The following is a 116,621-nucleotide window of genomic DNA, read 5'->3' on the forward strand; positions in this document are numbered from 1 at the left end:
TTTAAACAATATTTATCCATTATATTCGACACATATCTGTGCGTTTCTTTATTTTCTATAAGACTTCTGACAACTTTGGTCGAATTAAGCTTGATTTTTACATCACATACATAGTGAATACTTAAATTGAACTGTCAATTTTTTAGCTGTAGATTTGTATATAATATATACGTTATAAGTTTAATATATAGATTAGTTTTCCTAATTTCGAAAGCGAAAAAAAATTCTCAACATCAAAATCTGATTGTTTAAGGATATAATTGTCATGTGTATCAAATGTGGATAGTTACAACATTAATAACAATAAAATTTCTGTCGATTTTTAGGGCTTCTTGTCTTATCCTGATGCCTTTTTTCACGTATCCTTTTCATGCTTTTATTTTCCGCGATTTTGAAAGTTTCGATATTCTGATTCTGTGGAGTTGTGTGGAAAAGGTTGTTAAAAATTTCGAAAAAAAGGAAAATCATACAAGTGTTATGTTGTGAAATACTTTATTATATAATTAATAGGAATGCGCTACCACCATTATATACAATAAATTCACAGGTAGCACTATAATAATATAAATATTATACATAGTTTTATTTATTTACATGAAATTAATCATAGATTGGCAAGAATGATGCGAAATATGGAGAAAAAATAAAAGAATTTTAGTCTTTATACATAATGGAAGACGTTCTTTTCAAACTAAGAAAAATTATGTTTTGTAGTTGAACTACAACTTTATTAATTCTTTCAGCGCACAAATTTCAAAATAACAGTATACAGTTTGTCCTCGGTATCTGAAGGAGATAACTTGTTTATCGAAACACGCGTTGAAAATATAATTGCGATTCATTATTCTTGTCTCTTATTTTAATCTAATGTCGAAATAATTTCAAGTGTGAAGCACTGAAAGAATGAATTGAAAAAAATGAAAATGATGTTTATAATTTGCAATTACAGTTTGTTATTAGTTTTGGATAATATTGTTTTCACAATTTTTGCAACACAACCTTCTAAGGAACAAACAATTCAATTATTATTTTTTTTGTGTTATGAATTGTAATATGTTGATAGTTGAATTATTCAAAAATCAAGTATTAGGAACGTATTCTTGCTATGATTAAAAATTTATAACAATATAAAAATTAATGCATTTTCCAATGCATAAGGTACAAAATTTATTGTGATGCTAATCTATTGAGAAAGAGGCAACAAAAAATATGATAAATGTTAATATGAAAATGAATACGAAACAACCTGGAATAATTATCATATTTTTTCCGTCTCTTCCAGATAATACTTTTCAGAAACTGTATTTACGTAATTATTTATTTTTTGTATAAATTTCATAAAGATTCTTTTAGGTAATAAATATTTTTTTAATATCAAATAAGAACTAAATTAAATCTAGAATTAATATTGAAAATAAATTATTGAAAATAAACTAATAGAAAGAGAATTTTTATGAATGAACGTTTCTATTCAAAAAGTACTATTTCCAAAAAGTAAATAATTGATGGAAATACAGATTTTTATCCATTCTCAATTTCTTTACCAAATTATTAATAACGTAAGTAAATCAGTTCATCACAATCTCAAGTTCGCTAAATAAATACTACGCTTTCAGCTACATCTCTTCACCACGAAGTCATTCGATCCCTGAACGGGAGAACGGCCCTTTTCTCAGGAACAATCTAAAGATGAGGGACTGCTTTGCGGCATGATAAACGGTGGACTATGGGGGTTCATTGAAATAGTGCTGCCTATAGAACCGGGGCCGTGAGGATAGAGGTCCATATCCGTCATACTATCGGCACTGGAACATTTATCACCACCCGATTTTCCTTCTTGTTTCAACATCATTCTCCGCCATTTTGCTCGGGCGTTTTGGAACCACACCTGAAAATAAATAGATGAATGATCATCTAAGGGATGGATATCGTATTGTATGAATAAGTGTTATCCCGGGACACGTGTTAATAATATAGTAAACTAGCTCACAGTATCGTTACAAAATAAAATCTATTTAGCTGAAAATAACCTCACTTTGATAAATGCTTGGTTTGTGTAAATAAATGCGCCGTTCGGCCGCATCTCGCTTGATATATTATTTCCGAGAGGGTTGTTTTTTATGCCGATCAATCTTAAACAACATGTTTTTGTAATAAACATATATTTAATTCAAACACGTGAAGCAACGTTCTGCCTTTTTAAATGAAACATGACGCTCATTTAGTCCGGGAAAATGTTGAATCAACATTGAATAGTTTTGAAACATTTCGTGTATTCATAACTTTTATGCAGGCCAAATAGAAATAATTTTGTTATCTGATTATTCCTCTTCAGGTGTTAGCTACAAGTTTGAAACTTTGGGTATCGTATATATCGAGAATTACATAGATTTCAATAGTTGTAGCTAAAGAATCTCAGGTATGCGTTTTATTATCGCATATGTTTATAATTATTTAGATTGGAATTGGTTAAAAATGAAAATTTTCAAAATCACGGAAATTAATCGGAATATCGTGTTGATATTCTTGAGAAAAATAAAATTTGCCTGTACTATTATACGAATTTATATTGCTGGCCAAACAGCGGCTAATTTCTGGAAGAGTTAAATTGACTGGAGAGCCTAATTGAGGTCGTTAGGACTGATGCGGTGGAATTCGAGGAAATTTTTCTTTTTATCCAGACATCGGTATGTTTTTAAATTAAATAGACCGACGCCTAATTTGAAAGTATATTTTTTAGCCCTTACAAATTTCTTTTTTATATTAGATACCTTCCAATAATTCACATTCGTCGTAAAGGGATGAAAGAAATGTATGTAGTAAGCGGTATGTTTCTCAAATTAAAATTCAATAAATACGAAAAATAACAAAGATTTTATTATACTATTTTAGTTCTGCGCGTAGAGTTACGTAAAATAAGATTGTTAACGGAGATTTGTACAGAAAAAACCTTCGGAAATAATATATCACGTGAGATGTGGCCGAACGGCACATTTATTCAGACAAACGGAGCATTTATCAAAGTGAGGCTATTTCCAGAACATTCTATGTTGTGTGCTAGTCTTTCCATCTCGCATATAAATTTGATTAATTTGAAATATCGGACTGGAGAAAATTTAGAACAGATAAACGGTTCTGTTGAACAAACCGTATATTTGTAGTGTTTTAATTTAGTTTTTAGTTAAATACGATTAAATACACGTTGTCTCTGAAATGGCAGAAGGATGTGATGAAAGAATTATAAATAGCTTTGAATTAAAAAACAAAATTAGTTGCTAAAGAATAATTTTTTTATTGAATTCCGTCTTAAAGTCGAAATAATCCTATAATAGGATAGCGAATGGTCTTATATACATGATTATCCGTTATTTTAAAGGTGTCTATCGACACTATAACCGACCGGTAGTGTTCAATAGAAAAGGTTTCTTTTATGAAAAACTTGAATTTATTCGATAGCGTTTATACAAAGAAACAAATAAGAAAAACCGCTTGTATCGTTTATATGTAAAATTCAGTAGGCTTCGTTAAAAAAAAGCCGTTCGCTATTTCTAAGTAAAAGATAAGAATTTACCTATATACATCTGAAACAAATTCGTACTTTACCGACATCAAAGCTATTTGTAAAACATGGCGAAGGTATTACATAAAACTTCGCAAATGGGAAATCGTAAAACAGAGAAATGTTAAATTTTATTATTCACAGAACGATGCCGCCTCAGTACTTGTTACTTAATGAAAGTTGTATGAGTCGCGGTACTAATCAGGTGAGTAAAACGCCAAGAAAGACTCCATTTTCTTCCTAATATGGCTACTACTATTAATAACAATAAAGTCAATGTGGCGATAATAGTATTGGAAGAAAGAGACCGACGTGATGGTCACTTTGGAACGCTTTTGCAGAGACGGACCATAATAAATCCCACGCTTCCGTTCGAATGCAATGCCAAGAATAATGAAAACCACATGATTCATAAAAAAAATTATATTACAAAAAATCAAATTACGTCAAATACCGTATTATTTTAAAATATGATCTAATTATGTCAATTTTCGTTAGAATAATATATCTTATCTTTTTTTGTAAATACGTAGTTAACTTCAAGTTATCAGTTTTTTCCTCACAATTTTTTGTTGATATGGAACTCTAATAATTATCTTGCTTTTTTTAACGAATTTATGGTTATTGTATAAAAAAAAAAGAATAGAATAGAGTAAACTATTGATCCAAATCTAATTAGGTATTATTTTTATTAAGATTTTGCTACACCGCCTCTAGATTTCCTTTGGTCTTGATCTTTTGGGTTACTGAAGAATTATCAAACTACCTATTATCATTTGTTAAACCTTTTTCAGAATAGCCGTTGTTTAGCAAAAAAAACTCAACCTCTTCCAGTTTGTCGCTATAGATAAATTCGAAATTGTGACAATTTCGTTCAAATAATACTACAATAAGTATATGAAAAATTTTGTAAAATAAAGTGAATAGTATGTGAACCGTATTTTCAATAAAAAAAAATTCAACTTTCTAAAAATTTATCAATCAATTGTCGAAATGTGGTTGATGTATTTTCAAATCTATCTCAAATTTGAGGAAGCTATCGATTCTTCGACCGTTTCTATTTCTGCTAATTGCCGAAGGTGGTTGTGACGGAATGTTGCCAATGAGAAATGATTGTCGGAGTCTGTTGAAGCTGAGTGATTGCCATGGAAACCGCCACCGCTGATGCGATACACCCGCCACTCCGTTCTCGATACGACTTTTTGCGACAAAGGCGTAGTCGAAAAGGGTTTATCATTATTAAATCGTATATATTCAAAATTTACTTATGAAAAATTGCAAGCAACATGATGTAACATTCATTATGTTTTTTTTTATAAAAAAAGCAAGCATCTTTTCCAGTGGTGCTTGTCGCGTGGAAATGCCTATGGATATTGATCTTGAACTTCTGTAGGTGGCAGTGCTCGAGAAAGACGTGGCTTAGAAGCTGATTCCGAATGCTTGCACTTTCTTTTATTTCTCCAAGCTGTCCAAGTTTCTGGTTAACTCTGGATCGCCTATAAATCGAACTGTTGTCTTTCCTTCATTGAGTCGAGTATCTTCAGGGTATGCTTAGGAGCCGTGCTCCAAATGGGCGATCAAATTTCAAAGATAGACGAATCTGGCTCTTGTAGAGTATTAGATATGTATAGTGTACAGCTTTTTGGTCTTGAAAAGGGATTTAATGAAGTTTTATTCTTTTTCTTGATAGTATTAATGCTGAATGATGATACACTACTCCAAAACTCGCATTATGAATAAATAAATTGTTACTATTGTAAAATATAAACTCTAATTATTGTAAATATCCTATAAGTTAGTTCAATTCATCTTCTTGAAAGAAAAATAGTCAAAATCGCTACAAATAGATTCGATTTCCAAATTTGATATGAAACATTATTATTGAATTCCTGTACGACAACATTAATGAGTTACCTAGAGTAGCCAGATTTTTGAAAATATAAACCGTCATTACCAAAATAGTAGATTTGTTTTAATATAATAAACAAAAAGTTATTTAAACAATGAACATAAAAAGTGATTATTTAAGGATAAAAAATTGTAGTAATCATCTCATTCACGTAACGTTTGAAATATATTGGTACGCCCTTGATCAACTTGATCTTCTCCCTTGCTTACTACGTTTCGTTTTCGTATTCCATGCCTACTCTTTCTCTGTATCGATCCATATAAAGGACAAGATGGCCGTATTTACACAAGTTTCTATATATACACATTTTTTCAACTTTCCTTGGGAATGGGGCCATATTTTTATATGAACATTAAAACGGTAAAATATATTGACTCACCTACCTTCGGATGCGAATATATAAATATTTACAATATGAAATTAACAAGTTCCACTTCATAGTAAATATATGAAAGTTACTTTTTTACAATTAATTATATATCGTTGATATGTACTATTTTGGAACGGAATTCGACATTTCAAAGAGTACCTACTGTGGAATGAAAATGGAGAAAAAACCTTTTGTCTCCGACTCCAAAATAAGAAAATTGTACCGCAATACGCTAATATAAGGCTTTAGTTGACCTGTGTTACTTTAGTAAGTTAAAGTATCTCCAAGTTTGGTTGAAATATGGATTTAGTATATATTTGTTGAAATTAATAACGTAATTTTCTCAGTGTAGGCTGATGTATATATTTAGCTAAATAATAAATCATGAAGCAGATGGATGATAGATTTGCAAAGCCGGTAAGTTGGCAGGCTGCGTTCTATCACATCGGTTTCTTTGAAGCAGTCACAAGATCTATCGAGCAATACGACGTGCACTAGCCTAATTACCCCAAACGAGTGGGTCTGTTCTGGTCACATAGCCGCTTCTGCGCTTGTAGAATTTCGATTTAAATTAGACGAAACAAATGCCAAGCGATTCTCAAAGTCGCGAATTATTACAACACAAATTGTTGCGGATGGGGCTTGTCGACTTGGCTGGGTTTTAGTATCTTTAATGTTAAACTTTTCGGAAAATCAGTTTTATTCGATTTTTAACAAAAATTTCGTTAGTATTCTTTCAATATTTCTCTATTGTTTTATAACAATTGCTAATAGTAATAATGAAAGGTGAACTAAGTTAACCTCTGGTTCTTTATCAATAATCTTCCACTTTCAGAATATACGGTTATATAATGTAAATATAATGTTTTAAAGAGGTTTAATAGAATATCCAACGCTATAAATTTGTTTGAAGTTTAACTAGGCATTACATTGAAATTACTATATATTTTCTCTGACGTATAATTTTTAAACTATGTGTGAATCGTACCTATAGAAAATTATTGTTATAATCGTCCAGAAAGTACTTGTAAGTATACGGTACAAGTACTTCGGAACAGGCTCGGCTTTTCGCAATTTCAACATTTCTTGTCATAATCAACGATAACTGAATGACATTCAAAGATGTAGCGTAAACTACGGGTCTGTTTACTCAATTTGTATCTAGAATCAGTGGTGTTGTGCTAATTTTTTTTACCGGAACGCATATATATAATTATATATTATATAGACAGGGCCGATCCTGGGTAGGCGGCCGCTCTGTGCGGTCTCATGTCCCAAATTTAACAACGGGGGGTGATTTTCCACGATAATCCTGGCGGCGACGTTTTTTTTTGCCCATTTGAGTATGGAATAAACTATACCAGGGATGAGTAACGTACGGTCCGTGGGCCGCTTGTATTAAAATTTATGTATGAAATCTTTACTCTTTCAAAATTTTATATTTTTTTCTTCTAATGTTTATTATAAATAAAGTTTAATTCCCGTTGCACCGGCTCAAAAATCGATTCACGTATTTGTTTCGGTTCGGTTCGAGTTCCGGTTCAGCAGAAAAAAAGCGTTTCGGGTTCGATTCAAACCCTTGTTTGTAATAATACATATAAAAATTCGTCAAAAATTAGAAAAAAAAATCAGCAATTCTTTTTTTTCAATACACCAGCCAATTCTCGTTATCAAAAATCATCTTTAGTTCCGGAACGCGTTCCTGTCCAAAAAGGAAGTACCGGAACGACGTTCCGGAGCGTTCCGGCTCGACAATACCACTGTCTAGAATGTATTCGATTTTCAAATTCTTTGGAGCAGATTAAAAGGAACGCATTGGATAAATCTTGAAGAGATGGAGTGTAATAATGATTGATGGTCTAGAAGTACCTGGCCCAACAAAGAAAACTCTAAATGTTTCAATGCTTCATGCACACGTTACACCCAACGATGTTTAATAAGTTCGTTACACTTTTTCTAATAAGAATCGTCAAGCTCCTCAAAATAGCCATTAACTGCCGACATCACTTCTTCATTATTGGAAAATCTTTGATGATCGAGAGTCTAGGAGCAGAAAATATTTCCGTAGGGGCTAAATCTACAATTCAAACTTTACTTCATTGATTTTGGCCTTTGCAATAACGGATATGTGAGCTGGTACATTGTCTTGGTAAAACAAAACTTCCTCAGTCAAATGCGACAGTTTTTGCTTGATTTCGTCGTTCAAACGTTGCAATAAGTTCGCATAATAATCGTCGCTGAAAAATTTCCGCTATTTCCATTTAGTCCATGAAATTATCCCACACGCATTCCAAAAATCCGACACCATAACCTTGTCTGCATATGGAACGGTCTTGGAGGCCTTCTTTGAAGCCAGTTCTTCTTTTACATTCCATTGTTTTGTTTCGTGTTTGAAGTGATGGACTCAACTTTCATACATAGTTATGTAGCGGTCACTATTGACGGCTACCAAACAAATACTAAACAATATAGAGTCTTCAAATTTAAAACATATGATGTATAGATTGTGTACTTTCTAATACAGTGGTAATTTCAAGCGGCTCCCGCCATCTCTAGGTCAAGCCAAGTTCTTATGGGACCATATCTAGCATAAAAGAGGTAAATAACTATAAAGCGTCGTAGCTTGATAAGGTAAAGAGAGAGAATACAAAAAGAAGTTGTTAGATCTTCACTTTTCGAAGATTTATCACTTCACTCGTTAATAACTTTATACGTCCCTGTTGTGTATTGTGTAAATCAAACTGATCTGCAGTGAGGAAAACAGATTATTAAATAATATACATTACAATGTTAGTCTGTTTATCCGTAAAGCATCTCGACGAAATTTGAATTTAAATGGTTTGTAATGGAGATTTTACCTTCGCGAACATCGCGTTGATTACTATTATTACACAAAATAAAAAAAATGTAACAGTTTTTATTAAAAGTAACTCAATTTTTTAAAAAACAGCACTTGCGAGGCTAATAAATGTTGTGAGTATTATACGAGAAAGAAAAATATTTGCCACATGATACAACGTACTATTTGGATTAATACTTTTATGTGCTGGTTAGATTTTATAATTTTTTATTTCTCAACTAGCTGTAAATTCTTCGAATTTGACATAGTTGACGTCGCTTATTCGTATAGAATAAAAGTTTACTGTGGGTAATAGTGAATTATTAATCAATATATTAGTGAAAATCTTCATTTTTAAGTTCTATAATCAAATTGTGTACTAGGATCCTAAATATTTTATTTTAATTCGACGTTATTATTTGCAAATAATAAAGTTTGATTTCGTTATTATTGATTGTAGTGTTGACATCCATAATTTATTTTAAAGTGACATTTGTTTCCAATTAAAACGTGTTTTACAAATTACAATTAAGCAAATTAACACTTTTTAAAGACGAGTATTTAATTACATTTACACAAATTAAACATTTCGCTATCTGAGGAATAAGAACGATCATTTTAGCTGATACTAGAAAATGGTCTAATTCAAACTCGACTGTAGCTGATTGCCGAACAGTAAATACAAATACACAAAGTGTAGATTCAGCTCTTTCAGCCTCCTCCGTATCCATTGATAAAACAAACCAGTTGGGGAAGCACAGGAGCGTACTTCTCCTCAAAGAGGAATCCTCAGAAATAAATAATAAGTATTCCGATTATGTGACTTAGTTAACCATTGAAAAGAAAGGAGTGAATGGTGATAATGGATGCAGTTAGGACTAAAATTGTAGGAACAGGAAAGAAAATTGACGAAGAAAATATGATAACTCGAAAAGTTTTAATGGGGATCTACAAAACGTAAATCTTTGATATTTTGATTAAAATAATAGATGGTTGTAATAAAACAACTGAACAAAATTTCATTATTACAAAAATATTCACTTCATTTCGTATCGTTTTTGAATTAATCTTTGAATAAACATTAGTTACTACTAGCAAATATTTTTGTTTTGATTTTGAAAATGACGAACGTATTTAGTTGCATATTTTACTTTCACAATCTAAAATTATAACAATATTTAGATTGATGTCTAGTTGGGCTACGTTCATATGAGATGAATAAATACGGTCCTGCGTGCTTACGATAACAAACTAGTTATAAAGAGAAGAAGATCAAAAAACTGGACCTATTAAAATCTTTCACTTAGCTGAAGTTGTTTGGATTAAATGATTTCAATTAATTTCGTTTCGATTTATTGATTTAGTAGAGGAAAAGTTGCTTGAAACTTTATTGAAAATTAGTGATTTAAAAATTTTATATCACATAGAAATATTTTATTGAGAAACTTCATTAGAGAAATACTGAAAATTAACAGAAAATTGATAATTGATAATATACCAAACATAAAAAGGCGAAAATATCGATTCACTGATTATCAAAAATACTTAAATTGAAGGATGGAGCTATTAACTTGGATTAATATCAAAATATTAGCCTATTCCCATACAATAAATTATAACTGTAAGCTTGATATTAATAAAGCACTAAAACACAAATTTTTAATATCACAGCACAGGACAGGCTTCCGAATGATTATTATTAACCGATATTTATAAAATCAACTATTAAAAATAGTAAATGTCTTAAATTATTTTATTTCTCCTAATTTCACTATAGAATTCCCGAAAAAAACTATAACTCACAAATTCAATTTCAACTCTATAAAATGGCGTCCTCGAATTCTGCCGAACTCCATCCTTGTCGGAGGGTCCTGAACCCCCAGAGAATATTTCAAAATACGATTCCTGCGGTAATTGGAGTCATCCCGTCCTGTCTCGTTTTATTACGCAGGGGAAACGAGGAACACGCTGTGATATATTTTATTTGGAAGTCGTGGGTGGTTAGGTTTTTAAAAGGCGTGTTTTTAGTGCTTCTCGGATACGCTTCCCAGATATTTATTGATTTAACAGACCAAGAAATGGGCGAATTAAGTTACTTGTTACGGTTTCGAGCTCATATATTATCGTCATAAGAAAAGGGGTTGTTAAATTACTGGAGTTGCTAACAGCTATAAATAAACGCTGTATATATTTATAGAATTGTGGAAAAATTTGAAAGAAAAATCTTTTACCTGTAGGACCCTTTTAGGTAAACCAGTCTTTTGAGATAGTTGTTTGAGATCCTTGGCATCTGGATTATGGTTTATCGCAAAGTAGGATTTCATCGTCCTTAGTTGGTGGTGCTTGAAGGACGTTCTCATCCTTTTCGTCCTTTGACTCGACCCGTGTAATCCCGGAGTGCCAGGGGACCGTCCGAAGGACATATCCAAATAATCCGAATTCAGATCTGAAATACAAAAAAAACCTAATTGGTGGTCTGTTATTTTATTTTTCTAGTGTTCCTACGTAATCAGATTTTATTATCAGTTTCAATGAATCATTCTTAAAATATTGTTTCATAAACGTTTACACACGTTGCGGAAACTCCGTATGGCACCTTTTCGTAGCAGTAATTAGTAACTACCCCAGTTTTATATCGTCTATAATTATTCCCTGACTCTTATGTTATTGGTCTTTTAGTTTTTTTTATAATATGTAAAGTGTGAAGAAATTTTTATAGAAGTATTTTCACTAAAAAAGACTCTACCTCATTATTTTTATACCCTCTTAAATTGTGGTCTCTATAAAATCTAAACCTGCGATATGATTTTAATTTATGAGGAAAAAACGTTATTTACTTTTATTATTATAATTTTCTACCTACTTAGATAGGAAAAGAGATACATAAATAATAAACACCCCCACGAGACAATTAGGCAAAATTAAGGAAAATTACGTCAAGGTAAATTTAGTTTTTCTTATGAATAAATCTGATATTTTATATGGTTGGATCAACAAGTAGGTCGGTAATTCTATAACTAAATCGCTGTTTGCTTTATCATATAGAAAAAAATAGCGAAATCTTATAGTTCGGGAGGTAATTACTAGAAAGAATCAGAAACATTGTTATCGTTTTTAGATTTTATCTAATTTCTAGTCTATACTTTTATCAATGTTATCATAGATAGAATCAGTACTGGTTCAGTTTAATTACAAATTTATATTTTCTGTAGTTGTTCGTAATATTTGCTCATTCATATAACCACTGAAGTATTTCCTATTTTTATGTAAAGCAGCTCTAGAAAATTTGAATAATTTATTATTTATCGTATTACGCATTAGCAATAATATTTTAAAATTATTATTTAAAATAAATTCATGGGATATATATAATATTTTTGTTTTGCATATTTTAGAAAGATATTTTTAGAGTAAAATTTTGAATATTTAATCAGATAATTTGAATTTATACATAATCGGAACTAATGAGAATCTCATTAAGTGGATTTGATTATTCCATATTACTTAACGACAGAAAAAAAACTCAATTCTAAAATTACGAATAGAATTAGACGTTTTTATTGATACTAGCTTTTACCCGCGGCTTCGCTCGCATCGAATCCATTAAATAAGTATTAGAAATCATTATAATAGAAAAGAACGTACTCTGTAGCTATATCAGAACCTGAGATATAGATCTTTGAATGTAGAAAAATTGCCAAAAACCCACAAAAATCCTTAACTCCACATTGAATGCCGCGCCTAGTTCCTCTCCAACTCAACCGATTTAAGTGTTCAAAAACTCAAAAGAAATAAGGTGTTTCAGCGAGTGTTCTTAAACCAAAACGAACTCTGTAGCTATATTAGAACCTGAGATATAGATCTTTGAATGTAGAAAAATTGCCAAAAACCCACAAAAATCCTTAACTCCACATTGAATGTCCGCGCCTAGCTCCTCTCCAACTCAACCGATTTAAGTGTTCAAAAACTCAAAAGAAATAAGGTGTTTCAGCGAGTGTTCTTAAACCAAAACGAACTCTGTAGCTATATTAGAACCTGAGATATAGATCTTTGAATGTAGAAAAATTGCCAAAAACCCACAAAAATCCTTAACTCCACATTGAATGTCCGCGCCTAGCTCCTCTCCAACTCAACCGATTTAAGTGTTCAAAAACTCAAAAGAAATAAGGTGTTTCAGCGAGTGTTCTTAAACCAAAACGAACTCTGTAGCTATATTAGAACCTGAGATATAGATCTTTGAATGTAGAAAAATTGCCAAAAACCCACAAAAATCCTTAACTCCACATTGAATGTCCGCGCCTAGCTCCTCTCCAACTCAACCGATTTAAGTGTTCAAAAACTCAAAATAAGTGTGTTCTTAAACGAAAACGAAGTCTCTATCTTGAATAGAACCTGCGATATTGAGGATAGAACGTGTGTATGTGAAAAACTCCCATAAGTAATGTACAGGGAAAATCGCATTTGAGTATAACTTGAGAACGGTGAAAATGAGATTAAATCCGATGGTTGATGGCTGATCTGTGCATCAATACCTTTAATTGAAAAAAAAAAAAATTAAGCAAATCGGTTAATATATGAGATATGTATATATAACTTATTGCTATAAGAACTGACACAAGTTTACTAGTAGAAAATGGGAAAAAATCAACAGCTTCATTACACCCGGGTAAATTCGATTATAATACAAACTTATTTATACAGATTATTTAAAATCTTACATGTTACAAAATTCGGAATCGGAATTAGAAGATTCACATGTAGATTTCTCATTGAAATAAAAAATATCAATGCAGGTATAAATTGATGCGTTATGTGAGCCTACCCTGTTAATTTGTGGTTCTGATGTGAGAGCATGGTCCAACTATACGAAGCTAGTCGATATATTATTGACCGGCGACGGCGGCTTCTCTATCGACACCTGATGACATACACACCCATAATAATAAATTACATTTTACGACAGGTACTGCCTGACTCTACAAACAGTCCTATATCTATAAAATTAGGCTACCACAACGGACGCCATAGTTTCACGTTATTCTATATACCTAAATAAGAATTTTTTTATGTCCATCAATTATTTTATAGGTATATAAACATTTTTGAATTGTATGTGGGTAGAATTCGGAGATTTGAAAAATATTACCTACAGTATTAGTTTATAGTGAAGCAAATTATCTCTAGAAACATACTGCCCCGATTAGTAGGAGAAAATACTGCTGTCAGACAAAACGGTTATTGTTGTTGTTAAATGTTTATCATTTTTGCAGGTATTAACTAAATTATATTGATATATTGAAAATATTAATCAATCTTTTCACTTTATCTACAATTATTGAGCGAATTCTCCTAGAGTTATCAAAAATAAACGCATTAAGTTGATTAACACATTTATCAAAGGTTCCAGTGAACTAATTCGTGTTGTCCAACTCTAAAGTAAAACTGAAATGGTGCCACACATTTTTTATTTTCATATTGAAGAGAAAGTTTTAATGAAAACCAATTAACGCATAGTCAGTTAAGCAACAATTAAATACTTAAGAAAAATAAAAATATGATAAAAAAAACTATCTATTAGTATTAGGACATGATGTAATTCAATTCATTAAACTAATCTATTGGTGTTTGAACAAATTTAACGATTTTCAATTTTAGAATAAATTCATATTTATTTCACGTGTTTATGTTATAAAAATCATAATCACGTTTTCACCAGTGATTTGATTGTAACTTATTCCTACATTAAATAAGTTTGTGGATCTAAAAGTTTCTATTTTCTTTATAGAAACCAATTTTTTGAGATTTTATACAATATGTTTTCAAAATAAAGATGAAACGACTAATTAAAAATAGTACAGTGCATGGTACAGTGACATAAACACGGCTTAACAGTTTGAACAAGTTCGAAATCGGATTGACGGCGAATTAATTGTGCCGCATGACAGTGGATTGCGTCCGTCCGCTAGAGGGCGCCTAAATCCGCTTTCGCTAAGCCGGCTGATAGTGCTACAGGGAGTATTCTGCCGTTATAGCTTGCTACGTTACGAATGGGATTATTTGATTCGCTTTTAAGGATAATTGTCATAAGCTGGGGATTCGAAGAGAATATTTCGTATTATGGATACAGTCGGGAATGTATAAAAAACTATTTTGTTAATTGGGAAATTTATTTCTTGATTAGGAAAATTTAGAGAGAAATCATATTAATACAATTTTTTCTATATTGTGATTAGTGATAGAAGATCATTATTAAAAGTGAGTTATTTTAACGTCTTTTAACTAAACATATGCCACTTGTATAATATCTCTATTCGAAAAACTTGCCATTTTTACATATTACGCAAAAAGGGTAAAAACAAACTTGACGTCGTTGTTTAAAATACGAAAAAAAAAGAGAAATTTACATCTGTTAATAATTTTTTAGCATTCGTCCTAAAGTCGTTGATTTCCTTTTAAGGCATCCAGTACTTGTTTTAGAATCCTTCGGTAATTTAACGTTTGCCAACTTTCATACTAGAATATCGATAATACGAGGGTTGCTATTTAAGTTTTGAGATAGAAAAATAAAAACAAATATTCATAATAGGATGTCACTTAATTGTTTTTCAAAATATTCTCCATTAATTTCGATACAATTTTGTATGCGTTTGAATCAATTTTGATTTGAACTTATCAACCGCTTTTTCAGGAGTAGAAAAACGTTGAACACACAATTTATTCGGAAATAAGAAAAAATCATTGGGTGTACGGCGGATGAACCATCAAGCGAGTTGTTCGACACACTGTTGTTGGTTTAATCTATCTCGAAAGTCATAGAAAATCATCACGAAAATGTTTCCTATTTAATTCCATTTTCTGTAAATAACTCAAATAGCACACGTTCTATGTACGTTCACCATTATAAATGTCAAACTTTATGATGGCAATGTGACATATGACATATTCACATCAGTGTTGCCATATCTTATAACATAAGTAGCAGCCCTCGTACAGGGTGATCTGTAAACTCAGAACTAAGAAAATAAATGACTGTATAAAAGCTTAAATATCATTATTAACACTTTCAAAATTTTGTAGTGGCCAATATAACTATAGAAGTTTCTATACTTATTGTGGAATTTTCTATATAACGATTTGTTACAATAATTTAATGGATGTGAGAAGAGTTTTTACAACTCGAATATATAATTCGTCGGCATTATAAATTTGTAGGTTTTATCTGAATACTGTTTTTATTTTTTACAAGTTCGTACCTCGTAAAAATCTTCAAAAGTTTCCAACAAGAACGTTATGCAATAAGAAAGGTCTATAAAAATAGGCCAGGTATTAAATATAACAAATAATAATGATTATCGACCACTTTATAGATGATTTGAATGGAGAAATCATCTCTAAAAAAAAATAGTTTAGATTCAAGTTCACCGTGAAATATATCAATTGTATATTTGAAAATATGTCTAGAAGCAAGTTAAATTCAACAACAACAGATGGAAACATCACGTAATTTCGTTCAAATTTTTATAAAATTTTAAAATATTCTAGGAGGGTTTGAATTGTGACCTGGCCTAAAGATGAATGTAATCCCGAAATTTTACAACGTCAATAGTCTGATGATAATAGCCCGGTGAGTTAATAATACACTCCAAGAACGGACAAGAGTTTGAATGGTACTTTTATGGGGGATATTAAAAGAAAAAAAAAGGGTTTCTGGTTCGAATTTTCCCACAACGCGTGGCGTTTCAAGGGTGACTAAACAGATGAAATTCAATGATAATAAAACCAAAGATACTTATCGAGAATCAGAGTGTTATACGCAATTAGGTAGAGTACGGATGTTGTGGGAACTGATTAAGTTTATTAATACGATAACTTAACTCATTTATCCTATCCGCATACGGTAAATGAGTTGATGTATTTATATGAGAACGGTTAGTTCGCTTCCGCAACTTTGTGATACTAGTTTGCATTATATTATAAAATTTTCATTTTTTTTACTATCTTCCAAACGACGACAACTCATTTCATATTAATAAATAATTATTATTTTAGGAAGCTTTTAATTAAGAATTCGGACAGATCTATAATTATATTTTAATTAAACATAAATATTACCTTGGGTAGACAAAAACACCTTTTACTGGATCTAACACAAAATACACATTTTCTACTAAAAATACATTCAGTCATATTTAATTTTTTTTTTCGTCTAAAACTTCGTAGTAATTCAACACTCTGTATATAAAGTAAAAGTTTAGTTCAGTAATCGATGGTTAGAGATCCCTAAGCCCCGAAAACCACAACAATAATTTGTCTTACCCAGATTTGCGGTCATCCCTTCCAAGTCCTTGGGTTTTCTTTTCCGTGGTCGTCCCTTCTGTCTCGGCGTCGTCGGCGTACCGTTAAAGAAGGGAGGAACTTTACCGATCGTATCTACAGAAGTCTGTTGTGGAGGTAGTGAGGGATGTGGCGGGTGTGAATTGAAATCGGGACTGGGAAATGGAGGCGGATAATGGGGGTGGTAGATGCCGCCACCGGTAGGCATCGACAATTCGAAATGGACGCGGCACAACACTGAACCGTTTCTCATACCGAACTGATCACCTTTTGTCAAGATGGCGTTACACATTTCACAAGAAAAACAATGGACGTGGAAGACGAATTCTTTTGCACGCATCACCAGTTCGCTGGATAGAATAGTCACGTGACACCGAGCACAACTCTTCATGCTAAACAATCTGCAATTAAAAAATATACGACAAAACTTTGAATTCTATCATTTAACAAAAATACTGTTGTCATCAATCATTCATGTAAATTGTTCTAATTGTTGTAATGTTCATTAAAATTATTTTATCTAGATTTCAAAGGTTTTGATCACAGTAACCGAAAGGTTTATATTCAATTCTTCAATAGCTAAGCAGATATATATGTACAAATGACTGGAAAAACATATTATTTCATATGAAACAAATGCGATAGAAAATTCACATTTAAAAGTTTCATATTGTGTTTTATTAAGATATTCGCTTTGGTTTTATATGGTGTCCCGTCCCGTTCAACTACCTATCATTTTATGAAATTTACGGCTGTATCACGTATACATAAAAGAATAATTTTGCTATAAACCGCTTTTCTATATTCATAAAGTATAAATTATTAGATGTGACTTGGCTCTACTCGCGTCTAAAGTGTCGTTTCACCTCCGCGCTCGATAGGAAACGTTATTCGGATTGACTGGTCGCCTACAGAGACGTTTTTAACTCGAAAAATTATGGGATTCTTAATGCAAATTCGGAATATTTACTTATTCATTTCGAACGAATGTGTCAATAAAAATTCGCAGCGAATTCTTTGGGAAATGTCTTTATAGGAATGTCACCGAAAATAAAACAAGAGTGATACATAGGTGGAGAAGTATCGAAGCAATATTTTTTACAACAAGATCATTAACACTTTGAAAATAGATATTATGATAATAGTGACCAATTATCAGAATAAATTCTACGTCTTATTATATTATCCAATGCCAGTTTTGGCTATTTTGTAAGTGAATTTTTGAAAGCTGACTTACAACCCTTAAAAATCCCGTTTGGTACCGCTACTGAAAATAAATTATCTCGTATATATAACGAAGGAATAAGAAAAAGAGTGCCAATAGGACGTACCTACATGATTTAATGGTAATGAATTCACGCGAGCACTACGTAAATTTTGAATTTTTATCCAGTTCTTCGATTCTCGGGAAGATTTAACAGTGAATGCTCTTAATAAATATGCCACTGGCTACGTCTCATAGTAATATGAATATATTATTAAACTTAGAAGTACCTACAAGAAAGTATAAAGTAATGAAGATATTAGTGACGTGGTTAGAATCTGATCAAGTTTATTTTATCAAGAAATTTTTTAATAAAATAAAAGAACGGAAAAAAGCAGATCGAACAGACACTATTTAGAATACTAGTTATTAATCAAATAATTAAAATTGATGATATAAAAATGTCGAAAGAACATGACTGAATTTAATGATCTTTATTATTATCTTATCCACATTTGCAGTATGAAATTATAGTTTGTCGAAATACGAAATGGATATTTAATTACTTTTTTCGTTATTTAGCTCTTATGCCTTTATATTTGGTATTAGAAAACTCCTCTGTAGGTATGTTGTGAATATTTCAACGGCAGTTGCTTGTAGAGAAACACTTTGTCTTTCGACGAACTATCGTGTTTTGTTTACGTTATGTGCGAGAATTGAAAATACCGTGGGCAAGTAATTAGCAGCGTTAACAGATGGAATTATATTTATAGATACTCATTTTGAAGATTTTATGTTCCCGATTCTCCACAATATAAAGTTTAAGTCAAATTATTGTTGTGTCGATTATTTTTTTTTTTTCGAATTTTGAATTTTTTTAACACAAATAGAGAAAAGTTGTTTTGCCGATGAGAATTTGATTACTGAAAATGGAAAGGAACGTAATGTTATCTTAATTTAAAGTAACAAACTTGGTTAAAGTATCTAATGTACGTAAACTCTTCCACCTCATTCGTTTTCGTCGAATAACTTCACAGAAATATACATTAAAGTTTTCTCTACAACTTTATGGTAATTACTCATTGTTCAATAATATTGAAAATCAAATTGTCTTCCCTCATCTTTTATTCGACAGCTATCGTTTTTAAATTTTCTGTATGATCTTCAACATTTTTTTTTTGAGATTTTAAGTAAGATATTATTAAATATTTCACGTATCATAATACTTTTTAGAAAATAATATTCCCAACATATAAAAAAATCTACATATTATGATATACATAATACATAACCTCGATGACCCTAAAAAGGTTACAATAGCATATAATTCGACTGAATGCCTACCTACTTAGTCAACCTTCATAAAACCGCAGTGACTTTTCTCTGAATTAAACTCATAATCTTTAATCTCCCAGATCATTCACGTGTAAACATGCATACATATTGCAACTATTTTGTGAATGAAATACTAACCCACACTTCGTTTTATAAACCTCGATATGAACGACGTTCAACAGACTTCACGTCATTGAAAACCAGGACCGTCTCGCGAAATTATAATTGTTTTAAGATGAAATATGATTGTTAGGATTTAATGATATCAGTCGAAAGCGAATATAATGAAATAAACATTGATACTATCAGTAAGATAAAATGGCACGCCTTTCTTATGCCATCTCACCCTCTTCTAATATCACCAGTATCAATAATAATAACTATTCTTCGGGAATTTGTCGAGAAGACAAACTCCACATACTTCAGATACTAGAAATGATAGCATCTAGTGTTTACGGTGTCCCGATGATGAAAATATTCTTTTATCTTTAATTTTAGAGGTTTTTTCAGTTTAATTCCCAGGAGTAGGTAGATTTTAATCTCAAAATCAGTCGAAAGGTGGAGTAGGTAGCGTAATACAATTAAATTCTTAGAAAAATGAATGAATAACCTCTCTACTTTCCTTGATAATGGCTTCAAAGTGGATATCGAAACGTCGGGAAATTTCAACTTTATTTTACTGTTCAACTTGCGGACCTAGTCCTATAAATTGTAATAAAAGAAGAATGGAATTGCTGAGACGGTCCTGCTGAAGGTAAATCAAATCCAACACAGAAACTTCTGGTCCTCCGAACAGTTTATTGAAAAGGCCCACTTTTTACACTGACTGAGTTCGTACAAATAGGGTAACCGAGATTAAGTTTGACATACTAATGTATGTATTGCTATGAGAATGTTATTGTAACCCCATTGTCAAAACACAGTAGGGTGTATTTTCCTTGTCCGCGTTTATGTTTATAAGTATAATAATATGTTTTACGGGTTTCCCTCTTATGTTACATGACAACTTATCATGTACTTGATTTATGGGGCAATTCGATCTTGTTGCACATTCATAAGCTTAAGAATTAACTACTAGAATAAGTGAGCGGGTACATTTTAGTATTTATTGTTTCCTTTTTGGCTTTGTTTTTGTTCAGATGATTGTTATCTTGTATATATGGGAAGTTATATTCCAGATAAAAATTATATGTAACTTTGTAGTAGGTAAAACACGATTTGTTGGCTATACCCTTTTATCTCTATTTCACGCTTGAGAAGACCACTTACTTCTAGGATGAATTACAAAAATTTTAAGCAACATCTCTAATGCAGAAATTTTGGAAAAAAATATTTATTTTTCAACGTAATCCCTTTTTATCACCATACAATCTTCCCAGCGATGTTTAATAAGTTCGATACACGTTTTTATAATAAGCATCGTCTCAAAATAGCAATTAACTGCCGACATCAACTCTTCATTCATTCATTTTTTCAAGTCTGGGAACAGAAAATAATCCAAGGGGACTAAATCTGGTAAATAGGGTGCATGAGGTAGGGTGCCTTCTTTGGAGTTGCTTCTCCCTTTTCATTCCATTGTTTTGATTGTTATTTTGTTTCGGGTGTGAAGCGATGGACCCACTCTGTGACACATTACCAAAACATTCGATGGAAACATCTTCACAACGTTGTTCTTGTTCCATTTTTAAGGAAACGCGACACCCAACTTTTTCATGTCCAAATTTTCAGTTAATATGCGATGTACCATATGTTTTGAAATGCTTACTAGGTCTGCTTGTTCGCGCACTTTCAGTCAATGATCATCCAGTTCCGCTTTGTTCAACATTTCTGTCATCACCTCATTCGTTTGCAATTTCGGTCTTCGCGGGTCTACTATTGATAACGAAGGAGCAGTCTTACCCAGAGTCAAATCTAGTTCGGTTTGTATATTGGTTGGGATAAGACCTTTCAAATTAAAGTATTGTATCACATAACGATGACCAATTTTGTCCATGTTCACAAATTCACTGGAAACGTTCAGTATTGATGATTGCCAAACAAATACTAAACAACGTGGTTTCTTCAAACTTGAAACATATGCTGTTTAGATTGTGTACTTTTTAATACATCGGTATTTTTCAAGCAACTATCGCCATTTCTAGGTCAGGCCGGGTACTTCTGGGACCATCCTCGTAAGAAAAGAGAAAAGATACAGAAACAAATAGACTCAACTATCAGATAAACATGTTGAATGATTACCTTTCCGTTAATGAAAAGATGTGAATAATATCTATGTGAGTTTTCTACGTAAATTAAAAAAACAACAACTTATGAAGCAATAACAAGACATGCGTTATTCGATCGAAAAAAAAAAATGAAGAAATAAGGGACATGTGCGATATTCAGGATGTAGTAAGATGGGCAAGGAGCCGCTGAAGAGAATGGAGAGACCATGTGACAGAATGCCAAATGAACGGTTAGCAAAAATTGCAAAGGAAAAGAAACCAGACACAACTCGACCTCCTGGACGACCACCTATAAGGTGGTATGAAAGCTGGTGCTCAGCATCCCAGCTACTCCTGGCAAACCATTGATGAAAATACAAGACCTAGTCCTAACGTAAGAAGAAGAACTTAGGAAGTGAATTTACTAGAATTTTATTTAAAAATATGCTTAGACCTAAACGTTTCGACTACCATTTAAACAATTGTGTTAAATGAAATGTAAAGTTATGTGAAATTAATAAATTTGTATACGTATGGTAAATATCTATATATGTTCTATTCTTTGATAGTTTCTGAAGTTTCGAATCATTTCCGGAATAAAGGAAACCCGAGAAGACCTTTTAACGCCCCATTTTCAAACAGTCGAACCGCAAGACTTACCACTGTGAACTTTTCAAAGCATTCCGCTACAATCTGCATTTCGGGGTCGGATAATCTATCCGCACGTTACGATGTTATTCAATGAGGGCATTGTGCGTGCCGGAGGGAGGACCGCAGGGGGCACGGATGCCCCCCGTCGATTGAATACACAATAATAACTATGGGTTTGTTTTTTACACCGCCTTTTATACTTTTCTATATATACTTTTGTATTATTCTTTCATTTCTAGTTTTCGTTCGGGGCTTTTGGTGGAGCAATATTAACGGGTTAAATTTTTCGCTAACATAACGTTCAGTAAACAGTATTTTTAGTTTCAAAGGAAGAAGTGAAATGTAAATCAACCAAACTATAAACTGAACGTTTGAATAAATTTACATATTTATGCTCTTTTTTTTTTGAGAATGTATGATTAACAGTTATTATACCCTGATAGATATTTACGTTATAAGGATCATAATAATAATCATCAAGGTACTAACTATGAATATTATTAAACGAGGAACCTTAATAATCTGATAATATGATTACGTGTGCTCTAATAATTGGTACTCTAATATTTATATTCCGTAGAATTCTTTAAAAATAAATTATGGTTTGGTGTTTTATCAAGTATTTCAAAATGAATGATCAACAATAATATCAGTATGTTTCTACGGTTTTTCTAGTTCAAACTTAGACATTAAAATATTTTCTTTACTTCGATCATTAACCATAAACTAAAAAGTACTTATGGACAAGTTACAAACACGCAACGAATGACAGTTTTGAAAACGATGATGAATGAGTTTTTAGTCGGTTGTATTCAAATAATAAAGTTTTATCTCATTTGAGGCTGTCATCAGATAGTCGAGATATGTTGGCAGCTCTGCACTGCACCTACAATTTGTTTTGATATCAACTTACAACGATATCTTCATATCTTTATTGTGGCTAAGGATACTCTTCTTGGATAAAAACGTGGGCGAAAATAAAAATTTGAATTGTTACTACTCGACCAATCACATATTTAAATTTACAAGATACATAATAGTGGAAATCTAGATAATGATTAACCCTCTGTTTATACATTCATATATTTTTATTAAATTGTTTAATTGTTTTGATAACGGCAATTATTGAAAATTTAATTAAATGAACAAAGAAAAAGTTGCAGATATTGACAAATCGATCTAATTGGAGATCGGTTATGGAAATAACTGAAGCAATGAAGTAACTTGCTTATTAAAATAGCATTTCATGTTTCATGAATTATTATTTTTTTAAATAGAAAATAATTTGTCGTGATCGCACCAGCATGATGTTATATAAGAAAATCAGTTATATAATAAGATTTATAAAACAAATTTCAAGTAAATTTAAATATCAAATAATTTCATTTACGAAAGTTTTTTGTTCTTAGAAGAGTAGCCAATAAGGAAATAACGAAATTGTTTTCGGACGACATTCTTCTCGGTATCAAAGATGGTCGAAGAGCATTTATAATTTTTTTTGCAAAAAACTCGGTTGGAATTTGATTGGTGCAATTGGAATGGCGACTGGTTTTTGTTTGTGCATCGCATTCGAGGGACACGATTCTCTTTTGTTCTTTCACGGTTTCCTCGATTATTTACTGCCGTTGTTTATAACAGGGCTGGCCTGGATTTGAGGGCTATTTACCTCTCTCTCTCTTTCTTTCTCAAAAAATACTGACAAACATAAATCTTCTTTATTTTTTGTCATGCCTCGTACGTATATTTATTATACGTTTCCATATTTTCATATATAATAAAATTAATAATTGGTTATATTAATGTGGAAATTGGTCAAGGTTCACAATTTTCACATTTTGGAATTTTCATAATTCAATTCCTTCAATTAAATGAAGAAACGCTAACAATGGAAGTCTAATTAGGATATTTCGAAAGTATCTGTCCACTTATTTCATCATTATTCAAATTTTTTTTTTGAATCGGTAATTTAGATAGATAATCGTAGATTCGAGTTCTCATTGATCAACAAAAGCTGAAAAAAGTTCTTTACTATTTATAATGAAAATAAATATTGCTAGTGAAAAATATCAATCGAAAATCATTTTATACTGTGACTTCGTTCTGAATTCAGACAAAAAAATATTTCAACTAAATTATCCCCTATAGTTATTCCCTTATTCTTGTGTACTCTATGGAGTTAATTGCAAATTCCAAGATGGTTTTTTAGTCTAATATCAAATAAAAACGTAGCTCACTCTTGAGTGAGGTAAAACCAAGCGATAAATCGAAGAGAGAGAGACTGGAATTTGAGTTGAACGACACGAACGATAGATTAGAGTATGAAAGAAATGAAAAGGAACAAGAAGGAAAAGAGGAACGAGGAGAGGAAGAAATAATGGAATGGTGCAGGAAATAAAATGCATTAAGAAGGAACAAAAAGAAGCCAAGCGATAAATCGAAGAGAGGGAGACTGGAATTTGAGTTAAACGACACGAACGATAGATTAGAGTATGAAAGAAATGAAAAGGAACAAGAAGGAAAAGAGGAACGAGGAGAGGAAGAAATAATGGAATGGTGCAGGAAATAAAATGCATTAAGAAGGAACAAAAAGAAGCCAAGCGATAAATCGAAGAGAGGGAGACTGGAATTTGAGTTGAACGACACCAACGATAGATTAGAGTATGAAAGAAATGAAAAGGAACAAGAAGGAAAAGAGGAACGAGGAGAGGAAGAAATAATGGAATGGTGCAGGAAATAAAATGCATTAAGAAGGAACAAAAAGAAGCCAAGCGATAAATCGAAGAGAGGGAGACTGGAATTTGAGTTGAACGACACGAACGATAGATTAGAGTATGAAAGAAATGAAAAGGAACAAGAAGGAAAAGAGGAAAGGGAAAAAGAGGAAATACTCATTACAATGATGCAGAAAATAAACTCATTTTGAATGATTAATTGAATCAAAATGTTGTCGACCTGTCAAGGACCAAAGCAATATGATAATTTCATAAATTTGTATAATTATTCTTGTCAGGTCTTCAGGAGAGCATGCAACTAAATGTTTGAACGCGACTTTTATTAAGTTCGAATGATAGTTTTTTCCTGTATTTCCAACATAGATTTTCAAAACTTGATAACATACATAAAATAATAATTTTAATTGATGAATTCGTAAACATTATTCAAATTGAACGATCAACACAGCCATAAATATTTTGATCTTTTAGTGAATCTTTATGTCCGGTAATTTACTTGATGGTCAATTAATATCATTTAATGTGAAAATTAAAAATCCCATACTGAAATCTTACGATATGACAAATATAGTCGGACAAGTTATTGTGTGAAACTTGGTAGTGGACAGAAGATTTCAGATACGATCTGAAAGATGATCCGTAATAAAAATATCTGAAGGCACCAACAGAAATATCATAAAAATTCTTGTAGTTTTACTGGTGTCTTTTTTCTCAAGTAAAATTATGATCGGGTAGTTGGTAGTGTTTTGAGGTTCGTAGAATTGATTCTAGCAACCTCCATTACTTGTTTAATTTTTTTTATTTATTTTGGACGGTTTCCAAATAAAAGCAAGGAGGATTTTTCTACGTAGCTTCCATTTACTATATGTATTTAAATATTTGAGTTATTTTAATCAAACAACTTTTGATAACGATATTTTGAGATGTGAAAGTCATTTTGACTAACCACCTGCTTCTACATAAAACAAAACTGAAACGTACATTATACAAGCTTTTAAATTATGAAAAAAAGAAGTAATACCCGACAAGTGAGGATTACAATAAATTGTCTAGTTTCCAGAAATTTATTGTTTTTTTCTTTCACGCATAAGTGAGTATTAGAGAAAAGTAACAATTATTTAACGCAGCCAATTGACCAGTTTTTGCTTGTATTGGCCGGCGCCATAACTGCAAGAATTGTGTAACATTACAACTTGTTAAAATACTACTAAATGGCGTTACGTGAATACCACACACGTACACAACCCTATAATTCTATAGAAAATTCAACACATCGTTCAAATTAAGATATAATATAAATGATGAATACAAAATAATGGCAAAATAATTGATATATTTCTAATTATAAATCATAAATATAATTTTTAGTGATCTAAAAAACGGTCTTATAAAAAATGTCGTACTTCCTATTAAATACAATGAAAGACATCTAGTAGATGATTAGCACACCGATGACAGACTTGTGGGATGTAATAGAATATCTCAGAACGTAAAGATCTGTTACTTTAGGGCGTTCATCATTGATGAAACCGCCGCTTTAGCCGACATCAACTTTGAAAAATAACACCGGGTTGACGACGATGAGTTATTTTCGTAGTTTTGACATCGTCCATGCTGATGGACGTTTTTTGTCGTTTATTTTAAGTTGCTCGAACGTTTCCTGTACGCTAATTACATGTGTTACCTCTAAACGAAAAACAAAAATGTGTAAAAAAATAGTTTCGTAATAAAATTCCTTTGTGTATTATTTTGTATGTTTCTAAATAAATTTCTGGCGGTTTTGTTCGCACAGAAGGCAAAGGACAACTCGTTCGGTTGATTATGCAGATTGGAAATTTGCGGTATACAATGGACCATTGTTCAAACGCCGGCTAGAAAGATGCAACTGTACGACGCCCAACTGCCCCGAAAGCGGCTTCATCGGCCATTCGCACAAACGACGACGGGACATTTGAATGTACTGCAAATAGAAGAAGAATATACCGATTGATTCTTTTGTTTCTTATTCTTCTATTAACGGACATGAATACAATGGAGGATAAAAGAATATCAAGAAATACAAATCAACGATTATATTTTGAAATTTATTCTTTTCCTTCGAGTACGATTTATAGGTATTTGTTTGCCTATACAGAGTGATTCTTCCAAACATTTTTTCTTGCATTAAAAATTTTTACAAAATATATAAAACATAACCAACATACAGTAGCAAATTGATATCTAAACCTATCAATTATATCGAAATTTTATTTACTAATTTCAATGAAAATATTGTTTTTTCTTATGGAAATAATTTCTAACATTTCGGCTAAATCTAACCGAATCTAAATGACATTTTTCGAAGCTGTTTTTGTTCAAGTATAAATATTTTGTAGCCTTTGCGTACAAAATTGTAGAAAATATTAAATACATATTATAATATTTTTGTTAATGATGGTATTTTATATTCATGCTTCTAGTAGTTTATTTTGTATACGATGTGACATCATTTTGAAATGGCTTCATTAAAAAGAGTCATACAGTTTTTCTCTAATTTAAAACTATATCGTGGGTAGATAAATTGGTTCTTCAAAGTAGGACGTCTCATTACACAAATATGTTTGGGTGAATTTCATTACCGTCTATAGAAAGTTTTATCGAGGATTCAAATTATAAATAAATCAAAGATAAAACAATACAAGACAGAGAATAATATTAAACTTGTTGATAGAATACTCGAATATAGAAATAATTAACGGTCTAAATTAATAATTATTTGTCAACCTTATCCTTAAATATGTCCCTTAGATCCAACATTACCCTATATAAATATTTTTTATTACCAATATAGTCTCATTATTTAAGATATATTTCACTTGCGACAATTAAGGCAAGCTGAATCTAAAAGTTCAAAAAATCGAGTCTGATGAAAAAACTATTTTCCATTTTCACATCATTTTGTTCAGCTTTTGTACCTATATTAGAATTTAATCTTGAGAAAATCTATTGCTTCCCAAAACTTTATTTTTGCTTCAATATTCACGAGATATACTCTTACATTTGAATGGATTGTCAGCGTTAAATTTGCTTGAACTCATTCCAAAATTCGAATTAAATGTATCTATTCATTCATGTGCCCACTTATATCTACGCTCATGTTAGATTTTAAAGATAAAGCCCTAAGCGCAACATAACATAATATTCTTCATTTATGTTGAATATCATCACGTCCAAGACTTCTGTATTGTGTGGGCCCCCTGCAGAATGGGGCCGGCGTTTTCAGAATACAAATTTCACTATTAATATTCAGAAATTATTGTGGAAAATATTGTAGATCATAATTTATGCACTTTTTATATAGTCAATTAAACTTGTACTACGATTTATTAGATGAAATTTCGTTCGAACTCTATCAAAAATTTGATCTTTTATGATAATTAAAATGCAGTGGTTCTTATTTACCGTTTTGAAGCATTAAACAAATAAACATATTTTTATGGAAGAATGCGCATCCTTGTTTGTACCCGTCTCGAAAATTATGCAAATGTTTAAAAAGATTTTAATCAAAGATCATTCTTCATATATATATTCACATGGTTATCATATGCTTGGCTGAGAATCCAAGTTTTTAGTGCGTACATATGTAGACGTTCGTAATATATACTATGTATATATATATAGATATAAATCGTAGGAATATTTATATTTGCGCTATTTATGTATATGCGGCTTTTATTAAATAGTGTATTGTCCTTTTTTACTCAATTAATTTTGAAGACTTTAAATTTAAAAGCTTAAAATATTTGCCATAAAACTGTAAATTATCCTCATCATAAAACCAAACCACGTAACTATATAAATGGAATAAATTTGGGAAAATCTTTGGCGGTTGTAATTTGGGCGCTAACCATACTTCTTTACCTGTCTGACCAAGAAGGGTAAATAATCCGACATGTATTTTTGGCGCGAAGAAGTGCAGGTAGGTCGAGTTATAAAATAACCCAAGGGAAAGTTGATAGATTTTTAAGTAGGTTAGGTTAGGTTATGTAAATCTCTTTTTTTTTATGTAATATGTACTTAAGTACTAAATAAAAATATAAAGAAATATAAAATTTACTTTATTCTGAAGAGTGTTACAAAAATGTTGTGAGGAAACTTTATTAACAGCAGATTTTTCATTTAAAAAAAGTGCAAAGTAGCCCCCTCAACGGTAATTTTTTTCAGACTTTAAGTGATAATAGGTCATTTCTCTTATAGTAAAATTTAAAAATACAAAAATATATCTTATTATAAAGGTCGGTGATTTAATAAATAACTGTATTTTATAAATCATGTATTTCAGTCGGTTAGCGCCCAAAGGATTAAAATGACCCTTCGGTCTTGGCACCTAGTTTACATGTTGTAAAAAGTATATTAATCCTTTAGCGCCCAAATTACATCCGCCCAAAATCTTAAGTGCTTTTAACACATAATGGTTCAATGAGGTAATTTTTATTCATAGACTTTTTGAATTATTGTATTGAATCACGTAAAATTTTAAACGTCATATATTATTGATCCTCTTATTTCTTGACCTAATTGTTTTATTGTAATTCTTCTGCATATCACTAGTATCTACACCTTATGTAGTTTGGTTCACCCGTATTTTAATTTCTGCTAATGGTTGTAAATTGCTTTAGACGCCCCTAAACTCAGTATTAAATGTGTAATGTTGAACTTACAAGTTTTATAATGCCAAGCTATTACAATTAGTTTTTTTATATACCATATATTTATCAAATTTTCAAACACCATGAATTCTAATATTAAATATTGCCAGACACCGATGCGGTCTTAACTGTGACTTAACATAACACAAAGTATAAGAATTCTCGCGTTGTATATACCATGAATAAGGAGATAAAATTTTTCAAATATTTATTGAGTCATAATAAGTTGTCATGACCATAAAATAAGTTGAATAATCGGGAGCTATTCTCAGTGACAGGTCAAGCGACCTTCTTGTCCGTATCCCGCAGTCATCTAGAAGAGTTATAAACATAGACGGCGATTAATAAAGGTTAAAAATGTGGTAAATATCAAAAAAAATATATTTTAACAAAAGATTTTCTGTTATATTGAGCAAATTATATATATTCTGATTGTAAAAATCCTCTATAAATGTTAAAAATATATTTAGTTTACAGAATATTGAAATATGAGAAATTTCTACAATCTTTTTTTATTCTCCGCCTTTGTTTAAAAAAAAACACATCGTAAAGACTACAATATCTCTGTGGCATCTTATACATAAGTGTGCTTAAGGCTGTTTGTATATATTATAAAAAATGTAACTGGCACAAAAATAAATTATTTCATTGTACCTTAAAGTGGAAACTGTCAACATTATCATAAATACTTTGACAATTTGTAAACATATTTTTTCCGTAAAAAATATAGAATGAATGTTAAGAAAAAATCTTGTTAAGTACCGACTATTATTGTATAATTAATTCAATATACAGGGTGTTTCGAGACATGATACAAAAAATTCGGCAGCGTGTAGATGACGTAGAAATACTGCTGTGACAAAATTTTTTTCGTACTACTCCTCATTTCTGATTTACAGGACTTTAAAGTTGCAAAATCACTACTTATATTTAAGTATATTTTCTAAATTATATATTCGAATTTTTAATTACGTATGTCCATGTAGTATCTTTGACGAAATAAATAATTCTGAAGGCCAGGAGCGGCTCGTATGAGAAAATTTTTTGCATCAATTCTCTGAACACCTTGTAGATAAGGTAGATAAATAGATTGAAAACTTGTACAGAAGAGTATAAAAGGCATTGGAATAGATCACCTTGCTACGAATTCGTTCCCTAAAGGAATCAAAATATTTAAGTTCTTTTCATAAGAAAGTACAATTAACACGATATTTATGATACGGCAATTTACTAGATAGCACAATTTTTTGTGGTCTAATTAAATGAGTTGTCATTATCAGTTTTTTTTTGTATTGTACAATAACGTCCGGTGGTACCTAATTCATTTGTTTTATAGTCTTGTCATAATTCAATGTGTGACTTACAATTCATTTTTTTTGTAATTATATGCTCGGTAACTAACACGGTCATTAGTATGACGTTTCTTTTTATTGCCTAATTACGAATTACCGTTGTATTTGTTTTTTTTTGTCGTATTTGTATCTTTTGTCGAAATAAATAGTTTTTGTTAATAAAAAACGTCGAGTTTCCTGTAATTTCTAGTTAAAACTAATGATCTAATTTGCTACCATATACGAACAGATGCATGATCTTTTTTTTTAGAATTATCGGAGGTCCGTTAGGTGTAATAGCAGTCGATTAATTTAGGTCAAAAGGGGTACATCCAATTTTCAATCTTCCATAATTAGAAAAGAGAAAGTTGTAATAACGATCATATTGAAAAAGTTGATTATTACACAATTTATTTTATAGTACAGCCAAATATAATAACAGGTATCGATTTTTTTTAATTAAAATAAATATATTTATTGTAAACTTCAATAATTAAAACACTTCTCAATAGTCAAACTTTGATTTGGAGATCTATTGTCCATTTTAAAAAGGACAGCCAGTATATATAAGTATAAAATTTTGATACGAAATTTAAAATTACTCAGATTAAGATCTTATTAATTTTTTTTTCGTTTTTACAAAAAGTATCATAAATGTTTCACGTCCAACAAAATGACTTCATTATTCGCTCGGAACTCAATCTGGGGCTATTTCATTATAAATGGATTAAGGAAGTATTTGAAGACATGTGAGAAACACGCTCTTTAAGCGAAAATAAAAAATAGGGCGTGGCACTAACTTCCACGGCTATATTAAATGTCATTTTGGCAGTGAACGTAATAACATAATGACGGTTATTAAGTGTTGGCTTTTTGTGTTTGATTCTTACACGGGGCTCATTCAATGGGAAAATAAATGGGATTCATTACAGCGACACCTCGTTAATAAAAGGGGTTTTTATTAGAATGTCACGGTAATATTGAAGAATAATTGGATTAGCGAAAAAGGATACTACGGAAATTCAATTTATTATAAATCGAAAAACGTAGTGAAGAGTATAGCCTAATGAACAATCTTAGACTCGTTTTGATGTTGGAAATTTTCTCAAATGTAGTAATTACCCCAAGTTATTCATGCAAAAAACACATTTTTTCCATAACGAAATTCGTTTTAATGTTAATTTACAGAAATATAATGAGAGAAAAATTTTTCGAACATAAATGGAAAAAAGCCGTGAGCAGCAGAGCTCCATCACGAAAGTCGAATTTTTCGTCGAATGAAGAATTTAACTAATACACAAACAAATCTTTCCATAAAATCTCTCTTTCGAATGAAAATTCATAATTTCAATAGACCCGGTGGTCTCGAACCATCTTGTTCAATTCCAATTGACAACAAAGAAAAAATTGTCATAATTATAAGAAATTTCGAAAATAGGAAGTAAAAAAAATCACCCTAGCAACGATCATACTCGTATTATTCATTAAATAGGAGGCGGTGCAGTTCAACAATTACAACGATCAAAATGATTTCGGGCGTTTTGTGCTAGAAGAACTGAAGAATAAAACTTTGAACTTGAGAAAGACAATTCTTCAACATCACCCCTACTTGCATGCGAAGTTCGAACCCTCTAGTCAAACTTTTTCTGCCCAAAAAATAAGAAAATATAACAAAAATGTGAAATTTCATTTTTCAGTCGCTTTTCGTTTGACCTAAAGAGGTGAGCAAAGGTCAAAAACCACTTTATTTGCACTGCGACCCCTCGAAATATTCATTTGTTTTCAACCGAACTCTAATAACCTCAATCCGCCGCCAAAAAAGCCATGTATGCTAAGTTTGAACCAAATCAGACCCATAGCAATTGCTCGAGAGACGAAAATAAGAATTGTAGCTTAAACAGATATATAGATATATATATATATATAAACTACAGACATTCGAAAAGCCATCAGAATCGTGTTCAGGAGGTCTCAAAACGTGGGAAAAATGATGTGCCCCCCATTTTTCTTCTAGTCATGCCTACCGTAATAGCCTAATTTTTCCTTGAAATCGCCAAATTTAAATTTAAAAGTTTCGAAATTATCATATTTCGCTACAAAATACCTTAATATAAATGTTTAATTTTCATCAATTATATACTTACTTCTTGGTATCACTGTTCGAAAGTTCTTCACAGCGGAAATAATTCATGTCAGTCGCTAGATCGTACTGTTTGTTCCGGTCTATGCTACTGATACTGTTGCTTCATTTGTTACGGTTATTTAAGTCCGAATTATTTTGTCGAGTAGCTGTGACTCTTTTCCATAATGACAGCTTCACGAAAAATACACACAGATACTTAATTAAGAATGTTTAACTAAATTATAGAGTTTGCGGATAATTACACTTTAAATCGTTAAATATTCATTCATTTATTCATATAGAATAAATATAAAGTCATCTGAATATTATAGATGTTGATATATTTATAGCGCATCCTCCAATGTATATATTGGCGGGCCCACCAAAAAGTTAAATCTGAATACGTCTTTTGTGAACCTACTAGAAATTCCTATTTTTATATGCTCTATAAAATAACCGGCACAATCTGAAACGATAAATATGTATAAATAGCGAAAATAAAACGGAATAAACGTTCCAAATTTGCAGCTTTTTTTTCTTAAATTCAAATAACCCAAATAGATTATCCTCAATCTGTTGTTACGGTCCACTAATCGCAACATCAAAATTTAATTTATGGTGTCATGTACGATTACATTATCGTAATGCTTTTTCTAGTGTGACAACATTTTAAAATCAGCCAAAAGATTATTAATTCAGATAGTTTGTTCAGATAATGTAATATTTAATATTCACTAGATACTAGAGTGGAAATAACAGCTGTCGCTTAGATTATAAATAATATGAGAGCGTACGATTTTTTAAGATATTTTGATCGAGAATCAAATTAAATATAAATGTATTGATTATTATTTAGAATAAATGAAGGAACCCTGTTAAAATAAGGTCAAAATTTAAATCTAATTACTTGGGAAAAATTAAAAAATCCCTATTAAATCAACATGAATTAAGGAAAAATTTAAAAAATCGTTGGTAATCAGTATTCAGCTTTTTTTAGAAAAGAAAAGAGTATCACAAGAAAACTTGGAAACGTAAAGTTACAAGGATATACTTGGGAACAATAGAAATGTTCATCGCTAAATAAAAACGAAGAAAAAAATATTTTTAATGGTTTGTTAGTACTTATTTTAAATTCAGTTTTTATTTTTTAACACATACAATACAAAAATGGAATTAACATATAGATAACAGTTTCTCAAACAGCAATTAATTATTTTAATATTTTTAAAAATATAATTAGTAACCTTGGCCGACATTTGAAAGAAATATTTTTTCATACCATAATTATAATTATTACTGATATCTAACTATAGATATACAAAAATATTATATTACGATAATATTTTTCTTATTTTATAGTATTCCCCTAAACAGTTTCTGATTTTATCGGAATCGGAGCCAGTAGAAACCTTCTACTTACATATTCCGGACACCGAATCGAGAACAATTTTGTAGTAGAAATATGTGAATATTAAATTTTACACGTATACTTGTATAGCTACAAAATATAATAAAAAATTCCCATTCCTCGGAACCCCTGCTGTCTGTCGAGATGTTTCTACAACGTACATATAGATATCATCTTACAATCATGATTTCGAGTATGGAATTTATTAAGATCCGCTTTTCTAATATCAAATGTAAAAATTAAAATTAATATTTTTTTAAATCTCCTCGACAGAACCTAAGAAAAGTTGTCACATATTTTTTCTCCTTACACTGGACAAAATGCTGACGAAATTCTTCAGAAAGAGTATTTTTTATATAATTTTGATCTTTTAAAGAAAACTATTGTTCTGACTTTTTGGTCGAGAATGCCTTTTTTATACAGTTTTCAAAAAAACTAAAGGTTTTCAAGAGTAAAATCTATTATACGTCAATTTGAGTTCTACAATATTAGTCGCCTCAATGAATACATAAAACAGGCAATATTCGGAAGTCCTCAAGAATATCTCCGATTTTGATGTTTTAAATTCTTTAAAATCAGAAACCTCTTGGTTATATTTATGCACAAAAAAATTTCTACTATAAAATATCCATTAAAAACGTAATTATATTAATGAATGTTATAAACAATTACCTATAAGTTTGTTCTGTGTAGTAATGACTAGTAATGAATTAATTTGTGGCCAAAATATAAATTTTTTATTGACAGGGCCGGATTAAGCTAGGGGCTTGGGGGGGGGCTATAGCCCCGGGCTCCAGGTCCAAGAGGGCCCCATCATTTGGAAATCATTCTGTATTTTTTGATGTGTTGATACCACAAATCTAACGTATTGATATTATTTTGTGAATTTTTCCGGGTTTTCGAATTCCTTAAGGGGGCCCCGTCATTATTTTAGCCCCGGGCTTTATAAATCTTAATCCGGCCCTGTTTATTGACCATAGAAAATTCATTATTTTATATACAAAAAAAATACATTTAATTTTCATTCTCATGTCGCGTTTCGGAGACTTCTTCATCTTCTTCAAGTGGTGGGTGGTTGCTGCAGTCATTTCCACTGCAAACTATGCAGGCTGGTGGGCAATGAAAACCACTTTTTCTGAAGCCATACGCTGAACCGCATCCTGTTTTGCAAGAGCAAAATATCAATTTTACAACGTTGTCAGATGCTGCTGGTTGTGGCATTTTGATTGGTGTTAAATAATTCTCTTTTCGCCAACCCCATTCTTCAGGTGGTATCGATGAATTATTTTTCCATTGCTGAACTTGTAATTGGACTCTTTTGATATGTTGTTTTGTTGCATCTTCTGTCGGAGGTGAGGAATTAAGTTGTACGCTTTTATTTTTTGAAGCTAATGCTATGAAACGTTTATATCGCAGTTCATTTTCAAGCATTTGGCAGTTTTAGTACCACACATTGTTAGAATACAATCAATACCATCATTAAAAAGCACTTCTTCATTTTGCTCTTCAAACATAAAATTTTCAGCTGCTGCATGTAATTTTTTATCATCATCAAAAACTATTTTTCCTTTGTTATAGAAAGCGGATGTAGTATCACATCCAATGAATGCATGAATAAAAAACAGAGGGTTTTTTTTAATATTTGGATGTTTCTCTAATATTGTTTCAGTTGAGAAAACTCGTTGCGAGATATTATTTTTTAGTGGTTTAAAAAAAAACATTTCTTTATCATCAGGTGCTAAAGCCATCAATAAAACTAACTTCAATATCTTCAGCTACAACAACTAATTGAAGAGAGGAACAATTTAGCATCACTTTCGGCTTGACTCCACTTAATATTATTTTCGCCTAGGTTTTTGCAGAGAATATTAATAAACCTATTGTTATTTTTGCTGTTACCTAAAAGTTTCTCTTTCGTTGTGTTTAAAGGCATGCCTTCTTCAAATAAATAATCAATGGAAGTATTGCCGATATATCTACGATTTCTCTCAGACACTTTAGTTCCATCATTACTATATCCATCAAATACAAATTTAACATTAGTGCCATAATTATTACGTAAATATCTAATATACTGTAGACAATTATCCTCGTCCACATGTGTAAGCAAAAAGAAGTATTTGTAGCGTATGCAGGTAACACATAAAAGTTTTTTTTTTATTTTAAATATTAAATTATTGTTAAAAACTTTTTTGTAACAACTATTTTTTACAATAACATTAATATATGGAGATTTTTTTACAAAACAATAGAGACCAAACTGAATTTTTTATATAAATGTCGTTGATATTGTTTAAACAATATAAATAGTTCCGTCCCCGCTCTAAGAGGTTTCTGATTTTAAATAATATAAAAAAAAATCATCAAAATCGGTGCTGCTGTTGAGGACTTACGAAGCAAAGGCTTCATTGACGTGATTATATATATTTTTTTTTATTACAAAATTTAGCGATTTAGTATTTTATCTATGAATAATTGTTAAATTAAATTTATGATAGAGATCTGTTTAAGGTAATTTTTAAGGTAAGTAATGTTGTATTTTGGTCCTAAAATTTCACGTATTGTTCCGAGTGGTAGATTTGATGATGATCTTTCTGAGTTAAGAGATGGACATTCTGCGATTATGTGTGTTATAGTCAATTTGCAATTGCAGTTGCTACATTTTGGTTCGGGTTTCGCATCAAATAAGTAGTTGTGCGTTAGTCGCGTATGGCCTAGACGCAGACGTGTTAGAAGAACTTCATCTCTGCGATTTTTCGGTAGTATTGACCATGGTTTTATTGAGTCTTTCACTTCACGAAGTTTGTGTGTGGATGTTGACCATTTGATCTCCCATTCATTAAACACTTTACGCTTTAAGATTGTTTTAATATTGGTAGTAGTTAAAAAGTTCACACACTCCGCACTATCACTAATTACAGCTTCCTTAGCTGTTAGGTCTGCCTCTTCGTTTCCTTTTATTCCAATGTGTGAGGGGATCCAACAGAATACTATTTTTTTGTTGTTGTCTTGTATGTATTGCAGTTGTTGCTTGATTTTGATTACTAATGGATTAGTGGTGTGAAATTTTTGAAGACTTTGGATTGAGCTAAGAGAGTCTGACATGATTAGGCTCGTTTGATGAAACGGCGAAGTGGGTAGCTCGATATATTGCGTATAATTCAGCAGTGAAAGTGGATAGGGTTTGAGGAGCTTTTATCATATATTTGGAGGTTGGTGTAATGATTGATATTGATGCGTCTGTGTATATATGTACAAAGTTTTTGTACTCATTGAGTATGTTATTTAAGTGTCTTTCGATTAGCTTATGGTTGGTGTGGTGTTTGTCGAAAGAAGTGAGTTGGGTAGTGAATTTCATGCTTTCTATTGTCCATGGTTGAGTTTGAGAAGAGAAGGCATTCAGGAATAAAGAAATTTAATTCGCTTAGATATGATCGAATTCTAGTATAGGAAGGTTTGGGGGTTCTGGGTTTATTTGAAAAAAGATTTGGGAATTTCTTGGAGAATTGGTCGGATTGGAAGGATTGGATTTTAGTTTGGCTGCATATGTAAGGCTCAAATAAATTCTTTTGTCTGACTATATCTTTGTTTCGAATGTATTTCGTTGATAATTTTTTTTCTAAAATGACTCGAAGAAATCTGTTCAAATTGAATAATGAAAAATCAAAACGTATGTCTAGCTTTTGCTTGAGTGGAATACTGAAATATTGAAACGTCTACTTCATACATTATTATAAAAGTTTTATTTTTTTCCACTTAATTATATTGAAATATAAAAATTCAAGATATTTTGAAGAAATGACAACGTCGCTCGGGTAAAATTCTTTATGATGAGCATAAGAAATTATGAAAATAAATTATGATGTGAAGATTACTTCACGCAGACAATTCATGAGAGAAAATATGTTTTTGATGTAAATTTTTTTTGGGAAACAGTATGTGAGAAGTTTCAAAGCATCTCGCAATAAATTTGTAATACCGAGGTTGAATATTTTGATAAGACTACTAGTAGTATGAATTTTTGAATATGGGAAATCCGGTATTAGAATAGAACGCATCACATCAGTTGTAGAATTAAATTTGAGTTAATCTATTTCGAGAAATTATATATTGAAAAATATGGAAATATATTTGAATATGGAAGAAAATAATGTTAATTGCAATTATAACCTATCGAAAACGATTGTAGAAATTTTATTTGACGTATTAAAAAAGAGCTTGTTTACTTTGTGAAAAATGGCATTACTTTCAAGATAAGACGTCGTTTGTTTTTGTTTTATCGATGTTTTTAATTGCACGCTTATAATAGAAGCCGAACCATTATTATAAAGATAAACAGTACCTACATTTTTAATATCTTTTCCATATGTTTCTCTTGATAACTTTCGTATAGTTAAAAAATAAAATAATAAGTGTATTTAAGTTCGTCTTTATAATGAACATAACATTTAAAAAACTTCACGAATATGATTAAAACAATATCATGTCAAGTTTTAACAAACAATTTTTATAATTTTTGAGTTTTATATGTTACCTAATTTAATAATCCAACACCGAATCAACATTTGAAGTATCGATTTTTAAATTAAATTGACACTACAAGTTACACCTCCTTGTAAATTAATACACCAAAGAAGTATCATTTGAACAAAAAATAAAAGTATCGAAAGGACATCCAAAATTAATACCCCATTTACCAGATAACCAGGGATAGATAGGTTATCACGCAGAATATAGCTATATTAAGAAATATTTTTTGGGGGTTTGGTGCAGAAACTTTCCGCGATCAATTCAAGTAAAAACATTTTGAAAATTTATTTTCGTAAAAAATGATTACATACATATACTGTTTAAAGAATATTTTTTATGCTAATATTTTCGAAATGTCTACACTGCAATTATAGTAGTTGAGAATATGAAACCGTTATTTTTGAGAGCGGCAGAAATAAATAGAGGCGGGCTCAATTTTATGCAAAACTTATTATAAGTACGGTATTAAAATCTAATCACTAGAAATGGTCTTTTCTATGATTTTGTTCCAAATTAACAAAACGCCTTCCACATCTCTATCACGATATCGCGTGTGTAGAAAATGCGTTTGTTGATTTTGCGGCTCACCTGTCCAGGCCTACTGAGTACGCGCTGCACTCCGGCGTGACTGTTACTCGTCCCGCCGTGAGTTTAGTGCATGTAGATGTGCAAATTATAGTTGCACACAGTTAACAACACTGATTTGACAGACACATGCTACCGGCGTCTTCTTTTGCATTCTCACTAAATTATAATGGAGGTAAACGACTCTTTTTATTTCGGCGGATGTAAGCAGTGAGAATGCCGTTGGGGAGAAAAAAATCAACTGTGAAATTGTGGATTTTGAAACGGTATTATTGAGCTGCATCCTGGCGCTTCGTGAATATTTTAACGAAAAATGTTGGACGAATCGAACGAAGGATATTTACTTTACTACATAAAACGAAATAATGAAAAAATATGTCGGAATTTACTATAATTATAAAATTCAAGATATTCAGATATCGTTAAGTATACACCGATTCATAGGACATGATACGGTCTGGCCAGTATCTTTTGAATATGTCTATTGGAAAACAAAATCCTTATTATCATAAGCTCGAAATATTATCTATTCTCGTTTACTATATTTTCATACCATTCTCTATATGTTTAATTTACGTTATCTGATTATTGACCGGACGAAAGTTTTTAATTTGGTGGCATTTTTGAGGACGATTAGTTGTTAAAACCATAGAATCTAAATAAAATGATAGTGATTCGGTTAGTAGCCATTCGTTCGACATGTGTGGCCCTGATTCGTAAAAAGACAAAGCCAATACTATTCCCATTGCCTTGTACGATGAGTTCGACAGTCAATTCCAAGAAATGATGATCGACAATCAACAGTCATCGTTCACTAGCTTTACTATACAGTATGTCACGTTTAATTTTTTCGTCTAGGAGGAAAATGAAACGATATTTTTAATAATATTATCAGAAATTCATTATTTAAATCATCTTTTAACACATTTTAAAAGTATCATGTATTCAGTTTCATTTCATTATTTTTATATTTCCCACGAAAAGCTTTTAGTTGCACTACTTTAATATGTAGGTAGGTAGTGAAAAAATTTCGACAACTGAGTGCTAAAAATCAATGACCATCCAGTAACAAGTTTTAAATATTTTGGTTTTTCGTATATTTTTTTCTGGTTCTACTTTTCTCTTTCTATTTAATAAGTAATTTCATTCACGTGAGATTTTCTATATTATATAGTACAACAAAACATGGACAGCTTGATTAGTACCTTGAAATCTGCTTTCGCATACTAGTATTTCCATAACTTTGTTGATTTCTTCTTTGGATACGGCAATAACGAAATGACTGTTGCATGCAGTAAATCCACACATTATAACTTTCAATAACATTTCATGATCTATTCGTGTAATCATATTGTGGGTGATTTATTTTATTTGGTTTTACGTAAGTATTTTGTCGATTGTATAGGAATAGACCGGCGGAAGTGCAGAATAAACGACAATTTCACGTAAGAGTTGTTCGGAGAAAATAAGAAAATTACTACGAGTCCGGAGGGTTCTCAGATTGTTTGGAAAACTTAAAATGACTATGACACGCATCTTGAAAACGAACGCACGACACCGGCTTCAGAAATTTTAAGCGAAATAAATAAGTTTGAAATAAATAACAGTCGTCATATTGTTCTTTCACTATTTTGCAAATCAGCATTTAATTTCAGAAGGAAAACTCACTTTTCCGATGCACTGAGTACAGTTCTTCATTATTCATTTTTCTACGATTATTATCTGATTAGTTAATACCGGAATGTTTTGAAAGTTCTTGATAAAAGTTATTAAACGAATCTGTGTGTGTTTCTATACTTTAGTCATTTTAACAAACATATATAACGAATATAAAAATGAAAAAGGTTTACATAAAACAATTATTGTAATGGAGTCGTTTATAACCAGTTTGCAGATTTTCTGAAAGGATATATGTGACTTTATACACGTTATATTACATATTTTTTCTATTGTTCAATTACAATTATGTCGGGAAACTTATAATTTGGCTTGGACTTAATTAAACATAGGTATTATTGTTAAAATGGGTACGTCTGAATCAGATAATGTGAACATAATAATGGCATTAGAGTGGAACAGTTACAAGAATATGCAATTTTATGGTAACTGAACAGGGACGGATTCTGATTATTTAAAAAATCAATTGAGAAAATAGAAACATTCTTGCAGCAATTATATTGAAACGGAAAATTTGGTATACTAGTTAAATATGTAGTTTTAAATTCATTTCAATCGATAGTCATTTATACATCGATTCCATTTCTTCTCATAAGAAATGTTTGTAACTTGAAACTATCAAGGAAAAGTTTTAAAAAATTCCAGCCTTGAAGAAAACATTTTTATAATTGATTTCGACTCATTTTTAAAAGACTAAATAAAAATACTTTCAATTTTTAAACAAGTAAAAGGTTGATCCTGACCTGTTTTATATAGCTATTTATTAATTATAAGGGGATATTTCATAATAACTTGCAAACGGAATATTCATTTTCACATCGTTCACTGAACGGACTGGGATAAATAACGGGATTTTTATGCAGACAGGAAAAGAATTCAACGACCTTGCCAAATGCAAATACGTAGTGAAGCAAACTACCTAAAAAATTGTTTTTTATGTAGACACAAGAGGAAGAGAAGGCAAATAAAAGATGTGAGTTTCGTATACTTTAAAATATATGAATAGAGTGGTGTTTGTTCAGTACTTAAGAAGTCGTTTAGGTCAGCTATTTTTACGTTGAAATTAATTATCATACGGTAGTTGTACCAATACCTACAGAAGATGCAGTGACAGGAAAATGTGACGCAAAAGCAATAGAAGACCTGAATAAAGAAACTATTGTTGCGTAAAAATCCAATTCCTAGAGGAATTTGGTTATAACAGTCGTAGAAATTACGAATCAGAGAAGTTGAGGCCCATAAAAAATAAAAAAGAGGCATAAAGAAACATTTTAAATTAAATTCGTTTCCAAATGCCTCTGTTCAACTAATCTTTGTAAATATTCATTAAAATTGTATTGTGCATGTTTAAAAGACTCTGATAACCGACCAAGTTCACACAATGTATTATACTTGGCAAACAGATTGAGAACCAACTGATTACTTAAAGTGCATAGACCATATGTCGGGAACAGATTTTACTCTTTATAACAGAATGAATAATACGATTCTAGCGTTATGAGGTATTTGAATTTTTAAATGATTTGTTTTTTAGAAAAAATAAAATAATACTGTCAGATTATTAGCGGTATTCTAACAATTTCTTCACGTTTGAAACGTTTATAATTTTTTTGTGATATAAAATGGAATTCTTTATATTGTGGATCTTTTGAGCAGGAAAACTTTAATAGGACCATAAATAGTATCAACAACAATAATGTCATTGAATTTTTGATTGTATCCATTTTTTTTAATGTACATGTAGATTATTTTTTTTGGAGAGGAAATTTCGTTGATCAGTGTATAAGTTTCTACTTACATATCTCGACAAACAGGCTTTAAGTTTCCGAAACCGGTCCATTATTCGGGTGTGGGTCATCGTTACTTGAATATTATGCACTCTTAAATTAATTTAGAAAATGAATAATATTCCATTCACCAAAAAGGTGATAAAACAATAGTAATACCAATATCTAAATTAAAATTCATTCATTCACAGGAGCTAATACTAGTAGATAAGTGAACTACTATTTGTTGTAGTTAATGAATTGTATGATGGGTTAATTCTGTTGGGTTTATTTTCCCTTTATAATAAATATATTATAGGGTTGTGTTTAATAGTTTCGAGTTAAGTACAGCCGTTCTATGGCTAATTGCTATCGGTGGAGGACGTGCTCGGCACACTGTAAACTCCAGGCGAGTACTTAAAGATACGTATTTTACCTCATAAAACACGTACGGCCAAAATGAATTTCAACGATAGGAATCTATTGCACAAGATATATCTCGCAGGACGAGAACGGCGAAATGTGTACTTAGTATAGTTCTCAGAGGCGTCACAACGTACCTACAAGATACTGATGTATTTTTGGATATAAAAGATTTGTTAGAGAAACTGCGTGTTTTTCAAATTTTTTATTCAATAAAGAGAATAACTTGAACTGAATGAAACTATTACTTTGTGTTTGAACAATATTACGAAAAAGTTAAAATTAAGTAAAGTTTATTTCGGTGGCACTATCATAGCTTAGTTTTTCACCAAATCAATATATGTATTAATGTAAAGGACTGAAATTTTATTAATTTTTGATAGATGATTGGGAATTGAATTAATAAGCTTCCGGTACACCACTGCCTTCTTCCGAATTTACAAAACGCAAGGAAATCAATTAATGGTGGTGGAAAGTTTTCCCGTTGAAGTATCGCGGGTTACCGAGCCGAGTCCCGAGGCCCCCGGGGCCTCCGGTCGAACTAATGGTCACGATTTGGCCATTTACCTCCGGCAGAGAGACTTATCGGGGATAAATTGCCGTAGTTCGAATTTTCATGTCAGCACACAATAGATTCGAGATACAAGTTGGCTGTGTGAGGTACAATGACAGTTGTATAAGTGCTGTTTAGTACCTCAGAGACATCAACTTTTGTTTTGTTATGTGACTGTGATTGATTAGTAGACTTATTTTATTTTTGCGTGTGTTTGACTCTGCACGGAATTATTTCAATACAATTTTAGTTCCAATATTATGACATAATAATAATGGAATATTATTCGTTTGTGAATAACGTTAAAGATTTCTAATTTTTATATTAGAGAAAAGAATATTTTTGTTTTAAACACGCACGTTCGGAAATAACCAATTTTATAGTCTTTTGCAGGCAGATAAATATAATTATGCTAATTATTATCTGTATCGTGAATTTTAGTGTTATTTACATAATGTATTTCAAAATTACATACTAGGAAAATACGTCGTCATTGAAAATGCATCTGCTGTCACCGAATAATTGGTGGTAATTTGACATGAAATTTTTACCGTTACATTACGAAATATTTCTGTAAAGAAAAAATGATGTGCGAATTTACAACGTCACGTTTTATAATCAAATGATCCCGAAAAATTATTTCAGAAACTTTTAAAACACCATAACCATATTTAAAGCGAACTGTGCGTTGGATTAAAATATACTTCTTTCACCTGTGTATAGATTTTGGGAGACAGTAGATAGATCCAACTTATTTTAATTCACAATAACTAATGACTACATTATTTCATTCCATTTTCGTTAGTTTTATTTGCGTGGGATACTACGACCCGATATATTCAATTTACGATTTTGATAGCTCTCACTTAATAAAATCCAACAACTGTCAAAGCAATAAAAATGTTAACAACCTCTTTTTGTCGAGTAATTAATATATTAACTCATTTACTAAAGATAAGATATCGTTTTACAACAATTTTCTTTCTATCGAGTTTACGTACGAATGAAAAAAACATATATAAAATATGGGTCATTACTTTTTCGTTCCAAGTTACATGAACAGGGAAAATGTAGGTACTGTTTCATTTTATCATTATTCCTGTATCCACTGGATGTCCATTAATAGATCGATCTACAGAATATGAATTTTTTTCTCTCTATAATGAAGTAAAAAAACTGATTTACTTTTTAATTATTGTGAGCATCAGCAATAATATTTTATTGAATCTTCATTCACAACAGAATGTTTATAAATAGTTAGTGACATAATTTTGCATAAAGCGCGTATTATTTGTTATCAAAATAAGTTTGATTGTTTTCCATAAACTACTTTTTATAAAAAGTTAATCTTTCAAACAACCCACCGACCGTCTAGAAAATTTAAGGTCAATACAATATATAAATAAATATAATTATAAATTTCTTATTTCTTAGACCTTTTAATATGTTTATGTTTCCAAATCGTCTTAATTTTATGGGTCTCTTCTGTTTTAAAATTAGTTTTTTCATAATTTTTGAAAGACTGATAATAATTTGATACTTCGACTACTATCTTTCTAAATCATAAGATGATTTGACAATGACAATTTGGGTATTTATTATTGTATTAAACATATTCATGATGTAGGTGATCTATTGATTAATATAAATACGCAAAAAGTACTTGTAACAACAATTATTTTTTTCTTTTAAAAAATTTAAAAAAAAACTAATTTTAAAACAGAAGAGACCCATAAAATCAAGAAGATTTGGAAACATTATATTGAAACTGATAGAAGCACACAGAAAAAAAGAACGCAACAAACATCATGAATATGAATAAATACAAAAAATATAAGAGATTTAATAAATGGTAAGAAAAATTAAGCATCCAGTGAATAAAACCAGACTTAACAGTTCATATGATTCATATGGGCACCTTTAAGAAATGAAATTAACGGATAACGAAAACGCGTAAACAAGTTATTTTATTCTATATAATGAAAAGCTGCTAAGCAGGTGCAATTGAATGTTAATCAACATTACCAATACCTAACCTAATCATAAACGATATACGCTTAGATCGAAATAAAATTAAAAATTACGCGCAAGATATTGAAAATCGGGAAATTTTAATATATGTAAATTATGGTCATTTGAAAATAAAAACATAATTACTTTATTTAATAGTTCTACGTAATTTCTATCAGTCCATTTTTTATATTGACCCATTGCTTTAAATATACATATATCAAATTTGCATTAATACTATGTTATTATTGCTATAATTATTCTCAATTTTTTTATCGGCATTATGTGTAATTGACGGTACAGTAGAACATGTGTAAGAGTGTTATTTTTGAAAAACCAATTCATATCTAGACAAAAATATTTTAAATTTTGTGAATCTATCGAGTTTTATTTTTGAAACAAACTGTATTGTTAGGTTGTTGAAACTCTAAAAAGAAAAGGAAAATATCAATGATATTAAGAGGCTCGTACAAATAATTACTTTTTTCAAATATATCGAAAGTATATTAGTGATAGAGTATATCGTAGATTGTTTTGAAGCAAATTCCAAATATGTCGCAGCGATTAAATAGAGAAAAAAATATGTAATAAATAAGAGTCAAGTCGCGGTTGGCCACACTAAGCACCCATTGAATACCACATACTCTGTCAATGGTCAATGGGATAAAACTATCACAACCATAAAAAGAGAAAAGCCAAGAGGTTGTAAAGAAACAGAGACACTGTACATTTGCTGTCAACGTATTGAAAATGGGCAAAAGAAAAATGGGTTTTATATGGTACTGGGAAATATCGTATAACTAACAGTACTGGTTACATTTCCAATATTTTCAAGTTAATTATATAAGAAACATCATAAAAGCACGTGATTAGTATGATTATAGTTTTTTTGTTGATAATAAAAAAAATTGTTTTAAATAATACTTGGCCGCATATGTCTTATAAAACTTAACATACATATCTTCAGATTTATATTTTTAGGACTTGGAATTAATCACTTGTTTTGACTACTTGCAAAGATCTGTAAAACATGTTTAAAAATTTCTAGATAATGGCAATTTCAAAAACACTCTTATCCGTATCAACGTTTGAAGTTCTAAAATTTAAATGAAATCAATCGACAATTACAATAACATCAAATCGCCATAGGACAAGGAAACGTTTAGATTGACAAAAAGTTTAATCAACTGAATATTTTAGTATTTTTAAAGCGACTATTTTACTATTTCGAATATGTTAATAACGTCAGATGCTCGCAAATAGTTTTCATCAATTATCAAGATGATTCTACAAATCATTGCCAGTACCACGATGTTTCGCATTCCCTTCAAATAGAGATTTTCCTGTCTTTCGTTAAAAAAAATATTTTATTCTTAAGTTAAGAATATTCCAACAATTTAATACTTTTTCATGACGTATCTTCTTTTGTCTGTGCATCTGAGAAATATTTCGTCGCTACTGTTTTAGTATAACTTGCTGATTAATTACATAACAAGACATATTAAGTACCCATAGCACCGAGATATTGGCACTGGGGGAAACCGGAGAATATTTCAATTCCCTTCAATGAATATGTATTTGAATTTATATACGGGTTTAGTTTATTCACATACCATTACATGGTCGTAGATAATGGCATCGAGTCTTTTTCTCGAAAAGATATACTCAAAGCCGCCTTTTTCTTTCTTTTTTTCCACAGTATATTGTAGAAATCTTACTCAAATTTAATGTTGGATTCGAAAACGCAATTAAACATTAATAAAATCGACAAAACCACCTTATTTTCTAATTCTTTAATAATTCTTAACTATGTTTTAGTCGTATTCTACATGATATATTTCTATATAATATATATATTTTGTTATTGCTGTCGATTTGTAAATTTCGCTACTGTAATAATAAGAAATGAAAAAAATTCCCCACTCTCACCTAATTTTTTCTCGACGATTATAGCAAGGTCAAATATTTAAGAGATTTTTCAAGTAAATACTTCTACAATGTGGTTTTTTACGACTTTCATATCATTTTGTCGAAGCATGTGAGAAAAGTTACGTGTGAACCAGCCAACTGAAAGTAAAAGAAGATGAAGAAATTTGTTAAAAATGCCGTTTTCTCGACTCGTTGGATATTTAAAAAAAAAGGGTGTTGTTATTTTATTGCATTTTTCAGGTGTAAGATAAAGCCACGATTATATATTAAATAAAATAATTGGATACAACTTACCTATGATAGTCTTTTTTACAGTATATATTACCGTCCCTGGAAAAACATGAATTATCTCCTTCCAATGTTCGTCTACAATGACAGCACTGTAAACAAGAAGTATGCCACCTTCTTTCTACAGCTTGAAGATAGTACCTATCAGTTATTCTTGCTCCACAACCGGCACAATGAGTACCTGAAAAAAAGATTTAAAACATCATTTTTGTTTATGTTCTTATTTATATTAATTTCCTACCGTTTTCATCTATGCAGCTAGCTGCCGGTGATTCAGGCGGAGTATTCGACTGTAGAGGCTCTATCTTTGGTATGTGCTGATCGAACGATGAATGAGGTCTACAGAGTTCCGCGGGTGTAATAGATCTTTGAGGCTGATGCTGTGGCAGTCCGGAAGAAACGTGTGGCGGTCTACAAATCTCGGAACCGCATGATTGATGATTGTTATTAGAGGGTGTGCTGCAAGAACTTCCACTGGAGATGCTTTGCTCCGGATCCCCCATTGACGATTCGCACGAAGGAAGATTCGGCGAAAGGTCGCGCGAAGGATCATACGCCGGACCAATGTACTGCTCGTGCTGCTGCTGAAACAAAAAAAAAATATGAAAGTATTTCAATAGCGTCTATTAAAAAATAGAAAATACATTGCACGCACTACTGATGAGCTAGATAAGGTGTTTAGGCGCCGTTAATTTCCTTTCACACAAGAGCTTTACAAATAAATACATATGTGACAATAAATATCATGGAACTAAAAATTAAAAAAAAACTTATTAATTAATATATGGATTCTATTCAATTATCTATTTTATAATATTTTTTTAATGCCGTTTCCGTGTAATATAACGTTATCATAAATTTTTATGGCCAATTATTTAAAATTGTCTAGGCGGTTTTTTATTTTATTAATTTTTTAGAGAGCAAAACAGGTAGCTCTGTCAATTTTTATTTCATAAATAAAAGTCGTTTTAGTCGAGGTTGTTTTAGATAAAATGAAATGAATTGTTCTTAAAAATAGAACGAAATTATATTGAATATCACTTCTCATTTAATAGGTATGTTTATATAACGAAGTTTCCTTCATTCACTTGAAGGTACCTCAATAATAAGATCAACCAAAAATGAATTCGGAGTCTGCTTGTTGAAATATTTCGTTATCGAGCTTCTCTCATAATAGAAACTAAAACGCCCTCGATTTTCGTCGCTATGAGAGCGTGTCAAAACATATTTTTCAAACTTAATCGTTAAAATATTATTATGGCAAGATTTAAAAATATCATTTCACAATCTAGTCAAGTCGTAATAATCACCATTACCTGTCATTTTCAATCCAATAAAGTGTATTATTGAATAACTTATGCAAGTAACGATTTGAATGTGGAATATTTATTTAAAATGTAAATTTTAGTCAGGTCTCACTCATAGACGGCAATAGTAAACTCACACATATTTATATACGTTTACAAATGAGTAGGTAATATTATAGTCTTTAGTGTACGAAATTTGCTTTCGAAAATTATATTGTAACCTAAAAGGTCACATTTTGGGCTCCGACTAAGCTCATCATGTTAATGTGTGTTGTCGGGGTGCGTTGCAAGATTTTGCTGTGTTTAATATGTACAGAAATTTTGTATGTTTTCAAGTTCCAAATGGGGCACCACTCAGATTTTTAACCTAAATTGAGAAAAGTAATAGGTTGAGGTATCTTTAGGAATAAAGCTATTTGTTGAAAATAAAATACAATGATTTATATTTGTAATTATAAAAAAACAGGTTAAAAAAAGTTACCCGCAAACCTAATGAGTTTTGGTTTACAGGAAAATGAAATAAATTTTACAAAAAAACTAATAAGATTTGATCCGACCTTTAGCAACACATTAGACTCCCTACTTGTCAGGAGAATACAAACAGTACCACATCCGTGGAATGCGGTCAGGAATTAAAGAAGTTCGTTCGGTTAATTGTCCCCGACTGGGTAGTTCCAGGAGTTAAAGTTTGACGTTAAATCCCAATTAAAGTCGTCTAAGTTTTAAACCTCAATAAAGGTCCAAAACTAGATCCCTAATTAAATTAAAAAGAAAAATGTACAAAATGCAATCTGTGAAAAATTTCGCCAATTTATAGACTACTAATAAAATAATTTATAACTTAATTTTTTAACATTTCCTGAGTGCAATAAGAAGTTAATCTATAATTTGGAGACTAGCCTAGTTCATAAGACAGTAATTAGAACTATTTCTGCTTTTACAAAAAAAGGATCTTACACTCCTTTTTAACGAAGGGAACTTATATCTACTTCTTCTTGGATTTCAATTAACAATTTATTTATATTCCAGAATTTTTGAAATCGGCGGTTGGCTACTTTAGGCCGGCTAAATCCCGCTTTTCAAAAATCTCTGGAGAAATTGATTTTAACGCTACCACGGTCGCTGACAAAAAGAACAATCCAATCGTCAAATTCTTAGTCGGAAATATCACGACTTCCGCAAATATAGAATTTGGAGCCAAATTTAAAAATTTATAATCGAATTCATAATGAAAAACCCCACATCGGTTGACAGTCAAAAGGAAAATATGAATGAAGTTAGCAGTTGAGCAAAATCGGGTCACACGTCATGACGACAATCTAGCCAAGTGCAACAATAGCTCAATTTTAAAACACCAGCCAACAAATCACTCTTCAAAACAACCTTTCAACGGAATAAACAACCAAAAATCAATATCCGCAAAATTTTCAAAATACTGCACGAATAACTTAATTCGTGGATAGTTAACTAGATGTGGATCTAACCTTCTGATGGGAAGCAGCTTGGCTCTTACAAGCAACATAATTCTGCAATCAGTTATATCACGTCTAGCAAATTTCGAATAATGCTTGCCTCCTTTAGATCAAGACTTAACCTCAAAAGAAAATAAACCAAACATTCAATTTGTTTATATAAAAATAGTTCAACAAAAGGAGAAATTAAACTTAAATTCCAGGAACCCAGTATGTCACCAACAAGTACATACAAAACTACAAAAGAGGTATGAAATATAATATGTAAATATTTCTACACAAAGATAATATGACAAAATATCTTACAAAGAAAATTATTTACAAAAAGAAGTTGGTTAAGTTTATATCGTATAATGTTTATAACAACAAAAGAAACGCAAGCCGTGAGCAGTGAAAACGTTACAATATATCGAATAGTTCATTACCAAAAAAAAACTTTTCAATTTTGAAATAAAACGTTATTCGGTGATGAAAACTCATTTCCAAGTAAACAGACTATGTTAAAGAAAATTATGAATTTTGGGATAAGCATAATTTCATGATATATTTCGAATACGGCGAATATTTTGCGATTGTTCAAACTTGTTTTTCTATAAATTTAAATATGTATTGGGTAATATTATCGGACAAATTTTAATTTAGTACCAGCTGATTTATAAAAAAGGCAGTCGAAACCTGTGGTCCTTCGGAACCGCGACCGGTCAGTTGTCCTCTTTCGTCAATAACGTGCACTGTCAGCGTTTCGAAAACCGTTCAGTTGCCTTTCATTCAAATATGTTCACCGCTAGAAATTCTTGTTCTTAATTTTTTCTTTCAATTTTTCTTGCGTAAATCTTCTTCGGATTTACATAAGTGGGCCGAGTCTGATCTACATGCATAAATTAAAGATTATGAATTTTTGTTTACGACAAAAAAATTTCGTTTCCGGTTATAAATTCGTAGAATGTGAGATTTAGCCTAATTCGAAAGTTAATATAATCTGTCAACACTGTGAAAACGATAATTTCATTTAGTAATAATTTAGGTTATTACAAATGTTATATAACGTAAAAATTTTCATTTGGTAACAATGTCACAATCAATATTTTTTCAATTTCACATAAACAATCCTTCGGCATCTTGATACTCCATAGTCCATACGGTACAACGAAATGTTATTCTTCAGAGATCGAAAATTTTGTTCTAATTTAAAAAAAAAACTTCTGCAACTCCATGTTGTTCGACAATTGTGTAAGAGATGATATTTTCTAACTATTATTGTCAAGTAATTGTGCTTTTTATTTATCGCAAATAAGCAATCTAATAATTTTTATGGAAGAAACGTGCAGAGATGCGTGTTAAACTTGATAATCAATTTATTATTCAAGCGCAAATAATTCTAATTACAAGTCATGTGAGACTAGTGTAGGCCTATGAATATGCAATGATTTTGAATCTATTGCACTGGTTTTATCATTAGTATTAGCTGTATACATGCACAGTGCCGTTGAAATTTTCGCTTTTCTACAGCTTTATTACATGCGAAACATACAACTACTTCCCTTCTGACACATACTCATTTCTTTAACGTTCTTGTTTATTTCTTTATCTAGAGGGAGTCGATTGGAAAATTTATTTGAGGCAACGAGAATCATCGCAGCGTGCAAACCATAATAATTAATAATAATCTGTAGTATCGAGTCGATATTGCGAAAACGAGTAGCTGATATCTTTTAATCTATGTGGAACACAATTTATTTGTCGACAATTTTTAAGAAAATTTGCATAATATATCATCATAACAAGAGCTAATTTTTTATTTCTTGATAAACTCAATGATCGAATGTATTATGTTTGAAACGCTTGTCGTACTTGTTTAACGATTTTTAGCGTACACCATTGTTTGATGAAACCAGCGATCATCCGAAGGTAATTTCATCCAAAATACCCATAATTTCCGAACAATTTCAAGAGTAATGTTTATCCATTTATCGTTCCTAAGGAGGAGTATTCTAAAAATGTAATAACCAGTTATCAACGTCAAAATAACGATACGGTTCAAATTGTTGCTTTTGCCAAAACAAGTACTATATAATTCATATTTTAAAGTAAAGACATAATTAAGTGACATGCCCCAACAAAGAAATCAAAACAGTATAAACGAAATAAAATTCAATCATTTGAATTATTCTATCTATTCCAGAGTATTCGCACTTTTATTAGTGTATGTTTACTTGATCGGAACATTACTGAAAGCTGTTCCCAGTTTTATGAACTTTAATAAACGGTAATCGAAATCAATTACAGGCATTATTATCGCAAATAAAATATTACATTAAATCGCATTAAAGCCAATGTGAGTGATTTTGCTTTGAGGTGGATTTAATCACGATTGTAGCTATTAAGTCATTATTTTGAAGTACTATTAGTAGTAATCTATTAAGCTTGTGTCAGCTACGTGAGTGTTACAACCATTATTATCTAATATGTATTCAAAAAGAGTTCTAGTCTAATGACTATAAACGTGTCATAATGTCCTTAGTCAGTTTTAGGCCTGTCCGCAATACCTTTTCTACGTTTTAACCAACGCCAAATATAAACGAAGGGTTTGCATTTTACATATTCACGTATAAACATATTTATCTACAATAGTTTTTAATAAAAAATCAGGAATTTTTAGATATAAATAATATTCTAATTTGGATTCAATGGAGACAATTTTTCATGATACTAATTTTACGCTGTTCTATCGTCCCACCAGTACTTGAAAGAATATTCGAAATAATTTACGTATAGTATTGATTCTTATTTTGTTTTTGGTCATTTTAGGAATATTTCTTAAAATACAGCCCGTGGAAGAAGATACTATTGACAGCTATCACTCTCACGACCCTGGTAGACAGCACGACTTGGCCCGTTGGCCCGAACCGGGCTTATCACATAGCTCTCATTATGTTATGAAAGCGGCCCATCGCCGCTCGGCCAGCGTGTTACCGCCGTTTCGTGTTTGTTTAAGGCTCAAGTTATAATTATCCAAGTATTCGATGAAATAGTCTGCGAGCTGAACACAAAATAAATAAAAATGACAAAGAATCAAATAATCAGCAAAATTCTTGTCTAATAAATTAATTAAAATTAATCAAAATGCTCCTGAGATAAAGACTTCGGGAAGAATCTACGAAAAATTAACAGAATATGCTTTTGTCCTATTAACCAACCGAGAAAAGCACGAGAAATAAGAAATTATCAACTCCAGATCTTCAATATAAGTTCCTATATAAGTTATTTAATTGTGAATACATTATTGATTATCGGTATAACTTTCTAATTTTACACTTAAGAAATACTAACGATTATTTAACAAATTTTTGCTAAAAATTGCGTGGAAGAAAGGTACATCTTGCCTTTTACTAATAAAATACTAAATTTAAAATAAGGTTTATAATAAATTCTATTTAAATTAACAAATACAACAAATCGAAAATATAGTTGATAAGTTTTAACTAACATAAGGTAAGCTCCTCGATTAAAAACTTTTCTCTTTACCTAGCACGAGGTAGTTTTTTATCAAGTGCCTTGTAATTTAATATTTTGCAGTTTATTGATTCTTTTAATCTATAATTATTGACAGTATCAGTATTAGGTTCACCATTTATAGAGTTTTAAACGCTCATGGAATGTACATTAACCGACCATCATAAAAATCGATATAAAATAAATTACATCATGTACACCGTAGTCATACTCATAGATTCGTGATTAGAAATCCTGATATGTTCGACTCAGTTTATTAAAAGAATCTCTCTCAAGTCGTAAATCAGGATTGCAACTTATAAAAAATTCAAAACGAATTATTTTGAAAATGTTTATTAAATCACTTTGTCGACGGAAAATTGCCTTAAAGTAGACTAAGAATTTTTTTTTCGAACTAAATATAACAGAATCGTACATTTGTGTCATATATTGCTAAATATTTTCGTTATTTTGTTCATAATTTTTGTTTTAAGATAATTATAGGAAATAATATCTATGTGATATTATAAATGTTATACGTTTCTATATATATATATATGTATATATATAATTACTCTTTAACAAAAACAGAATGCCGATGTATACTTAGCAAATTTTTATGTCTTGTTCGCTAACAGCTATAAATAATGGTGTCAATGTAGAAGGAGAGAGAAGGAGAATAAGTAAATAAATTCCCTTGAGACTATTACAGCTTGTTGATTTATAACTAAAAGACATGATGATTTACATTTTCTAATCTGTGGAAAGTGAGTTACAGGTATATAACTCATTGGTCGACCATCCGGTAGCTCCTGCAGAACAACGTAAATCGGGATTCCTGCATGCAAAAACCTACAGCGGCGCACATACGTATACGTATATAAATGTTTATCTCTAATATTACAAGTTATATTCTACCAATTTTCTTATCTTTTCATTTCCAACAAAATAAATTCCAAATGTTAATAAATATCTAGCTGGTGTTGTGCTGTGGTAGTTTAGAGAATGGAGAATACAGCAACTTTCTACTAATTCCAAAATACTTTCCTTTTGTGATGAGTTTTATTTGGAAAATTTCTCGAAACTTGAAACATTCGGATAGTTCCTAGAAATAAGGATATAGGATCCCTGCGAAGATGTTTTTGAACAGGTCTGCATAATGGAATTGTATAAATCTTTTGACTAACTAACTAGATAGTTAAGATGATTATAAGAAACGAAAAATTTGGCGTGTACAATTATGAATATAGTCGGTATTATTGCTGGTGAAAAAAAAGCAGTGTAGGTCAGTGTATATACTTTTCATTTCCAACAAAATAAATTCCAAATGTTAATAAACATCTAGTTGGTGTTCAATGATTGTACCTTTTTACAACATCTTTGTTAGTACGTTAACCATGGGTTTAGGAGTTTAGAGAATGGAAAATACAGCAGCTTTCTACTAATTCAAAAATAGTTTCCTCTTGTGATGAGTTTTATTTGGAAAATTTCTCGAAACTTGAAATATTCGGATAGTTCCGAGAAACAACGATATAGGATCCCTGCGAAGATGTTTTTGAACAGGTCTGCATAATGGAATTGTATAAGTCTTTTGACTAACTAACTAGATAGTTGTGATGATTATAAGAAACGAAATATTTGGCGTGTACAATTGTGAATATAGTCGGTATTATTGCTGGTGAAAAAAAAGCAGTGTAGGTCAGTTCAATGGAATTCAGTATATACTGTTCATTTCCAACAAAATAAATTCCAAATGTTGATAAATATCTAGCTGGTGTTCAATGATTGTACCTTTTTACAACATCTTTGTTAGTACGTTAACCATGGGTTTAGGAGTTTAGAGAATGGAAAATACAGCAGCTTTCTACTAATTCCAAAATAGTTTCCTGAGTTTTATTTGGAAAATTTCTCGAAACTTGAAATATTCGGATAGTTCCGAGAAACAACGATATAGGATCCCTGCGAAGATGTTTTTGAACAGGTCTGCATAATGGAATTGTATAAGTCTTTTGACTAACTAACTAGATAGTTGTGATGATTATAAGAAACGAAATATTTGGCGTGTACAATTGTGAATATAGTCGGTATTATTGCTGGTGAAAAAAAAGCAGTGTAGGTCAGTTCAATGGAATTCAGTATATACTGTTCATTTCCAACAAAATAAATTCCAAATGTTGATAAATATCTAGCTGGTGTTCAATGATTGTACCTTTTTACAACATCTTTGTTAGTACGTTAACCATGGGTTTAGGAGTTTAGAGAATGGAAAATACAGCAGCTTTCTACTAATTCCAAAATAGTTTCCTGAGTTTTATTTGGAAAATTTCTCAAAACTTGAAATATTCGAATAGTTCCTAGAAACAACGATATAGGATCCCTGCAAAGATGTTTTTGAACAGATCTGCATAATGGAATTGTATAAGTCTTTTGACTAACTAACTAGATAGTTGTGATGATTATAAGAAACGAAAAATTTGGCGTGTACAATTGTGAATATAGTTGGTATTATTGCGGGTGAAAAAAAAGCAGTGTAGGTCAGTTCAATGGAATTCAGTATATACTGTTCATTTCCAACAAAATAAATTCCAAATGTTGATAAATATCTAGCTGGTGTTCAATGATTGTACCTTTTTACAACATCTTTGTTAGTACGTTAACCATGGGTTTAGGAGTTTAGAGAATGGAAAATACAGCAGCTTTCTACTAATTCCAAAATAGTTTCCTGAGTTTTATTTGGAAAATTTCTCAAAACTTGAAATATTCGAATAGTTCCTAGAAACAACGATATAGGATCCCTGCAAAGATGTTTTTGAACAGATCTGCATAATGGAATTGTATAAGTCTTTTGACTAACTAACTAGATAGTTGTGATGATTATAAGAAACGAAAAATTTGGCGTGTACAATTGTGAATATAGTTGGTATTATTGCGGGTGAAAAAAAAGCAGTGTAGGTCAGTTCAATGGAATTCAGTATATACTTTTATTAGTACATATAGATTGGAAAGAGAATTTTCCGACCCTGAAATCTCATACGACAAGAATAGAAGAAGCGAAGAAGAAGAAGAAGAAGAAGAAGAAGAGCGCGAGCATCGAAAGGGTTCTAATGCTTCGATATTTCAAACGGAGGGTTGACAACAACAGTTGTGTCCACTTCCTAGGTTGTTAAAGGCTTTTTTATTGTCGGCAAGACCCAACACTTTTGCTAACTAAAACTAATTAATAATTGAAAAAATAATTGAAGGTTTCGATTTCCCTTTTTTTTATTAGTATGAATGTTAATAAATCATCGGAACACAAAACAGATGCAAACAGCGAGAATGCAAATATTTCCAGTACCTACATCAAACATATTGTTTTATTATTTTTGACTCGGGCTATTTCTGGCATTCTAATGGTTCCGGACACGGTATAAAATTCAAAAAATATCCGACATAAATTATATCTGCAGTCATTTGTCTACGGATGCTTCTACACACAGCGACACAGTGACAATGTACGGCGGACCCGGTAATTAACGATCTTAAACTTACATTTTTCAAACGGAGACTGCTTAATATTTCACACAATAAATTTAGGGAGTGTCAAACGCCGACTATATTTATAAACCGCCGAGGTTACTTATATTCCATTTAGTTACGATGCTAGTATTACATACGAGCTCACAGAATGGATAAACAACTTCAATTTTACGATAAATTTGTAATAAAAGCAAATTGTATTTGATGTAAGTTGATGCTCAATATCCAAATCCGAACAATAATATCTACTCTTCGATTAATATAATATTCAAATTCTATTATACTGTTCAATCGCTAATTTGATACAAGTTCTAAAGTAATCTTTCACATTTCATTGTGAAATTTGTATTATTTTTTTGTTTATTGAACCCGTTTTGTATTTTGAAATTTCTATATAAGTACGCTGTAATGTTTCAGCCCTCGAATTATAGAGATATTTTCTAGTTATGAAAATTTGTCACCGTGTCAGGTAGAGGCCCTCAAATAATAACAACTAATTTGTTTTACAGCAGAAATACCAACGCGCCGCGGAGTTCAGTTATTCGGCGATTTAATATTATTATAATAAATTATAAGTCAGAATATCTTATGTTGAGAATGATAACAACACAGTTCCGTCATATTTATTTACCCGATGACATTTAACCTTTTTCAAGTAAACCGTTTCTATAGCGCTACTACTATAAATAATCTTATTGTGGTTCGTATATATTAAAATTTATTATATTAATCCGATATGAAATGTATAATATTAACATATTTTATTAAGATCAATTTATAGAACGAATATTTTTTCTTTTAAATTCCTATCGATATTTTTAAAATAATCGCATATAAAATTAATTGAAGAAATTGTTTAAAGGAATCTTTATGAAGAAATTGGTGTAGAATTTCCAACGAATTAAACTAGAGTCGGTAATAAATATAATTTCCTATCTTTGCTCGTAATCTGGCAATAATAGTTCTAGAGGATTCCTTCAAGCGTGTACCTCCGAACTCACCTGATCTAGACTTGTTAATAAATACATACAAACAGAATGTTAAAGTATGTGAATAGACTCATTCGCTTATTCTGATGGGTGAAACGCGATTTAGAACATTTTTTATTTTATTATTTGAGTACAATGGTTCATTGTAAACAGAACAGAAAAGAAAACAATATGAGTTGCTCGTGATACACAAAATAATTATATTTACATTTATTACAATTCGGTTGAAATCTAGAAATCAATCTAATCTTTGGTAGAATTTATAATAATTTTTTCGTATTTTCCTCCTTTTTAATTGTGCATGCTCGTTCGAAAAAAATTGTATATACTTTTTGCGAGTGTTTATTAATTTGATGTTATTCCATAGTACGAGTCGTGAAACAGCAAATGTGCTCCAAAATTGAAATTATATATAATTGCTTTAGGTAAGTACCTGAGAATTGTTTATAAATCTCCGTCCCTGACTTTCGATCTCGATCTTAAACACCCACAACGTCTCGTATCTCAGGAAGCAACATAGGTCAAATGATAAAACCAAGCATCCGTATTAAAACACGTTAGATAAACTCACTTTTACAAGATGCGAGGAAGTATAAAAATATAATTTTTGGTGATTTGTGGTTCCTATAATCATTTTTTGATTAGGTTCAACGTTCTTTCTTTCTTTATTTATTCAACAGTTTTGGTTTATACTGATTGTGCTAGAGAACTGATAAAACTTAATCGAAATGTCAAATAATTAATTTGTAAGGCGATGGGAAATATTGAAACGTAAACAAAAATAATATAGATGGTATTAATCATGAATTCATCGTGATTTACATACCAAACAAAATTAAAAGCAGATGGTCTGTCTGTTACGGTAAAATTATGATATTTTATATGGCCGAGAAGAATGAACCTTAAAAGTTACCAAATACATTGTCCTTCGTATTCGTATTGGTGTTATCGAAATCCACTTTCCACGTCATCATTATCATTGTTGGACAATTCCCAGACGAAAGTGTGTTCAAGCCCCTTCTCAAATCAATTTCTTCACTGATTAACATGTGAATTTGCGTTAATTACTTTGGCAGATTTACAGCTACAATGTTACTAAGATTGAATCAGTGTTTGTGCACAAACGCCATTTATATTTCTATTTAACATCCGGTTTTTTGCACGCCATTCCTCGCCTGACGGAATACTACAGTTGATTCTAATATAGATTATGAATTGAAAAAAATATATGTATACCTATATATTACTTTTACTTGTCAAAATCTATTGGACTATTACATAAACATATGAATAATTACATAAATTGGTTAGGTAAAAAAAAGAGCTGCTAAAAATTGCAAAAAATGCTGGAATATTTCAACCGGAAATATTATCTACTGTATAAATTAAAAATAAGTGAAAAAAGCAGTAAATATAAAGTCCTGAGCCTTATCCACACATTTTAACACTTTGAACATTAATTCTAGCCTTGAATCAGAAATAAAAAAATTTCTATTGTGTCGCAAACTTGGCTAATTTATCTAAATACGATGAAATTATAATAAATACATCATCAGATTGTGATTATTCAGGGGCTGGACAATACTCATTCTCATATTATGAAAACTAATAATTGTACCTATCATATGGTAGGTATACAATGTGAAAAACTAAAAAAAAATTTATACAAGTTTGAAATGAAACAGTAAAATAATTTAATATAATTATTACTCGACTTTCTCGAGGTTAAATCTATCTATAACCAAAACAAGCGGTAAATTTATAAAATATGTTCAACCTTCAAAATAACATATTTTACTTTTGATTAACATCGAATTTACTCGCTCAAAATAAATGTTTAGTTATTGGTTATGTCGTATTTTAATTTTATTTTATACATTTTATATATTAAGATGTTAGTTTTATAAATTATGCTGAAGATGAAAAAGTAAAGAAATTGGCGTGTTTCAAAATTTACTATATGGAAATTCATTAGGATATCAAAAAATTAAAAGTAAAAAGTGGTAAATATAAAGTTATTTTGATATAGATTATTATTAAAATACATAGGTTATGGTAAAGGATAAATAACACAGAATTTCTATCAATGTCTTGAATATCAAAACTTTTTGTCTCTAAAGATCGAAAGAGGGGATTGTATACGAACGAACTAATTAATTTATCGTTTCTTTAACACAATTATCTGTCTTTATTTCAGCCCTTCTTTGTACATCATCAATAACAATATCTTTCCAATATATCCGGAACATTATCATTTTATTGAATTTAAATGTCCGAGATCATACATTATAAACAATCAATGTCTATGGTACCCATTTCTTCGTTGATTGTGTGGTTGGAATAAAATATATTGAAATTATCGCATAAAGGATATATATTCAGATAATTATAAATCAACGAATATAAAATATTATCACTTTTATGCGGATATTAAGAAATGGCGCATATGTTGTAAATAAAGTTCTTAACAAAATGCAAAGGAAACCAAACTATAATTTCAGATACTATCCTTGACAAACGTAGGTAGTATGATTAAAAACAATTTCCTTGTTAACAGTATCATTCAGTTCAAGTGATTATTGACAATATTCAATAATTAATGTTTTGATTCGTTATTGTGACTTTTCAAAAACTGAAGACATCGATGAAGAAAGTTGAAAGTCAATTGCCAATAAAACTTTTAAAAGTTCCCATTTTGAACTAATCGTTGCGATGCAAGATAAACCATTTAAAAGAAGCGGATTTACTTTGAAAAAAATCAAAATGGCAGACATACAGCGGCCAATAAATACCTAACTCTAAAGATGACTCCTTAGCTTTATGATAGACAACTTCTTGTAAATAAAAAAAACGAGCGCGAGGAGTCGAACAGAATTTTAAATTTGTCGAGAATTAGCTTTCCCACGTATCAATCGTAATCGATTCGAAGAAAAAACTTATGAAATATATACTTAAGGACATTGGCGCACATCGAACATATTTTCCGATAGAGTATTTATAAAATCTCAATTGTTAGTAATGAAAATATGTTTTTTTATATATTTATTAATAAAAAGAAGTATTATAAGCATTTTTGTATGTCTGACCATTATTCGATAAAACATGTCTGTTTGCATCTACGGCCATTTTGATGTTAAGAAACAAGTATTGAGAAAAAGCTACCGCCGCCTCTGTCTTCTTGACAAGCTCACATTTTTGTACTTATCCACTAGTGAAGAAAACCTTATAGGGATTTTTATCGTAAGATCAATCGATATTAAAATTCAATAATTCTTCTTCCTGTTTCATAATTCATATTGCGCTGTGGGCATTGGTTGCGTTGAGACTTTTTTTTTATTTTTATTGTTGTTCTTGAAATGGCCACTTACAGCATACCAGTTTTGCTACTAGAAATTGCACGCTTTGGCATTTGTTTTCCTTGTTACGAGGTACACCTACCGTATTTGGGATTCAAAATGAAAATATTTATTGGTTTCCATTGTTTACAACTCCTACAAAACGTTTCGTATACGAGGTTTGTATAAAAATCATCTCTTACGAAAATTAATATATAATGACTTTGTGCGTAAAATGTATGAAAAAATATCAAAGTGTATTCAAGTAAATTATTAATTCTACTTGAAATGTTGTAAATCGGTGAACGGTATGTCAGCTGCATAAAGTTGTAAAACCTCAAGTGTTTCTTATGAGGCTATAAAATAAATACGAACTACATTCCAGTCTATAAAGGTATTCGAAATTACTAAAGTAAAAGTCCATAAACATTTATTAATCAAAAAATATCTTGCAAATATTTCTTATCGAGAGATTACGGCGAAAATTGTGTGTACGGCCTATTAATATACGTACATAATCAATTGACACGTCAATCTACGTAGAAAGTTTCTACAATATCTCAATACTGTTTATTATTGCTGTGATGACAATAAACGTAAAATCTATATATATTTTTTTTTATTTTTAGGATTTCATTTTTATTATTAAGAACTGTGTTTCTGTTCTATTGGTTTTTATGTGAATATTCTTACATTTTATTCAGCTTTCATGAAACTCATTCAAAAGTTCCGCATTTCCTTCTATAATTATATTAACCCATTTTCTATCGATGTTTTTCATTTGTTCATTTAAAATTCAACTAATCTTAAGTCTACCTAATGTCTATTCTAATTTGGTTGTAAATATACCTCCTTATTGGTATTATTGGTCCATTACGTAGATAGAACTCTGGTGGCAATTAATAAAATTTGAATTTAAAATTAATTAGAATTAACTTAAGAATCAACTATAGTAATTGAAAATGTAAACCATATTTGGACTAACAAGCTCATGAAGATATCTTTTATTTATGAAGTGTATATTACGTATAATTTTATTAAAGCAAAAGTATGAGTAGCAAAGGACATTTGGTTAAACCAAAAAATGGACAGGTTGCGTTAGGAGGTATCATACTTCTGCCAGCAACACTATCAAATAAAAATGAAAAGCGGATTGAAATAAACTAATAAAAACAAAGGAGTTATCTACATACATGAGTTTTCACAAATGCTGCATAAACAAAACTGGTTATAAGGGAAAGGAAGGTGTTGACAGAAATTTTTGGAGAAAAAAAAAACAACGGAAAAGAAGAAGTAACGAAGCATTGATTGATTTGTATAAATACTCATCAATAACAAGATACATAAAAGCTCATTGACTAAGATGTTTGGGACATATTAAAAGGATACCGGTAAATAGATTTACAAAAAGGATCATTGAAGAAGGTGAAGGAGTTTTGAAAGATATTAGAAAGGTAGAACCCAATTGGAGCGCAAAACCTATGAAGAAGAATTGTGTAATCAGTTAAAGACCGATGATAAAAGCGAAATAAGTAATGGGCTTTAAAGGTCTGTAGAAAGAAGAGAAATGGCATCACCATCAAAAGTAAGAGATCCATAATAATATCTAAACGTCTACATGAACATCAATATTCCAGATTTTGTTATCACACCAAAACTTACAAGCTATGATAATATATTCGCTTGAGCAGTACTTATTAAGAAAGTTGTAAAGATTTATTCGATTGATAAAATTACATTTGTTATTCTATTTTATAGATTTGTCCATATTTTTATATCACATTGTATAAATGATATTATTACTAGATTTATCAACACACTACATCTTAATCTCTAAGCCCGTCTTCTTTTTATACGTTTTGTATTATCTGACCTCTCTTGAAATGGTAGAACACACAAAAGCCACATTAGATCTCTCAATGGTTGTCGAATTAAGGCAATTGAGGTGATCCACTAACACCCATAACGCCCTAAATGGTATGACTATAGAGTTTTTTTTTGATCCCAACACAAAGTGTAAAACACCATGAAATATTTTTCTGTCATAAAATACAACCATAAGAAGGTTCTCTCGAGAAAAATTATAATCGAAAAAACGATGTAAATGTGGTGTAAGATAGATGTAACTCCATTTGAGATGCTGAGCTGGATACGTTAAAGTTGGAGCAAATATGGCGAATCGAGTTAGTTTGTATGCTGTTTGGAATTAACTTTTACATTTGTCCAATCAGAGAATACTAAAAACTATTTTAATTTATTATGGCCACAAACAAAAAGATCTTACGTCATTATAGTTTATATTCCGAAAAAATCCGCCGATTTTATTAGCTGCGAGACAACATCATTTTCAAACAGAAATGTCTTGAATAGCATCTTCATTTTGTACGTTAACATTTTTTGACATAATAATTGCCTTAAATTGCTTAGTTTAAGAACCGACAGGTGACTCACGCAACTATTATTTCGAAACATAAAAAATTAATAAGGCATCGACTGCTTTTATTTGTATATTTGCATAAAAAAATTGCTTTTCAGTTGTTTATAGGTAATATAATTTGCAAAAAATGGGAAAAGTATGGCAAATCAATTGGTAAAATTTGCCACTACTATACGGTGAACATTTCAAAGATTTGTCCAATACGAAATCGATTTTTGAATATTTGATTTCAATTGGGCTAGTCGAGCAAAAATACTTTATAAAACTTCAATCGGTTAAAAAGTTATTACATTTTGTCGCGTATTTATGTTACACATCCCTGTAAGATAAACGTGAGAGTGTGATTCTTCTTTTTTGTGTAATCTGAATGAATTCGCGAGAGTAAAGAAAAAACAGCCGAGAAGACGAGTACAGCGATTTTAATCGGTTTACCTGTTAATCTGCCAGGTCAATAGCACCTACGATATATACAATCTTCGTAAGTCGTGACTTTTTTTAAATTCGATCTATATATACCCTGTATTTTAACGGAAAATGCCAAGTTCATTACTATATTGTTATATACGTATAATTATATTGAGAATTTTTCGGATTATTCTTAATTTATTTTTAAGGTTGAGGACGGCAGTTTGATAATTTCAACACCGGAATCGGAACCATACACCGTTAATTAGGTGTGATGGTAAAAAATAACTGGATAATATAAATATATCTTTTGTCTTATATTTTTGTTATTTGTTGAGACGATTCCTTCCTACGTTGTCTTCTCTTCTTTTTTGTCTAATCTATTCTGTTCCAACCTTATTTTTTAGTTCAATTATTTTTATTTGATTCATTATTGATTCTATCTTTATCTCTCCAGTTTCTAAATTATAGCGTTTAACTTTTTCTTTCCTATTCCTTTTATTATTAAGATGGTTTGATAAATGTCGGGGTAAATGAAACATTAATTAATTGCAAATTTAGTGAAAATTTACGAGCGATAAGTTTTGTTAACATTTATAATTGAAATTGGCCGTTAATAACTTTTATTAGGGTTTGCGTCTTTTACAATTTAATCAAGTTAAAATTTTTTTCAGAAACATCTCTAGATGAAATCCATCTTTATTTAGATATAAAACGCATATCCGGTCTTAAATTGTCGCATTTTCAGACTATTGAGATAAAGTAGTTGATTTTCTAAAAATATCAGTAATTTTTGAGAAAATTTTGAACATATCCCAGCTAGAAATAATCAAAACCCATTATTTTTGGCGGTAATAAGTATGTCAAAATGCTTTTTCTGATTATGAAAAGGAATTTTGGTGATTAATTCTTAGGAATAAAAGTTTCTTTAGTTCTAATTATTCAAAAATTTCGGACATCTCAGTTGTGAAAAATATTTATTAAAAAATTGTTCCAATAATTGAAAATTAAACAGATTCTAATATTTAATAATATACAATATTTTAAAAAATTTAATAACTGTTTTATATGAAACGATTTTTTGTACAAAATATTTAAGAATACGTTAAAATAAGGAACGTAGGTAACGTAATCAAAACTTGGTTTCTCTTTCTCCTAGGATAATTTAATAAAACCAGTAAAAAAATATTAAAATGAGACATTATTAAATTATATATCAATGAAAACCTCGACAGTTCATTTTTATGAAATTTATGTAATAGTGCTAGACACAGCATCTGTTTATTAAAAATTCATATAATAACCAAACATAGAATTTACAAGGCCGCTTCAGCTGTTTTACAAAGGAGAAAAATATCGATGTAATGCCTTTCGATATCCCGCAGTCTTTACATATGTTTAAATTGTAACAAATGCCATTTCAAGTTTACGACACCCGGGTACGCCAGCTTTCAGGATTTATGACAAAATTCACATCCATGTGTTGGTATGTATCGTGAGTTTGGCTCATAAGAAAAAAAAACATTGACTGTAAAATTACTTTATGTATTACATATATACGGTTTTAATTTATATTCTTCATAAGCTTTGGCCCCTTTAACCTACCTAATCTATAGTAATTATTTCACATACATTACAGTGTTGTTGGATCATCCCATAAACTGTCTAAAAGCTTAATTCAAGTTGTATAATTTGTTAAAAAAAAATTAAAGAATGAAAAAACTAGATTATAATTGGTTGAAAAATTGTGAAAATATTGTATCTACATTATATAATACAGATGATATTATATTATAAATATTTCTATTTATACAGTTTTTCGGTTGAATTTAAAATGAGTTCACTGAACATTAAGTACGACATTATCACTTACATAATATAATCCGATATTATTTATGAGTTCAAAATAAGCTCAAATCCAATAAATTATTTATTTATAAAATTTAAGAACTTCCCGATTTATTCATTTCTACCGATAAGGAAACCTCAGAAAAATCTGGTAGGTACTTACGGTTATATTATTGCAATTTTTTCGAGACTCTTATTGCTTATTCCGACAGGTGTTACTCCTTAATTAAAATCCCGTATATACGGGTTATCAAAAATTCAATTGAAACTTATAATCGTATAAAACTTGATGAGTACACATGAAAAACCAAATTTATTAAATCTTATTTGGTACTGATTAAGTTGAAACCTTGCAATAATACAATTAAAGAGAGCAGATATACTTGACATTTATGAAAATATCTCCAAGAAGTTTGTCATCAGAAGCACAGCTTCCGTCCTTTTTTCAAAACCTGAGAAATTGGTTTGAAATAAAAGTTTTTATATATTAGTTCTCATCAGTATGAGAGCCAATTCATTTCTTCCCAATTTTTTTATTAATGTGAAACTTTCAGGGCCTGTACGGATATCGAAATTTAGTGATTTTGTTAAATAAATTAAATTATTTTCGCCAAGAATGTTCAGTTTAGAAATCGGAAACTTATTTATAAAGAATGATTAACCTCGTACACGCCAATGACACAAATCTACATTCATGGCTGTTGTGATTATTGTTGCGATTAAAGCGGAATTATTATGCACCGTATTTTGATTGACATTTTGTAGACGTTTTAATTGCGAAAATCTCCTTAATTCTCAAGATTACATCTCGCAACTAACATGTTGCACTTCATCTATGAATTTCGAATTTTATCTGCATTCGACCGGAATACATGGGATTTGATTTCTGAACTAATAGTAAAAGCACAATTGGCACTAATAATTTGACTTAATCATAAGATATTAATTTTATTTATTTCCCCATTAGGTTTTCGATTCCTTATTATGAAAATTATTTAATCCTGTATTGAGACCTAATTTCATTATGGTGTTAAAGTTTTTTAACGATTTTTCTGATCTTTTAGTTCAGATTTTAATAGCTAACTCATAGAATTGAAACATCAACAGCTCCACTGCCCTATTCGGCCAGTGGAGATGGATAAGGTGGTCTGCCCGATACCTACAACCTTTTTGATAAATCCCCCTGGGAATTAACCTACAATATATTCCAGCATACTACATACAATGACCATATTATCACTAATTCTGAGAATAATTATCTAATTAGTTTAATTGTCTCCTATAACTTCTTTTATAGCCTACATCTTCATTATGTTAATTGATAACTAGCTTTTACCCGCGGCTATATTAGAACCTGAGATATAGATCTTTGAATGTAGAAAAATTGCCAAAAACCTACAAAAATCCATAACTCCACATTAAATGTCCGCGCCTAGCTCCTCTCCAACTCAACCGATTCAAGTGAACAAAAGCTCAAAAGAAAGAAGGTGTTTCAGCGAATATTCTTAAATCAAAACGAACTCTGTAGCTATATTAGAACCTGAGATATAGATCTTTGAATGTAGAAAAATTGCCAAAAACCCTCAAAAATCCATAACTCCACATTGAATGTCCGCGCCTAGCTCCTCTCCAACTCAACCGATTTAAGTGATCAAAAACTCAAAAGAAAGAAGGTGTTTCAACGAGTGTTCATAAATCAAAACGAAATCTGTAACTATATTAGAACCTGAGATATAGATCTTTGAATGTAGAGAAATTACCAAAAACCTACAAAAATCCATAACTCCACATTGAATGTCCGCGCCTAGCTCCTCTCCAACTCAACCGATTCAAGTGAACAAAAGCTCTAAAGAAAGAAGGTGTTTCAGCGAATATTCTTAAATCAAAACGAACTCTGTAGCTATATTAGAACCTGAGATATAGATCTTTGAATGTAGAAAAATTGCCAAAAACCCTCAAAAATCCATAACTCCACATTGAATGTCCGCGCCTAGCTCCTCTCCAACTCAACCGATTTAAGTGATCAAAAACTCAAAAGAAAGAAGGTGTTTCAGCGAATATTCTTAAATCGAAACGAACTCTGTAACTATATTAGAACCTGAGATGTAGATCTTTGAATGTAGAAAAATTGCCAAAAACCTATAAAAATCCATAACTCCACATTGAATGTCCGCGCGTAGCTCCTCTCCAACTCAACCGATTTAAGTGATCAAAAACTCAAAAGAAAGAACGTGTTTCAGCGAATGTTATGGACCAAAACGAACTCTGTAGCTATATTAGAACCTGAGATATCTTTGAATGTAGAGAAATTGCCAAAAACCTACAAAAATCCATAACTCCACATTGAATGTCCGCACCTAGCTCCTCTCCAACTCAACCGATTTAAGTGAACAAAAGCTCAAAAGAAAGAAGGTGTTTCAGCGAATATTCTTAAATCAAAACGAACTCTGTAACTATATTAGAACCTGAGATGTAGATCTTTGAATGTAGAAAAATTGCCAAAAACCTATAAAAATCCATAACTCCACATTGAATGTCCGCGCGTAGCTCCTCTCCAACTCAACCGATTTAAGTGATCAAAAACTCAAAAGAAGGAAGGTGTTTCAACGAGTGTTCATAAATCAAAACGAACTCTGTAGCTATATTAGAACCTGAGATATTTTTGAATGTAGAGAAATTGCCAAAAACCTACAAAAATCCATAACTCCACATTGAATGTCCGCGCCTAGCTCCTCTCCAACTCAACCGATTTAAGTGATCAAAAACTCAAAAGAAAGAAGGTGTTTCAGCGAATATTCTTAATTCAAAACGAACTCTGTAACTATATTAGAACCTGAGATGTAGATCTTTGAATGTAGAAAAATTGCCAAAAACCTATAAAAATCCATAACTCCACATTGAATGTCCGCGCGTAGCTCCTCTCCAACTCAACCGATTTAAGTGATCAAAAACTCAAAAGAAAGAAGGTGTTTCAGCGAGTGTTCTCGCAAAACGAAGTCTCTATCTTGAATACAACCTGAGATATTGAGGATAGAACGTGTGTATGTGAAAAACTCCCATAAGTAATGTACAGGGGGATATCGCATTTGAGTATAACTTGAGAATGGTGAAAATTAGATGAAATCCGATGGTTGATGGCTGATCTGTGCTTTCCTTGAAAAAAAAAAATTAAGCAATTCGGTTGGGTAGAACGCCTGAACGGACTCGGAATGGAAATCATCAATTTTGTTAATATATAAGATGTATCTCTCTTATTAAAAACTCCTTTTTTCCATTTCTATTGTTGACACAGTTATGTGAGAGCATTTTCCGTTTTTTGTCGATTAATATCTTTGTTTCATTTTAATATTATTAAACATTTTGATGATTCTACATTCATAATATTATCGCTAATATTTATGGCTTCAACGTGATACCTACATATCTTGTTTATTTTTTACCGGTCAAGAGTCAACGAAATCCGTCTCAAGTGATACGAGGTCAAGCTTTCAGAACACCCTGTCTCTCTTGATCCGATATTTTTATCTTTGATAAACGGGTTTATCAGCGACATGCCCTCGAGGCGCATCAATAAATAAAAACAGTTGAGTATTTCGTGTTTGGGCCGTAATAAAAATTATTTATGGAAAATGATTACGAGAAAGAAATAAGGCTAAACTATTTTATCGAGCAGGTTTAAATCCATAGTATTAGTGGAGAGCAATGGACAAGGACATTTTTATGTACGATACGAAGGTTTCATGGAATGGCTCTGATTAAGGAAACATTTTCTCTGGGATTACGATGGATTATAAGAGGTTATACCAAGTAATAGATTTTTTCTTAATTCGAGTAAAAGTGGCGATTTTACTTAAACGAAACTATTAGTCTTGGGGATAAGTATGATTAGAACAGTAAAGTTTTAATTAACGGTACCTACTTTTTATATATTTTTATTTTAAAGCGCGTATTTCTCTAGGTCAGGAGAATCATTTTTATGAGTAGGTACTATCCATAAATTGTATATTATCTTAATATCTTCATATTTTCTCGATACCAATGTTTTGCTTTGGTCTAAGTTGGGTGGTATCGTGCCACTTTCATAGATATATCATTGCTTTCCCTGAAGCTCATTTTTATGATAAATGTACTCAAAAATTGTCGTCGTTTCTCTATTTCTCTATAACCATTTAATTATCTTTGTCCTTCATATTGAATTGTTTTTACCGTCTGTGCATGATATTTTCAATTTTCCTGTTGCTATGGGTCACGTCCAATTATGATTGAATCTTTGCTATATACACAAACGAAAATATTTACAAAACTAGATCGTAGATTTGTGTGCCGCCGGTAAATGAATATTTTAGCTAGATGTTCAGAAGTTTCTTATAGGTTATTTGATAACAACAATAATATTGTCATAATTATTGTATTTAATACTTTCGCTGATTCATACACAGAGGAGGTATATTTGTTATGGTTAAAGCCGGCATAGGTATTGATTATTCCGCGTTCAATAAACAAAATAAGGAAAATTTAGTTGCAACCGTAAATATAATCTTACCCAATGCATCCCGGGTGTGTGAGAAGCCCTCTCTTCAAACACTCCCATCTGCAAAGGCGGCAAATCACTGGCTCTAGATTTACTTGACAGCGTTGCAATGAAATCCTCCAAGAACTGTCACAAAACTGAAAATTGTTAAAAAGAAAAACCGTCACTGATACAAAAATAAAACCACAATTAATAAAGTCACTCCCGAATCTAGCGCGCTATTGCATAACAACCGAAACTTTCCTTATGTTCCATAAACAAAAAACAATCGTAATGGGCAATTGGTGATAAAAGAATCTCGCGCATGTCCGTTAAGTAACTTCATTTGTAGAAATTGTATCCATGAACCATCCGCGCAACTGAACGGATTGCGAGCGGCTGTTAGATATACGCATGTGAATAACGCGCTAACTGCCTTGGCTCCACCTCCGGACAGTGGGGGGACGTGGGGAGCGAAGGGGAGGCGCTTCTCAATCCTATATGTACCTATCTATATAGATTAGTATTTTGTTTATAGATAGACCAAAGATTAATGTTTAAATGATGTGGTTAATTTACAATTAGAGGCGGAACTATCTTGGTGGGTTAACCATTATATAGAGAGAGGTACCTTATGTTTGATTTTGTTTAAATAAATAACTTGAGGGAGGAGGAGATATGTTGATATTAGCATATCTATTAACCGATCTATATACGTCGTTTTTGTATTCAATTCAATATATAAAAATTTTCATATACAATATATTACATGTTTCAGAAGTGAATATTCAATTACTTATTAATAATATGAATATACGAGCCCCGGTCCATTTCAGTTGGTCCAATTATTGCTTTTTCGGCTATTAAAAACCGGCAAATTGTTTCGTTTTGAGCACTTTATATTTTCTATAAACATTATAGATAATTTTACAGGAATTACAAGTCTTAACATATTATGTTACAATTACAAATCAAAAACAAAAACAAAAACCAAATGTAATCAGAAAAGTTTAAATTTCAAACATACTTTTAAAAGTTACCATTGCGTAACATCCCTTTTATTTTTAATAACAGCCGTAATTCGTTGAGGCATGGTGTTTATTAAATTCTGGCAGTATTCGGGAGTAAAATCATCCCAAATTTCTTGTACACTTTCTTTTAATTCCATAACAGTTCTAGCTGGATTTGTACGCAACTGCTTTTTCATTTCATGCCAAAGTGTTTCTATTGGTGATAAATCTGGACTACTTGAAACCCACTCTAAAAGTGAGAACCATTTTAAGGCCTTTTTTGACTTATGGCATGCTGCTCCGTTTTGCTGAAAAATAAAGGCTTTCACAGCGTTTAAAGTTACTTCTCCCGTTGGCAACAATGATTCTTCTAAAATATCCAGGTACTTTTCAGTATTGACAATTCCGTTTATGAAATGCAGTTTTCCCACTCCTCTTGCAGATATCGAGCCCCACACCATCACAGATGCCGGAAATTTTACTTTCAGCTCAGGGCCGGATTAAGCTAGTGACTTGGGGGGGCTATAGCCCCGGGCCCCAGGTCCAAGAGGGCCTCATCATTTGGAAATCATTCTGTATTTTTTGATGTGTTGAAACCACAAATCTAACGTATTGATATTATTTTGTGAATTTTATCGGGTTTCCGAATTCCTTAAGGGGACCCCGTCATTATTTTAGCCCCGGGCCTTATAAATCTTAATCCGGCCCTGTTTCAGCTTCAAATAATCTAGATGAAAAGATTCATTTTCTTGTCGAATAACTCTACTTCGATCGTCACCTACGCAAACTTCAAAACGAGACTCATCACTCCAATGTATACAGCTTTGGCCCATTTAAGTCCATTTTTCTTTTGGATTTGAGTCAATAATGGCTTTTCCTTGGCCTATGTAAAGAAAATTTAAATTTAGAAAAATATGCATTAAACTAAGGTGTTACCAAATTCACCTTGTATGTCCGAAATCCTAATTTTTCAGCCTCTCTGTGACTGCATTACTCCAAAGTACACTTAGTTGACCATAGTTAGCACGTCTGTTTTGTTGAATTATTCTTTTTAACGCTCGTTTATCTTTGTCTGACAATTTCGATTTTCTTACGTACCGGCGTTTAAGGACAATCGAACCATTTGCTTTATACGAGCGAACTATATTTCGAACACTGAATTTTGACATGTTTACAACTTTCGCGATTTCTGAGCTCTTTTTCCCATTTTTGGATAAGTTTATTATGATTAATCAAATTTTTTCATCAATTACTTTTCCTCTAACCATTTTAAAAATTATACTCACCTTATGACTTCAAAAATCTATCTGTCACTTAAAAAAAAACATTTTGTGAAAATCTCACTTACACTTTATTATTTGCGTATTTTAGAACTAATGAGAATTTGAACACAATTTTGGAAACAATGAACCTTTGTATATGCATAAAAAATTATTATCAACAAGAACTATCTATTTCTATCGTATTAAATACGAGGCATATTTTTTAAGTAAGTACCGTTTTGGAATAAAAAAAAGAAGTGCAAATATATCGCAATTATTTTATTTTTACATGAAAGCCTGTACCTTAATCTACTTTTCTACATAATTTCCATGAATATTGAGGCACTTGTCATAACATGGTACCAGTTTTTGAATACTCTCCTCATAAAATTCTGCCGCCTGACTTGTTAACCACTGTATCACAACTGTTTTGACTTCGTTAGTGCAGGAACAAATGGTAGTCGCTGGACGCCAGGTCAGGGCTGTAGGAAGGATGATCTAGAGTTTACCTTTGAAAAGATGTGATGAGATCTTTGGTTCGATTAGCCACAAGTGGACGGGCATTGTCATGCAGCAAAACGATACCCTTATTCAACTTGCCACGTCTTTTATTCTGGATTGCACGACGCAGATTGTTCAATGTCTCACAATAAGACGCTGCATTGATTGTCTAATTACGAGGCCGAAACTCCACTAGCAATACTCCTTTTCTGTCCCAAAAAACTGTGCACATGATGTTCCGAGCAGAAATTGTTTGCTTAAACATCATTATTTTGGGTGAAGATGAATGTCACCATTCCATGGTTTGTTGTTTCGATTCTGGTGTGACGTAGGCCATCCATGTTTCGTCACCAGTAACAATTTGGACTGAAAAATCTTCGCCTTCATTGTGGTACCGCTCAAGGAAAGTCAATGCTATGCCTAAACGTTGGGTTTTGTGCAAATCCGTCAACATTTTTGGAACCCAACGTGAACACAATTTCCGGTATTTCAAGTTCTCGGTCACAATGCAATACAAAACACTACGATAATATTGAGGAAAATAGTCGCAAAATGATGAATTTGTAAAGCGTCTGTTTTCTCTCACCTTTTCGTTTTGTTCGTAAACTTCACAGATCTCACGATGAATATCGATTTCGTACTTCACAATCGGCGGGACTCACGATTGTCGGAGGCATCTTAAACACTCAGTATACAACGTACACGATGAAGAATCAGACTGTATGTGCGGAACGCTGACCTTGGGGTTGCGGCGGCGAAATTGCAAAACGGTACTTACTTAAAAAATATACCTCGTATCATTTAAAATATTTGACAATATTCATCCAAAACCTATTTTAGACGTAAAATTAAAAGTTTGAAACATTTTACTAACAGCTACTTTTTGGCATTTTAAAATAAAGTTTAATAATTTCGAATTTTTTTAAGTGGGCCAACTGAAATGGGACGGGGCTCGTACATATACAAGTGAGTAATGATATATATGTATATATATTCATATTATTACTTAAATACTCAATATTGAAAGATATCTATTGATATAATGACACAAGCTATCACAGTTAATACAATTTAACAGAAAAAAATTAATAATCATCTTTCATTTTTAGAATCTAATAAAACATAGAATGAGACCTGCTAAATTCCAAACTATTTTTTATAGAATAACTCAAGACTTATTGATACGAACAAAAAACATACGATGAATGTCAAATATCTAAATCAGAATTACATTGAAATCCACCGTGAAAGTTTTTCCACTTCTCACTATATATCAATATAGTTTTCTTCCTGCGTACATTTTTATATTATAATTTTTATATTTCATATTTTTCCATTTTATAATGAAGTTAATAACTTATGGCTTCTTGTGGATTTTATAACAGGAAATTCAAAATCATTTACAGCGAAATGAAACAGTGGATCTAGATAAACAAAACCTCATATATTCCAAAATGATAACAACTCAAAAATTAGTAACTAAAAATTTTCATCCTAATATCTATATTAATCTATCTCTTTTTATTCGTACGAACAGAACTCGAAAACAGATTACCGTCTGCAAACTTTTAAGAGACGGAAAATTGGCCGTCAACCAAAAGTGACAAAGGAGCCTGACTGACCACTGACCACCCCATGTGGACTGTGATGATTATTAGGAAATATCCACAAGCTGCTCACAATGGACAATACTTTACTGACAACAAGAGGAATTACCTACAGAAATTTAACACTCGATAAATATGGTTATTCTATAGGCTTAATAACAAATAAGCTTTTGTGGCATTTTCAAAAGGACACACATCTTATCAGATGTAGGTATAGATTTAATAATGTTTTGTTGCTGATATATATATAGATTTTGTTTGGGTATTAATACGTCGTGAACGAAATGAATTAAGCATACGAATAATTAAATGGAATGTTTGCTATCTAATTTTGTTTTAATCTGCAACAATTGCAATCTCCAATAAATTGGATCCAAATCTAATATTCTCATCAACAATGCATTAAACTAAAAGCAGAACGACCTAAAAAGTCGAACGATATATAATAAGTAGTAATAAAATCTTTCGAACAAGTAAGTAGATCAGAAATTAACAAACCAACTGATTTCCCTTAACCGTAACGTAATCAGTCACCTGCCGAACAATTTCTCAACGAAAACAACAAATTTATTCGTAATCATAAATGGTTATCAACGTAATCGATCATTTTAGATTCGGTTACGCTTTCACTATTTCCAACGTCAATAAAATTAAACAACAAGGTGTCAATAATAAGGGTTAAAATATAATATAGTTACGAGTGCACAGCTACGGAATTTCTAATTTATATCAAATCGCTGGTCGCCAAACATCGGGGATGACCCACTAATTGAAAGCCTGTTTAAATTGCAGACAAGACATTCGGTCTTCTATTATAAGCACTCTGCTATTAAGAAATAAATTATTGCATATACTTTTTTTGGTAAGGTCGCTTTTACATGATGCAAGATTTATTGCATATAATTTCTTGCAAGATAAAAATATTGCAAAGACATTACTTGACATTACTCTTGCTATTGCATCGAGGTTGCCACTAAACATAATTCTTTAAGTAAATTAAAGAAATCCTTAACTTAATTTTATTTAATATTTTGTGCGCGGTTTAAAAATGAAAATAACAAAAGCTTCGTAAATGAAACAAGAAAAAGTTGTTACTGGCAATAATTTATCTGCTGCTGGATTGCTTTTGGAGTTTCATATGCAGAAAAGAGCGCCCAGGCGATGGTGGGTCAGGCTATCGCTTAATATAACAACGAGTAACATGAGATTAGTTATAGAATTAGACGAGAAAATGTACAAAAATTATTTGAGAAGGAATCTTTGGCGTATTTAATTGAATATGACAAGTACACTTTTTCGTGTTATTCAATAATCAATTATTATTTAAATAGGTATTTCTATATTTGAAAACTTTCATTATTTTATCGGTCTAGCAACTGAAGGTAACCGTAACCACATACTACCGGTATTTTCGCTACCGTCCGTTTGAGTTACCCATTCATTTTCGCTTCGTAACTGTCAATCAAGGGCGTTTGTATATTGACGTTTGGTTTACGCCCTCTGACGCTTGTCCCGCAAGACAATAGATCATAGTCAACGGAGGTTTTTACCGATGCTGCGGTTGATTGTTTATTTAATACAGAATATTCGAATTTTATTTACCAAAAATGTGGGTAATCAAATATCTTTTATCAATCTTATATATTAAATATATTGATGATTTCCATTCCGAGTCCGTTCAGGCGTTCTACCCAACCGATTTGCTTAATTTTTTCTTCAATGAAAGGTATTGATGCACAGATCAGCCATCAACCATCGGATTTCATCTTATTGTCACCATTCTCAATTTATACTCAGATGCGATTTCCCCCTGTACATTAATTATGGGAGTTTTTCACATACACAAGTTCTATCCTCATTATCTCAGATTCTATTCAAGATAGAGACTTCGTTTTAGGTTAAGAACACTCGCTGAAACATCCTCTTTCTTTTGAGTTTTTGAACACTTAAATCGGTTGAGTTGGAGAGGAGCTAGGCGCGGACATTCAATGTGGAGTTATGGATTTTTGTAGGTTTTTGGCAATTTTTCTACATTCAAAAATCTATATCTCAGGTTCTAATATAGCTACAGAGTTCGTTCTTTTCTATTATAATGATTTCTGATACTTATTTAATGGATTCGATGCGAGCGAAGCCGCGGGTAAAAGCTAGTTTATTGAATTAAACTGGGGATTATCGAGTGTATTTTGTATTCAATTATGAAAGTAAGTAGATACCTTTTGATTCTGTTCAAACATACAGCTGTTTAAACTATTATTATTAGTAGGTAATATTTTCTAATCTACTGAAGAAGTACCGAGGACTTGTGTTGGTTCACGTATAAACCATTTCACAATGGTAGATTTTTATCTGTTTGCCATTTGTGTAGTTAAACATCTAGGTAGTGTTTAACAAAGAATTTCAAAGTAGTAATGTAAAAAGACCATTTATCTGTAAATATTTGACATGCGTGAACGCGCTGCTTATGCCTCTTTGGTCAAGTTTGTTTAACTCGGGAGGCCGTGAAATCCTATATATCTGATGTTCGCTTGTTATATAGCTACGCTACGCCTGCTTGACGTTTTTGATCTTTTGTTATTTCATATAAACTGAGTGATGGGTCCTGAAAATGACCGTTCAACACCTTTCCTATTTCGGCTAATTAGAGTATAACAACTGACGATATAGGACCGTTAGTATAAAGGTAAATAAAAGGGTCACGAACACTTTGTATTTACAGTGACGTAGAAAAAAAAATTGTACAAAAGTATAGAGATTAGCGAATGCTGATGTGTTAAATAGAGACGTTAATGTAGCTCCTTAGATTTCATATCGAGTCAACGAGGGAGTCAATTCGATTTGTTCTACTATTTCCAAAATTACATTGTTTGACGCGCGATTCGATAATTTAATCTTCTGAGACTTCTCCTATCTCTTATCATCAATTACGTTTTTTAAATTTTATTTTCATCTAGTTTTATTACCTTATATCACATTATCAAGTTAACGCCACTGTCCGAAACCTCTCTCAGAATAATTTCTTACGTTTGACGTCTGCTGGTTAAAGAATTCCTATAATAACAGCAAAGTGAAGTTGAAGAGTTTTTAGACATTTGCGAAAACCAACTTATCTGTATCTAATTTAAAGCAATGCAGTCGGCTATGCTGTTTTTGACGTGTACAAAGTGACCGGGATTAAAACAAAGTCCGATGTTGAATAACTCTCCAAGTCGAGACCGAGAAGCAGTAGCAGATTGTTCAGATACCGGCTGATAATATTCCAAACACCACCTGATAACCATTATGTTGATATATAACGTCAATATATGAGAATTGATTTGCATTTACTTTGTTTAACTTCGGACCCAATTAGCGATTAAAATCGTTAACTTTTTAGAGTGTTCAAAATGTACGAACATTAACTCGTTCGTTTTATTTATAAGTATATCGAGAATATTATTCTTGCACAAATTCTAGAAAAATATTTGTGAATATGAGAAATTCAAGAAAGTAGTTTTCATAAGAAAACTTCATCTTATATATTAAAAAAATTGATGATTTCCATTCCGAGTCCGTTCAGGCCTTCTATCCAACCGATTTGCTTAATTTTTTTTTTTTTTTTAATGAAAGGTATTGATGCACAGATCAGCCATCAACCATCAGATTTCATCTAATTTTCACCATTCTCAAGTTATACTCAAATGCGATTTCCCCCTGTACAATACTTATAGGAGTTTTTCACATACACACGTTCTATCCTCATTATCTCAGGTTCTATTCAAGTCAGAGACTTCGTTTTAGATTGAGAACACTCGCTGAAAGACCTTCTTTCTTTTGAATTTTTGAACACTTTAATCGGTTGAGTTGGAGAGGAGCTAGGCACGGACATTCAATGTGGAGTTATGGATTTTTGTAGGTTTTTGGCAATTTTTCTACATTCAAAGATCTATATCTCAGGTTCTAATATAGCCGCGGGTAAAAGCTAGTAATCAATTAACATAATGAAGATGTAGCCTATAAAAGAATTTATAGGAGACAATTAAACTAATTAGATAATTATTCTCAGAATTAGTGATAATATGATAATTGTATGTAGTATGTTGGAATATATTGTAGGTTAATTCCCAGAGGGATTTATCAGAAAGGTTGTAGGTATTGGGCAGACCACCTTTTCCATCTCCACTGCCTTATTCGGGCAGTGGAGCTGTTGATGTTTCCATTCTATGAGTTAGCTATTAAAAGATCAGAAAAATCTTCAAAAAACTTATTTAATGGATTCGATGCGAGCGAAGCAGCGGGTAAAAGCTAGTTTCATTCTAAAATAATTATTTATTATTTGAAAAATTTATTGAATTCCTCGGTGATATGGTTAAATATAAATAACTATAGAGTTCTATAACATTTCACATTTAGATATAACTACCGACTGACAAAATCGGTTGATACGTTTCAAGTCCACTTATCGGTGTTACATATTAGGTCGCGTGTAGGTACTTTAAACGTGCAGTTCATTTTTTTCATCTTTTCTACCCACCTGCTTTTAAGTGTACAATGAGAAGCAGTGACATTTTGACGAAGTACGATCTAATTTGAAGAAGGGTTGTTGCTTTATCCAAAAATAATAATCTTTTTTAAGATGTTTCAGACTCTTGTATATTTTTGTTATGTTAATTTTCATATAACCTCAGCAGAATTTATTTATTTATATGTTCAAATTAAGAAAATTGAAACAATGATAAGGAGTTTAGTATTTTTCGAACGATCCTTGTACTATTCTGATTGCAGTTGATATATATATATATATATATATATATATATATATATATATATATATATAAAAAATTTATCTTGTTAGCTTTGCTAAAACGATGAAAAATGCATTTAAAACACAACTACGTGCTAAACAATAAATTGTAGTAAACTTCACACATACACAACTAGAATTCCAATCCCTTTAAGTAATATACCTTTTCATTCATTGAAATAACATACATACCTACCTTTATATTCGCTTTAAAGAAACAATGTTGGTATTTAACAAATGAGAATTATTCTGAACATAAACAACCATTTAACCTGAAATAGAAGATCACTGTGACAACCACTAGGTAATAAATTTGTCAAAGAAGAGAAAAGAAGAAGGAAACTGGTTGATTTGAATGTTCTGATTTTTCCAATTTAATCCCTAGTTTTTATTTTAGATAAAATTTTGGTCTTACAGACTTATATATATATTTTCTATTAAAATAAAAATGATATCACCAAACTGGAATTGTTTGATTCAACTTCTCCATTTATCGATAATCACTGCGACACCCAATAGGTAATAAATTTGTCAAAGATGAGAAAAGAAGAAGGAAACTGGTTGATTTGAATGTTCTGATTTTTCCAATTTAATCTCAAGTTTTTATTTTAGATCAAATTTTGGTCTTACAGACTTATATATATATTTTCTATTAAAATAAAAATGATATCACCAAATTGGAATTGTTTGATTCAACTTCTCCATTTATCGATAATCACTGCGACACCCAATAGGTAATAAATTTGTCAAAGAAGAGAAAAGAAGAAGGAAACTGGTTGATTTGAATGTTGTGATTTTTCCAATTTAATCTCAAGTTTTTATTTTAGATCAAATTTTGGTCTTACAGACTTATATATATATTTTCAATTCAAATAAAAATGATATCACCAAATTGGAATTGTTTGATTCAACTTCTCCATTTATCGATAATCACTGCGACACCCAATAGGTAATAAATTTGTCAAAGAAGAGAAAAGAAGAAGGAAACTGGTTGATTTGAATGTTGTGATTTTTCCAATTTAATCTCAAGTTTTTATTTTAGATCAAATTTTGGTCTTACAGACTTATATATATATTTTCTATTAAAATAAAAATGATATCACTAAATTGGAATTGTTTGATTCAACTTCTCCATTTATCGATAATCACTGCGACACCCAATAGGTAATAAATTTGTCAAAGATGAGAAAAGAAGAAGGAAACTGGTTGATTTGAATGTTCTGATTTTTCCAATTTAATCTCAAGTTTTTATTTTAGATAAAACTTTGGTCTTACAGACTTATATATATTTTCTATTAAAATAAAAATGATATCACCAAATTGGAATTGTTTGATTCAACTTCTCCATTTATCGATAATGACTGCGACACCCAATAGGTAATAAATTTGTCAAAGATGAGAAAAGAAGAAGGAAACTGGTTGATTTGAATGTTCTGATTTTTCCAATTTAATCTCAAGTTTTTATTTTAGATAAAACTTTGGTCTTACAGACTTACATATATTTTCAATTCAAATAAAAATGATATCACCAAATTGGAATTGTTTGATTCAACTTCTCCATTTATCGATAATCACTGCGACACCCAATAGGTAATAAATTTGTCAAAGATGAGAAAAGAAGAAGGAAACTGGTTGATTTGAATGTTCTGATTTTTCCAATTTAATCTCAAGTTTTTATTTTAGATCAAATTTTGGTCTTACAGACTTACATATATTTTCAATTCAAATAAAAATGATATCACCAAATTGGAATTGTTTGATTCAACTTCTCCATTTATCGATAATCACTGCGACACCCAATAGGTAATAAATTTGTCAAAGAAGAGAAAAGAAGAAGGAAACTGGTTGATTTGAATGTTGTGATTTTTCCAATTTAATCTCAAGTTTTTATTTTAGATCAAATTTTGGTCTTACAGACTTATATATATATTTTCTATTAAAATAAAAATGATATCACTAAATTGGAATTGTTTGATTCAACTTCTCCATTTATCGATAATCACTGCGACACCCAATAGGTAATAAATTTGTCAAAGATGAGAAAAGAAGAAGGAAACTGGTTGATTTGAATGTTCTGATTTTTCCAATTTAATCTCAAGTTTTTATTTTAGATCAAATTTTGGTCTTACAGACTTATATATATATTTTCTATTAAAATAAAAATGATATCACCAAATTGGAATTGTTTGATTCAACTTCTCCATTTATCGATAATCACTGCGACACCCAATAGGTAATAAATTTGTCAAAGATGAGAAAAGAAGAAGGAAACTGGTTGATTTGAATGTTGTGATTTTTCCAATTTAATCTCAAGTTTTTATTTTAGATCAAATTTTGGTCTTACAGACTTACATATATTTTCAATTCAAATAAAAATGATATCACCAAATTGGAATTGTTTGATTCAACTTCTCCATTTATCGATAATCACTGCGACACCCAATAGGTAATAAATTTGTCAAAGAAGAGAAAAGAAGAAGGAAACTGGTTGATTTGAATGTTGTGATTTTTCCAATTTAATCTCAAGTTTTTATTTTAGATCAAATTTTGGTCTTACAGACTTATATATATATTTTCTATTAAAATAAAAATGATATCACTAAATTGGAATTGTTTGATTCAACTTCTCCATTTATCGATAATCACTGCGACACCCAATAGGTAATAAATTTGTCAAAGATGAGAAAAGAAGAAGGAAACTGGTTGATTTGAATGTTCTGATTTTTCCAATTTAATCTCAAGTTTTTATTTTAGATCAAATTTTGGTCTTACAGACTTACATATATTTTCAATTCAAATAAAAATGATTTCACCAAATTGGAATTGTTTGATTCAACTTCTCCATTTATCGATAATCACTGCGACACCCAATAGGTAATAAATTTGTCAAAGAAGAGAAAAGAAGAAGGAAACTGGTTGATTTGAATGTTCTGATTTTTCCAATTTAATCTCAAGTTTTTATTTTAGATCAAATTTTGGTCTTACAGACTTATATATATTTTCTATTAAAATAAAAATGATATCACCAAATAGGAATTGTTTGATTCAACTTCTCCATTTATCGATAATCACTGCGACACCCTATAGGTAATAAATTTGTCAAAGAAGAGAAAAGAAGAAGGAAACTGGTTGATTTGAATGTTCTGATTTTTCCAATTTAATCTCAAGTTTTTATTTTAGATCAAATTTTGGTCTTACAGACTTATATATATATTTTCTATTAAAATAAAAATGATATCACCAAATTGGAATTGTTTGATTCAACTTCTCCATTTATCGATAATCACTGCGACACCCTATAGGTAATAAATTTGTCAAAGAAGAGAAAAGAAGAAGGAAACTGGTTGATTTGAATGTTCTGATTTTTCCAATTTAATCTCAAGTTTTTATTTTAGATCAAATTTTGGTCTTACAGACTTATATATATATTTTCTATTAAAATAAAAATGATATCACCAAATAGGAATTGTTTGATTCAACTTCTCCATTTATCGATAATCACTGCGACACCCTATAGGTAATAAATTTGTCAAAGAAGAGAAAAGAAGAAGGAAACTGGTTGATTTGAATGTTCTGATTTTTCCAATTTAATCTCAAGTTTTTATTTTAGATCAAATTTTGGTCTTACAGACTTATATATATATTTTCTATTAAAATAAAAATGATATCACCAAATTGGAATTGTTTGATTCAACTTCTCCATTTATCGATAATCACTGCGACACCCTATAGGTAATAAATTTGTCAAAGAAGAGAAAAGAAGAAGGAAACTGGTTGATTTGAATGTTCTGATTTTTCCAATTTAATCTCAAGTTTTTATTTTAGATCAAATTTTGGTCTTACAGACTTATATATATATTTTCTATTAAAATAAAAATGATATCACCAAATAGGAATTGTTTGATTCAACTTCTCCATTTATCGATAATCACTGCGACACCCTATAGGTAATAAATTTGTCAAAGAAGAGAAAAGAAGAAGGAAACTGGTTGATTTGAATGTTCTGATTTTTCCAATTTAATCTCAAGTTTTTATTTTAGATCAAATTTTGGTCTTACAGACTTATATATATATTTTCTATTAAAATAAAAATGATATCACCAAATAGGAATTGTTTGATTCAACTTCTCCATTTATCGATAATCACTGCGACACCCTATAGGTAATAAATTTGTCAAAGAAGAGAAAAGAAGAAGGAAACTGGTTGATTTGAATGTTCTGATTTTTCCAATTTAATCTCAAGTTTTTATTTTAGATCAAATTTTGGTCTTACAGACTTATATATATATTTTCTATTAAAATAAAAATGATATCACCAAATTGGAATTGTTTGATTCAACTTCTCCATTTATCGATAATCACTGCGACACCCAATAGGTAATAAATTTGTCAAAGAAGAGAAAAGAAGAAGGAAACTGGTTGATTTGAATGTTCTGATTTTTCCAATTTAATCTCAAGTTTTTATTTTAGATAAAATTTTGGTCTTACAGACTTATATATATTTTCTATTAAAATAAAAATGATATCACCAAATAGGAATTGTTTGATTCAACTTCTCCATTTATCGATAATCACTGCGACACCCAATAGGTAATAAATTTGTCAAAGATGAGAAAAGAAGAAGGAAACTGGTTGATTTGAATGTTCTGATTTTTCCAATTTAATCTCAAGTTTTTATTTTAGATCAAATTTTGGTCTTACAGACTTATATATATATTTTCTATTAAAATAAAAATGATATCACCAAATTGGAATTGTTTGATTCAACTTTTCCATTTATCGATAACGAAATACAGTAATGCAGTACAAAATTATTCGTTTTTAGAAGTATATTTCTGAAGAAGCAAAATTTCAATCTATGTTTTTCTAATCAATTCATTTAATTGATTGGTAGTCATATGATATTCCCTTCGATGACCTGTATATCAAAATGCGATTGAATTTATCAAATAGTAAAGTACAAATTAAGTAAAAAAAATTATTTATCTTCATCTTTCAAGTGGAAATGTTTAATTTCCACTTTTTAACACTAGTTTTATGAAAGAACAAGTACGCGGAAATGTAGAAGTAGATTTACTATATTATAAATATTCTCTTGTTTGATACGTCTCTATTTCTTCCACATTCTGCGTTATCTTACATGGTAGAAAGAATAATTTATAGTTACACCAATCTCCAATATACCTACACACACATACATCCAATTTCCAAGTCGTTTTTAATAGCTACTTTAAAACAAACTCATATATCACTTAAGAACGAGAGGTTATAAATCAGCGGTTGCCGTTAGTATTAACCGACATGTATCTAAGTTATTTTCATTCTTTTCTAAAATTATTTAACATGCAAAAAAAGACGCTACGTACGTCTATCGCTGAATCAACACTTTATTTTTTGAGCCATAATATCCATTAATATAAATGGTTGATATTTTAGCAATAAAGGATTGATTTAAATAATGTAATAACCAAACGTTTTTCATCCTTTCGAAGTTTCGGCGCGTAAGACTTAAAGACAAATTAAGATACAACGACGTTATCTTGTTTAAAGAATCACTTGTGCTGTATTGATTTCAGGTATAAAGTTTCTTTTTAAAAATTATGTTGGCGCCTATTTTGTCACCTGCCAGCCTGAGACATATCCACTTGATATATTCGTTGGTACCACGGGTGGAGAATCGATATCTAGGTAATAAATATAATCTCAAATTGTATATTCTGAACCAAAAAATGAATAAATAAGAAGTCGTTACGTAGTAAATTGATAGTTTTAGATAGGGAATACGTACCCTTAATGGATTGGTTAAATTACAATTCTTTTAGTAAGCTGCGCCGCTGATTTTCTTTTTAAACTGACACATTCAAAGACATCCTGCTGATCTGGCCTTTTATAATCTTGACTTGTATCTATTACAAAAATTACGTTGCATAATTGTCATATGATCGGTCAATTGTTATATATTTGATGGAGATAAGGAAGGACGTGGCGCCTTTTAAAAACCCATTCCTCATTTTGGTTAGAAAAAGTCAAACTTGTGAATATTTTTGAAAGACCCATGAAATTGGCGAAAATATTCCATAGAAATTAATCGAGATAATGGGAAACATTTTATACATAATTCGCATTGTTCGTTTTAATTTTTTAGTTGAACGTGTGAGAACTCATTTATTAAATTGGCGATCACGATAACTCGTATTTTATTTAAAATTTTCCGAAACCCGGTCGAAATAAGTACACGGAGTCGGTGACGATAACATCACAAAGTGTTCAAAATAAATAAACCGAGAACACTATCGTCTTCATTGCATCTTTAAAGGAGAAACAATAGCAAAATGGTTGCATAGATAATTTGTTGGTGAGTGAGCAACCGCTTTATGGCGTAAAAAAACTTCATCCCGACAGGTTCGGTTTAACAGTTCAAGTAATTTGATATCAATCTACCAATTAGCTGTTTACTGGTTGAGGCCTGGAATAAATAACGGTATTTAAAGAGGAATGTGAAAGTACAGGATTTTACGCAAAAATTTCACTGTACATTTGACTATAATGTCACATTTGCTTGATAACCATTGAAATCGAGAAATCGATATGAATAAGTACATATATACTGACCAATTGTAGATAAAACGAGAAAAAAAGATGAAAGTAAAATAGTTTATCTGGATTGTTAGAAAGCGATATTCAATTTGACATAAATATTATTCAGTTGACAGTGACACTAACATTTGTATTGATGTTAATATTAAGGTTCGAAGAAATAACATGTCCGAAAACTCAAATAAAGCTAAAATTTTACCTCAATACATAGCGTCAATATGTATTTGTTTGGGAGCGTTGGGTATGGGTACAGTCTTGGGATGGTCTTCCAATATAACACAAGAACTACTAACAGGAGAGCTTAACGGAATAAAAATGGGAACACACGAATTAGGATGGGTAGGTAGTTGTTGTACCATTGGAGCTATGATAATGTGTTTTCCAGCTGGATTTATAGCAGATCACATAGGAAGGAAACCGACGTGTTTACTAACAGCTTTTCCGTTTGTTTTTGGATGGCTGTTAATACTTTTTGCGCAGAATGTTTACATGCTGTACGCTGGAAGAATTATAACTGGAGCTTCCGGAGGCTCATTTGTAGTGCTTGCCCCAATATATACAACGGAAATAGCACAGATCCACCATAGAGGAGCTTTGGGATCTTTCATGCAATATCTACTTGTTATTGGAATATTTTACAGCAATCTTTTCGGTTGGATACTTAGTATGTATGCCTTCAACGTTGTAAATACGATTATACCAATAATATTTGCTGTCCTTTTTTTCTTCCAACCCGAAACGCCGTTTTATTATATCCAAAAAGGTAACAATGAAAAGGCCGCACAAAGTTTCGCGCGCTTACGCGGTAAAAACTATGACTACAAAGAAGAATTAGATGCAATGATCAAAGAAATAGAAAATAGAAGACAATATCAAGATTTTAAAGTTGCTATCAAGGCCAAATCGGCGAAGAAATCTACCATAATTTGTTTCAGTTTAATGTTTTTCCAGCAAATGTCCGGTGTGAATGCCGTACTTTTTTATGCAAAGCACATCTTAATGCAATCCGAAACACATATTGATGTACGTTACGGTGTTGTTGGTATTGGAATTATCAGCTTAATATCCATAACGATTGGCGTCTGGACCACTGATTATTTTGGTAGAACAATTCTTCTTATGGCTTCCTCAGCGGGATGTTCTCTATCAACGTTCCTTCTTGGTTTTTATTTCACCATTAAAGACCGTATTAGTGAAGACGCCATTAAACCTTACGGATTATGGCCCATCATATGCGTCCTCTGTTTTGTGTTCTCTTTTCAATTGGGTTTAGGAAGTCTACCATGGTTGGCTTGTTCCGAAATATTTTCTCCCGAATTGAAAGCAAAGTTAGGCGCTCCCGCCGGCTCCTTTAATTACCTCACAGCTTTTATTGTAACCAAATGTTTTTATCCCGTTTCTGAAAATTTGGGAGTGGATATAGCTTTTTATATATTTGCGTTCGTGTCATTGATCGCTTGCCTTTTCACTCTACTTATTATACCAGAAACTAAACATAAAACTTTCGAGGAAACAATACCGGAACTGGAAAAATTTTGGAAATATTTCTAGAATAATGTAATTATATACGAGTATATATTTTAATACATTATTATTGTATTCAGTATTTTATTTTGTTCCAATAACCTAATTGGTTAACTACGAGTACCTAAAAATAAAAAATAAACTATAAATAATATAAAGGTTGATTGATATTTTTCAATTCTATTGCCAATATTATGTAAATATCTCGTATAAATAAAACTATGATGTTTCACGTGTAATGTATGTTTTAATGTTCGCCTTTGGTTAGTTTTGTGTGTTAATAATCTAGTGGCGGATACCAAGGTAAGAATGGACTTGTAAATTATTTACATTCGACTGGGAACAAGCCGACGATTTATGGGTATTTCTTACACGAACATTACTAGATCTCAGTCAATACCCTATGCATCTCGAAAAAATTATAAAATGAAGCTAGTTTTTTAGAAAAAAAATATCGTAACTTGTACTTGGATTGTAGAGTTTCATTATTTATCATCGAATAATAGAAAAGTGTTTTTTACCAGTATCTAGACAGTTCCAACGGCAGTTGTTTGTTTTCTCTTTTTAAAAATATTCGCCCCGTGAGAAAGACTTTCGTGCCGTTTTCATGGGGGTTGAATCAATAGCAGCAAACTTTTGCAAACAAGCGTTCTCAGCACGAAAATCTGATAAAATACCGCCTCAAACCCTTTTCGGTGATACCAGCAAAATTTAAGCACCCTCATCAACATCTCTTTATTTAAAGAACGTAGCAATGAATGCAAGTTCATATTTATTGAATAATAATAGCTTTTGTTACTATGAAGTTTCATATGACGTGAATTTATTATTAATTAGGAAGTAAATCAAAGTAAAAGTAAAAATCATTTGCCTTTTTTCTTCTGATAAATCCTGTGTACATATTATTAATATGAGGTTTTGTGTATGAATACCTAACCAATTTCTTTCTTTTCCCTTATGCAGTATGTAACTGTTTTGATTGGTGAGTCGGCAAGAGTATAAATAAAGAATGTAATCGCCGAAGATGTTTGCATATCTTTATGAGACGAGGTAATGGTGTGTGTTCGAACTTTTACGACATATTTATTTTTTAGTAACCGCTAAAGTGGGCAGATATAAAGACGTGAATTCGTCAATTGTATCTATATTACTAGTGTCACGTCTACTTCTTATTTAAACAGGTCTGGTTTTTGTAATTGTGAATTTTTTTATGTGAACAAAAAACAATCATCTTCGATACTTGTTTATCTATGTAACCCAAGAACACAGCGAGTGGCTAGCTAGAATAATTATTGTCTTATAGAAAACTCAATTTGTAGGCTTAATTTCAAAGATTTGTTAAATTCACTGTAAGAAATATTGTGGAATTTTGTGTACGAGGTTTCATCTTGGCTTCCTAAAGTTTACTCCGGTTTCTTAAGCATCTAGACAAACTAATAATTGCCAATTTCGAGAGTAGATAGGCATTCATGGTTAATATGAAAGAAATCTATTATAGTTTAGGTATACAAATGTTATCATGTTATTAATGACCCGTATTATTTCAGTATCATAAAAATTACCTGAAAAATATGATATGGCTCCGTTTATGTTTAGGAAGATATTGTTGAAAAAAATCTTCTGAGATTTTGAACAGATTTGTTTCTTTAATCCGGACACTATCTCATTTTGATCACATTTATCATGCGATTGTGTTCGTGTATCCAAATCTAATCCTACTTCGAACGGAAGTTACCTACGTATCTTATATTTATTTAACTCTTCAACAAAGAGAATGTTGCTGTCTAGAATTGGATTATCTTGCGAAAATCATCCAGCTCAGAGTTTTGCTTCTTTTGTTTATTTTGTTGAATTAATAACTAGAACGATTTTGATGAAGAACCGATGCAGAAAACTTTTATTTGCAAATGATATTGTTATACAGAGATTGGACAGATTACTCTTAAAGTATATAATTATACATTGAGAATATTTTATTGCTTTAGCTTCAAGAAATACAATTTGCATACCAAAAGTTAGGTCATAATGTTTCAAGAGATTAACCGAAATTCGGTTATTTTGAAAAAGCCATAAAATAATAATAAAAATTATTATTCCTCGCGATATGACGAGCTTTTAACCCTTATAGTGATAGCGGATCCGCTGGACTGTAGCGCGTAAAAATAACAAACCGGATGTGACTAGTCCAAAGGGTCGAACTACTAACCGAATACACTCGACTGTCCATCATATATTATCTGGTAATAATCGAGGTCTAACCTTAATTAACCATAATCTCAACATAGTAATTGTGATGGGAGAATTTCTTATTTAATCGCCTTTTTTAATATTAAAAAATTATTCCTTACAATGATTTTGTTACTTTATATAAACACAGTTCAAAAAGAATTAATGTATTCATATTCTTAATCACTGTACGAATCATTTAAAATACACAATGTAGAAATTTTTTCAAGAATTACAGGCACATATCATAGGAATTCAAGCTAACGTTAAATTAAAATAATTAATAATAAAAAAGTGCCTTGGATTATGCATATAATATTTAAAGTATGTTCATATCAAGCTTATTAATTACAAATGTGTTTTAACGTTACAACCGTCCGAGCAGAAATTTGCCTAGAAAAAAAGCCAACAGGGCTATAAAATGTAAACGGTTTTAAATTAATTCATAATTTTCGCATGTGGATAATAGGGATTAATCTAGTGGTTGATTAATGTTATCGTTTATTTAAAACTATTCACAAATACATCGTATATTTAAATCAATTTGGGATTATTTCATCTGAAATCTCGTAATGTAATAATAAAAAGAGGGTACACAGACCATAGTGGTGTAGTAATTTAACGACAAAAATTGAGATGAAAGAAGCGTTAAGCATTTGTACGTTTTGCACTGGGTTTATATACGTGAGTATTTTTTATATAAGGTGGGAATAGTGTTTGAAATGCACGCATCTATAAATGCGCGCCAGAGCATGCTGTCGTTTGCTGCCTGAAATTTTCATCTGAAAGAAATACGAGAATACAATGAAGAGCTGTACTTTGCAAATGAACCAACTGTGCGTATAAAAATACGAAAATAACAGACTTGGACTCGGACAAAACTGAACTCAAAGTTACAGAATTAATTTTATTCGATATCCTTTCGTATAATTTTACGCTCTACAAAAATACGAGATTTGAATTGTTTATAATCAAATTCATGTTATTTTTAAAATAAAATGCTCAGTTTCATCAGTTACAGTGAACGTTATCGTCTGTTGAGTTACTCAAATCAAACATCTACATAAAGTTCTAAATCTCAATTCTTTGTTGGAACGAAATAACCAAATGTTGAATTGAAGAAACATTTTTATTACATAATCTTGTAATAGGTATATTCAAGCTTAAAATTATCCAAGTCCATTACTGTTAAGTTGATGACGGTCGTCAGCAAAAGCGTCGGCTTTTTATGACAGATTTCAAACGACGCCTAGCGGAATTCACTAATGAGCATTTGGCTTGACGTCGAAATACGTAGCCATGACAACGACGCCGGTGTTGGAACCCGCCTCCGTCGCTTTCGGCATCATTAACGTTTTTTATCTCTCTCTCTCTCTCTCTTCTTTTTTTTCTTTATGAGAATTTTCTTCCACTTTTTAGAGAGTGAAGCTCTCGTTTCATTCTTTTGAATCCTTTGGAATTTGTGATTGTAATTGTCGGTAATAATTGGGAAATTTAATATATATAAATATAAATATATTAATGCATCTAAATGTTTTTGATTTTAGGTCTCTTCTGTTTTAAAATTAGTTTTTTTTTGATAATTTTTGAAAAGAAAGATAAATTTTGACGTTTCGACTTTTCTTTAAGTCTTTATCTTATTTATATTGATCTATAGATAATCTTCATTATGAATATCAAAATAAGGATAAAATCAACTTAGAGCTTTGTTCCAATAAGAAAAATTAATTTTTCCTTGGTTTCCACGTCTCAAATATATTTAATTTATTAGATTTTACAAAATAGATCTATAAATTTCACTTGAATTATTTAGATTCTTTTTATCATCTATAGCTTTTTCGTTTTTATGAATGTGAACCATTACTAAAAATTCTCTTTTTCGTGTATTAGATTCCGTTTCAAGAATTTCAAGAATAATTCATGTTTTTTGATATTTCATGGTTCGTTAATGCAGTTATATCTTTTTTATCGTATTGGTGACCACTTAGTCTATTTTCTAAATACTGAGATGTTTGCCCTATGTAGACAGCGCCACAATTAGTACTTGATATATAATAATACTCCTTTTGTTTTTTGGTGTTTTATATTTTAATTCAGTGAAATATTTGGATAATGTATTATGCCCTCTATGACTTATACTAATATCATATTTATTGAAATAATTCGATAATTGTTGGGAAAGTCCTTGTACATATGGTAAGGAAAAATGTTTTAGGTTTTGATGTTTCGTTTCAGTTTTGTTTTGTTTCTGTTTGTTTTTAAATTGATTGTAGTATCTGTTTATCCTTTACTTGAATGTGTTATTTATCATTTTTACCGGATAATTATTTTCTTTCTGATAGTTGGATAGATCTATCAGTCGAACTTATCACTGATCATTTTTGTGACATAGGATGACATGAATTGAAGTTTAAATATCTTGAAGACCAAGCTGGTTTCGTATACCATTCTGTTCTTATGTTATCGTTAATTTTATATAATGTGACACCATTCTATTATTTTGCTCAATCTCGATTGGGAATTGAAGTTTTTTATGATAAGAAATGAATTTTTTATTTATGTTTTCAATTTGATTCTTTGGTGTGGCAGTAATGCAACCATCTATATATCGGATAAAGAATGGAATGTTTATATCAAGTTTGCTTAGAACCGTTTCCTCAAGATCTTCCATTACCAATTGTAGCTGTTTGTATATTTCACTTTCATATTTGAACTATGTTGTTGTAAGTGTGAGTTTTATAGCTTTTATAAATTCATTTTGAGTTATGTCCGTATATTCTTTAATTTTGTCCCATTTTTTCATTAATATATTTTTCACAATTGAAGAAATTTAAAAATATAGAAGTGACCTAAAATCAAGAACATTTAGATGCATTAATATATCATAAGATCTAAGAAATAGGAAATTAAACAAATTTATATATATATATAATATGAATATACCAATGTACTAGTTAACTGTCATTTATTTGCGAAAACGCGTCTCTCTTATAGTTAAGTCAGTCAGAGACACTTATATGTTAAAGAACATTTTTAAATGAATTTCTTGATGCGGGAGCCATTTTAATTACCTTCATATTAAAAATAGAGCAGAATCGCTCTATTTTTATCGTAATTAAGAAATTACGACCATGTTTCAGTCAAATATGTGTACCCCTATATCGTTTTTTCAAATATCTATCTATGACACACCTTTCCCCTGTTTCATAGTTGTTTCATAGATGTTTACTTAACGGTTTCATCGCCATTACTAATATTTTTGTGTAACACCGGGTATACTCAAGTTAAATTGCTAGAATATCCCGAACCGTACAGTTAGATCCTACTGATACTATAGAATGAATGAACAAGTTTTGAACATAGTGTTAGTGAAAATACACCATAACTCCTATTTAATTGTACAGTTTTCAATTATGGTAACAATAAAATCCTTTTTTATTTGAAAAATATTGATTACGTCCGAGTCTCTAAGCTCGAGCCATCTGTCCAACGAGTAAAACACCTGTAGAATAATATTATAATCTCCTATGATGGTTGTACCATCAAGAGGTGTGACAGCTGACCATCACTTTAATCAGAGCTGACAATCGCATACGGTATTTACACCTTTTTATTTTTCATTATAATGAATATTTTTATTATATATGTATCTATGTATATGTATATATAATAAAAACAACGTAAATGGGGTTTTAAAATTTTTGTGAAATTCAGGTAACTTTTACCAATTCATTTAGTTTACGTAAAAAAGATACCATTACTATTTTTAGAACGTCCACATCTATTTGTATGACAGGTGACTATCACTTCTCTAGCTTCAAACCGTATTTGTACAATGGCAAGTGCCATGAAACTGATTGATATGTAAATGCGCGGAAGCTTTTTTATAAGAATTTGTATTATAACCATTTTAAAAGATACTATCTCGACTGCGGCGGTAGCTATGTAAGTATATAGATAATATAACTATAATTGATTAGTTGAATACGAATATGACTGTACATAGTTCCAATTTTACACAGATCACATATCAAAACTTTCCCATACCCTACTGTTTCTCAACACATCCCTCTACGGCTCAAACACACGGTGAATATATCACGTGTCGGTCTCTTAGCGGGAGATTTTCGTATTTCAAAGAGAAAGAAATCCTCCCTGTTTTTCTTTTGTTATAAATGAGGGTGTAAGCGTGTACTGTTGTAGTTTTCGCGAAAACCTCGAATTATTAGTCAAATTAAAGAGGTCTTTATGAAACGTGGAATGTTATTCAAGGTAAGTAGACTTACAGTATGAAAACCACACATCTATTTTGCATAAGTAGGTACTCATGCGCCAATTGTATATTGTAAATTAATAAAAACATTTTATTTTTAATAATGGATCTTGTGATCCATTGTTTAAAGAAATTATGCTATGGTAATTGCAATAATTAGTTTTTTAATTATAAGACACGCCATATAAATATTAATCCAAACCATGTTTTATGTAGATTTTTATAGATGTTGATTACCACGGTGTAAATAATAATGCAACAATCAAGTGAGACTTAATCATTTTAACAATTTCGTCAAATGTTCAAATATCCATTCACTTCAATGCAACAAGCCCTGATCATATCTAGTACAATGTAATGTAATATGGAACAGAAAATAATAATCGTTTTATATTGTAACATTTTTGAGTCGTTAAGATTCTTTGAAAATCTGATAAACCAAGAAAAAATCGGCCGTCACTGAGATGCATTCCTTGTTTTACAGTCTAAAATAAGATGTCGATAAGGCTGTACTAAATTGTAAATTAATATCTCAGGAAGCCGACGATTGATACTTAAACCAAAAATCCAGTTTTATTTATGTTTGATAATTTATAGTTGACCATATTCTTCGATAAAAAGAAGAAAGCCAATGCCGTTCATTCACAACAATGTCATTACAGGATAGTATCCAAAGCGTTAAGCTGAAAAAAATATATCAATTACCAAATAGAGAAAATTTTTGATTATATATTTTAATTAGATCAAATTTTTCACATTTTTTAAAACTAATTTTCGCTGAAAAGAGACGTAAAATCAAAATGATTCAGCAATTTCTGAATTATTACAATATTCTCATTAGATTATATATTTTAACAATAACTTACTGTTTAAATAAGGAATATTAAAACAAAGTTCCTTATGTTAAATTATTTGTTTATTTCACGTAACATTTACTTGTATGCGGTTTTAAATTATTCACTTGATTCGGCTCTGGCCATTACTTTTCGAAAAGGACACATTAAGACATCAAACTCGTTCCCACAGTATAGTATCTTCTCTGGTTTATCTTCAAAGAACAAGATGGGTCCAAGTTCGGTCCCATGTACCACGTCACGCGCCTCTAATCTATTTCATTGTTTTGCAGTGAACTAGAAAATTACTGGGCGATATTTTTAACAAAACGCGCGACTTTGCAATAAATTTACCGAGAATGAGCCCTGCCATGCCCATATTGTCACTAGTTGGAGCCAGTTCGAAAAATATTTATGTACCATTCGAACAAACGGCGACTAGGGTAAACGAAAGGGAAATTCATGTATTTTCGAAACAGAAACAATAAGTATCCGTATTATAGAATTCATATTGTTTACATTGCCAGTAATTATGGATAAATTTAGTTGGTAATTATAGTACATTTATACATATGGTATGGTGAATTAACCTCTAAGCTAAATCGTATTTTATAATCTATTTGGAGAGCCATCTACTAAACCTTCTCTACTTTTTTCTATGGAAAAGTTTCCAAATCATCGCCTGAAGATTATCTTAATGAAATTCATTTGGAAATCGCACGAGCCGATTACTTACTTATATTCTAATACCTACACCTCTGGTTCGTTGACGCTGCCGACCAAGTTGCTGGACATAAGGCACAAATCTTCCTGTTTTCAATGTAATTATTTTTTCTACCTGAGATTGAGATGTTTCTTCTGGTTTCTGTTAATATATTTGAAAGGTGTGGTGTCGATTTTTTCTAAATTTATTATACTCTTGGAGATAGTTTGATCGACACCTGCACTACCAACTTAATCGGTAGATATAAATGTGGCAATAAAATACATTATAATCATCTCCATTACTGCCGAAATAAGGTCGACAATATTTGTAATTTGTAAGGGCTATTTATCAATTATAAAAAAAGGTCTAAGAAGTAAGAAATTGAAGAAATTTATGCACGCATCTCTCTACGTACATATTTAAACACGTGGTTAAGTTTCGACATGTAGGATTAGTCAACCAAAGAGCCTACAACGACAGTTTATCGGTATAAGCAAGATGGATGAGGACACAGTAAAACCCTCCACTCACTTTCGATAACAAGTGATCGAGGATCTATATTTGATTTTGTAGCTGTCACTAAAGTCAACTTGATCATTTTCAGGTCTCGAAACGATATGTACCGTACAAACTCGTTTTTACATTTATCAAATAACATATTTCAGTGTTAACATTAAAATTTACTTCAAGGTATAGTATTAAATATAGGAAATCTCAGTTTTCTATAAACAAGAATTTACTTCTATTACTTAATTCACTCTTTATGTCTTGAGCACACATTATGAATTGAACATCGTTTACGTACGTTTTTAAACAACTTAATTTTTACGTTTGATATAAACGTTACAAACATTTTTTGGACAAAGTTGTTCCTGACATTTTATGCTTCTTATCTGCCTACTAGTCCGACTAGTGGGGACATTAATAACTATTTCCATTGTTGAATATTTCAAGCAAACTAGTTATGAATACTATTCACAGTACAGACAAGATCATTTTACTACAGGTAATCATCTTTAGGGCGCGATTTCATGAAGGCAACTAGCAACCGACAACCAGCAACCGCAACCAAAAATGTTTCATTCTCTCATGAGAATAATGAGAACATAGTTTATAATTATATTTCTGATAGAGTTCAAAGCAGCACAAAGGATGAAAATTATACAGAAAAATTCATTGGTTTGGTCCATCGAAGAGAACCACTTTGGAATATTAGAGGACTGAAAAGTGATAAGCGTAGTGTATCTATCAAACAAAAATTATGGGAAGTAATAAGCAATAGTTTTTCAGATAAACCGTCAATGGAACGCTTGAAAAGTAAGTGGAAGAACCTCGTTACGACGTATAAAAAAAATTTGAAAAATCAGCAAAGTAGAAGTGGGCAAGCTACTTCCAAGAAAGTAAAGTGGGCATATTTCGAACTAATGTCATTTCTACAAGACGTCGATTTGAGTACTCAACCAACGACAAGCAACATACGTGAAGTATCTGCATCACGTCTACCTCCAGATGAATCTTTAGCATCGCTCAGTAATTTCCAGAATATACAAGCTGTAGAGAGATTAGCTTCGGCCATAGAAGCTTCAACTCCAGTCGTGAATTTTCCAAATTTCCCTAGTGTGCCTCCTATTCCTCCAGTTCCACCTGTTACCGAAATGAGCGCTTTCGCACAATTGATCGAGGCGAGACTCAAATCGATAATCAGAATGATCGATAAGATGTGATGGACATTTTTGAGCTCAGAGATTAGAAGACTGCGTGAACGAAACAATCAGTAAATAAAAATGCCTTGTGTATTATAACATGTGATATGAGAGCAGATTCAAATTTTATAATAATATATGTGTGTTTTTGTGTAATTTTATTCTTTTTCAAAAAATATTTATTCTGTTACAATACTTCAATAAAAGAGAGTGCGTATCTATAATACGCAATATATAATAAATCTTACATAACTTGATTGTTAAAGTGTTTAATTCAAATATATTCATACTGCCAACTGAGGGCCCTTTCATTATTGAAATAAGAACAAAATTCTTCTGTTATGCGCTCAGCCCTGTACATACTGTTGTTGTTGCATGATAAATCCATGTTGCTTACGCAACTGAGAAATGGGTGATTCCCAATATCTTTTCTTTTCATACCTTCTTTTATTATTCACTGTTAAAATAAATTCAGCAGCTGCAGCTATTTTTCTGTTTCTATCAGCACATAAATGATTCATAACCTGTAGACATTGAAACTGATAGTTTCTTAATTGCTGCACTTGATTCACAAGATTTTCATACCATCTACAAATACATTTTTTCAACTAAACATTAATCACATTTATTTGAAATAGACGCTACTTTAACATAACAGCACTGTTTTTATATGTCAACAGTTTCAAACGCACTTACAGGCTTTCATCATTTTTGGTTGCGGTTGCTGGTTTTCGGTAGCTAGTTGCCTTCATGAAATTGCGCCCTTAGACGTCGCTTCTAATCAATATTGGAACGTACTCAGTTTTTCTTTCTTTTGATTCGAAATCTAATTTAATGAATTGAGTTTAACTTAATAAGGAATAATTAAACATGTGAAAATTCATGTATATTTTAACCTGGATTTGTGCGACAGTTACGTAGACACTTCCGATTTAGAGTCTATAAAAACATTATATTTTTATGTTCGTCCTGAGATCGCTTTGCCTGGCGATAAGTTTTGGTTGAATGTCGTTTTTTATTTGAGTAATAAAATTCATGCAGTTTTAAACACTAAAATAAAAAGTCAATTTATATTATTTATAACAAAGATTATTATCTTTGCAAGAACATCAAAATAATATAAAAGTCGTGCTAGTCAGTCTCAGTTTTAAGCTACTGAATTAAATTAGCCAATTATCCAAATCGTGCAAGTCACATGCTACGCTTGATAAAAAAGTCAATATGCTCAGTTCTACTTGAAATGTAATAAATCAAGTGTTGTTGCATCCGCGACATACATACGAATTAGATAATAAATTCTATTGTAAGTTAACAGAAAAAACTTTTAATAGATTCAAACCGGTGTAAAATTAAAACACCGAACAGCCACCTTATTTAAATCAAATTTCGAATGTAATTTTAAATAATTACAAGGCGCAACTCTAATTTTATACCTATAATTTGGATATTTTGTCCAACAAGTAAGAACAATGATTTATGTAGTTTTATCAGAAATGGAAAATAAAGGAAATTAAAAAGCGTTTCATGAATGGAATTAAACGCGGAATGAGATAAAAATCTATTCTGAACAGTTCCAAATCAAACTAATGTTGGTCAATAAAGAAATATTTTTTCAATAGTTATGAGCTGCAAATAGATACATCTACACAATTATATTTATATATGTTAGGTCGTAAATATTTTCCAATAAACAACAAATATGTAAGTATTTTGTAATTCACGCTAAGTTACATATTTACATGTATTTCTAAAACAAACTATTTATAGATTCTTGTATATGTAACAAATTTCGAACATCATTTCAGTTTTCAAAATGAAAATTAATTTGTTGGCGCTTTTTCTTATAATTAAAAATAAATTGGAACAAATTCTTTTTACAAAATTCATAAAATTAACATATATATTGGTTTTTTTTACATTGAAACTTATTCTATAATTCATGAAAAATGGATGTCAAGGTTTTTGATATTAGCCAGATAAAATGGATTTATGCATTTTTGATACATTGTGTCAGCTGTTTTTATTATGCACCTATGGTGGTCAACTAGAAATAGCTGTAGTTACTACGGTTTTAATGAATAATTTTAATTTCAAGGCAATGTACATTTAGTTCTGATAAAAATTTTTTGACAGTGTATTCGTTCCAATAGTGTAAATAAGCTCTCGGGTGATGTAAAGTGGATTGTAGTGTAAAGTAACGTTACGGCTATCTCAGTGACAGATACAGAATGTATGTCTTCGCATCAACCGACTACCGTTGCGCGTTGTCTTGATTTTGATTTCGTCCCATCCGGCCTTAGAGAACGACGACGTCGCATATCGTGGGAACAACACGATAATATTTTATTTTAAAGGGAAGAGAAAAATTAATCAGTAACGATATTGGCGGCATCCGCAGATTGTTATTGCCGATTTACAGATATTATAACGAATCTAATTTAGGCAGGATGTACCACTAAATTTATGAACTAACTCTCACGATACTGAACGTCGTTATTTTGGTACTATGCACCAAAAAATATGAAGAAAATATTGCAATGTATTTTATTTTTTTGTAATCCAATCAATGAATCGTTGTTATTATTCAGTTTTGAATTAATTTATTTTTGCTACTACTACTCTCGTTGATTTTTAACGTGTTTCTTTATTAGAACGAAATAAAAAAAACGTGGATTGCATTGAGTTTGTGAGTTAAAAAAAAAGAAAAAGTTACCATTGTGTGAGAACTAGCAGCAGTTATTAGATAATAATCATCTACAAAATACAAACTCTGACGGTCTGTTTTTTTTTTTCAAAAGAATTGGCAAGTCATCATGAAAGCTTGTAGACATGAAAGACATTCGTGTACTATGGTTAACCACACACTACAAAAAGAGAGAAATATTACAGAAATTTTTGAGCTCACGGTTATTTAATGAAGTTTGAGTAAATGAATTTGATTCTATAAATGTATATCTATTAAAACGAAAATGACAAGAGTGAGTTGTTTTATTAATGACTATTTAATTTCTTTTATGCATCAAGAGGAAGTTATTAGCTCGTCTCTTTAAACGTCTAATCGATTGCGATGTTCCTGGTTTCACAAATGTCACAAAGAGACACACCTTTCGAAAATATTTCGGGAACCTTATAAACATCGTATAGTGTGTGGCCGTTGAAATTGAAATTAATATCACAATTTCCAGCAAAATTTCGGTAGTTTATGACTCGTTGTCTATTACTAGATATTGTTAAAGATAGAAATCGTCAAAACAACTACGACACAAACATTGTATATATATATATATACAGTGCTGTTCAGATAAAAGTATCCACCTTTAATAACTTTTGTAATACTGGTATTTAGAAAAAATCCAAAAACACGTCAATTTATGTTGGAAGGGGCAAGCATTATGGCTTATTTAAACTTACTGGAAAAGTCACCCCCTCACCCCTAGCAGCATCCCCTTTATTTTTTTAAATTACTTTTCATATTTTTTATGTAAAATTTGGATACTCCTCTTTGAGCTGATTTCAAAAATGTATAATACTTGTAGGTTAAAGTGGTTAGTATATGAGATAAACAATTTTTCTTTTAAGAGCACAAATTTTACTTATTATTTACTTTCACCTTATTTGCCTGTACTAAAATGGGTTGTACAACAGTTCAAACTCTTTAATCTTTTTAACTGTGCTATTTATTATGAAGTTACAATAAGTGTTCAAAATGAGTACCATTCACTTCCATACAATGGTATAATCTATTTTGAAATGCCTCTCTGACATTGCTTAATACGGCTGGATTTAATTGTCGACATTCATTTTCTATCCTCTCTCGTAAATCATCCAGAGATTCTGGTTGGGTAGCATAAACTTTTGTTTTTAAATACCCCCATAAAAAGAAGTCTAGGGGTGTTAAATCCGGTGACCTAGGTGGCCACTCCATCATCTGCCCCCTTCTACCTATCCAACGAGCGGGGAATGTTTCGTTTAAAAATTGTCGGACAGGCATAGCATAGTGTGGGGGAGCTCCGTCTTGTTGAAATACCAGTAAATCTTCGGAAAGGTTATCATCATTTTCTATTATTGTTGTAATACGTGGGTCAACCCCTTCCCTGAGTAACTCAAGATATGATTCACCATTTAAATTTCCGTTGATGAAGAAAGGTCCGACAATGTGGTCACCTAGGATACCACACCGAACGTTTAACTTTTGGGGATGTTGTGTATGGAATTCACGCATAATATGTGGATCACTTTCAGCCCAATATCTACAATTATGCCTACTTATTAAGACATTTAATGACCATGAGCATTCATCAGAAAGGCAAATATTGTTTAACAATTGTGGATTGTTATTGTTAATTTGCGTCATTGATTCGCAAAACTCTAGACGACGATCAAGTTGACAATGTCAAACTTTAATAAAAAGTAGAGTTTTTTGTTGTTTGGATTTTTTAAGTAGAATAAATAGCACAGTTAAAAAGATTAAAGAGTTTGAACTGTTGTACAAACCATTTTAGTACAGGCAAATAAGGTGAAAGTAAATAATAAGTAAAATTTGTGCTCTTAAAAGAAAAATTGTTTATCTCATAAACTTTAACCTACAAGTATTATACATTTTTGAAATCAGCTCAAAGAGGAGTATCCAAATTTTACATAAAAAATATGAAAAGTAATTTAAAAAAATAAAGGGGATGCAGCTAGGGGTGAGGGGGTGGCTTTTCCAGTAAGTTTAAATAAGCCATAATGCTTGCCCCTTCCAACATAAATTGACGTGTTTTTGGATTTTTTCTAAATACCAGTATTACAAAAGTTATTAAAGGTGGATACTTTTATCTGAAAAGCACTGTATAATTAGGCAATGGGCCGGGTTAAAAAATCTAGTACAAAAAATTTCAATATTTTTTGTAACAGGTGAAGTATTATAATTGGAATGCCTATTTATAAAGTGCGGTATAATTAAACAATTATATGATTTCTTCTTGAACAAACTCCAGTATAATTCCAAGTCTGGTGTGTTATTAATTTTGTATGTTTAAGATCTTTAAATCGGATAAGGATAATAGATCTTTTATTCGACTTATACGAATCGATATTTTAGATAGATTTCAAATCAAGGGGATTTAAATCTCCATGATGAATTTGGGAGGGAAAATTTTGGAGCGTAGCTTTGAAGAAGCATTCAAGTGAAGGGTCTGAATAAATAATTCGAAAATGTAATTAAAATGTTCAATTTCCTCTCATTGCTTTTAACTTTCTCTCTATAAATTTCACGATGTTCTCTTCCTTCTCGATTTCAAATTTAAATATGTAAATAATGCGATCCGGACTTGGCAGCTTAAAAATATAACATAAACGAGAATAATTAGGGTTTAATTAGATAACCGGTAGATTGTTCTTCCGCTAGCTGCTACTTTGAGTAGATTACCATGAGGCGTAGGAAACTGCACTAGAGCGTTCCGTGATCAAATTAGTATTTTATCGTTGTTACCACTTGATATACACAAAAGATTAATCACAATAATTTTCGCGTAGAGATTCAGTTTTTTCTTGTTTTTTCTCCTTTTCCATATCTTCAAACTTTTTAGTTTGAGCTTTAATAAGAAATACAATTGAATCAAATTATCAGTGCAATTTTTCTTCGTCCCGACCATGGTCTCAGACAATGCAGATTATTAAGATAGCGCATTTGTTGAGATTGAAATAATTACTTTCAAATTAACTTGGAGCTTTGTGATATTGATTAATTGAACACGTTTATTTATATCGTGTACGAAATAGGTAAACCCTTTTATATTTTAACAACATTTGATTTAAATTGACCTATAATACATTATATTTTTCGGTTTTGGCCAACTTCTATGATTTCAATATGTTTTAAATTTTCTTGTAAAGATTGAAACATAATTCTCCTTTTCAAGGTTCGTTTAAGTTTTAAACCGATTTTATATAACTAAAACTACTTTACCAAACAACTAAAATAAAGTGACTTCTCTAAAAAAAAAACGATACAAGATACGTTGAAAGTGTCACACCATCAATTTCTTCTCGATTCATTGAGAGTAGTATCGGGAGACAAAAGTTAATCTTTCACTTAATCTAATTCCGAAAAGACAAATGGTACGAGTGAGTTTGAAGTTAATGTTTTAAGGCCCCGAGAAAAAATTCTAAAACTAGATAATGTTCGTCCTTTGGCAGCGGATCGGTTTCAGATGTTCATTCATGTCAATAGTAGCGATATAATCTGTTGTGGTATTTGGGATGGTCTTCATGGGTTAACTTTAGTTTATAAGTGCAGTGGTGTGGATACTGCAAATTCTGATTATAATTTTTTAATTCAGAAGTACATAATTTATGTTATAGGAACTTTGACCACAAGATATTTTCATCATATTAGAACATATATTTTCACAGAAGAATATTGTTCATTAACTAAAACGTATAAACAATATATGCAAATCATGCTGTTGTCAGGAAATTAGTCCAGTCAAAATAGACGTTTGACTTAGACAAAATTCGCATAGAGCTGAAAATTGACAGAGACATTAAATACATCATTATAAATGAAATGTCAAAAGTCCCCTTCGATCCGACTTCTGCAAAAAATTTTATTTAAGGTCAAAAGTACAAAATTAAGATTTTTTCCATTTTTCTCGAAAACAATAAGTATTATCGTGAAAGTAAGCCCAACAAAAGTTGTAGATCATACAATTCTCTACAAAAATGGTCCAGTCACTTTTTCTCTTACGACTCACCATTAGTGAGATATCGCGATTTCAATCATTAGAAAATTCATATTTTACATAAATGGACACATTTCCGCACCACCTATGAGGTAATGTACTTGGCGCTTTTTTTAACGTGGTTTCCTCAGTAAGTATACTCCACGATCTATTGTAATAAAGATTAAAGTGGAATAGGTTGTTTTTTTCTACATGTCATTATATAAGATGATTGTCTAATTCTACTTCGATAATTATTTCTTCGTCTTCATTCCCTTCTTCTTGCAGAATTTCTGTTCACTGTTCACTGTTCATTAAATCATAAATATCTTCGTCTGTTGTATTTGTTTCAATATTGGAGCAAGTCTGATCCTGACAATTGATGCATACTGGAGAACAAAATAATCCCACTTTTTGACAGCCACAATTTATTTTTACTACAATCCGGCTTGCATTTACAAAAAATAATATTGAGTAATTTTTCTGGAGCAGGCGGGAGTTGGGAATTGGCTCCAAATAATTATCTGTTAATTTCCAACCCCATTCTTCTGGGTCCAGCTCATTGCCTAGCCAAACTTGAACTTGACAATATACACCATACAAGTGTTGAAAGGCAGAAGCAGATGTTGAGTGCAGACAATACAACTGTACTGTTTTAGTGTTCCATGCAGATTTTACAAACTACAAATATCTATATTTGTCTATGGAATCAATTTTTTTTGGAGCACCATACATTGCAAGAAGAAAACGAATTCCATTTGTAACGATGTCGTGTGGAGAAGAGTCAATCTTTGTAAATACTTCTGCGCAATGAATTAAATCATTACGTTTCTCAAGCAATTTAAATACTGATGTTTCACCTCTTTTAAAAATTGCTGATGTAGTATCGCAACCAGTTGTTGCATGTAAAAATAAAATATGAGCTTGACATTTCGGATATGCAGTGAGACTTTGTGATGAATATATTGTTGTTGTACTTGAGCTTTCCCAGGTTTTAAAAAGTAAATAATTTTATCATTTGGAGTCCGCGCAGTCAGTAATATCAACAAATCAACATCTTCCCCAACAACGATAGTTGTATCTGAACTTTTCCAGTGTTCTATTGCTGTTTCAATTATAAGGACATCAGCATCATTATCAGCATGTTTTATTGAAATACCAGCAGCTGTAAATTCTTCACATAGCATTAAAATGAAGCGAGACTCATTGTGAGTATTTGCAAGAAATTGTTGTTGGTTTGCTGGAACTTTCATAGATCGATCAAAAACGATATCAACAGATGAAGATGTTTTTCTTGTCCAACGACGTTGCTCTGCAGCTTTAATATTTTTCGTATGATTAGTATAGCCATCAAATACAATCGTACCGTTATGACCAAAATGTCTTTGTACATACCTAGCATATTTTTCAGAAAAATAGGATGAAATGTTTCATTTCGATCCCATACAACACGGTGTAATAGATACCCTCCATCGATGATGTAGATAGCATTTGTGTTATCAATTTCGGAGTTTAAACATTCAAAGCAATTATAAAGAGCTGACTTCATAGTTTTACGCATTCCCACTTCATCAAAGAGTGATAATGGGTAAGGAGCTAATTCATAAGCGAAGAATGTTTCAAGTTCATCTTCGAATGTCTTAGTAATGCTCAAGCGTTGAAATAATAATACAGGGTCTGTAGACAACTTTTGATCATGTACCTTTATGACGCTACTTGCATTTAAAAGAGGAAGTACTCTATCAGCGTGTTTTAATTTAATATTATTACACGTTTGGCCAGTCATTTTACGTATAGAAGCAAGTCCAACTGCACGAGCGTTATGACAATTAATTTTATCATCACCGACGACTCCACTGGTAATAAACATAATTTTTGGAATTGTAGGGAACGGATCATGTAATAAGAGCCACTCCATAAGTTTATTAATATCTTCAATATCTCTCTTTACGCTTGCATCCACATGCTGGTCTGTTGTGTCCATTCTAACATTAGCGAGATCTTCCAATCCTTCACACACAGTATTCATTGTGTGCATACCATAAACCCATTTACTAATGATACTTTCTTGCGCACTTCTCCCTCGAGCAACACCTCCATCAGTTTCCAGGCTGCATTTTAGTGCATATTATGTAAAATATGAATTTTCTAATGATTAAAACCGCGATATCTCACGAATGGTGAGTCCTAAGAGAAAAAGTGACTAAACCATCTTTGTAGAAAATTGTATGATCTACAACTTTTGTCTGATCTACTTTTACGATAATACTTACTGTTTTCGAGAAAAATGGAAAAAACCTTAATTTTGTACTTTTAACCTTGAATAAAACTTTTCGCAGAAGTAGGATCGAAGGGAACTTTTGACATTTCATTTCTAATGATGTATTTAACGTCTCTGTCAATTTTCACCTCTATGCGAATTTTGGCTAAGTTATGACTTATTTTTGTCTATTTTGACTGGATTATATACCGAATATTAGTCCATTCTAAAGTTTCCCTATACAGGAGATAAAGGTTTGACTGTATTTTGCTTGTGTAAATAATAAAGAACGTTCAATCCCCCGTTATTTGGAATGGAAATCGTGCTGGGAAGAAATTTAATGAGCCTGCAAAATATGAAACTAAGCAAGTATATTTGATTGAATTAAGTAAAGCCTGTAAATTACTGTATCGACCCTATAAAATATACAATTTTATAAAATTGTGGGGTTATATTTCGACATCTTCAATTATTATACTCTGATTTTGCAAATAGAATGAAAAATTTTTGCAATACTCTGCTTTAAGGATTATTCAAAATATAGCCTAGAAATATTCCGTAGAATTATTTATAGATACTAAATAATAAATATTGGTTATTATTTATCAACCATAAATTGCACTTCCACCTTAATTATCATTAATTTGAAATGTTGGGTATTAAACCAATTATTTCATGGGTACCGTCATCTTTCCGTAACTACAAACATTAAGATAAATATAGTCAACATTAAGATGAAGCCTGGCTGACTAGGCAATCGATTATTGACTGAATTCACTAGTCGTTCATAGATGGCACAACGAATTTTTTTATTATGATGAATAACTGACATCTATCGCAAATCTACACCAGTAAATCTGTATATAAAGAAATCTGTAATTGTATAAATAAATGTTTTTACTAATGTTGAAATTGTTTTATAGATGACGCATCAATATGAGTTTACATTTTGATTTAATCGATAAAAAATGATAGAATTTATATAAAAATAGGAAAATATTACATCATCTCCCAAAATATTCGTCGTAGAGATTTGCGAAAGAAAATTTTCGTTTAAGAAACCTTAAGAAGACTGCTGAATATTTTCAGATTCCTAGATGATCTCTTAGAAATGAGTATTTATTGATTCTTAAAGCCCATCACATGTGATATGTATAATTCTAATTAATCACTTTAGATGATACTTTATTAGTTTGGTCAAAACCATTTCTGATTATAGTCTAGATAGATAATCACAGAACTTGATAATCATGAAAATGTTTTTTCGCCACATTAGTAATAAATCTCATGATGCATTCTTATCTGGCCACCAGGTCCATAAATTATGTGAAAATATTTTGTGATATAATGAGGATATTTTTATCCAGCAATGTATTTCACGGATTTGCTTACATTTGATTATATTTCTATTGTTCAAAAATAAAGGGGTACAAGTACAAGTATTTAACTATTATGTTTATAATTATTTTTCGTTCCTACTTCAATTCATAGCTTTATCATATTATATATTACGCGTTTGTAACTTCGACATCTGTTTTTATCAGTTTTGCAGGTCATATAAAACCCAAAATAAAAAGGTAATTACAAAATTTGCCGACCAACACAATACATATTGGGAAATGTCAAAGCTAGTTGAATGTCTAGGAACTAATATTAAGGCAATTTAATTACATAATAAAGACTAATTTCAATTTTAGTATTAGATGGTTTTGAATTTCAAAATGGCATATTTTAATTTTAAACTTTCTCGTCCAAATTACGTTAAATCATAACATAAATTGAAATAGAAACCAAATACTATGCACAACGCTGAAATTAACCACAAAGATAATAACAAATAAAATAAATGAATGTATCTCACTAGCAGATGAACAACATGGTTTCAGATCGGGAAGATCCTGCACGGACGCAATATTTGTCATAAGACAAATAACGGAAAAATCGATCGAATATAATCGACCAGCCTTCATGTGTTTCATTGACTTGCACCTTACACCTTCTTTATGATAGACAGATACCATATAATGTCATTAAAATAATCGAAAATATATACTCAAAAAATACAATCCAAGCAAAAATAAATGATGACCTAACTGAACAGATACCTGCAAATAGGGGCATTAGGCAAGGGGACTCTCTCAGTCCGCTCCTATTTAACATAGTGATGGATGAAATCATAAAACAAGTACGCAAACTAAGAGGATACAAAATGGGAAATAAAGAAGTCAAAATCCTGTGCTATGCAGACGATGCGGTACTGTTGGCGGAGAACGAGGACGATCTGCAAAGGCTACTGTACCAATTTAACAAAACAGCAAAAAAATTCAATATGATAATATCAGCGGCAAAGACAAAATCAATAGTTACTTCCAAGACACCGATCAGATGTAAGCTTGTGGTGGATAACAAAATAATACACCAGGAAATGAAATTTAAATATCTGGGAATCGAAATATCTGGACACGGGGATGTGGAGACGGAAATAAGAAACCAAGCTACAAGAGCCTCAAGAGCAGCAGCATACCTAAATGACACAATCTGGCGAAATAAATACATTCGAATTGAAGCAAAAGCCCGCATTTACAAGACCGCAATCAGACCTATATTATCCTATGCAACAGAGACCCGACCTGAGACCTCTAAAACGAAACGGATATTGGAGACTACAGAAATGAAAATAGTTCGAATAATAGCGGGAAGAACACTACTGGATAGAGAAAGGAGTGAAAACATAAGACGAACATGCGGGGTAGATAATATCAATGACTGGGTACTGGATAGAAAGATAAAATGGAATGAGCACATTGACCGCATGACGGAAGAACGAATTGTGAAAATATCAAGGGACAAATCACCAGCAGGACAAAGAAGCATTGGAAAACCTAGGAAAAGATGGAGTGACAACCTCCCAGGTGACTGAGCAGAGGCAATGACGTGAAGAAAAACAGACAATGATGCCTATACACAGCAGGAAGAAGAAACCAAATAACGATTGTCAAAGTCTAACAGATATTAATCACCAGTATTACAACAAAATTTTATTTTAATACCATTAACTTGATAAGATAAACATCTACACACTTAAATACTATAAGAATGAAGTTCTTTTCCTTTGCGTTTCGAAAATGTATAATAGATTGTACAAAAGTGTAAAACCAATTTCAGCCACTAAATAATTCAATAAGTTTAATAATTCAGGGTCGTGTGAGTCGTTTGCTGCATGATAGTTCTTTTCTTCGTATTTATTTATATCGATCTATTAGATACTTTAATTATTCACAAAGGTAAAACTACGAGGATTTATTATCGACTTAGATGTTCTTTAAAATAAAATAAGTTACGTGGACATAAGATAATGTTAGTGTAATGTTTTTTAGTAGTCGTAAATGTTCATGTATTTTTTGTACTTTCCAAATAAGTCTGATTCATCTTTTGCGATATGTTTTGTTCAATATTATTCTATAGAAATACCTAAATGTGTTCATTATAAATTTAGGTATCAGCAGTAACTTAAAACCATGGGTATAATAAAAAGAGGACAAAATATACCCGCGATTGTGACAGGCACGTAGCCAGAGTAGGGCTTTAGGGGCTGAAGCACCCGAAATCTGAAAATTTAAATTTTTTTTCAGGTTTAAAAAAAATATCAGTATTGCGCGCATAAATGTAGAGAATCATTTTATGAATTACTCTGGTATTTTTTATATCAATTATAACTTGGAAATGGTTCTTTGTTCATCTTATATATTAAAAAAATTGATGATTTCCATTCCGAGTCCGTTCAGGCGTTCTACCCAACCGATTTGCTTATTTTTTTTTTTCAATGAAAGGTATTGATGCACAGATCAGCCATCAACCATCGGATTTCATCTCATTTTCACCATTCTCAAGTTATATTTAAATGCGATTTTCCCTGTACATTACTAATGGGAGTTTTTCACATACACACGTTCTATCCTCAATATCTCAGGTTCTAATATAGCTACAGAGTTCGTTTTGGTTTAAGAACACTCGCTGAAACACCTTCTTTCTTTTGAGTTTTTGAACACTTAAATCGGTTGAGTTGGAGAGGAGCTAGGCGCGGACATTCAATGTGGAGTTATGGATTTTTGTAGGTTTTTGGCAATTTTTCTACATTCAAAGATATCTCAGGTTCTAATATAGCTACAGAGTTCGTTTTGGCTTAAGAACACTCGCTGAAATACCTTCTTTCTTTTGAGTTTTTGAACACTTAAATCGGTTGAGTTGGAGAGGAGCTAGGCGCGGACATTCAATGTGGAGTTATGGATTTTTGTAGGTTTTTGGCAATTTTTCTACATTCAAAGATATCTCAGGTTCTAATATAGCTACAGAGTTCGTTTTGGTTTAAGAACACTCGCTGAAACACCTTCTTTCTTTTGAGTTTTTGAACAATTACATCGGTTGAGTTGGAGAGGAGCTAGGCGCGGACATTCAATGTGGAGTTATGGATTTTTGTAGGTTTTTGGCAATTTTTCTACATTCAAAGATATCTCAGGTTCTAATATAGCTACAGAGTTCGTTTTGGCTTAAGAACACTCGCTGAAATACCTTCTTTCTTTTGAGTTTTTGAACACTTAAATCGGTTGAGTTGGAGAGGAGCTAGGCGCGGACATTCAATGTGGAGTTATGGATTTTTGTAGGTTTTTGGCAATTTTTCTACATTCAAAGATATCTCAGGTTCTAATATAGCTACAGAGTTCGTTTTGGTTTAAGAACACTCGCTGAAACACCTTCTTTCTTTTGAGTTTTTGAACAATTACATCGGTTGAGTTGGAGAGGAGCTAGGCGCTGACATTCAACGTCGAGTTATGGATTTTTGTAGTTTTTTGGCAATTTTTCTACATTCAAAGATCTATATCTCAGGTTCTAATATAGCTACAGAGTTCGTTTTGGCTTAAGAACACTCGCTGAAATACCTTCTTTCTTTTGAGTTTTTGAACACTTAAATCGGTTGAGTTGGAGAGGAGCTAGGCGCGGACATTCAATGTGGAGTTATGGATTTTTGTAGGTTTTTGGCAATTTTTCTACATTCAAAGATCTCTATCTCAGGTTCTAATATAGCTACAAAGTTCGTTCTTTTCTATTATAATTGAAAGTCAGATAAGTGAAGGAAACAAATTTTAAATTTCATTACAATTTATTGATTATATCTGATTCTGATTTCGATACATCATATTTTTTTCGATTCGGTTAATTGCTGATAATTTATGGTATATAGCTCGTATCCGGGGTTGAGGGGCTTTAGAGTGATTCAGCCCCCTGCCGCCGAAATGATTTTCACTCTCCTTTCCCCATACCCATACCATACATTTATAATTTGTTAATTCTACTCTTTAATTGCTATTCATTTATTTTACATTCATGTAAAATAAATAGCTAAATAAAATGTCCGTTGATTAATGTAATAGATACTTTATTCTACCTTCTCACTATTTTATATACACATAACCTATATATTATATTTAAAATGGTAAAACCAGGTAAGTCATATTTTTTATAAAAATGAATTATGGGTATCAATCGATTCTTAATGAGAAGCTGCATACTTGTATAGAGTCAAAAGGTGGAAAAACCAATCTGGTCAAAAACTAGAGATCAGCACAGTTTCAGAATTTTTTTAGGAATCCTTTAAGTTTAATTTCACTTTTTCCTTGAGTTTCTATCAAAAGTTAAAAATTTTGAAACAATAGCAAAGGTTTTATTACGTTGGAATCCTTAAATTGTTTTTTTCTAAGTTTCGATAAAAGTTGAGTTGCCTAGTTTTTCCCCCAAACCTTCAAATGCAATTGATACCTTGAATAGGAAATCAAGAATGAAAAAATTTAAAATTAATAAAAGAAACATTGATTAAATGAATTGGTAAAACTATTAAAAGATAATAATAAAAAAATCAAATGAGACATCAACCAGAGAAATAGAAAGATATAATTTTATGTGCAACAAAACTAAGTTGAATATTTTTCTCACGAGCAGCAGGCAGAGATATTTTAAAAAAAAATAACCGAATTCAAGTGGAGAAAACAAAAATAAATCATCTTATTTCAAGTAAAAGGTAAGAGAAATCTTGTATGAAACATGAAAAAATAATTTAAAGGTACTCCAACTAATAGTAATAAATAATTAAACTTTTGAACTGATATTTTTATTATTTTGTAACAAATGTGCAAAAGTGTGTGTCGTGTGATTATTTATTTATTACTGTCTAGGAAATATTTAGAAATATAAATTTTTATGACGTACTTATTTAGAATTTTATAATACCGTAATTTCAAAAACCCCATATTGTGAAAACCAGATATTCGTTGCTGAAATTAGAACCAGCGAAAACTTACCATCCTGGCTGATGAGGTATCAAATAATCATGAAATTTCATTAAACTTCCGTTCAGCAATAAACTTGCTAGATTCAACTTGAAATTTTTCTCATTAAAACTGATGGAAAAATAATAGCGGTAACAAGGTCCCTGAAATTATTTTTGTCATATCAAACTTTCAAATTTGTAATGCTTTATATATCCTCTGAAAATTTCATCGAGTGTAAAATATATAAGAAGTTATTTTCATTCAATTTATTGACTAATAGAAATTTACTTCATCTACATCAACTTCACTTACTTGGTTATATAGAGACGGTAATTATGAAAATCTTTTATTGAAATACCCCTTGTCAAATAACCTTTTCTCATGTCAGTCATTCATTATCTCAGGAATCTCAAATAATAGAAGTGTCCCAAATTTTGTTCTTATCATTACTGTGAATCTTTATCCGATGTTAACAAAATATTTGCGCATTTATCAGATGTAATAATTATATATGTTGAATATATTGAAGTGAAATATTGGGATCATACAGTACTTTTTCCTCAAGTCCACGAATATTAGAATGTTAATTTTACTGCGCAATATGTTAATTCACGGTTACCGAATTATGAATAATAAACTGTTAAAAGTTTGAATTCGCTCTAAAGTTTGACTGCAAATATACATATTTAAATACGTAACATTAACAAACTTTGTCGTTTGTGTTGTAAAAGTAATTAATAAACTATTAAGGAGCACAGTGAATTTTTTACTTCAATTTGAACTTTGATGTAAATATATAAAACGGAAATGTTCTGTTATTGTTCCTTGGATATGTAAAACGATCTTTGTGTACTTTGCGAAGCGGAAATATAATTTATTTTTTGTCTTTCAGAATTATCGGAAATAGAACTGCAAGTCGTTTTCTTCTATTTCGATTTTTTTGTTATTAAAATGCTCTCAGCTGATCACTAGGAAACTGTGCATGTTACTTTCATAAAGATGATTAAATTCTTGTATGAATATGAGTTATTGAAACAAAACGGGTAATTCACACATAACGTTTAATTAAAAGAGTCTGATAAAATTTAATTTTAGAAATATTAAAATATAAGATTAGGTTAGTTGTTTAAGGCTTTGCGGCCATCGTCTTATGAAAATTGGATTAGGCCGCCGTCGTTGGTTTACTTAGTACTCGACGTTTTGCCTGGTCCAGTGCCTGGCATTTTCATGAGAGATGTTGACTGTTGCTCGGTTTACAGTCGAGTACTAAAGTAAATCAACGACGACGGCCTAAAAACCCGAGAATCCAATTTTCATAAGACTAGGTCAATTAAAATTAAACTCTAATGTGAAGGCGTCTCTCTTTTAATTTGACCCATCTTGCAGCCATTTTCTTTAGTATCATCTTGTCGACTAAGTCATTTTCGCTTTTCATCAGCATCAAAAAATTTAGTCTTTCTTCGACCATTGTCGTCCTGTGGGCGTTTTTTACGAACTTGAGTTGGCTAAATTTTCTCTCACTGGTTGCTTTTGAATAGCCAGTAGTGAATACCAGTTTGCAAATAGTTGTGTTAGATTTCAGAACAGTTTTAAATTTAAGTGCTCGCATGGACTTTACACCATCCGAATAAAAATACCGTATTCCACGTTATCAAAGAAGGTGCTTTTAGCTTTATCATTAGACATTAAAAAGCGAAAAATATGTATAAAAACATAAATCTGGCTTGTAAGTATAATGGACAATGGGTTCATCCGTTCATCAAGCAATTCAGAGAAGATATTTAAGATAGTACCTACCTAAAGCAATCTCGCATAAATCTGATAAAATAAAGAGTTTTCCAATAAGAGGTGTTTTTTTGAACAGCCCGCTATTTGACAGTTGACAAGTATAAACTACGCCATTAATAAAAATGGAACGATACACGCTTCAACAACGCATTGAAATTATTAAAATTTACTATAAAAATGGTGAAAGTTTGGCAGAGACGGTTCGTAAAACTAAAACATTTTTGGGTCGACGTGAAGCAACTTCTCGGACCGCAATACAGAAATTGGTGGAAAAATTTGAGCTGTTGGGACAAGTCAGTGATGTGAAGAATAAAACCTGTGCACGTAGCTCAAGAACAATTGAGAATATTGCTGCTGTAGCCAAAAGTGTTGAAGAAAACCCAGATTTCTCCATTCCTCGTCGTTCTTTGGAATTAGTCATTCCACAAACGTCATTACACCGTATTTTGCATAAAGACTTGGGTCTTAAGGCCTATAAAGTTCAGTTAACACAAGAACTCAAGTCGGCCGATCATCAACAACGTCGTGTCTTTGCTGATTGGGTCCTTGAAATGGATGAAAATGATCCGGAATTTCATCGAAAAATCATCTTAACTGATGAGGCCTATTTCCACCTTGGTGATTACGTCAATAAACAAAATTGTCGGATCTGGGGTTCGGAAAACCCAAAAGTTATTGTTGAAAATCCTCTCCATCCTCAACGCGTGACTGTTTGGTTCGGTTTATGGTCTGGCGGTGTCATTGTACCTTCCTTTTTCGA

General features: G+C 31.1%; 2 protein-coding genes across 3 annotated transcripts; one reads left to right on the forward strand and one right to left on the reverse strand.

Annotated features, from left to right (window-relative positions):
* Positions 1-475: 475 nt before the first annotated feature.
* On the reverse strand, positions 476-72,162 carry LOC130441256 (LIM/homeobox protein Lhx9). 2 transcript variants are annotated; one of them, XM_056774845.1, is made up of 6 exons: positions 71,795-72,162; positions 48,689-49,028; positions 48,454-48,628; positions 16,994-17,412; positions 10,909-11,123; positions 476-1,888 (listed from the first exon to the last, which is right to left on the reverse strand). In XM_056774845.1, exons 1-6 carry the CDS (start codon positions 71,840-71,842, stop codon positions 1,673-1,675), a joined length of 1,413 nt encoding a protein of 470 aa, XP_056630823.1. In that variant the 5' UTR covers positions 71,843-72,162; the 3' UTR covers positions 476-1,672. The 2 variants fall into 2 exon arrangements, with proteins under 2 accessions (XP_056630823.1, XP_056630822.1); XM_056774844.1 differs by having other exon boundaries at positions 48,689-49,031.
* A 15,524-nt stretch (positions 72,163-87,686) lies between these two features.
* On the forward strand, positions 87,687-89,072 carry LOC130441745 (facilitated trehalose transporter Tret1-like). Its single transcript, XM_056775529.1, has one exon. The coding sequence runs from the start codon at positions 87,687-87,689 to the stop codon at positions 89,070-89,072; it is 1,386 nt and encodes a 461-aa protein (XP_056631507.1).
* Positions 89,073-116,621: the final 27,549 nt, after the last annotated feature.

The sequence above is a fragment of the Diorhabda sublineata genome, chromosome 3 (genome assembly GCF_026230105.1).
Source record: "Diorhabda sublineata isolate icDioSubl1.1 chromosome 3, icDioSubl1.1, whole genome shotgun sequence".
NCBI lineage: Eukaryota > Metazoa > Arthropoda > Insecta > Coleoptera > Chrysomelidae > Diorhabda > Diorhabda sublineata.

Bases quoted from the DNA above. Each gene is read 5' to 3' on its own strand.
- LOC130441745 (XM_056775529.1), top strand. From the start codon at position 87,687: ATGTCCGAAAACTCAAATAAAGCTAAAATTTTACCTCAATACATAGCG.
- LOC130441256 (XM_056774844.1), bottom strand. From the start codon at position 71,842: ATGGGAGTGTTTGAAGAGAGGGCTTCTCACACACCCGGGATGCATTGG. The intron at 17,413-48,453 runs GTAAGTTGTATC...TTTTAATTGCAG, and splicing joins TGTAAAAAAGACTATCATAG to ATTGTTTAGCATGAAGAGTT. The intron at 1,889-10,908 runs GTAAAAGATTTT...ATTTATTTTCAG, and splicing joins TACCTAAAAGGGTCCTACAG to GTGTGGTTCCAAAACGCCCG.